Here is a 144179-nt window from a genome sequence, read left to right on the forward strand (position 1 = left end):
TTCTCTGAAGCTGTTTTGGTTTTGTTGATACCAAATAAGATTAAAAGAATCCTTTCTGAGTTAGATAATGTAGGCTTTGAGATTCTTTACATGTACAGCAATATAGCTTCCATAGAAAGTTGTATTTGGGCATCTTTATTTTAACTGAAAAGTCTCCTGTGTTCTATTCTACTTAATCTTTTAGCAGCATTTGGATGAAAAAGAAGATTGACTTCAAACTTACCATATATTACTTTCAGCTGGGCCTTTCTCTACCACAATTAGTGACTCCTGTAAAGAGCGATGACTGATGGTATTGCACTGTGACATTTTTGCTAGCCTGACCTTTCAGTATTTACAGGATTTCATGAGCCAATAGAATCTACAAATGAGACACTAAATTTGGTGTTCAGTCACAAGTGTTTGTACTTGAGTAAAGATCTTTACATTGCAATTAAATAATATTTTTGTGTAAGTTTTGTAACAGAAAGGGAGGATGCAATGATGTATTACAACTACAGATAAAATCTGTAGACCGTATTTAGTTACATGTTTAGAAAGCAATGGACCCTTTACCTAGAATTCCAGGTTCCTTTTCTTGTCTTTGCTATTAGCTGTCATTTAGTGTGAACAATAATAAGAGAGAAACCAGAAGTATACAAGGGGGAAAAGGTGAGGAAAGCATACACTGATTCAGCCTTTATGTTCTGTCCCTTTTCTTTACCAGGACCACTTCAGTTGTACATAGGCTTTGAAAGACAGGGTAAACTCTAAAACAAACTTAATGTTTGCGTAAGAGTTGGAGTGCTGTGTTTTGCTGAAGTATATCTAAAAATGTGGTACTTGACAACAGAGTTCATGGATTGTTAGACTAATAACATGAGTAACTGGTGGCGATACATTTGAAGACAATTGACCTTCTCGCAGTGCAAGATAAAGGTGACTTTGCTGTAAGTGCTAGTCTCAAGGAAACCTTTCTATTGATGACAGATAGATCTTGAATGGTGGCTTGCAAATGTCCCATTAAAGAATAATAGGACAGTTTTAGTTGTTCTTTTTTTGTAATGAGTTACATTATAATTTTACCTCTTGTTCTCATCTCAACGCAATTTAGCAGCTACATTTGTTTTCTTTAGAAAACATAGAGGGGCTTCCATATTGGACTCTTTCAATTCTATGAAGCATGCCCTTAGGCATGACTCACGGTATCATTTGAGAATGGTATATCTTAAGTTATTATCTAATACACAGCTGAATATGTTAAAAATATCTCAGAATATTTTCCAGATTGATTGTTGGCACAGAGCAAAACCAGATTAAGTGTTGTTCACAATGAGTTTCTTCAAAGCTGTTTTGGCTTTTTTCAAAGTGTTTTGACTTATTTTTGAAGTAATCTACCCAATGGGAACTGGGATGAATTTTGCTAAATAAAACAGTTCTTAAGACTTGATTCTGGAGTTAGTTAAATACCCTGAAACTTAGAATCATAGAACAGTTAGGGTTGGAAAGGACCTCAAGATCATCTAGTTCCAACCCCCCTGCCATGGGCAGGGACACCTCACACTAGACCATATAACCCAAGGCTCTGCCAAACCTGGTCTTGAACACCGCCAGGGATGGAGCATTCACAACTTTCCTGGGCAACCCATTCCAGTGCCTCGCCAACCTCACAGTGAACAACTTCTTGCTTATATCTAACCTAAACTTCCCCTGTTTAAGTTTTAACCCATTACCCCTTGTCCTGTCACTACAGTCCCTAATGAAGAGTCCCTCCTCAGCATCCCTATAGCCCCACTTCAGATACTGGAAGGCTGCTATGAGGTCTCCACACAGCTTTCACTTTTCCAGAGAGAACTGCCCCAATTTTTTACAGCCTGCCTTCATACGGGAGGTGCTCCAGTCCCCTGATCATCCTCGTGGCCCTCCTCTGGACTTGTTCCAACAGTTCCATGTCCTTTTTATGTTGAGGACACCAGAACTGCACACAATACTCCAAGTGAGGTCTCATGAGAGCAGAGTAGAGGGGCAGGATCACCTCCTTCGACCTGCTGGTCACACTCCTTTTGATGCAGCCCAGGATATGGTTGGCTTTCTGGACTGCAAGCGCACACTGCCGGCTCATGTTCATTTTCTCTTCGACCAACACCCTCAAGTCCTTCTCGGCAGGGCTGCTCTGAATTTCTTCTCCACCCAGCCTGTAGCTGTGCCTGGGATTGCTCCGATCCATCTGTAGGACCTTGCACTTGGCATGGTTAAACTTCATGAGGTTGGCATCAGCCCACCTCACAAGTGTGTCAAGGTCCCTCTGGATGGCATTCCTTCCCTCCAGCGTATCAACCGAAACACACAGCTTGGTGTCATCAGCAAATTTGCTGATTGCTCGATCCCACTGTTCATGTCACCAGCAAAGTTGTTGAACAAGACCAGTCCCAACATCAATCCCTGACGGACACCACTTGTTACTGGTCTCCAGCTGGACATTGAGCCATTGACCACAACTCTTTGTGTGTGGCCGTCCAGCCAGTTCTTTATCCACTGAGTGGTCCATCCATCAAATTGATGTCTCTCTAATTTAGAGACAAGGATGTCATGTGGGACAGTGTCGAATGCTTTACATGAGCCCAGGTAGATGACATCAACTGCTCTACCCCTGTTCATCAGTTCCATAGTCTCATCATAGAAGGCATAGGTTGGTCAGGCAGGATTTCCCCTTAGTGAAGCCATGCTGGCTGTCACCAAGCACCTTGCTGTTTTTCATGTGCCTTAGCATGCCTTCCAGGAGAATCTGCTCCAAGATTTTGCCAGGCACAGAGGTGAGACTGACTGGTCTGTAATTCCCTGGGTAAAAAAAGCAAGTATGGGAAGTTCTGGTATGCTGAGATACCCTGTAATGTATTTCTTTATGCAACAGCAATCTGTTTCCATGAAACTCTTCTTAGGCAAGATTTGATCTGACATTAAGCACTCTGAATGAAGTTATGAATGAAATGGAATAATCTGCAAAGATAGAAGTAGCAGGCAAAATATGACAATTGCGTAAATTTGCGTTCATTTGTTTTGGATAGGAAACTGTTGATTTGGGTTTGGTTTTTGTTTGGTTGTGGGTTTTCTTTTTTGCACAACACTGAGTTTAGCAGATGACATTTTAGAATGAGAAATTGAAATGCCTTAGGAGTAATGGAAAGCAAAAGCTTCTTTCTAAGCTTTAGTACTAAAATCTGGAGTATTGTAGTTTGGCTAGAGGAAAAATACAAAAGCTGTGAATACAGCAGAATGTGAAAGATTTTGTTCACTTTTATCAGGCTTTACCTAAGCACAGATGTTGTACTCCTTGAATAACATTAAACTTACTTAACTATAGTGGCATAATAGTCTGTTAGGCCATATTTCAGGCTGCCAAGGCAGTTCACCTGGTCTGCACCCTGCTTGGGACCATCCAGGAATTTCTTGGCCTGGCAGAGCAATGAGCCATAGGCCAAATCAATATTCTGATGGCAGCTGCTTATCTTTTGAGAAAGTGTTGGTTGTCTTACCCTGACAAAGACCAAAAGGAAGTTGACAAAGACCAAAGGAAGGCCAAATGAAGACCAAAAGTTTTGTGATCTGTGCAGTTAAGTGTGCCGCTTCTGAAAAGTATTATGCCTATTGTACCTACCTAGTAGTTTACATCATGATGGGAGAGAAACTGAGGTATATATTACTCTGGTCTCCATAAATGGCAAATTTGGCACGAAGTTGGGTGCCCTCAAAACTCTTTTATTACATTAAAACTGTGTTCACAGTAACGGAAAGTGCCTACACCGTACTCTTGGGGTGAAGAGTGGGTGGGGAGTTTATACACACCTGAGAGTGAAATAACTACTGTTAAAAACTTCCTGTTCAGAATGTTATTCTGAACCAATTTTTTTTTTTCAACCTGTTTCTAACCCAACAGAAGTCTGTTTGAATATCAGTGTCTGAATTGCACTATATACTAAAAACATTATTCTTTATCAGGATTACAAGGAGATAGATGCCTGGGAAAGGACTGCTGCACTAGTGAAGGTGAGAAGAAGGTTTAAAGACAAGGAAGCTGCCAATGCCTTTCACCTAAATCCATGAGCCTAGCATGTCGTATTGGACATACTTAGAGACTGAAAGCCAGACAGCAGGGAGCACTAAACCACAGTCTGGTAGTGAAATTTAGCCTGGATGACATTGCTCACATATGAGAGTGACTGGAGAAACTGCGTTGAAAACCAAACTTCACCTGGTACCTTGTAGCACCATTTTGAATGTTGGCATGGAAGTCTGTAATTAAAATATGTAACAGGGTGTTTTGTGAGAATTTTCAGGATAAGATGCTAACTTTAAGAAGTTGAAAAGGTTTTTGCAACAGATTTTGTTCTTCAGGGTGTGTCTGAAAGGCAAGGAAGAAAGTCTGAGAGCCAAAGTAGCACTGCTATAAATAAATAATAAAAAAAAAAAAAATAAAAAAAACTAAAATAATGGCTAGTGAGGATATTAATCTAATTTCAAGCTGTGTCCAGGGTTCTAGGATGTTCAAGGTCAAGTCATTCCTGTTGGAAAAATTTGTATAGGGAAGAACAGTTCCAGGAGAAGACATGGGGAGAAACCCTAGCCAAGTATGATGTATAAGGTCATCCTCCTTTGCGGAAGGCGCAGGTTGCTGTCCTAGGTGATGCAAAAATCAAAGGAAAACTGCTTGTATGTCAATTTCTTTTGGTTTATACCCCCTTTTCCCAAAAGCTTGAAAGTCTGATTTATGCTTATGTTTAATGAGAAGTTTTGAATATGAAATACATAGACATGACCTTGGGAGTTAATGTTTCACAGCATCCCTAGTTACTGTTAGGATTAGCATGAAAAATTACTTCTACTGAAATCCTCTGCAGCATTGTTTTTAAGGAGAAATTTGACAATTTTCCAGACATTATATCCACCTGGTTTGTAATTCTGTACTTGATAATACATACTGACACATTTGTCAGGTTTATTAGGATAGGGGTTGGTTTCAAACCAATATAACCAAATATTTATAAACCTTCTTGCAGATAAAAAATAAATGGTGCAATATGTGCACCATAATACTATAGCTGCATTGTTGGTCATTCAAGCACATATCTTTCTGTGCTTGGAAGTGTGTGCACTTCTTGAACATGCTGTAACTCATTGCTATTCTATATTGGTGCAAATTCCTGAAAGTCCTGAAAGTCAAGCAAGCGTGCTTTTTAAACAGAATCCTTGGCAATGAGAAGAAAGAAAAAAAATCCAAAGAGTTTGTTTTTCTAAAGATTGACAGAGGCTACAAGTTGAGAGGTGAATCAAGTAAGCTGGATAATGTCCAGAAAGTGAGATTAAGAAGAAAGGAAAGAATCTTAGGCTCAAGCAGGAGAACGATAGAGTAATTTTCTAAGACTTAATAGTGTGACACCAGTGAGCCTTTTAGTCCTGTCTGCCAGTGTATTTATTTCCATTCTAACTTAAGTCCAGCTTCCTTTACTTGTAATGCCGTCCCGAACAAAAGAATGAGTAGCCTTTTGCAAGCAGATCTGTGTTCCAGCACAGTGAAAGTTTTTATACATGAACTGAATGTTTTTCAAAGTCAGAAGAATGTAAAACAAACAAGTTCTTTAGAATATACTTGAACTGCTGTTGATCACTAAGTTGTTGCAGCCAGATCCTTTGCTGATGCAAAGAGGTATAACCTCCATTGATTCAAATAGGGCTCTGTTGAGCCTTTACAATACAGTAAGATATTGGATGGGGAGCTGTTACCATACTGTTTCCAGGTTTTGTTGTAAAGGAGTCCTGCAATATTTTCTTTGAGTGGCTGTCATATCATCGCTTTCAGCATGCTGTATATGTTGGATAAATTGAATTGTTTTAATTTTTCTCTGCTCAGTAAGTATTGTCAGCCTGGTCAATACTGCCAATCATTTGAAATGAGCTTTTTCATGTGCTACAGCATTCATAAAGTTCTAGATCATCAGAGCCCCAAGGAAAGCTGTATTTCCTCTGTTTTTATTTCCAGGTCCAGTGTACAGAGTCAATAGCTAATATCAGCTCAGAGAAGATGGAACAGGAGATGCCCCAGCCCTAGGACTGAAAACAACTGTTAGGTTTCTTACGTGCATGCTGGCTGCTTAGTTCTGTGTGGTAGACTGGTCAAAGATAAAAATCTGGCAAAGAAGGCACCATATTATGGTTGCTTATAAAGGAGTTACTCTATCTCTTGCTTCAGAAAGAATAAAAGCATTTGTGAGTAAGGAAAAGTTTATAGTAAATATGGTTATTTCCATTGTAAAGTCAGGTGTCTAAAGCTCCTGAATTTTTTTGCTTTGCCAGTATAGAGAATTTCATTTAGTCACATGATCATGTCCTACTTTTCTCCATATGTGCATCATTCACGATATATAATGGGCATAAGAAGATGAGTGTCAAAGGTATTGCACGTAATATATTTGAATACATTTGCAGCCTAAAAATGATCTAAATTTTCAGTTTCACCTACATAAAAGCAATAAAAATCCAGGAGTCTTCGAATTCTCTAATGTTGACTTACATATATTAATTTCATGGGTTTTATATATACAGTATCATTTTGCCTGTATTTTAGTTGAATGCTAAAACGATGAGAGAAATGCCAGTGGAAAAACCCCCTTCTGCCCCTCACCTTTTTCTAATGCAAAAGCGTTTAAAGCAAGAATATTACAGCAGTTATTTTCTTTTAGTGATGTTAACTTTTATGTTCTTAAAAATTTTATTTCTTTATTCATGAGTTTGAAGACCCCTATGTGATGGACACTATAAGCCACAGAATGTTAATGAATTCAGGCATTTGTACTCGCAGCAATATCCAAGGATCAGAAGTTGTTCTAGGCAAAGAAATCTGTACCCAGAATTTCTGACTGAGAGAATAATCAACAGAAGCCCTCATTTCAGCATCTCTTTAACATCTCAGGCTAATGAAATGCCAGCACTATATAACTTATTCCCTCTTCTAGCCTAAATAGGACTCTCTGGAACAAGGAATACCATACTCTAGGTCACATTTTTAATTCTTACCTACTGACAGGCACTGGAAGGAGTATTTATTTTTCCACTCTAGGTCACCAAGACAGTACAATACAAATGGGTTAAAGCAAACTATCACTCTCTTTTAGAGCAGACGTTCACCCTTGATTTCAAAGGAACTATTATACATTGTCCCTTCTGGAATATGGCCAACTATGCTTAAAATCTAAATTTGAATATACAGAGGTAGCTTGCCTCTCTGCACCAATTCCTTTTAGTCTGCTGCAGTATTGCATAGTCTACACTAACTCAGATTAAATGCACGCTTGTTGACACAGGGTGTTTCAGTTTCCCGTTAGCATGGTGTAAAGATCTGCAGTTAAGGCTCATGACTTTCTAACATTATCACTGAATGTTTTCCAGTATGGTATATAATGTAAGGGGAGGCCTGAAACTAGTTTTCACTCTAAGTAATACATTTGGTGCTTTCCTTTAATTAGACTCTGAGATGTGACCAAGTGAAAATCCATTAAAAGAAAAGTAGGTTGGCATGAGCTCTTTGAAATGGATGGTGTGATGTCTCATTGATTCTTTGTAAAACCACAAAATAGTTGAGAATGAAGGAAGAGACCTCTGGAGACTAAATGTCAAACCTCCACACAAAGCAGGGCCACCTAGAGCAGGTTAATATGGGCCATGTCAAGTCTGGTCTTGAGTAATTTCCAAGGGTGAAGGCTTTACAGCCTCTGAGCAACCCGTTCCTGTGTTTCATCACTTGAAGTGTGAAAGCATTTTTGATTAAACAATTTCCAGTATTTTAGTTTGTGTTCTCTACCTCCTTCTGCTGCATACCCCTGAGAAGAGTCTGGCTAAAACTGTTTATACTCTCCCATCAGATACTTAGGCACACAGCAATCCCCCCCTAATTGTTCTCTTCTCCAGGCTGAACAATTAGAGTCCTTTCAGCCTCTCATATGAAAACTCAAATCCGTTAATTGCTTCCACTGGCCTTGCTCTTGTATGTCTATATCTGCCTTGTACCCAGGGGGTCCAGGATTGTGCACAGTGGTCCAGATGTGGTCTCAGCGGTACTGCCTGTAGGGAAAGAACCGCCACCATTAGCCTGCTAGCTAATACAACCTAAGGTGTTAGCTTTTTTGCTGCACACATGCATTTCTGGCTTCTGTTCAACTTGTTTTCCATAAGGACCTTTGGGTTTTTTCCTGACATGCCACTTTCCATACAGATGGAACCCTGCATTTTTGGGTACATTCGGTTATTCATCTTCAGGTGTAGAACTTTTGCATTTCTGTTGGAACATGTTTTTTTTGTCAGGACTAGCCTTAAAAAGTACTTTTACTGAAACCCTATTTTTCTTTGAATTTATCTTTGGCAAAATGGCTTGGATTTGGGCCAGACTATGAGAATCAGAAAAACAGATCATGGCCTTGCCAACTCTAAATACCACAACCTTAAGTAAAAGGTTGTGGGTATGTTCAGATGTAAAATGAGTTTATACAGACTTATAAGAAGTCACTTTGTCCTAATTTTGGCATGTACTTGCCTACTATTTTCTAGAAAATACAGTTTTCATGTGAGGACTGGTAGTTTTTAACTAAATGTCTCTTCCAGAGATATTATTTTCTGAACCTTTAAGCAGTGCTGTAGGTGGGTGGCACTGGTGGTATCTACAGTTGGATTCTTGCCTTGACCCTGGAAAAATCCATTCAAGCAGTCATCTTTGACTACTTTCTGACACATATGATGAGATTCTGGCTTCTGCAAAGGTTATATTTACACAAACACCATCCTTAAGATTCCTTCTCACCCAAAGAAAGATGTCCTTGTTAGGATGTCTAAAATCAGTTTCTTATGTAGGGTGTCTGCTTCCAAAGAAAGCTTTGAACAATCAGAAGTACACTGGTTGGGTATGCCCTAAGTACTTTTTCCAGTTATGATTGACTGCAAAGGTTAATTTGCTGTGTTAAACAGCATATGAAATTACATAACTTTATAAAAAGTTCCTTAAACTTTTGTATAATCATGTTCTCTTTCCAGGCTGCTAGTGGAATGACGTATGTTGTATTTAGACTTTTTCCTTCAGAACAGCTTTTTTTTTTCATATAGCTGTTGGTCATGAGGTTAGGCTATGCTTTCAGTCTGAAGAATAGTCGGAATGTCACTGTTCCTCTTTCCTTGCCCTATTTGTCCTTAGGCCTGCTGAAAATTGTTCTTGTGTAAGTGCATCGATAGAAGATTTTCCTCTTTTACTAATGCTTGATACAGTGTAGTGTTTCATTTGCCTAGTATCAAAAAAAAAACATAAGTTGCTTTATAGTCATAAGTGAAAGCATTCTTTGCTATATGTCATTGCAAAAGCATCTAGTATCAAAATGAAAGTTGAGTTTAAAAGCCAGGTAGTTAAGCAGGTTGCACATGCCACAGAGTTTGCGTTTGTTGCAATGTCAGATTTGCACAGGAATCTTGGATAGATGGAGAAGACTTAATATAGCTGCATTGCTATTAAGAAATGGGACGACTGTTCTTATCTAAGGCCCTACATTCTTTTCATTCTTTCCAGTGGGTTACACATTGACGAAAGTACTGAAAGTTTGGTTAAGTAGCTATTCCTGTGGAAAAACTTGCTGATCAATAAAAAATGAAGCCACTTAACTGCAGTCCAACAAAAATCTTTAAAACACTGTACAGGCAAATAATTTGCTTCTGTTATGTGCCTCTGTCATCTGAAGGCAAACATGCTGTCAGTAACCTCAGTGAAAGCATCTTTTCTAGATATTCTGAAGTCGAGTATACCAAGGGTACCAAGAAAATCAAAATGTCCAGGCATTGGTTTAAATGCAGAGGTGGAAGCTTTCTCATTTTTAACAAATTAATGGGCTATATTTACATTAGTTATAAGCAGACTGCCTTAAAGCTGCTATGCTTTGAGGTTAAGGATATTGGCCTGGGTTCCATCCTTCTTGATGACTGGTGTTTGTAGAAGGATTTGTTACAGTGCAATAAGGTTTATAGTGAATAGGAGTGATGGCAGGGGTCTCTTTCAGCTGAGCTTGCCAAAGGTGACTATCCATTCCCCCTCACACTCACAGGTACTTACTGGAGAGGTTCACTGCCTCTGATGTTTGGCAGACAAGTATAGTGAGGTGGCATTGAATGCTGGTAGGGCCTCTGATATGGTTGTACATCCTGCAATGTCCTGAGCCCTTTTTCTGTTAGGCATGCTCAGTTGCCCCTTAGTAAAGGAAACCATTTTCCACTTTCTTTCCAAAGGATTCTGCTTTGGTCATGGTAAGGAATACAAACATAATGTCTCATACCAGAAATAAAAAAGTATGACAGAAACAAAAAAAACCAACCCAACCCATGAAATGTCAGACCCAGAAAGAAAATACATCTGGATGTGTACTTTGTAGTAAAAAATGTTATATCCACAAGTGTCTTTAGTGCCTAGCTTGTTTGCTTGTCTCTTACTGAACCTGAATGCCCACTGCATTGCATTAGTTTTCTCATTCGTTATTGTTTGACTTCATCTAAGTGAACTCTTCTGGCATAATTTATGTGCATTCCTTAAACTAGCATTTAAAAGTAATTTCATATAGATGAGTGATTTAAGTTAATAGCATAATGGCTTCCCATGATTAAATTAATCACAAGAGCAGAGGGGCAGGATCACCTCCTTCGACCTGCTGGTCACGCTCCTTTTGATGCAGCCCAGGATACGGTTGGCTTTCTGGGCTGCAAGCGCACACTGCCGGCTCATGTTCATTTTCTCATCAACCAACACCCCCAAGTCCTTCTCCGCAGGGCTGTTCTGAATCTCTTCTCCACCCAACCTGTAGCTGTGCCTGGGATTGCTCCGACCCAGGTGTAGGACCTTGCACTTGGCATGGTTAAACCTCATGGGGTTGGCATCAGCCCACCTCACAAGCGTGTCAAGGTCCCTCTGGATGGCATTCCTTCCCTCCAGCGTATCAACCGAACCACACATCTTAGGACAAGGGGTAATGGATTAAAACTTAAACAGGGGAAGTTTAGGTTGGATATAAGGAGGAAATTCTTTCCAGTTAGGGTGGCAAGGCACTGGAATGGGTTGCCCAGGGAGGTTTTGAATGCTCCATCCCTGGCAGTGTTCAAGACCAGGTTGGACGAGGCCTTGGGTGATATGGTTTAGCGTAAGGTGTCCCTGCCCATGGCAGGGGGGCTGGAACTAGATGATCAGCTAGGAGAGCAGGTTTTGTACTAAAGTACTAAGTAGCACGTATGTGCAGGGGAATGCCCAGAGCTGCCCTGCATTCTGTGCAGTGTCATCGCTATTTCCTAATTCACAGCTGTAAAGTCTGCTCTTTATCTTAGCAAATAAATATTTGGCTGGCTTTCATTACTTATGTTTATCACAGCCCTTATGCTTTTGCATAAGCCATTAAGATTAATTTTTAATGTAACCCAGATAAATAGAATCTCATTGTATATTGTGAGAAATTTCAAGTTAACTTCCTGTTTCATGAATACCTTTATTCATAAGCTATACAAATATAGCATTGATGCTTGTCACACTCGTTACTTTCATGTTTTCAAAGACAAGTTTGGAAAGGTATGCATGAGAAACCTACTGCTGAGACCTGGGGTAGCAAGTTTCCCATAGCATTCCTAGAATAACAGAGGAAGAAATATGCAAATCACTTCAAACCCAGACACTTTGGGCACAGCTTACAAATTAGTCTTTTTGGCATAAATCCTAGTTCAATAGCTTAATTATTCAACTGTAGTTTTGCACTCCTGCTACAAAAGAAAGGAATTTGAAGCATGTTGTTTGTGAGCTGCTTACAAGCCCTCCCCTGTGAACCTTGGACCTTTTTCTTAACTGCAGCAGAGCAGGCTGAGAACATACAACAGAGCAGTATGATGGAATTGTTTTTAAATGTTAATGAATAATATGATCACTTTATTAGAGAACCCTTCTGTGATGTACAGGAGTGGATTAGTGCACACAATATTTTATTTGCTTAAGAGAACAAATCATTTTTTTGATATCCTTTGACCTTCTTTCTTCCCCTTGTCAACTTCTAAAGTTGTTGATGTAAAACCTCTGTGAAATAGGGCAGGGTAACTGGCAGAGAACAGTGTTCCAATGTTCACTATAAGTGTTTTTAAAGAGCCATGATCTACTCTGTAACCAAATGATTAACAAGATTCTGTGCAGTAGTATTAACACTCTTTGAATTATGTCCTTGAACTGCTTTTGGAGCTGTGATATCTTATTTCTTCATCTCATATTAGGTGTGACAGAAATAAGAAGTGGCTGTAATTATTTAAAGTTGGCATTACTGCCTATTTTAGTTCATGAGGTATATAAAAACACAATCCTGTTTGTATCTGGCAGTAAAAATCTGGGTAGCAGTCTCACTTATGGAGAGGATGAAAAAAATGGTGGGAATAATTCAGGTGTTTTGCCTTAAAACAGGTTAGCATCTTGAAAAAAAGTGCTGTAAATTAAAACCACTCATCCAAGCAGCTGTAAATTGCATGACTACCACTTACTCAGCAAATGACTCCCTTGTGGACCTTACTGACCTTGTCAATATTGTGAGGAGCATGGCTTCAACGGAGAGAAATTGCTTTTGAATAGTTGCTCTGAGAATATGCAAGTAGGTGTCTCTAACAGGAGGCACGAGAAAATTAAAAAACATATGAGAAGTTTTAAAACAGAAAAAAACATATTTGGTGTTCCTGATTCACAGTTTTCTTGCTTGTTTTGTGTTTCAGGCTATGGCTTCAAGAATAATTCTTTTCTTAAAAGCAATCTCTGTTTGTTTGGAGGAAAGGTCGTTAGCTGTCATATTTGGTTTGGAGCTTCCAGTTGTCAACTTAATTGGACTAATATGCAAAACTAATAAGGCTTTCTTACCCCCAAAGTTTTATTTTTGATGTAAGGTCAATTTAAAGCGAAGTTCAGGTTTTCTGGAAATGCAAATCATGCGTGCATAATGGTTGCAATCAGCAGTACTGGTGGAATGTGTTTCTCTGCAGCAGCTTCTTTTCTGCACTTGTTCAACTTTTACTCTAAGTTACCTATTGAAAACAAGCATTATCTCAAGGTATAAAATTCAAAAGCCCTACATTCAGTGAAACTTGTCCTTTTATTGCTGATAACTGTTTGTAGCAAAATAATCCAGGTGACTTAACAGACAATTAAAAGAAGATTTGAAAACCTTTAAGTTTGTCAATAGTTTGGCTGCCTCCCTCATTTTCTTTATTTTTTGCTGTTCACCTCTGACTTGATCTACAAGGTAGACAAGTTACAGCAATGTACTGTGAATTGTCTTGCTTCCTGAGAGAAGTCATTTTATTTGCAATTTGAAGAATTTGTTGTCTCTTCCCTGTTGTTTCCTGAATATCTACAGTAATGGCCTTGGCAGCAGAAATTATATGAAGATTAGTGTTGCTCAAAGGAGCACCATTTGCTTCAAACGGTTTTGCTTATGTATCGCCAGCTACTGTAACTCAGTAAACTAGTGCAGTACTCTTGCACACCATGAGGTGTTCTTCAAGTCAAGGACTATAGAACCTGCCCTCTGGACCTTTTGCAGATGTTTTTACATTTCAGATTTAAATCTTTCAACCAACACTAATGCCTAGTGTTTAAGGTTGTGAGGTGCTCTATAAATTCAGATACTGTCTTTGCTGAAGGACTTGATTTAACAACATCCAACTGCCTGTAACAGCCATTTCAATGGAACAGGAGAGAATGGAGGAAATAATCAGTACAACAACCTGCTTAAGGAAGCTGTTAAGGCTATAAACTCCATGGTCAGTTAATTTTCAATACAGGTGGCAAAAATCTTATAGGAAGATCTGATCTGAAGAGCTAGTGAGATTCTAGGCTGATTTCTGATTGCATGTGCAAATGCAGCTGACAATATGCAGTATGTTTTATCTGCAGATGCCCAAGTTTTTTTCTGAAAATTAAAAATAAGTTTCACCTCCATGTATAGGACAAGGAAAATGATAAAAGGGTAGTAATAAAGCCTGCTCAGACTAAAACTGCAGCACACTTTGCTCTTCCCCTCAGCTGCAATCAAACTAATAACATCAGTCTCCTGCTTACATTGTTTGGGACAAAAGTATTAAAATAAAATTATTCACTATTGCTCCATTCAATCTATCTCCTCTTAAATATAAGAATGTGTCTTAAAACCTATATTCAAAAATGTTTCACTACCTATTCTGCAAATTCAAAACAACTTATTACCACATGTGAATCAATTTCATAACTTGCTCTGAAAGGAAGTGTAAAAGTCTAGATTCCAGTACCAGTATTCCTACACTGTGGACTTTCATATTTGGTGTTCAGACCTGCCTGCTTCTATGAACAAGCACAAGAGTTCAAAAAGGAAAACCAGGTCAAAGGCATTTTAGTAAGGCATGTATCCTCATGGCAGTAAGCAAAGTAAGCAGATGGAAGACAACTGAATCAGGAGAGAAGTTCCCAGATACCTGTCAGTTGCCAAAAAAGTTTCAAGTGCTTGCAGCTTTCTGCTTGTTTGGTGGTTTGTTCCTCCCCCCCCCCCAATTTTAATGAGTCAGCCACCAGGAAAAATCTAATGATAAAGAATTTGTGGGCAGCCTTCATAAAGCTTAAGGCTTGAATACTAGGAGTTATAAGCCATGTTTGCCAGGTATCTCTGTCATAATGATGCAAGTCTGAATTTTGTAGGAATTAGTTTATTATAAAGCTCTTAAAATGCAGTTAGCACCGTATGTTACTCCTTATGTTATTTTGATAAAACCCTGGTAAATTCAGTAGCAGCAGCAGCAGGCTTATGAGTAGTGATTGCAGTACACATACCAGATTCTACAAAGCTGTGGGCTTGGCTTTTTCTTAGCTGAAGCAGAATAAAGTGCTTCATTTTACATGTATTAAATGTTCGGTTATTAAGGATATGAATGTGGAATCTCTTTGTAATTCTAAGTTTAGTTTAACAAATTCAGTTGTGGCAGCCCTGTGGCAGCTGTATGCCCTGATGCTGAATCAGTTACAGAATCGGTTTCTCAAGTTAAATGTTTCCCTTAAGGAACTTCGGACTTCATGACCTACTTCATGGCTTTGTATGGAGCGGTAAACAGAAACTAACCAGTTCATTTTATTTCGAAGAAAGTTAATGGTGACATCTGGTGGTAATTTATTGCGTGTACAAAACCCTGACAAATGTTAGCGTGACGAATACATGCAATAGCTAACCTGATACTTCGATGCAGTCTGTTCAAAATCTAATAAAATGTCACATTTTCTGTTCTAAAAAGCTTTATTTAGGGGACAAAAAATGGTACTGATAACAATTCAGTGCTTTTCAAATGATTTTATGTAGAAAAGATGAATTGGTAATTTAATGCATTTCCCTTAACTTTCTTATAATCGAAAAACCTAACATATAATATTTCTCATAGTTCTGCTATTAGGTCAGTTGCAAAATAATGCAATGTAAAAAACATTTAAAAATATTCTGGATACATTTTTTTTTAGCAATCTGGTTTTACATCAGCTGTTGATCACAGTAAGGCAGTGACTAATAGTCATAGGTCGCAAAAGCTAAAAGGAATGTCAGTGAACCTATTCAGTATTTACTTAGGTATTTGGCCATGTAGTACCATATACAGTCAAATCTGTCTTTCCTGCCAGTGAGCTTTAGCATTTACTGAAGGCATGTAAGGCAATTGCTCAGAGCTAAGGAATCTGATGCCTCCTTTCTTCAGTTTCTGGGTCTTAACATCTGTATACTAAATTGATTTCAGGCTATGGGATCTTCTCATTTCACTTTGGAGAGGAATGTTTTACTTCTAACTGAGCATTAGGGCTGTACCTTTGTTACTCCTAGTGTTCAGACAAGATGCACCGCTTTCATTATGTTAAGTCTGCTCAGGTACCAGGCTGGAGTACACCATTCATGTGCTCCAGGCTAATGTGGTGATCAGTTGGTTTTTTTGCCCTTCTTTGTCTGGTACATGTTGTAGATGGTCTAGTCCCATAGCAAATTTTCTTATTGCAGGCTGCTGCCACTGTCAGTGTTATCACTCCTGTACTTTTCCTGTGTAATATTCTGTTTGTTTTTCAATTTGTTCTACAGGTTTTAAGTTCATTACAGTGTGGGTGATGTTTTGTGGTCTGTGACAGTGGCCTGTGCAGATGTTCCACAGATCCTCCTGATCTAAACTGTTTTTGAAAAGTCTGTAAAAGCAGGAAGTAGGTCTCAATGACGTGGACTGTCAGTTGGTTTTATTTAGCTGTGTGGCTTGGCAGGGTTCTCTGCAGAATGTGAAATCATTTCTTGCAGAATCTTTCTGGCTGTCAGTATGCTTTTAATTAACAATGACCAGCAATCATACAAAGTTTCAAATGGGTATTAACAACTCATTAGACACATTTAAATAGTCCCTGTGGTGTCCTTCATTGTCAAGTCATCTTGCACATGCCCTGTGTTACTAGCAGTGAATGATAAATCCTTACTTCTGGAAAATTAGGTGAGAATTCAGTCAACATAACCTGCTGTAAGGCAAGATGGCAGTCTTGGGATTCTTCTATAAGCTCCATGCTGATCCCTGATCCTTATGCTTCCTAAGTTTCTGTCTCCCTGAGGTCAAGTATCATTACTAGGGTGAAGACCCGGATTTTTGGTGTAAAATTTTTATATCTTACTTTCCATTATTTGTATAGATGCACAACACACTGGAATACTTCTTTTGGGCTTTTTTTCCCAGTTATATATCATCCTCAGGTAATTCCTGATACTTGAGCATATAGAAACCCAACTGATAACCAGTTTCCAATGTTATAGTCATGCTGTTTCAGTTGTGCTGAACAGAGTGGTGATCCATACTTCCTTAACATTGTTCTTCAGTTTTAACTTTCCCTAATGCAAATCAGTATGAATGTCATACTCTTATTCTGTTAAATTCCCCACACATATGACTGGAGCATAAGGTAATTAAATGCCTTTATCATCTCGGCTATTGCAATGGGTGGGATTGTACCATTTGTATGCAAATGCCTGTTTGTATTTGCAAAATAGTATTTCCAAATGTGTTTTGTATGCTCAAAGCATTAAGCTGTAGGTAAAAGGAAACTGATCATAGGGAATGCATTTAGTGCAATAGAGAGAAAGCTGCAATTTTCTCTAATTTCAAGGAATTGAATTGAAAAGGCTTTCCATTTTGTTTATAAAATGTTTTCTTGGATTTTAGCTTTTTGTAGGTATAATTGCTGCCAAAAATAGTATTATATCCAATACTTACATAAAACTTGCCTTATAAATTAAATAACATTGAAAATGTGGATCAGCTAGGGGTTTTGTTTGTTTTTTTGTGTTTTTATTTTTAGCTAGGTACAATAAAACCTACTTCTCTATTTTTTGCCTTTGTTCTGGCTAGGAGAAGGAATTGAAAGATACTGTTCCACACTTTATTTATAGATAAAAGCTTTCACAATCTCAATCTTTGAATAACAGCAAGATGTTTAATCTTTGCAGATGAATTTAGTAACAATCTAATGCGCTGGTATTGGGAACCAGTCCTCAGATTTTAATCTGACAAGGTTAAAGTTAAAACCTGACAGTTTTGATAGCAGATATGATTGATCTTTCTTGTTTTCCTTCTCTCTGAATGTTTTCCTAACTGTCACTGCTCCTCTTGTAAAGAGGGTGAGCTACATAATGGCACTGTTGACAATGGCCTAGAAGACCTGCTGATTAGATTCAAATGGCTGTTGGGTTCACTCCAATTCAGAATGAAAAACTGAAATTTAAAACACCAGTAGAACACAAGTTTTGTCTCAACAACACTGAATCATGTTATTTTGTCTCATACTTTTATTCAGCTTTATATTTTTTATTATGTTTGTTACATTTAGAATGTATGAGTCATTTTTACTCATCAACATTAGATCAGAAAGTTGAAATAATTTGGTATTTCTTCCTCAAAAGCTTTGTTTAAGTAGTTGTTCCCCTAAAACGTATTTTTTTCTAGACACCTTTGTATTTTCTTTGGCTATCCTTCTAAGCAAACCAAGAGCTATAGCTACTGAAAGAAACACAATGCAATTTTAGTTAATCTAAGACAAGTTTTTTGAAAAAAAAAACCCTGTTGGCAGTAATGCAAAACTAGCCTTGGATCCTTCACAATAAAACAAAGCATTGCAAAAAATCCCACACCATTAAGCAGAATATACAGAAGCAGGATCATTTGGTAACACATAAGCAGTGATATTTCTGGAAGGCTCTCAATGAATATTCGCTGCATTTAGAAGCATGTTCATGATTTTTCTGGCACTTGTAAGTTAAGTTAGGTGCAGCAACTTGTATGTATGTGGCTGTTGTGATACACCTTAAAAACTTTTAGTACCTGGCAGCTGATGTGGTCTCCTTTCATACAACTGAAGCTTGATAGGTTTGAAAATATATTTATTTTGGTGAGAAAAAATAACCTGAAGAATAACTTTTTTGCTACTGTTTACACAGAGAGACAACAGAGAATAGGCGTGGACAAGAGATGTACCAGGGGCCATTGTAAAGAAGTAATTTTGAATTTGAAGTCAGTTGTCAGCACAGCCAAATATTTCTTGGGGTGAGGAACTAAAACGGGTGGGCCATGTGGGTGTGTTTACATGTTTATTAGTTTCTGTGCATTTTACCATTTGTGGGCTCAAGGTGAATCTGAGTATGTAGGGCTTTCAGGCCACAGTGACTACTGAGGAAAAGATGCAATGCAAAAAGATCCTGGATATAACTGAACAGAGATTTTAGTAAATGGAAAGATCAAATGTAGCTGTGATTCTTTTAAATACATCTTACCTTTAGAAGCTAGAGTTTACATTGCCTAAAGCATAGTTTCTCAGGAAAATATTTCTAAGAGTTGTGGACTTGCACTGGTGTTTTCTATCTGTGCCACTAGCATGACTGTAAATCAAAGGCTGCCATTTCTACTTTATCATTGAACTTTGATGTGTTCATAGTAAAATCACTTGGTGTGAGGGCAGTTGTATATGATCTACATTGGGATATATATTTTCTGTTGGAAATATACAGTGACAAAAAAACAAAAACATGCCAGAAAAAGGGGGAACAGCAAAAAAAAGGAAGGGATTCTGAAACCAGACAATTAAATACTGTTGGGAGATGCTGGGAATGAGAAACTACTGCAAATCAAAAATATTTAATACTCATGCTTAACTGTGAAAGCTGAATAAGAACAAGATTTTGAGAAGGAAGACTGTCGCCTTTTAGGGAAAGTTCTTAGAGGCAGAAACTGCTAACAAAATATTTCCACAACACAAGAATACCATGTCCTAAATTCTAGCCTTTTTACTACTTCAGTGTGTAAGAAGCTAGAACATTTAATAGCAAAATATATACATATATACACTTAAATTCAGTGGTGTAAACATGAGACATTGTGATTCCTCTTTAAAAGAAAAAAAGTTGAAATAATGAAGAATTTTTACTCTCTCTAACCCTGACTAAAAGGTTAACTTCAAAGTGACTGCTCATTTCTCTAGCTCCAGGGCTCTTTCTTTGGGATTAGAATTCCCTGGATGTAAAGCAAAGGCATTAATATAGAATATGAACTGATAGTGATGCATCCTTCTTCTTGCTGAAGAAATGCATAGAAGCAAATTCTTCTGTCTTTGAGCACCCAGAGGTCTGGGAGAATGCTAATGAACATAGTCTGTCTTAGCACTGTCAGTCCTCAGATACCCTTTTCCCCTTCTGTGTCCACAAAAACCTTGTATTGTAATTCAGTTTTCACAACCTGTAAATTAGCAGTAATGAGTGAGCATTCTTAAAAGAACTATCATACCCAAAATGCACCTATTAGATTCTTCAACAGCGCAATTAAACTTGGCTGAATTCATGTAATCACAACACAGTAGCAGTATCTATTCTTCTGTTTCAGGAGGTAGATACAAGCTAACTCTGTCTGCCATACTGTTCTTTCTAGCTACCTTGAGTAGCAGGTTGTCCCTTATAAAGACTTGCCTCAGATCTTAACTATTCAATTCTGCTCTTTCCTGCTTTCTTTGTCCTGATATCTTTAAAGATATCTGTCTCCAGGTATCTTTAAATTCTGTTTGCACAGGATGTCTGAATCGAACCACAACATACGGCACTTTCACCATTCAGTAATAACAGGAAATGTCTCCTTACAGCCTGACTTGCAGTTTGCAATAACATTGAAAATGGATTAGCCATGTGCTCAATTAATGCACTTGTTTGTATCTGAAGATCAGGTTAAGATCAGTAGACTTTCTTTTTGCTTTTTTACTAGGCTAAGTTTTGGTGAAATGTTTGCTTTGGGAGTGTTCCATGAGATAGAAACTGCACTTACGTCCCTATCCTTTTGTGCTTATAGCTTGAATAAGCTTAAAGTAGGTCTGTGCAGCAATTGGTTATGCTGCTGTTAAAGATGTATGTGAAATCTCCAGAATTTTGCCTGTCTTTTGTCACCATTCAGAACCAGCTCACTCATTCCTTGACCACGATGTGGGATCATTGCCTGGGTTTTGCACTGTTTTTTGCCTGAATCATTCTCTAGACATGTGGATTGCTTGACTTTCCCCTCCATTATGAGTTGCCATGTTCTTTCCAGCACTTGAAAACAGAAATTTAAATTTAAAGTGCAGTTACAGCAACTTGAGAACCTGTTACGATTTCCTACCACTGAAATAAGCACAGATGTGTCCACTTTGTCATCTGCCTCAGAAATATTGCACTTGCCAAACCTGCACTGGTTGTGTTTCCCTAGAGCCTACCTTGCACCGTAGTATCTGCTGTTCCTTGTAAATCATGCTACAAAATGCAAAGTTTTGTTGCTTTGAAATTTTCTGTAATAAAATAAATGTTCTTACCCTCAGTGAAGGTGCTCCACAACAGAGGAGCTTTTGAGCACCCTTGTGATGTTGTCTCTCTGAGCTAGAAGAGTTGGAAAGGTACTAGTGATAAAATTAGCAGCTTCACCAGCATCAGATGGTTTTCCTCTGTTATGTCTGAAACAACTCCAGCTTCCTAATAGTCCCCTATATGTATAGGGAAGAGAGGTTTGAGAGAGAATAAAAAGTGAGGTGAAATCAAAGAGCACAGTTTATCTGCAGTATGAGTATAGTGCAGGGCAGTGGCAAAACACCTGACAGTATTGCTAGGGTGGAATAATGATCTGCAAAGGTTGTTAATTATTATGCCTCTTTATCATCATTGTAATCTGTTCTGTTCCAAAGCAGCAGAGTTACATGACACAAAGAGAAAAATTCTCCTCAGAGTAACTGAATGTGACTTCAGGTGGCCGTGCTTCTGGTGAAATGACCTTGAGCAGTGCAGAAGCACACAGGGCAGCATGGAACAGAAATTTGCTCTTCCTGTAGCAAGGTGAAAGGGAGGATAAAGGTTTAATTATGAAATGGGAATGAAACAGGCTTTAGAGCCTTTCATCTCCAAAGGAGCTTGGTTCTGGTCTCAGTTTCAGTGTCCTAACTCCAAGAATAAATATTAATTTATATTAGACAGTTGCTGAAAGAATTCAGAAAGCAGGAGCAGGAAGTAAGGGCCCTTACCTCTTTGTGTAGCCATCCTACCTCCCTGGGCTCCCAGCAAATCTGCCAGTAGTCCCAGACATCATGGCATATAGGATTAGAAGCCAGCCCAACATCCCTCCCCAGAGCTCCTGATGGGCAGGTGGTTAACACATGGCTGCATGCTGTAATTTCAAATGCTTTGAATGAAGAATTAGAGGCCAAGTTTACTCTTGTCTGGGTGAGTCTCCAGCTACCCACTGTCCACTCAGGAGTATCTAAAAATGCAGTTAACTCAGTGGTGTTGGTGTGTCCTAAGTGCAGCTGGATGAACCCTGCAGAGGATTCATCAGTGGCAATGTAGTTGAAGTAGTAGCACCTTTTGGCGCATACTGAGGAAGTCAAATACTGAGGAAGTCACCTCCAGGAAAGTTATGGTCAGGTCTGTGGGAGAGCAGGATGTGTGAATTCACAAACTGTATGGAAAGGAGACAAAACTAAAAGCAGTACCTAAAACTTTTACTTGGACTTTTAAAAGCAATTTCTTATTTTTAATGCAATAGAAAATATTTTATTATCTCTCCTAAAATGTAATATATTACTCTTTCACATAAGCAAATTCTCTTTTAAAAAGGGAATTTAATAAGGGAATCCTACATGTGGCTGTGTTGGAACTTGGTGCTTTGTGCTTTGTTTCTACAAGAAAAGAGTAATATTCCTCTGACAGTAGTCTGTCAGTTGGTGCATCTGCTTTTGGGATATATCCCCAAGGATTTTTGGAGACACAGGAATTAGCTAGGAGTAAACTGAAATCAAGTTATAAGCAGGATTGTGTGACACATTTGTGTGCTTAAATTTGTTTCTGCCAGCACATCACAAGTGATGATCTCAACTCTGAACTTAGGAGGAGCGATCTCCACCCTCAGCACCTCTGACACATTTCTGATCAGGAAAATGCATTGCAGAAGCGAGCATGGTGCTGCTGCCACAGCTCAGGGTATGCTCATCCCACTCACCCTACTGGTTCTGCTCCTCACCCTGGCTTCCTGCTGCATGGCCCTCTGTCTCTACTTTCAGTTTCACTCCTTTCGGCGCTGGGCAGATTGTTTCCTCATGGTTTCTCTGTGCTGACAGATTTGTGCAGTGCCTCGATGCCTCCAAACTGAAGGAGAGAAAGCCCACAGTGGTAAGTGCATGCCATTCTTTACTTCTTGGTAATAAATGAAAATATTGGAGGTACAAAGGCAAGTTTGGGCAACTTCCTTGGTCTTGGATTTCTCTTAATTTGCAAGTTAGCAAAGTCATATCACTGCTGCCTAATGTTTGTGCTTTGGTGCTTGTGCCTGGATGTAGTGTCCCCAGCTGGCAGGTGGTATTTTTGTGTTTAAAAAAAAAAAAAAAGGCAATATAGAATTTTAGAATAAAAGGGCAATATAGAATTTTAGAATACCAGGTTGGAGGGGTCCTCAAGGATCATCTGTTCCAATCTTTCTTAGCAAAGTATGACCTAGACTAAATGTGCCAGCACCCTGTCCAGCTGAATCATAGAAATGCCCAGTGCCGGGGAATCCACTACTTCCCTGGGTAGAAGATTCCAATAGCTGATGTAGGTCAAATGGAAATGTTCCTCCCTGGGAGATATCACAGGCTCCACAGCTAAATTCTCCAGGTTTTTTAAAGTTCTTACTCCTAACATTAAAACTGCCATTCTTTCTTTTGCCTGTTAAATATTATGCTGTAACACTGTCCTTTGTCTGATAATGGGTGTGTGTTTTCCTCACTGTATCCTCAACCAAAGCATGAAACACCTAAAGTCTGACTCCAGACTTTCTGGAATGAAAAATGCAGGAAAAGGCAGCCCTTCAGGCTTCACTGGAATTCAGCCAAAGAACTCGGTTTGTGTTTGTGCAGTAGGTTTCTTGTACTTTTTAAACTCAAAGATGATCTGGCCAAGGAGCCTGGCAGCCACCTGATCTCTCAAAACAAACCCTCAGAAGGATGCAGGCCAGAGGTAAAGATTTTGTTACAGAAAAACAACCTCTTTGTTTTCGTTAGCTCTTCCAACAGCTGGGGTGCAAAGGAATGAGGCAGGACAAGAGGTACTTTATTTTCCTCAGCTACAGGGACATGGGTGCCAAGTTCAGCAGTGGCTATAGTAGGCTAGGCTGTGCAGGACCATCAGGTTCAGTCATTTGCTGTCCCCTTCCTTGTTTGTTATCGGCAGGTGAGTGGAAAGCCAAGGCTGTGTGAGCTGCAGGAGATGCGTCAGGCCCACAAGCACTGCCCAGAAGGAAATTAATTTTTCATTAATGTTTGTTATAAATTGTCTTTTGCAGTCTTTTTTTGTATGCCTTTGCAATGCTTTAGGTCCCTCTTTCCTTTGCTTGTATCCCCACTTCCACTGGATTTTACTGGTGTCTCTCCCTAGGTGGCTAGGTTGCTCCCACAGATGCACTCACAGGGTTCCCCTCTGGCCACTGCAATGTGGCTTTTTGTCACAGGAGCAGCCCTAATGTGTGCCCTGTGAAAAGGCAGGTCACCTACAGAGACAGACTGTGCTGGGGTCTGACCTGCTAAACTCCTGTTTGGCTGTAGGTTGCAATGTCAGTTCCTCAGAGTGTTTTGTTACAGTAGTAAAAATGCTTCTCTTTAAAAGACATCAGTTCAGAAAGCTTTTTTGTTTTCTGTACAAATGTGCTAGTTTGATTTCATGCTTCATTGTTAGCTATTGACCAATAATCTAATGTACTCAAAGCAAGATCGTGTTAATTAAACATAGCTTCCAAGCAAGTGAAAATGTGAGCTGCAGAATTAAGGAAGCTCATATTCCTGGGAGTCACTTTTTTTTGAGAAGCTCTTCTAGTTTCCTGTGAAGTCTAGTAAGGTTAATTTCCCTTCTACAGCCTGTATTGCAGTGGGGCACGGACAGAAGCTACTTTATGGGTGAGAAATACTGTTTGTTCAGTATAAAACTATGTGGGGTTTGAGCCTGGCTTGCTTAACCTTCAGTTTGAGAGAATAGTTGTGTCAAAATGACTGTAATTTGCACTGTGTTCATTTTGCCTTTGCAGATAACACAATGGGAAGTGCTGCTCTTTGGTGGAGCAGCTTATCTGTCAGACTGGTCTATGTCTTCCTCCTGTGTGTGTCATTTGGAAAGCAATGTCAGATCCAAGATGAAATGGCTGACTGCAGACATCTGAAGCTTTCTCAAATTCCTTCTGATCTCCCAAACAATATAACGGGTTTGGACATTTCTCATAATCAGCTAAGGCAGCTAGGTCCTGCAAATCTGACCAGGTACAATCAGCTGGTTTACCTGAATGCAGGCTACAACACCATCTCTAAACTGCAACCAGAATTGTGCCAAACTGTGCCCTTGTTGCAGATCCTGAAGTTAGAACATAATGAGTTGCATAAGCTCCCTGACAGAGCCTTTGCTTTCTGCACCAACCTGACTGAGCTCAATCTAGGATATAACAGAATAGATATAAAAAATGATCCTTTCAAAACCCTGGAGGTAAGCTTTAGAAACGCATCTTTTTTGTGTAAATAAAGCTTAAATGAGGAATTTACTGTATTTTCCAGTGCATGTACAGCACAGCTGCCTATTTGCATCTGAAAATACCCAGCATGTACTCTTCCTTCACTGTTTCTAAAGAAAAGGCCTAGTCGCTTCTTGTGTTAGAATACACTGGAGTCTCAGCCACCCTTATGCTCTCCACCCCCTTTTCCCTCTTACATCCCATTGAGGGACCTCTCCACAAAGGATTTGTCCTAATAGCAGAAACAGATACTGTATAGAGCAAAGTGGGTGGTGTGGAATTTGGGTTGCCTGCGGTCTAAAAATGATAGTTAGCCTGAATTCTCAAGGTCAAGGTGTAATTTCTCAGACATGAAGCAGCATTCAGTGCTTAGGCTGAATGTGCTGTCTCCCAGGGCTGCAGGGATTGAGAAAGACTAAAAACTTTCACTCTACCTTCGTTTTTCCTTGCAGTTTACATGTGGTTCAGTATTCTACTCCATGGCATCTATGAGGTTAGGGGACCAGCACATGAGGCAGGAAAAGACTATTCCATTGTCTTGGTACCAGGCAGGGAATCATGTGAAAGGAAGGGCCTAAGAAAAAGAAGAAAATAGAGACTATGTGTAGATTGTAATTGTTGTACAATGTTCTAATGAGAGTGCATGTTGTTTTGAACGTCTGAACTTTTCTGCTGAACTCAGTATTCCATTTCAGTTACATAAAATATACTTGCTTACATTGTACAACTGCTGACTCTCAACTAAATATAAATGAATACAGCTAGTTTCCGTGCTGGGAACAGAACTGAAGTTCTGGCCTTCCTCACTTTGCTGCTGCCCTGTTACTGATAGAGGCCAGGCTTGGGGCACATCAAGGCACATTCTGTGGAGTCACCTCTACAGGTGCAGGAGCAGTCTGCACCTGGGCATAAACTGCAGTATTACAAGGTGTACAGCACTGATCTCTGCAGGCTGCTCTGCACTCTTCACCCTTCTCACTTTTGTTTGCAAGGGTGGACCACAGTGAGGGTGGCACACAGGGTTAAATACTGTAGGAGTTATAACTGCAGCCAGCTTAGGCCTTGCTTTTATCATTGTATCTGGAGCAGGAGGGCTTTCAGAGAGTTAAGGAATTTTAGATAAAGTAATTTTTTTGGTTTGCAATAGATATTTTAGGAGGTTAAGACCATGAACACAATGTAAGTTACAGATGTGGAAGATACAGGAGGCTTCTTCCTGCAGGAGCTTGAAAGCTGCCATTTGTCTATTACAAACTGACTATAGTATTGCAACTAATTTCTAATCAATAAGACTTTAATGCAATATTTCAAAATGGTTTTGTATTATATAAAATAAAAATAATTTTATACTTTTCTGTCTGCATCTTCTCCCCAGAACTTGAATATTTTGGACCTGTCTCATAATTTTTTGAAGTCAGCAAATTTAGGATTGCAGCAACAATTGAAGAACCTTCGTGAGCTCATATTGGATGGCAATCAAATCACTCGGTTAAGAAAGGATGATTTCAGTTTTCTTAGCAACACGTCATTGAACAGCCTTGATTTGTCATCAAATCCACTGAAAGAGGTAGGAATCATTTCAACAGAAATTCAACAGATGTAAGTATAAAATGGAACTATCCTGATTTATTCTTTATAATTCTATGTCATTTACATCACATTATTGATCTGCTGATGTCAAGGATAAAACCATTCTGTTGTATACAGCGCTACTCCTGACCTCTAGTAGTGGTACACATAATTATTTTTCTCCCACTGAAATCAGTAAGAGCTGGTTCGATGTATATCAGAGGTCTCAAGCAAGAGCTAGATCAAGTAGCTCTGTGAACCCTTACCAGGCATTTTCTATGCAAGAGCTTTGTTTATTTTCTATGTGCTGTAGGTGAAGAGATGACCTACTTTCTAAGCAGGGAAAAAGTGCAGTATTTGAAAGGCTAATTATACAATATAGGTCTCACTTCCTAGTTAATCACAGGAGCAAATGAATGTTCTCTTCTGGGTACCACAGAGAAATAATACTCCTTCAAAAAAAAAAAAAAAAAGAAGTTGGTAGAAGTCTCTGCCATCTTGCTCACTATTTTTTCTGACCTGCTTCTCAGCACTACAGTATGAGTCTTTGAAGAATGATGGTAAGTGTTGCTGTTCTAAACTGATTGACCCTCAGCATATGAATACTGAATTTGCTTGCATTTGGGTTTTTAAGTGGGTTTTTTCTTTATTTGTTGTTTATTTTTTTCTTCCAGTTGATTGGTCTTTAAAGAACATGTACATTGAAATTACAAGACTATCTTAAGGTGGCATTGTATCACTTATACCACTGCTTAGAGGTGTCCTCTTTCCCTTGGGCCTCTTCATCCCTTCTTCTTTCTGGTACAAGCTTAATGAGGCTATGCACTGAATCACTGGGGAAATTCTACAGAGTTTTTGACTTGGTTAGCTTGTGGTCAGGCTGATTCTCTCTGGTTCACCACATGACTGCACGTAAGGCCATATTAGCACCAGGGTAAAGCATGTGGAGAAGTAGATGGGACTGCTTCTTTCTTGGACAGTGCTATTTTATGCTAGTTTAAACTGCTCTGATTTTACAATATTGCTGTCGGAAAAGCAGCCTTATGCATTCAAGTTATTCTGACAATTGGAATATTTAATCCTTGAGCTGATACTGGAATCAAAATGAGGAGCCAGCACCATGATGGAGCCTTGGTATTTATATTGTGGAAGCAAGTGTCTAGTATCACATTCCTAGAGTGTAGCTTCTGCTTACACAAAGAAACTGGGTTTCTTCTTGGCTGTCTGAAGATCTAAATAACTTTTTTACAGTATATCCGGTTTTGCACTAGTATGTTGGTATCCCTAGCAGATACCAATAAAAGAAAGCTGAAGAAAGATATTATCTCAGCTTCTAAGATATTTCTAGTGAAAGAATTTTAGTAGTTGGGTACAAAATTGCAATTAACTGGCATCTCAATAAGCAACTTTCAGCCTTCTTCCAAAAGAGTACTACTACTATTATGATAACAATGTTACAATTTTAGAACTATTATCACACGAAGTAAAAACTCCAAGAAGCATTTGTCTGAATGTGGCTATGGAAGAAATCTGAGTGTAGCAGTTCTATTGTACTTGAAAATCTTGTTTGAAAATCTGTCAAAATTTTGGCTTTGTGGGTCAACTTATATAATCCTTTTGTTTAGGTCAAAACTCTTTTTTCTTTCAGTTTGACATAGGATGTTTACATGCAATTGGAAACCTGCTTGGCCTCATACTGAACAATGTCAACCTTGGTGAAAATTGCACAAAGAAACTTTGCACAGAATTATCAAACACAGCAATTCAGAACCTCTCACTGAGCTGTGTGAAACTTTCATACATTGGCAAGTCAACTTTCCAGGGATTGCATGGAACAAATCTTACAGTTTTAAACCTTTCCCAAAATTCTCTGTCTGTGATCGAAGATGACTCATTTCAGTGGTTCTCAAGTTTACAATACTTAAACCTGAAGCATAATAACATTCATTTATCTTCACGTTTATTTTATGGATTATCCAGCCTCAAACATCTGAATCTGATAAATTCAATTAATGGAAAAATTGAAGATTTTTCCTTCCGTTGGTTACACCACCTTGAGTACCTTATAATGGATAATAACAATTTTGCAGGAATAACTCCTAATATGTTCACAGGTCTGAACAACCTGAAGTATCTGAGTCTCTGTAACTGCAACATAAACTTACAAAGAATAACTAATAAAACATTTTCATCACTTGCTAATTCCAGTCTGCAGGTTCTCAACCTCACAAAAACAAGAATATCTACAATAGAAAGTGGAGCATTTTCTACCTTGGGACACCTAAAAATTCTTGATCTTGGTCTTAATGAAATTAGTCAAGAGCTTGAAGGTCATGAATTTAAAGGTCTCAATAATATACAAGATATTTATCTTTCCTACAATAAAAAACTGGATTTGCAAAGTGAATCATTTATTTTTGTCCCAAGCCTTAGAAAACTGATGATGAGAAATGTAGGCTGCAGTAATCTGGCATTTTCTCCTTCACCTTTTCATCCTCTACGAAATCTGACTGTCCTGGATATCAGCAATAACAATATAGCAAACATGAAAGAAGACTTGTTTGATGGACTTCACAAACTTTACATTCTGGATTTGCAGCACAATAATTTAGCCCGACTTTGGAAACATGCAAATCCAGGCGGCCCAGTTCTTTTTTTAAAAAATCTTCCCAACTTGCATATTCTTAATTTAAAATCAAATGGGCTTGATGAGATTCCAGTTCAGGTTTTCAAGGGTCTGTCTCAATTAAAAACCTTGGATTTAGGATCGAATAATTTGAATTTGCTTCCAGCAACCCTGTTTGATGACCAAGCCTCTCTGAATTCATTGAACCTTCAAAAAAATCTGATAACCTCAGTTGAAGAAAAAGTGTTTGGCCCAGCTTTCAACAGCCTGAGAATTCTGGAGATGGATTCCAATCCATTTGATTGCACCTGTGAAAGCATTGCTTGGTTTGCTGATTGGCTTAATGTGACCCAAGCATATATACCTGGATTGCAATCCCAGTACATTTGCAACACCCCCCCTAAATACCATGGTAGCCTGGTGTTTCATTTTGACAGCTCAGCCTGCAAAGACAGTGCTCCTTTTAAACTTTTGTTTGTGATTACTGCCACTACTGTGACACTATTCATTTTTATTGTTCTTATCATCCATTTTGAAGGGTGGAGAATAGCCTTCTACTGGAATATTTTAGTAAGTCGAATACTTGGTTTTGAAGAACTTGACAGACAACAAGAAGAGTTTGATTATGATGCCTACATCATTCATGCAAGGCAGGACAAGAATTGGGTGTCTAAGAATTTCATGTCTCTGGAAGAAAAATTTCGAATTAGCTTTTGTTTAGAAGAACGGGACTTCGAAGCAGGCATATCTAAAATTGAAGCCACAATTAACAGTATAAAAAGGAGCAGGAAGATTATTTTTGTTGTGACTGAACACCTCTTACAGGATCCCTGGTGCAAAAAGTGAGTAGGATATAAAATCCAATATGTAAGGGGAAAATTTCTTAACAGATTTTTTTTTTTTAACAGGAAAATCTTTTTTGCTTTTTGTAGTTTAATAAAAAATACTATTTAATTCAAAATACCATGCAAATTCTACTTCAATATACTTACATAATATATAATAATTTAAGAAAAAATCCTAAATTAATGAAGTTAATTGCTCCACATGCACCCTAGTGGAAATTTGAATCTCGTAGTCAATGGTGGTGTTTATTTTATTTTTCTGAACAATCAAGCAGATTACTTTCCTTAGAATTACATGTTTGAAATAGAGCAATAATGGGTGAGATCACTAGCATCCAAAGATGATTTTTATTTTCCTTTAAATGAGTCTTTTCACCTTTCCTACATAGTGATCTCGAAAAGAAAGGCACTTTGCTAAACAAGGCTATATCAAGACAGTAGACATAGGTTATATTTTTAAAGGATTATTTTTTTTCCTTAGTTAGAAGGTAACTCATTTAAAATAAATAATGACAATTTTATGTCACAGAATAGACATTAAGACCCCTATTTGAGTCCAGTCTTTGAGTTTTCAATGTGCTCACATAATACGTGAGCTATTAAAAGAACTGTTTGTCATTTTTCCCTCCACATGAAAGAAAACATCTTTATCTTATTTTTGCTTCAGTTTTAAGGTGTATCATGCTCTTCAGCAAGCTATCGAACAAAGTCGTGACTCCATCATATTGATCTTTTTTCATGGTATCGAAGATTACAAGTTGTATCATGCACTTCGCCTGAGAAGAGGAATGTTCAGATCTCGCTGCATCTTGAACTGGCCAGCCCAGAAAGAACGAGTCAGTGCATTTAATCAGAAATTAGTGATGGCACTTAAATCTAATAGCAAAGTGCACTGAATTTTGACAATACAGATTTGAATTATGGGGTCATGATATTGCATATTTTCTATCCTTGGAAAATTAATAAGCCTTCAAGAAGACCTGAAAAAGTTTGTCATGCTGGAAAGATATGTATGAGTTACTATAATTTAAATTTACTTGTCTATAGTCACATTTTTGTTGATATTTTAATTGACCTGCACTGAAGTGACATCATGATTGATTGTCATTTCAACCTGTGCATCTACAGTGTGATGCAAATTCTGAAAAGCAGTGAGAGTGGCTGAAGTTCTAGGAAAAATGTCCACCAATGAAGAGCAGCAAAGTCATAGACTCTACTTTAAAGGGACATGCGAAACACAACACAGTGATAAAATAGCAAGTTCTGTGTAGAAGGTAGGTGGACACTGCTGCTTGCTTTCATAAAACAAGGGGAGATTCAGTAAGATTAAAATTTGAAAGCATTCCTTCTGAAGCACAGTGAGTAACATGGACAAATATTTTATGAAACAGCAGAGTTTCAAAGTGACTTTAAAGCTTTTGTTTAAAGAGAAAGCCACTTGATTCTGAAAGATTGTTTATGCTTTCTGGGTGTGGCTGGTACTGGTGACAATCAAAACCAAATTTTCTGACTAATGAGTTAACTGATTTAATCAATGTGGTACGATTAAAAAAAAGAATTTACTCTTCCCTACTGAATTTCAGAGAGCTGGCAGAAAGACAATTCTTTGAATGCATGTAAAATTATATGTAGGCCTTTAAATAGAACTTGAAATCAATGTGAAACATGGCTAAGGGCACAGCTGTATAAACTGAATAAAGGCACAGGTAGCATTAACTGGAAGACAACTATGTGGAGAAGGTGGTGCTACTGCAATTTCATTACCAAAAACTTTGTTACTGGTGAACCCTCTCCCCCTGCAAAAGAAATAGTTTTAAACCTGAGCAGGAATATTATTGTGAGTACAGGTAGAGTAGCAGAAAAACTTCAAAAGCAGATTAATTTCAAAATCTTTGTTTCCTTTTTCTTTATGATTGTATATGGTTTTGCCCTTGATAGCTAAAAAGAAAACTGTAACGAAATCAGAATTCTGTTGTTTAATTTCTTATATAGTAATCCAGTTTTTTTTTTCCTTAACATACTTTACAAAAACATGGGCTAGTTGGCAGTTGCTAAAGCATTAAAGTTCAAGCACATGGGCTAGTATCTTCATTTGGAGAGAGCTGAGCACCAGCCAAGTGTGCTCTGAAAGGATGTTTCTGATGTTTGAGACTTGTAATTTTATGGAGTATTGAGCACAATTTATTGTAAATTAGACAGTAAACAGTCATTTGTATGGTTTTTGTTAATATGTAATTGCTGCTCCAAGGACCTTATAAAACACTTTTAGTAAGTGTGTGATTCTTCAGTATCTCAGTAAGGTTTTTAAATTGCCTTTTCCTCCCCTAGCACTTCCCTCATCAGTTTCAATACCATCATTGTTCCAAGAATGCTGTTTTACTTTTTTAGAAAACAGCTTTCAGACAGTTCAATACTTATCATTGTGAGAAGCTTTTCTCATTATTTGTTATATGCATAGATGAAAAACCTTGGTTTTTAACAGGTTTGTATGTCCCATGATGATAAAAAATGTAAATGAGAAAAATAATTAAATAGATTTTGCACACACCAGAAGAATGAAGGGTGTATAGACTTGTCTTCACTTGCTGGGTAAGTCCTGAGCGAAAACAGAAAAGGCTTTGTTTACAGTTGAAGTGATAGATGATGATTCCCTAATTACAGTAATAGGATTATCTCCATTGTGATGCTTTCATCTCATCTTTCTGACCTTTTCAGAGGAAGTGACAAATTCTTTCTTCATGCTCAGGCCATGAAAGCCGAGGAGGCAAGTTGGTAAGGATGTTTTGCCAGGTATGCACTATGTCAGTCGTTCTTCCTCTTATTTAAAGACTAGCATGTGAACAGGTTCCTATGTTTCTTAAATCTGTAATGACACATAGTAGCAGAATTTCTCATTCCACATCAATATGAATTGTTTAGAAAATGTTAGCCATTCACATGGGTATTAAAAATTACACAAAGATGCAGAGGAAGTATGGAAAAACGCTGAGGTCAAATGTGATACAAGGGGACAGACTAGATGATCAAATAGTCTTTTATGGCCCTTAACACCTGAAAAATGACAGCTTTGCTAAATTCTATAAAGATTTTTCTTGTTACAGCAAATGCCTTCAAAGATGGCTTCAGAAGAGTGAAAAAAATCCCATGTTATGAATGCTTAATTTTGTAATATGGCTAAGAATACAAACTAAGAGTACTTGCTGATGAGTGAAAATCATTTTTAAATGGTAAAATCATGATGATGCATTAGGCAGTTATTTTAATACCTACATTCAGTTTAAAATATTTTACAACAGAAAAAAGACCCCTCAACATTATAAAAGCTCAAAATGGGGATTAGACTGTTAAAAAAAAAAAGGCAAAAGGAATAAACACAGGGCCAATGGTAATCATCAATTATACTTGACATAGAATTTTCATAGAATTTTTCCCTGTTTGTCTGAAAGTTACCTACTTCTGCTCTGCTCCTGTACATTTGTCGGACAGTATTATTGAGAGTAAATAAATGAGCTTACCATGGTGAAGAACTGTAAATGCTTTCAAGATTAACAGACTTAGCTGGGCAGTTTCATTGCATCAGGCAGCATCACACTATATTATGCTGATTTGCTGAGGAGTTGGATACCAGATGAATGAAAAATGGTTCCAAACTTGTAGTGTTAAAGAGATTACCCAGAACTAAAGAGGAATCATCTGTACTGAAAGCAGAATATCTAAAGCACTTGAGCGAGGCAGAATGCTCAAGTCTGTAGATTTGGGGTAGAACTTCACTTGTTCCGTGGTTCTTGAATAGTGGGGAGTAATGAACAAGTTACACAGTGATGATCATAATAGGTTCTCTTCCAGGTCTTCATGCAGGGTTGCTTCCGGGCTGCAACTGAAATAAATACACTACACCAACGTGCTCAATTATGCTAGTTTCACTGTGGCTCAGTCAAGGCTTTTTGGTATGGTGAGGAATAAATGCAGATTGTGCTGCTGTTCGATTTATGTGGACCTATCCCATAAGGTTTGGTCAGAACTTACTTACTTCAGTTTGTAACAAAAAAAGTCCAAGAATGTCCCAGTTTCAAATCTTAGTTCCCTACCTGATGTCATGTGTGCGCTGCTCTGCCAGCTGATTGCACAACTTGATGTGCTAAGAAGACAAGGCAGGGATAAAATTCCCAGATTTATATCCTTGGTTGTTATCTACCAGCAGCTGACAGGTTTAAATTGATAATGCAGCTGTTTGCTTCATGTATGTTCCTGGGCTTGTACATATAAAGTGACAGTGCTATTCTTCAACTTCTGCTGCTCTTTCAGTTGCTGCCAAGGGCCACGCTACCTGCTGTGTTCTGAGCTGACACATTTGCCTATCCATAATACCAGCCATTAGTGTCCCCAGACTCCTGCTGGTGTGATCAAGCTTCTCTCTATCCACCCAGAAATCCTGTGCAAAGCTAGGACAGTGTTTGACTCGGCTCTGACTCGTGTGCCTCGTGTGCCAGTGATGCTGCTACGTGTACCAAGAGTGAAAGGGCTTTGGTCCTGACACCCTCTCTTGCTCTCCAAGCTACCTGGGATTGTCATTGTTATCTTTGTCCGTGAGCTGCTGTCCCTCCGCACCTTCCTTTTGCAGCTGCCTAACATGGTGTGAAGAGCTGCGCTGGATTGGGTCCATCTGGGCTCCCATTTGTCTTAAACTCTTTCTGCACAGAAATGCATGAAGGCTGTGAAGCAGGGCCCTGTGACCCCGGCAGATGGAGTTTTTTTCTGCCCCTTAGTCTCAGGTAGCGTGTTAATTTAAAAAGGGAAAACGCCACACTTTATTTCGTTCCCTAACAGCTTTCTGCCCTGCGCTCCCACGCGACCCGGCTCCCAGGGCTGGCCTGCGCGGTGCACCGAGGGCGGTGCGTGCCTCGGCGGGGTTTGTTTAGCCTAGCAACGCCCGTCGGGCTGGGTAGCTCCGGCCGGGAGGGCCTGCGCCTGCCCCTCCCGGGCCTGCTGCTGCGGCGGGAAGGGGCTACAGCCCGCCCGGGCCATGAAGGTGGCGGCGCTGGAGCTGGGCGCCCTGCTCGCCAAGCTGCGCCGCTCCCTGGCCACGCCGGGGCCCCGCGCCCAGCCGGGCCCCGGCCCGCGCCCTCCGTCCGGCGGCTGCGGCCCGGGCACGGCGGTGCCGTCAGGGGGAGAGGGCGGCCGCCCCTCGCGTGCGGCCCCTGCCGCGGCAGACAAGGAGCCCGGGGGCCGGGCGGGCGCCAAGGCCCTGCTCCTCACCCTGCCCGGTATCGGGGAGGAGGCGGTGATGGAGGAAGAGAGTGACGGCCGGGAGACGGCCGGCAGCCCGCAGCTCCCTGCGTGAGTGCGCTCCTGAAACATGGGGGGTGGTGGTGACTGTGTGTGCGCGCCCCCTCCCCTGGGGTTTCACTCAGCCTCTTCTGCCTCTGCTTGTCCTGAGAGGTACTGAACATCTCCCTGTGCTGGAGTTTCCTTCCCTCAGGGGTATGCTGAAGGTAGGAAGGCGCACCTCTCAAGAGCAAAGTGATGGATTGCACGGGAGTTGTTTTCGGTGCCTGGAAGAAGCAAAGAGCCGGAATGTGCTCCGTGTCGCGTTTGGAAGGCGGGCGGGTGTATGCTGGGGGAATGGAGCTCAGAGCCCGGTCCCGAGGGGCGCAGCGCCTCGGGCTTGCAGGGGGAGCGCAGCGGGTGCCGAGCTTCTGTAGGACCGATAAAGTTACCTCAAACGAGTGTAGGAGTTGTAGCAAAGCCTGTTCCGGGGCTGCAGCTGTAAATCAAAGCAAACGTTTCAGTCACTGCCTTGTAAAATAGCGGGTGTGAAACTTCGGATGCCTCTGTTTAATCTTCAAGCTACACCTTGGAAACGTTTAGGTTTTGATGAAGATAGAAGTGTGGTAAGTATGGGTGCTGTAGGATTCAGTTGATATTTTGCTAAAGCAAAGGTATAGTGAAGCAGAAAGTGGCTTCTTAAAGCAGAATAGCTTATTAAAGTGAGCTAATATTTGTATTATTGTATTGGTGGAGTGAAAGAAGGTTACTGTACATGAACATCTAGTTGCTGCCTCTAGAACTGAACAATGCTTGCCTTTGATATTGCTGATAATCAGAAAAACATTAATTCTGCCAGGTGTTGATAGCAATGAATATATTTTGTGAATTTAGGTTTTTAAATCGTCAGGACTGAAATCTCTTTAATAACACTGTTAACCTCTCAGATGGATTTTATAATCTCTCTTTTAATTTGTTCCATGTAGCATAATATTTACATGATATGACATGAAAGTCAGTCTCTTGCTCTTCCCTGTCAGGGAAACTGTGCTTATTCCCCATCATCCATGGTCATTCGAAGTTAGAAGGCAATGTAGAAGATACGTTGGAAGGTATGTTAGAAGGCAAGCACCTATTTAGTCCTTTTAGAATCAATTTATGAGCCTAATGTCTGTGAATGTGGCTGATCTGTTTTTGAATGTGCTAGTAGTGTTTGCTTCTGTAAACTTTAGAAGCGACAGTATCTTGAAAGTCACTGCCTGCTCTCTTTTGGAGAAAAAAAAATCTTTTATGCCTGTTTAAATTGAGCTACTGTTTTCAAGGGGTACTTTTCAGTTCTGTCTTGGAATCCTTCCTGATGTGGTAGAGTGTTTTGTTGGTAGCTTTGGTTGCATAATAAATCCATGATCACTACTCCAGGGTTGCTTTCTGGACTGTAGCTACTGGTCACAATGTCTACATCATGTAAAGGTGCTTTTGATAGTTTTGTGAGTGTTTTTTTCCAAGATAACTATTGACGATACATATTTGTAAATACATACTTTTATATAAATGTAAATTTATTTTAGCAAATAGTAAATTAATTGAAATATTATAATTGCTAGATAACTAAGCTGTGTAACACTGTGAAAATAATATGAGTAGGAACACAAACCCTCACTGATGAACTTCTTTTATTTCCCCCTACTCCCGTCTAATGTCTTCAGCTTTGTTTCAGAAGAAATTGTAAACTCCTTCCGGCTTAAAAGGCTTAAACTTTCCTGCATTTGTTTAGAGAAACCTTGCTGGAATAGGGAGGTTAATCTGGTCTGGAGTGTATTGAGAGAAGTCTATTTAGAATGTGTTTGATGCTTTATATAAACAATACGAGAACCAAATTAGTGTTGTTTGCCTATAATTTCCCACTAGTTGTTTCTTTTATTAGTGCAAAAAATAAAGCCCAGTACAATGCTGTATGAGCTGGTATTCCTGTTGAAGTGCTGATGACTTTTATTATTAAAAAAAAAAAAATTTAAATTAAATTCACTCTTAGGACAAACTAACTGATTTTATTGAGATTAAGAAGAAACTATATATATTAAAAATGGTTGTGTTAAGCAAATGCTTATTTTGCCTTGCTATTAAACCACTTGTAACTGCTATCCCCTAATTATCCTTTAACTGTTATACTTTTGTATGCATGGTGGCATTTCGAATATTTTATTCATAGCGCTTGAACTTATTCTGATAAGGTATTGTCTGCCTCCAAAAAAATAAAACCAAGCTAGAAAGATGTAGAAGGAGGAATAAGATACATTACTTTGACAAGGAAAGTCTACACCTCCACATTAGCATTTTTTAATTAGATGGCTTCACTTAAGCTTTTAGAACAAGCATCTTAATTAAATATTGAAAACTTCAGTATTCGTTGCCTAGAGTTCAGATTTGAATTTGTGAGTTACAGAATATGATATTATGTTGTTGATAGTAACATGTGGGAGGCTTTTGCTTACCCAAAGTTCCTCTGTGACAAGTGTTATTGCTGTTTAAAATGTTTCAGAAGACATTGTCAATAGCCAGTGTACTTTCATTAGCAGCAATTTAACTAGGAATAATTGGTTAAGAAATGAAAGGATCTGTATTATATCTTACTATTTCCTTCTTTTTTTTTCTTAGATGCAGACAAGCAATTAAAATACACTGAAAGTGCCAAGTAGTGAAAATGTGACACTGTTTTCTTCTTATCTTTCCCATGTATTCTCAATTTTCTGAGCTTTGCAACTACCAACAACTGGTCCTAGTACTGTGTAGGGCTAAGCTACAGCAGTACTGTATGATTTCACATTTACAGTTTATTTACATAATGATTTCATATCTGTCTAATCAAATTGAAGGTGTGATAATGAATAAATCTCTTCAAATGGAGAAAAAAAAATCCACATTTATTAGTGCTTGAAAAAACATTCTGATGTATAAGATCATGGAATTTTTTGGGAGAATAGTAAAATAACCTACGCTACGCTTACCACAGTATGCTGGGGATGCCAAGATACATAGTTTCCTTTTCTAAGAAACATTATTATTGCAATCCTAAGATCTTGCAATAACTAAAGGAGATAACAGCCCTTAGCTGATCTAAGGGTTCATTGGGATGAGGTTTAAGTTATATGGTTTAGGAGTGGGTAATAGTTTGTAGAAATTAATTGCACTGCTCCCCCTTTTCAGGATAATTCTAACACATGGAAAATGTGTTTGTGAACTTGGCATGAGATGTGTAGTTTTATCTGTGATGTTAAAATGTCACTGTCTTCTGCCAGCTTTTATTTCTTGGTAGCTCAAGTTTTGGCCTTCGGAATGATTAACTTTGAAAATATGGGCATGAGTAACTTGATGAGCTGCAGCAGAGAGTGGAAACTCAGGTTCTCTGTCTCCTGTTTTAACCACTAAAAGCAATAGATCTCTTTCATGCTGTAAATGCATACTAACCTAGATGGAGCATTACAGTGTTACTTAGCTGCTCATTTCCATTGTTGTACTGATCTAAAAGAGAAAAGGTAGTAATGCGGTCTATTTTTTTCATTGCAAATAAGTGTAAAAGAGCTTAGAGGAGAATTTTAATTTGACATGGTACTTTGGAAGTCAGTAAAAAATACTGGATTATGTATGCTAAGATTAACCAAGTTCTATCACACATTATCAACATGGCTACCATAGCCTGTAGTTGTTACTCACCAAAATGTGCCCCAGCTACCTAAGCAGTGCAAAAGTAAAGCATAATGGGAACTTTTCTGCACCAAAACGTGAATACCTGTGGATTCTTTATTACAGGTTATTATGGCACATGACACAAAGAACCCAGCCTTTTTGTCTTGCTTTCTATTTTACAATGTATTTCTAGTGCCTTTTCATGTTCTCTCAATTGGTTTCCTCTCATTTTCATGCTGTTTCCCCTCTTTCTCCTGCTTATTGCCTTTCATAACCCTTTCTGAATGACTGATAGGTTTTACACCCTTACTCTTCTCTGTCCTGACTAGTTGTGCTGAACTACTAATAGTTTTTAAAGTATGTCCTCCCTTGGCCTTATAAATTCCTCTGTATTGATTGGTTACTCTATTTTTATTTGCTATCCAAAATCATGATGCTGTATCAACAACCACCAGAGGTTTTAATGAATTGTTTAACCCTTAAATTTTGCTTTCTTTAGTATCTTTCTATAACCTGACAATAAAGTGTACATCATCCTGTACTTTTCTGTTTTTTTTTCTTCCTATGCCTTTTTCTGTTCACCTGTGTATGGACACAGAGCTTAAATGCTGCAGTGCATGTTTATTCAGTTCATTGGTGCTAACATGAGGTGAAAGCTTATTAGCTGTTGGTTGATGTAGTGGCATTGTGTCCCAGAGGCTTCAGCCAGCAAGGAATAGAGGATTAGCATGGTGACTCTATGGCCCTTCCTAATAATATGAATTTGGCAGTGTGCATGAGGGAATTCTTGTGGATGTGTAGCAAGAGATTATCTAATTAAACACTGTCCATCATCAGTGTGTAATCCCTCTGCTCTGGCTGATACACCTCTTTCAGTATATTTACATACTGAGCACTTGTGCTTTAAAATATGTGAAATATGCTCTTTAACGCTTCCTGGTGTGAAAGAAAAACATTGGAATAAGGATGTGTTGCTCTGGAAATTTATTGCAAGATTGTTTAGTACTTGAGATAAGCACTGGAAGGGATGTGTATACAGTACAGGGAGCATTTGATTGTATCCTTATTTTGGTTACTTATGGCTACAGAGTTGGAGGGAGAGGCTTCTGCTACACAATATTTTGGCAGAGTATTGGAACACTTGCTGATGTTTGATATTAAATGTTAGTGGCAACCTGGCAGATGAAATGGAGTGTCGAGCATTATCTGGTGGCTTAAGTCAACATAAGCAAAAGTACAGTTCTGGTTGTTTAAACAGCAGCCTAGATGTGCTAATTATCTTTTTAACATTATAAACTCAGTGTCTTGACCTCACTGCAGAATTCTTTAAGGTATTTAAAACTGGGACTGTCAAATAACTTCATTGCTTGAAATTAAAGTTGTTCGTAGTGTAAGCAGGCAGATAGACAGTTCAAGTTACTTTGTGGCAGGTGTAGTGATCTTTAAAGATCAAGAAATCTGGAAATTTCAACAGAAAGGGTATTTTTTTATGAAAGGCAAAGCAAGCCTTAAATAGTTTGGGTTTTGTTTTGTTTTGTTTTGTTTTTTGAGGAAAGTGGTTGAGATTGTGGGATAGTTGAGAGATTGTTTCTTATTTTCCCCCCGTAGTGCTTTTCTTCTAATCCACCACCATGGATGGCATGCTATGGTAAGGGTAGAGAAGAAGTTTCATGTCCTCAGATTACAGAAGCTTTATAGACAATGATGTGACATCTTGACATCTCCAGCCAGGGGTGCCTGTTGTCCTAGGGGAAGGAGCAAGTTACTTAGTATACCTCAGCATATACAGACTAAGGTTTCCCCACACTTGCATTGCTTCACTCTGTACTGTAAAGCTGTTGCTGTACAACATTTCAAAGACCTTTATTTCTTTTTTTTTTCAAAGACCTTTTTTATTTTATTTTATTTTTTAATTCAGTGTTCAGAGAGGAGAAAGTTTTGTTTCTGTTATGAATTATTTATTATATGTCCAATCTTCTTCAGAGGTTAATGAGCAGAATGAAAACCTGTTCTGATCTCTGATGTTACACTGTTGAAAGAAATCCTTTATGAAAAGGTATTAACTGAATTTGCAAATGTACATCAGTAACAAGATTATACAGGGAAAGTCTTGTGGAACACTTCCAAGTGTTTTGTTAGGGTTGCTACTCCCTCCCTGTGTGTTCAGGCACTTGATCTTGCAGCAGTAAATGCCTCCTATCAGATCCAAAGAAATAAAACGCCTTCTCTAAGACACTAATTATCATTCTTTAATATTGCAACTAATTAAGGTGATATAGTATTTTTCTTAAAGATAATTCTAATTTATATTAAAAAGTCAGATTTACTTCTATAAATAGAAGAGGTACTTAACTTGCATATCTTGTACTCAGAAATTGTTTCCTAGAACTATTATATTTCTGTTTACATTTTCACAGTGAAACACGTTTAGAAATAGATTTAAAGCCAAAATAGATAATACTCAGCAAGCTTATGCCACCTTAAAAGCTTTATAAATTTGAAATGCATTCAAAATTTGCAGAAGAATAAAATGACTATATATGAATAAGCCTATCTTTACAACAGTTTATTGTTACTCTGCCTCGTAAAGAAAGGAGCAGAATCCAACACAGATCGTGGTTGCAGAAGCGTTGCTTCAGGATTCAGAAGCGTCTATTTCAGGATTCAAAATGAAAATGCCTAATAGTAAGCATTCCACTTCAGTGTACGTAGTACAAATATCAACCTAAAATGCTGTGCTGTATGTACATGTTATTTTATTAAAAATAGTGTCCTGGTTTTCCCTTATTCCACTTTTTATTTATTTTATTTTATTTTTATTTTATTTTATTTTATTTTATTTTATTTTATTTTATTTTATTTTATTTTATTTTATTTTATTTTATTTTATTATTTTATTTTATTTTATTTTATTTTATTTATTTTATTTTTTGTCTTGCCATTATGCAATTGTTCCCCAAAACTAAGATCAAATCATAGTCATCCTGGAGACCATTTGCCTACCTTGACCATAGTCATTGCAGTGTTACCATGAGATAATGAGGATGTCTATTGATCAGCTGTGTTGCACTGGTGAGTGATGATATTCGTTTGGCAAAGTCTTTCAAGATTACCTCCCCTCTGGAGCTGAAGGAAGCGTTCCAAAGCTGTCTTCCTTCTGAACCAAGTGTGGCTTTTATGAATGTTTAGGAAGATGTTTAGCTGCAAAATAAGAAAATTTACATTGTGGCAAATTATGTTAGACAGATTGGTGATTGTCACCCAACTAATAACACTCAGTAACAGTTCAACCATATGAGTGCTCCTAGGTAGTCTAATCATCAAAGCGTCAGTAAGCTTTATATGGCTACAGAGATATTAAGTGCCATTTCTGAAAAAAGACCTAATCAGGTGGTATGATTAAATAATAACAACAGAAAAACTCTGGTGAAGATCATATTTTCAAGCTTCAGGTAAAGTCACTACTTCACAGACCAATGACCAAGGTGACTGAAAGCACTGAAATGGTTTTGACAATGCTTATTGACAGATAAAAGAGAAAAGTGAAAATAATCTCTGGGGCTAGAGTGACGCATCAGCAAAGACATGTGCTATCACTTTTTTTGGGTGTATCTTTGCTAGCTGTCAAGCCTCTGGTATGTTCAGTAATAATAATTATAAAGATTTTTTTCCTAGAAGCTTAGAAGGTACATGTTTGCTATACCACCTTCCAAGGCAGATTTTTTTTTTCTTCCCCTCATTGAACCATGCCATATCTAAGCAAACAGGCCAAACAGATATTACAGCTGTCTTAAAATAATTTTCTGCAGAAGGCAATTGAAAGATCTATTGAATTTCTCATGATTCTGCTTCATTTACTGTGTACCTACTGGGGTTACCTCAGCTAAACTATTCCAGGGATGACTTTTCAAGATATGCCACAGCTGACTTTGAGAAAGCTGAGGAGTAAGTATTGTAAGCAGGAACAGGCATTGTTGCCATCTACCCTGATTTCTTTTGTATTGCTGCAATAAGTAATAAAAGGCTGAACCAAACTGACTGCTTTAAACAGCTGTAAAACTCACTGGATCTGTCTCATCAGAGGGCCACACTGCTGAAGGAAGAATTCAGTGCTGTTGTATTAATCACATCTAAGTATGCTCTGTTCTGAGCACTGTTGTTACAGCAGTGTTCTCAGATACACCTCCTCTGGGATGTGGCAGTGATGTTCAATACCGCCTCTCATACTTGGCAGTTTGTGTTCATTTAAGTTATTACAAGAGGGTAAAAGTGCTCTTACCTACTTCAAGACCTCCTATGTCTGTTCAAAAAATCTGTTTTGTCAAGAAATACGCAGAGTGTGCGCCATGATTGACTGCAACCAAGTTGGACCTGACCTAGAGGGAAAAGGATGTGTGTATTTCCTATGAACTTTGTACTTTCTGTAGCATAAATAAAAATTCAACTACAATGTGGCATTGCACATGGAATATTTATTGTTGATACAGAAAGTAGTCATGTCATGTCTGTTTCTTCCTTGCTCCACAGATGGAGCTGGGGGACACGTGGAAAGGTTCTGTGCAGTGGTGATAACTGTCATTTGTAGTGAGGTTTGTACATTCTGGTCTGTGAACAAGATAGTGACAAGGAATGGCCTATTTACATTCACAAAAATGCTCTCGAGAGGTGTGTTGGGAGTAAGCTTTACAGAGGAGTATCAAGCAGGCTGGGTTTGTAGGGTAACAACTTCTGTTCATTGTATCAGTTCAAAGAAGAATGAGAGAGAGGCTCCCATGGTAGTTGCCCTGAACCAGTGTAAGGACGGATGGTGTGATTTCAAAACCAATTTCTTCCCACGGATGTGTACATTTATGCTAGAGAGGTCTTATATTTTATTGGTTTTGTAATTACATTTCAAATTAGATGTGAAAATAATCTGCTACTGATGATGTGATTTGTCCTGTCTCCCTTCGGAACTCTGAGCTTGTGTACCATGTTCAAGTTCTTTGTCTTTAAAGCCCCACTCAAGGTGACGGTCAGTCAGGTCTCCTGTTCCATATTTTCATCCTTGGTTCCACCCCCCCCAAAACGTTTCTCCTTCCATATCCATGATTTGTCTTGACTGTGTTCTCCTAAGCCTGGAACTTCTCTCTTTAATTGCTTTTATGTCTTCATGTCAAGCCCTTCATGAGTGACGGGATATGTTTTTCCTGAGCTTTTGCTGACTTGTTATGGAAAAGGAAACCTGAAGCTCTAATACTTCTTTTATTTAAGCATTTTGTCCATACAGACTCATTTTTCCTTCTTTTTTAGTCTACTTTTTCTTTGATCTGATGCCCTCCTCTTCTTCTTAGTGTAGAACAAAAGACTCTTACTTCTGTACAGCATTCTGAGGCTGATGGTATAAACAATTCTGTAGCATGGTTTGAACTTTGAATTTTAAATGCAACTGCAAAACATCTATGCTTAGCTGGCTTATGTTTATACCTTTTTGATCTAAGCAACTAAGTGTTGCTTCAGGAAAGAGGGGGAAAAGAAAAAATTTTTTTTGCAGTGAATATTTAAATGTAACATGGGCCAAATTTTAGGCTTTTACTGTCCACGAGGCTCTACTTCCCCCCATGCCCCTTCACAATAAACAAATGCAAAGCAAAGATCTTGATATTCAACTGAAGACACATTGCTGATTCATATGCTCAGGCCTTCTCCCTGTTTTGTGTTCTTGTTTTGCTCTATTTCAGTCTATTTTCACATTATTCAAAATTATAAGCAGCCTTATATTTTCCTTTAGTTTGACACATTGTTTCATTTGACACAGTTGGTTTGAGGCTATTATTTTCTCTTTCAAAAGGAGTTATAATGCTTTGAAGCAGTCTGAAATAAGCAGCATACTCAACAGTTTGACTGAGGTTTATTCAGCCTACTAGAGCATTATTTTTGTGCATCAACTCCATACTGTGAATGTTGTTTTTAAAGGAAACAAATTACGTACAGTAGAACCAGTTTAAACACACTTACTGTTATATAATATGCCTCTTTATTGATAAACTGTTACTGGTAAATGGCTGTCCTACAAGCTTTTGGGATTTAGGGAAAGGACAGGGTTTCATTCTTCTTTCCACTTCCATTTGTCTGCATTGTGAATGTGCTTGGTCATAGAATCATAGAAGAGTTAGGGTTGGAAAGGACCTTAAGATCATCTAGTTCCACCCCCCCTGCCATGGGCAGCGACCCCTCACACTAAATCATGTCACCCAAGGCTCTGTCCAACCTGGCCTTGAACATCGCCAGGGCTGGAGCATTCACAGCTTCTTGGGCAACCTTTTCCAGTGCCTCACCACCCTCACAGTGAAGAACTTCTTCCTTATATCCAATCTAAACTTCCCCTGTTTTAAGTTTTAACCCTTACCCATTGTCCTATCACTACAGTACTTAATGAAGAGTCCCTCCCCAGCATCCCTATAGGTCCCCTTCAGATACTGGAAGGCTGCTATGAGGTCTCCACACAGTCTTCTCTTCTCCAGGCTGAACAGCCCCAACTTTCTCAGTCTGTCTTCATACGGGAGGTGCTTGAGCCCCTGATCATCCTTGTGGCCCTCCTCTGGACTTGTTCCAACAGTTCCATGTCCTTTTTATGTTGAGGACACCAGAACTGCACACAATACTCCAGGTGAGGTCTCACAAGAGCAGAGTAGAGGGGCAGGATCACCTCCTTCGACCTGCTGGTCACACTCCTTTTGTTGCAGCCCAGGATATGGTTGGCTTTCTGGGCTGCAAGAGCACACTGCCCGCTCATGTTCATTTCCTCATCAACTAACACCCCCAAGTCCTTCTCTGCAGGTCTGCTCTGAATCCCTTCTCCGCCCAACCTGTAGGTGTGCCTGGGATTGCTCTGACCCAGCTGTAGGACCTTGAACTTGGGATGGTTAAACTTCATAAGGTTGCCATCTGCGCACCTCACAAGCATGTCAAGGTCCCTCTGGATGGCATTCCTTCCCTTCAGTGTATCAACAGAAACACACAGCTTGGTGTCATCGGCAAACTTGCTGAGGGCGCACTCAATCCCACTGTCCATGTCACTGACAAAGATGTTGAGCAAGACCGGTCCCAACACCGATCCCTGAGGGACACCACTCGTTACTGGTCTCCAGCTGGACACTGAGCCATTGACCACAACTCTGTGTGCGGCCACCCAGCCAGTTCTTTATCCACCAAGTGGTCCATCCATCAAATTGATGTCTCTCCAATTTAGAGACAAGGATGTCATGCGGGGCAGTGTCGAATGCTTTGCACAAGCCCAGGTAGATGATGTCAACTGCTCTACCCCTGTCCATCGGTTCCATAGTCTCATCATAGAAGGCCACCAAATTGGTCAGGCAGGATTTACCCTTAGACTTGCCAAGATGGTGAAGAGAGCTTTAAACTAAAGTTTCTGGAGTACAGCAACTCATCCCGCTCCCACCAGTTTGATGCCAATGTCAGTAAGAGACACTCAGATCCTGGAGAGGGATCACAGATCAGCAGGAGGGCACCTGAAGAGCAGCACGAAGGAATTCTCGCCACTCCAGCCAGTAGGTTGCCTTCATTGGGGGCCCAACTTAAACGTCTCTATGCGAACACACATAGCATGGCTCCTAAACAAGAAGAGTTAGACATGCACATACCTGCAGGCCTATGATCTCATTGGCATCATGGAGATGTGGTGGAATGTTTCCTGTGACTGGAGTGTTGGAATGGAAGGATATAGGCTCTTCATGAAGGACAGGCAGGCTAGATAAGGATGGGGTGTCACCCTCAATGTCGATGACCAGCTGGAGTGCATCGAAATCTGCCTAAGGATGGATGAGGAGTCAGCCAGGGAGCTTTTGGGTCAGGATTAAAAGGCCAGCAGGCACAGAGGACATTACAGCTGGGGCCTGCTACAGGCCACCCAACCAGGAAAACTGAGTGGATGAGGCCCTCTATAGACAGAGAGGTGCAGCCTTGCATTCACAAGCCCTAGTCCTCATGGGGGACTTCAGTCACCCTGATATGTGTTAGAGGGACAGCACAACAGGGCATAATCAATCCAGAAGGTTCCACAAACATATATATGTGCAGTGATTTAGAAGCTAGAATTGTGTTTTCTTAACCTGGACATGCTCTTCTAGATCTTCAGCTGCTTGTTGGATATGTGTATCTTGACAACGAACTACGCTCTTTTTCTGCGTGCGTATGGGATGTCAGACAAACACTCTTACAGAAGAATGATTGCTAAGGACAGAGAGTTTCTACAACATGTGTAAAAATAAAATCTTTCTTGATGTTTGGATCACAAGAATGTGGATTTTTATTTTTTTTTTTAAAGCTATGTTTGGCGAGAATTCTTTAAATGTCACAGGAAAAATGCATAGTCATTTTCCATACACCTTTCTTAGTGAGTAGTATTTTGTTTGGTTATGAAACTTTAAATATCATTTGAATATTGTTGGTTGGTTTTCCTATAATGATACGTTTTGTATGCTATATATTTTTCAGTCTTAATTTTAGTAATTTCTAATGTTGCCTTTCTTCTTTCTCTGTAAGAATACTTTTATTTTCTTCTTGCTTATGAGCAAATGTACTTCCTCCTCTGCGAGAGGCTATCGGCAAAATATGTAGACAGCAGGATTTGCGTACTGGAGCTAGAGATGAAAGTCAGGTGTAAATCTGCAGCTGTCACCCGTGCCCCGGGAGATCGGTGGTTTGCAGAGGGATAGTTCTGAGGAGAACTCAATTATCAGTGGAAATTCTTTATTCAGTTGTCCAGCACTGTGTAACTTTATCAGGGCAGAAAGATCCTAAACTGAGCCTTTTATGGCTGCGATTTCGGAGGCGACAGGGGGGGAAGGTGTGCACCTCTTCCGTTCAGGCTGAGGCTTAATTTTCGGGGACGCCGTTTTGTGTCGGCAGCACTTGGGCGGGTGGGGAGCGGGTCGGGGAGAATCCAAATGCAGAACCGCGGCGGGGCCAGGGCCGGGCGGTGCCGGGCCGCCTCCTCGCCGCGCCGCAGAAGCCGGGGCGGTGCGAGGGGCCGCCCGGGGCTCTCGCCGCACTGCCTTTGGGGCCCCTCGATGCGCCGGTCGCGGGGCGCTGGCCCGCAAGGCTGCGGCAGCGACCGGGGGCTCCTCGTCGTGGGGTGAGTGCGGGCGACAGGGCTGGCGGAGCAGCGTGTCGTGCCGCGGGGAGGGCGCTGGGCCCGGCTCGCCGGCCCTCCCACGGCGGCTCGAGCATCGCGCGGGTATGGGCTGACAACGCTGCTATTATTTGTACTGTCATCATTTGGTGCCTGCAGCTGCAGAGACCTCGCTTAGGGCTGCCGTCCCTGGCCTTTGCCTGCCAGCGCTGGAGAAGCGTGCTATGGATGTGCTGGGAGGGGTTTTCGTGTTCGCTTTATTTCATTGCGATTGTTTCCTGGCTCATCTTACTGCGTGTGGTCTAAGGAGTCAGGGGGAGTAGTACCACAGCATGCAGGGGCACCGTGTGGCAGTTTTCTCCACCTCATGTCATGTATTATGCCATTACATATAATGCCTGTGCTTTGTTTCACAGAGGAAGTCCATGAAATTTTTTTCTTTTTCTTTCTTTTTTTTTTCCCCCATGTTTGTAGGTTTAGATTTCCTTCAAAGCCACAAAAGCCCCCACTCGGCACTTTTTGAGAAGTCAGAAAGCCTTATCGATACAGGAGATCCAGTCAGTTAGCTTGGGCTGCTGAAAGTCGATCAAGTAAACGGAAAGCTGGAATACAAAAAGAAAGGGTTCTTGCACAGGCAAATAACTAGAGTGCTGATGATGGCCAAAAGCAGGTGCCTAGAGAATAGGGAAGAAATTTGCAGCAAACACATAGGGATGCTTTCTACTGCTGTTGGACCAACCTCCAAGAATTTGCAATTCAGGATCTCCCCTGATGAGAAGTGGTGATGTGGGCCATTGAGTGGAGAGTTAGATTCAGCATATGTATACAGTATTCTGTGTAAAGTCAAGATAAGTATTGGAAGGGATAGGAAGAAAATAGAGCAGTCCTAAGTGTTGCAGGGCCAGTCTGCATTTCTTGGCTAAAGAAACCAGGAAAACTCTTGAACTGTGAACTGTTTCCTTACAGTTACTCATTCACAAATGTACTTTGATGCAGTCATGCTGCTAGTCACAGTTATGACCTGAGGATTTATGGGGTAAAAATAGGAACTTCCACAGCTGAAGCGATCTGTTGCTGTAAAAGTGTTTCTGAGCAACACTTTGACACATCTCTTTGACAGTGTATATTCTGAAGAGGTGGGTTTAACACGTTAATGACATAATTTAGTAGGATGATAGATATGTGTGATTATAAAGAATTTCTGTTAAAAAAATAAGTTCCTTCATTAAAAGGCATTCTTTTTAGGCTAGTAATAGAAGTGCAGGCATTCCTGAGTCTTACTGTATCTTAATATTCATCCATGTGGTTTTTAAGGGATGGTTTTAAAGTTTGAGCATGTGTTCAGGCATTTGGAGAAACAAAAAAGACAAGTTCTAGTGTTTCTTATGCTGGAAAGGCATAATACTAGAAAGTTTGTGGCTTGGTTTTTGAGACAGTGTTAAGGAGTCTTTGTTACTGAAGAAACTGATGCTTTGTGGCTTGTAAACATACTGAGTCTATGCGTGTGTTTCCTGATGTACTAGTATCTGGGTTCACTTAAAACAGCCAAGTTGAGAGTTCATATAAAGACCACTGTCTGCTTGGCACCATATCTGAAACTTCTTTTTATGTAGAGAGACATGTGAGAAAGTGGACTCTGTTAATGATTGAACAGAAACACGTACCAAAATACCTGTCTGCTGTATGGACAATTCCTGGGTTTGGCCTTTGCTCCCTTCCTGCAAAAGTGAGGTCCTGCTGCACTTGTGTGTGATTCAGGCAAATTTTAAACCACAGAATTGAAGGAAGATGCCTGTGGAGTAAAATAAGTCTCAAATATTTCCTCCTCCCCCCAAAATACTTATGTAAATAAGGTAAATAAAAACTATTTTAAAACAAGGCAGTGTGTTTCAAAGAAATATTTATGCTGATGGATAGGATAAAAAAGTTCAACAATGTTGTCTAGTCTTTTTTCTCCAGTGGAGGTGTGAGTTAACCTTATTTAATATTATGGAATGATGTGTTTGTGTGTTTATAGGAGGGGGCTGTTCGGAGGTTCCACAAATCAGTGTCTTTCTGGAAAAAGTGGAGAGTCTCTTCCAGCAGTTTTTGCGAGAAATGTACAGGAAGCCATCAACAATTATACTTGGTATGCATTCACTTCTGAAATAGTACTTCCTTAAAGGACTCTTGGCTTAAATAGGTATTTAAAGATCATTCTTACAGATAACAACTATTATAGGATATAATGCAGGTTGACCTAACCCATTGTTCAGAGGGTTTGAACTTTACTCCTGGTTTGTTATGGATTTGTGTATTTCTAGAGTATAGTAAAGAGCACTGATAAGGCTGGAAGGGAAGTCGGACTTCATGGTTAAATGCAAATCATGCTCACCAGAGCTGCGGGTCAGTTAACTTTCAAGAAGTTTTATTCCAGCTGGCACCGGTTAGGATTTGCGTGGCCTGCACATCTGACAAGCCTTGCTTTCACTGCATCTGAGGACTGGTGGTAGCTGGCAGAGACCAGGTAGATCTTTCTGAGAGCTAGCATTCTGGAGCACAAGGCTTAAAGTACACCAGGTCTAACAGCTTAAAAGACATTGCATATCGACATATAACTCAATCCCCATTGGAACATTTATAGAGATGTTGTGTTCAGTTTTGTAAAATTTTTCTTGTGACACCTTCTAATGGAGTTAAAGAAGGCTTATGTTATCTTTAATGTGTAGTTTTTCATGTACCCATTAGCTAAACGGGGCAGTTGGGAGTAGATGACCTTTAAGGTCCCTTCCAACCCAAAGCATTCTATGATTCTATGAATATATGTCACTGTGCATTTATGTGATCAGTTGCATTATTTTCAGAATGTTTATATTGAAAGCCATTGTGATCTACATTTAAATTTGTTGTCTTTTCACAGTGAAACACTTCCGTCAATTACATCTAGTGGTTGTACAACACCCACAGAGCTGAATAATTCTTGGTCTGGAATAAAGAGCTATACTACTGGTTTGTCTACCGAAAGAAGTTCAGCTTACTCCTGGAGGGATGACGTACGTCAGAGAAACTTTTACAATACTCTTTCTGTAAATATTGTAGAAAAGATTCTGTAAATATTGTAGAAAAGATCTTTTCTTTTTACAGAAAATGGACCTGCAGCACCTCCTGTAGGAGTTAACCACTTTCAGTCAGAATAGGCTAGTGATTAAGTGTGTTAATTGAATATTTTTAAAAAATAAGTTTTATTTGCATATTGGTATCTGTGCAGCTGATGTGTAACAAAGGAAAATGGAATAAAAATGTAAAATTATGAAATTTGGGGAAATCAAAGTTGCCTTACCAAAGAAGGTAGGCTTAGGTTTCTGAGTCCAATAAGGTGATAAAACACAGGGCTTTCAAATACTGTATAATGGTAGCAGTGTTTAAATTGAATTATTCTTGGTGTTTTGAGTCACAAGTACATTCATGAACATGAACGTAAATCAGTACATATTTAGCTCTTACCTAAGCTCAGTTATGTTTCATAGATGATGCAGAAAAAGGTTAAAGCTGTTATGGAGGCTGACCTGTGTGGCATACCTGGTTCAGGCAGGCAATGCTGAATAAATCCAAAAACATTGCAGTTGTTGCCACTTTCATTTTAAAAAGCCATCAATGGCTGGTAGTGGTAATTCTATCATACCTTTTGCATAGTTTACTGACCCTATCTGTCCCTGCCAGCCCTCCAGGAGAGTTCTTTTTCTATTCCTTTTTGGTGTGATCCCTTCTGTAGCCTGAAGTGGGGGCACTCAGCTGGAAGAAAATACGCATGATTTGGGCCCTGAGTATTGCCACTTTTTTTCAGAGTATTAAAGTATCTAAGTGGCAAACATAGTTCTGAACAGTGCCCCAGCTGAGGAGCCCTCAGCTAAGTGCTTGGGTCTTTACTGAGGTGCTTCTCTGCGCAGTTCTGAACAGTGCCCCAGCTGAGGAACCCTCAGCTAAGTGCCTGGGTCCTTACTGAGGTGCTTCTCTGCTCTTTGCCACTGCACTCACCTGTTTCTGGTTGCACTGAGTTATAGCTTCGGTGAAATGGTGTGGAAGGCCATTTTTCCAATTATGGCTTTTGCCAGCCTCAAGCCAGCTATTTTTGTTTGCACTGTGGTATATAGTGTGTCCAAAGTAGGTAGTCTGAATATCCATTCTGAGATGCTCAGCCAAATCGCTCCAGGTTGTCCTCTTCTTTAAATATTGGGGGGGGTTTAGTAAATATGCGTATTTGCTAACAACTATTAATTTTATAATATGTAGGAATTTGATAAAGCCAACACGCAGAGAGTGCATCAGTTATTCTGGGAGATTGATGAAATGCTGTTTGAAGGAAAAGTGACCTCCCAAACAGAGAGCCTGCAGGCAGAATGTGCAGACTGGGTTGAACAATTTCCTCATCTAAGGTAATGAAAATTCTTGCTGGTCTATCACTCTAATTTGAATTTTTGAGGTACCCTCTTATGAATAGCTCTTGATGTATGACATCAGCAACACTTCTCTGAGCTGCGCTATAGTTACACAGTAAGTCTGGGTGGTGGTGCACTAGCAGGTAATGATCTATTTTTTGCTTAACACAATGATTGCAGGCAAGGATACTGCAACAGGATATAAAGAGAAAACAGTAATGCACCATTTTCATAATAACTTTTTCTAAATAAAGAATACATCTTGTAAAAAATCCCACTTGTTTTTACTGTAAGTGAAAACATACTGTGAAATTCCAAGAAATTCAGTATTTATTCTGTTACTGATTGTTCTAAAAAGAAATGAAAAACTAAGGTGACCACGTGCTTCACATACACTGCACAGCTGTAATGTCTTCCTAGGCAGTGTAAATCAATGTAAAGCAAAGTGTGATATTAATCTGGCAATAACTAATTGAACAGATATACGGATGCATACATGATTAATTACAATTGTTTTGCATATATGTGTAGCCTGATGACTGCTTTGTGTAACACAGGGGTCCGCAGTCAATGTTGCACTGCGTTTTACTGTCCTGCCTTCATAAATGATGTCATGTCACTCTTTGAGATGCGGTGACTCTAAGCTATATACAGCATAGATCTAAATATAGATCTGCATGTCTGTCAGTAGTTTAACACCATTAGAAGGAATGCTGTCAGTAAGCTATGGGATGCTTTTAGATAATTTGCAGAGGCTTGTTACTAGTAAATATAAATTAAAATCAGCTAACAAAGTTTGTCACATTTTGTCGAGGACAAGAAAGAAGTGATAAATCTGTGGCAGTCTTCACTAGCATTAAGCCATGCTTTGCTAAATATTTTGCCTTGTTTAGATACTGTAAAAAATAACAGAACATACAGAAAATGGAGACAGGTTTTTATGATGTGTAATTAATTCAAAATACTAAGTCATTTCACTGTATTTTTACAGTATTTTCACTGAGTAGAATTTCTAAGTATTTCCCTATACTTATGATTTTCTGATTCAAATCTAAAGTCCAAGAGGTTGAGAATGAGCTGAAGAAATCTGGGAGCTCTGTGTCATTTGATACTAAGGGATGTAAAAGGAGCATTGGTTACTGTTTGCAGGTATTTGTATTCTTGATATTTGTTTATGGAATGAATTTTCATTGAAGATATCACTTTGCTCTCTCCTTTTTATTCAGGGTTCTAGGAAAGCAACTCTTGTTGCCAAAGGATGAAGGCTTTCAGCATTTTCAGAGCAGAAGTAATACCCATGTGGATACTAAGTGTTTACCTGGCCTTCGTGAATGTACTAGTAACATAAAGGAGTATGTCCACTTTTTAACATCTTTGTTTTGGTTTTCCCTCTTCAGAAATATGTACATATATTACTTTTGTATTACTGAAACTATACTGAAATTATATATTTCAGTATAACTAAAAATGCACTTTCTTCTTTCTTTGAATATATAATTTTCATTTTATTGATTTTTTTTTCAGGCTCAGCATTTCAGGTTCTAAACTGATCCCAACAGCATCTCCAATACATAAATCACTGTATTCAAGTTCCACTGGGATTTCTACCTCTGACTCAGCCATGTATTCATTCCTGGAAGAAGAAATCTATGATGTGGATGGAAAAATAGAAGAATATCTTGCTTTTGACAACAAGGAGCTGTAAATAACAGATATATGTATTTTTGAATAATATAATGAAAAACTTATCAGTGAACCCAGTTTGTGTTCATAAGCTATGTTTCTCCTCTGTAAGATACAGTTCCTTCTGTCCTTGTGTTTGGTAGCACTCACTGGGCAGGAAGAAGATTAGGTATGTTGTCTTTCTAGTGGTTCAAAATTCACATCTCCCATGTAAGAGGAATGTGTCTTAACCACTAGTTGTTTTGAGGTGTTTTGTGCATGGAGATTCAATAAAATTACTATCTGATTTTTAAGATGGAGAGTAGAATGAAGGAATCTGTTCCCCTCAAGTAAGTGCCTTGAGTACCAGTTTGTTTAGGTTCATTACAGTGTACATGCTCTCATTGTCTGTCCTAATGAATATTAAATTCTTTCTGTGCAGTGTATAACAGCTTTGTGAGGAGAGGTGCAGGATACAACCTGCATTTAGAGCATTCTTGTGGGTGACAGGAATCATGGAACTGTCTGCTTCACAGTGCAACCCAATTTTCCTGTGAGCTGATTTAATGTTCCAGCAAGTAGGCTAATGGGTGGATGAAAGACCATAATGTGCTGTTTTCTAAAACGCCTTTATGAGGGAGAAACTGTGGTAGGACTTAGCAGGTCACAAAGCAGAGCTTTTTGTGCTAAAATACATGATTGTTCTGAAAAACAGAAGAACCAGACTGAGACCCTTTCAGTCCTGTTTTTTGAAAGGGGGGCCTGGGTGGCTGCCTTTTTTGGGAAGGGTTTGGGTTTAAGAATTCTCAGGATAATCCTTCTAATCTCAAAAAAAAAAAAAAACACGGCATTCCAAGAAGGAAAAGGTTAAAGTTTTCTTCCTGAGAGGTGTATTAGAAGACCAAGTTAGGAAATGTTGCTACACTTTGCTTCCCTTGGGAGGGAGGGGAAGAAAGTGAAAATGTAAGTGTCCACACAGTGGTGGGAGGGAATGAGGTAAGTGTAAGGCTATGGGCTTTGCTATTCTTGGCAGTCCACGAAATCCTTTAAAGTTGTTTGTCTTTGATCAGTGGTACAGTGTTGCAGATGTGTGCAGTTATACAGGACGAGATAAACAAAGAACTATTCTATGTGATAGTCCATCTGCTAACTGCAGCAGACTGTAGTTCCCTTAAGTTGTGGTTAAAAGCATGAGATTTAGTCTCAAATGACTAAGTGCCGAGTATAAAGCTGTTTTTTCTAGACCTGCAGATCTTTTTGTTGTAATGTCCTGGCTGAATTTTTTAATTTTTCACCTGCAAGCAAAAGAAAAAAAAAATCATTTATATTTATTCAGTAAGTTCTGTTCCCATAGGTACTCTGTAGGGTTGAACTTGATTTTTTTGTTATCTACATCTGACTGGCTCTTCTTCCATATGTATGTTTCTATTCACTTGGCATATTAGAAAGAGGGGAAGAAAATTCATTTGAATTTGCTTTTTTTATTAGGGAGGATGAGAGTTGGGAACAAAAGAAGATGCATCTTGCTGAGAAGAGGAGTAAATGCGGCATTCCCCCTGTTTCTCCCAATGCCTGTATCAAAGATGCTGTGGCTTCTGAAGTTTTTGATTGTATTTGGAGCAATACAATTGGAATATTGGAGGAACTGATTAAAAAAATTTGGGACACTAATGTCACAGGTATTTCATATTTTCAGATATGGTATTTATTGACTCTAACTCACAAAAATGATTTCCTTGCTGCCTCTCCCCCTCCCACCAGCCCTGTCGTAAATACAGCTTGGGAAATCTGGGTATTTTAAGATAACCATGTTGGTAGTAGAGCACTGTAAGATACATAATAACTTGCCATGGGTGTGCGTGCTCACTCACACACACACACACACACACACACATACACACCTAAAATACAAACATTCCTACTAGTTTTCAGGGAGTTTTGTATGAGAGGTGTAAGAAAGGGAAGAATATAGACTGAAAGAGCTTAATTGCGGGAGAGCATGTTTAAGACTAAAATCTGAATTGCTGGCTCAGGATGCAAATTGATGCTGTTGGCAAGGGATCGCTGGTGACGTGATCTGAATCTGGAACATAGGAATCAAAGTATTCTAGTCCTCATTGCTTGAGCTCTGTTAATAAAAAAACTCCTTATGTAGTCAGATTGTTAATAGTCTTGCTGACAATATGGAGTTTAATATAGGATGAAGAAATGGTGATGCATATAATTTTATGTTTTTGTATTTTAACAGACTGTAGAGAGGAAAAGAAAAAGCTAGGAAAATTAACTAGAAGTGAAATTCTATTCAGTGTGCACGTGTTGCCTTTGGAAGCTGAGAGAAATTTCAGTTTTTCTTTCTATGTATTTTAAAAGGACAGTGACAAGTTTATCTAGGGATAGGTTTTGGAAGTTACCTCAAATGTAAGGAACACTCAACCAGAAATGTAAGTCTACAACAAATTGAGAAATGGCAAAATTTCTCAGAATACTTGCAGTGTCAGAACTTAACATTTTAGGTGTTACTGAAATATCAAAGGGCTTTTCACACAACAGGTGGGTTGCTTAGCACAATATTATAGTTTAGGGAGGATAGTTTAGAGAGGATAGTTCAAAAGTAATATGATAGGTGTGCTCTTTTATCTTCATGAAGGGCATAAACTTATGACAAATTGATAGCTAACCAAAGTATTTCATCTAGGAATGTGAAAGAATTTGGGTTTATAGTAGGAAGAAGATGGTAGTATATACCCATAATGAAGCTGTGTAGCTGCTGTCAAACTAAGATTAGGATCAATAGGATTTATATATATATATTTATATATATGGAAGTATACATATATATAATTTTTTTGCTTCCTGCTTAAAAAAATAAAGTCTTTGGGAATTTAAAGGTAACATTCCAAGAATCTTAGCAACATTTTCTTAAAAAAACCCACCCCTCCAACTCTACCTGTATAAACCATCTTGTTTGTCAGTGTCAGAGTGTTGCATAAACAAATGGAAATGCTTTCAGGAAAACATAATTTATGTTAGGTTTTTAAACAACATGGAAACTTAAAGCTATATGAAAGTCTTTATTTACTGTAAAGTGTAATGTTGTTTGAATCCCAAGAAAAGATGGCTTGTAAACATACCAAATACATTTTATTCTATTTCTTTTTTCTTCTTTTTCTTTTTTTTTTTTGCTGTTGTTCAGAGTGTGACAAACAAGTGGAAAAACTGAAAACTGTTACAGCAAAACTGCCACATTTGCCAGTTGTTCGTACTACGGCAGATGCTGGGAATGTTCCTCTTTCCAGAGGCTCTGAAGCACGAAGTGTATCCTTTGGATCTCATTTTGTTTCCTCACAGGTAAAAATAAAACAACTTCACAGGAATCTGTTTAAAATAAGCAAAACTATGTATATGACTCATCTACTATTGAGAATTCTACAAAACCATCTTAACAGAAACTTTTAAAGTATCTCCTAACTATGTGCTTTTTGAGGTCTTACTTCAAGAAAGGTAAAGATTAATGCTTGTTTGTGCGTTTACTAGGTTCACCGTTTCGCCGGCAACTTTAGTGATTTGAATGGTGTGATGACAATTCAAGCAAAACCACTCCAACAGAGACATGTTGCCACAGCAGAAAAAATACAGTAGGTGTTGGTATTGACATTTTCAAAATGCAGCATAATTCATAATATGTAGAAAATGTTTTGTCATTATGAAAAGGCAATAATCTTCTTTGTGTGTGTCACTGATGTGATAATGATTTGTAGAGGTTGCAATGATACTGTGTTAAGATATATTCTTTTTCTCCTTAATCCTCGTTCCCTATCTTGTCCTTCTTTTTTTTCCCTAGGAATGAGCAAGAAGACAAACAGCATAGCATTGGCTCCAGTGCTCCAAATTCAGTGCACGCTAGGTTGGGGAGAATTGCTCATAACAATGTTCTCTCATCACCTCGGGTACTGCTGGCACCTTCTAGGAAGCTACCAAGCCATTGTAGGTTACCTTCTCTCACTTCTGACCAACTCTCCTCAAAAGCTCCTAATATATACAATGATGAAATCCTTAGGGGAACTAAATTGTGAGTTTTTTCGTTTTATTCTTTGCTTTCTTCAGAGCTTTACTGAAATATCACCAGTGAAGGATTTTTACAAAATACTTGAGAACTAACCTGAGATTTATTATTGATTCTAGAATTCAGAGAGAAAAAGAAACTAAGCAGAACAGTGTTTTTTGAGGAGAGGCATTTGTTGTTTTTTTTTTGTTTTGTTGCTGTGTCAAGTACTGTTACTTTCTGTAGCTGAGCTCTATAAAGAAATACACTGCTTAATAGTTTCATACTACTTCAGTGAAGAAGTCTTGAATATGAATTTTCCTAAAAGAGGAATCCTTTAAATTTTGTAGGGGTGCTGGCTCAGATCGTTTATCTTCTGCTCGTGCACCTACCACCCAGAACAAGTTACCACCAATAAACTCAGAGGCTGTTGAAAAATGCCTTTCAGTACCTCGACTGCAACAGAACTCTGTAAGTTGTGTTTGGTTTTTGTACTTGTGATGAACTTCAAGCTATTTGGAAATAAATTGCTCTGTGTCACTGGTTGAAATGAGGAGTTTTACAGGTTGTATTGGTTCATATTTAATACATGGTCTTAACATGCTTATGTGAGTTGCATTTGGTTACTATTAGAATGCAAGAGAAGCCAGTTTAAAACCTCAGGTTGCAAACACATCGTGGTGGAAAGACTCTCCTCTGACAACAGAAAAATCTGGTTTAAAAAAAAAAGTATGTGAAAAAATCCAGAGTCAAATAAGTGCAAAGTTACTATCTGGCTGGCTGGTTACCTCTTTTCAGTGTCTTATTCACTAATGTTAGGTTATAAGAAGTAGAAAACTACGCTGATTGAAGTAGAAAAGGATGCCAACTGGAAAAACAGATAAATCTGACTGATATTTATTTTTGAAGGACAGGGAAATAATAAATTGGCATGTTGGTATATAATAATAATTTCTTGAATTTTTTTGAGTAGTATTTTGAGTTGAGACATGCATAACATCTATTATTTTAATTAATAGAAATCTTTGGGGGATTATAAACTAGTATTATGGAACACTCTCAAATCTGCTTGCAAAACATGAGTATCCTTAAATTACCTTAAATTGGTGCTTTCAGTTAGTGAAAACATATTTTTCTTCTTGTTTTGTGGGTTTGTTTTTTTGTTTGTTTTGCTTGGCAATAGAAATTTTTTATTATAACCAATTCAATTGCTGCATTCTTTTAATGCTCTTTTTAATTCTCTCAGCATCGAGGACGATATGCTCATAGCAGAGTGTCAAGTGCAGTGCCTGGCAGTAGAGAGCAACGGCCACTCAGAGAAAGAACTGCTGTTACTGATCAATTTTCAAGGCCCAACACAACTCATACATTCAGGGTATGTTACAATGCAAGTAGGGACATGGAAAAGTGAAGAAGCTTCCATTCATGCCCACTGTTAGTCTACGGAAGATCTCATTTACTGGTTCTCTCCTGATTTTTGATGTAGAGGAATTCCTACTGCTTGTAGAGAGGAGGATGTTAAAAGGCTTTGGGAGGGTGTAGGACTTTGAGAAGCAGGATTAGTGTATGAGGAAGAGATTTTTTTCAAGTCTAACGCATCAAACAGTTCCTTTGAGGGTGTCTATGCACTAGAAGTGTGCAGTTTTACTACTGTTTACAGCTTTGCAGCTGGGTATGACTCTGATGGACTTGGTCGTAAAAACTGTAATCAAATTATTTCAGCAGATAAACATTAGTATGTTGTCGTGGTTTAAGCTCAGCCAGTAACTCAGTACCATGCAGCTGTTTACTCCCCCCCCCCCCTTCCTCCTAGAGGGATGGGGAGGAGAATCGAAAGAATGTAACTCCCATGGGTTGAGATAAGAGCAGTCCAGTAACTAAGGTATAACACAAATCACTACTGCTACCACCAATAATAATAATGATAAGGGAAATAACAAGGGAAGAGAATACAACTGCTCACCACCTGCTGATTGATACCCAGCCCGACCCTGTCTGTGATCTAACCCTTCCGGTTCTACACCCTGGGTATGATGTGCTGTGGTATGGAATACCTCTTTGGCTAGTTTGGGTCAGGTGTCCTGTCTCTGCTCCCTCCTGCCTTCCCCTCCTCCCTGGCAGAGCATGAGACTCAGAAAGTTCTTGGTCAGGGTAAACATTACTGAGCAGCAACTAAAAACATCGGTGTTATCAGTGCTGTTCCCAGGCTGGAAGTCAAAACACAGCACTGCACAAGCTACTAAGAAGGAAAAAAAAATGACTGCTACTGCTGAACTCAGGACATACGTCTTTCCATTTTACAGACAGGCACACCTCAGAAGAGATCACTGACTCCCATGGATTTTGCTAACCACAGAGGGACAGGTCAACGATTTTTAATAGGCAGGCAAAGGAAGAACAGCTTGGAAGGCAAAAGACCAGCAAAACCTATTAATCCCTCGTACAGTCAAGAAGTGCTCAGGAAGAGCCATCTTGGCATCAAAGAACAACAGGTGTGCTTTGTGCAAGACCTTTTGAGTTTGGTTTTCAAGTTCCTTCTTACTTGTATGAGACATCCCTACTCTTGACTGTTAGGAATCCTGCAAATCTTTGTTTCATTCTTATGATGTGGAAGGTAAAGGATTCCCCCTCAGTATCTATATTTTTTTAAAGATTTCAGCATATTTACAGTTATGGGAAGAGTATATGGTACACAGTCTAGATGTTTTGCAGCTGCTAGAGTAGTAACTCGGATACATATTAGAACTGTTTAATGACAAAAATTTTATTTTAGGCCCCATATAAATTCACTGAGTCAACTTTTTAATGTGGGATAAAATGAAAATGAAAATTTGCATTTTTATCATAAGTAGAAAAATAAATGAGAAAATAAATACTGATTTGCAACTTTCATTTATAACACTGAAAAATTGAGCAGTCCTGTGTGGTTTATTTAGTTCCATGGTTACAATAAAGCTGACTGTCAAGTTCCTGAGATATTTGAGTGTAATGTATGTAATTTTTGTTTGTTTGGAAGTTCCTTAAGTTTAAATAATGATATGATTTGCATAATTATAGAAAATGTAAGAATAAGGGTGAGTTAGCAAACATTGATCTAAGCAGGCTGATAGAAGTATCTCTCATGCAATCTTGAAGCATCTTTCAGATTCTGCCACAATTAACAAACAATATTTTATCTTTTCTAGGCTTACAGCATTAGTACAGATCCTTTTGGATAAATCCTCCAACCTCTAGGAAGAGATTTCAGGCTGCTTTTTAACCCATCTTAGGAAGAAATGGAACCTTTCTGCACTGAATGGAAGATTGAACTGCTAAATTTGCCAGCTAGTATCTTGTGTAACAAAGAACATGTGCAGTATGCTGGTTTCTGCTGAGCCTTTCAATTCTCAGGATGCCTGCTTTGCCTTCTTTGAAAGCTGTCTGACCAGAGGTTAGATTAAAAATCAGAGCAAAATGAAATAAATGGTTGAGGTGTCCACTCTGCAGCATCAAGATGCTGCTACTGCTGCACTTTCTCCTCAGGCATTCCTCCTTTTTCTGTCCTTCCTTAGGGAATTGTTATTCTTCCCATAGAAGCAAATAAGTTATGTTCAGACCATGAAGTCCTGTTCCCACTTTTTTTGTGTTTCCTCACTGTTCAAGATGTTCTAGTCTATCCAAATAGCAGTCATACATAAAATATGTACCTTTAAACAGGAGTTTGCGGTATATTATCTGAACTTCTGTTTTAGCATTACTCCATTTTTCAGTCTGTCTACTTACTGCAGTTGCTCTCTTGTAAACGTTGTCTATCCCAAATTTTTCTCTTTCCTTTAATTCGAGATTATATTAATTCATTGCTTCTACTTATGCTGTTTTAATTGTCAGTTAACTATGGGAACTGCTGGGATAAACTTTGTTTAGAGGAAGTAATGTTTTCCCTGCTAGGCCAAACATATTTGTAGATGCTGAGCAATTGAACCTGCATACTAACAAGTTGGTAAGACTTTTCCTACTTGTTGACATTCCATATAAAATAGTGACTGTTACTGGGCAAATTAATCATATTTTGAAATATCCAAGCCTTCAGAGTTTTAACACAAAAATATGTACTTAACTGATGAACGCATTATTTATACCTCTTTGTGTAGACCCAGACAGGAAGATCAAAGAGGAGACTGGGACTGCATTCTTCCCAGAGATCACAGCCCTGATCAGGTCCCTGGCTAATAGCACTTAGTGCATTCACAGTCAGGAATTTCTCTGTCCATCAGAAAGACAGCAGTTTAAGTAGATGTGTTTAAGAGCTGTTGAAAGCGAAAGGAAGGAGAAGAAACAATTATTTGCTCAAATTGTGCAGTTAAAAACAGGAACAGTTTCTTCTGCTTGGGAACTAATACCATTTCTCCTCACACCTTTTTTATGAATTTTCAAGCACTGGTAATGTAAGGAAAAGCATCTGTAATGTATGTTTTATTTCTGTACTGTTAATAAGAGTTCTGGTTTTTTAAATGGTCATCAAGTGCTTCATTCTTTTGAGTAAATGAAAGCATTTTTAAATTATTTTCTTGGCTTAGTTTTTTTTTTGGCTATGCTAAGTTTACTCACTGGTGATATTATGGTATAGTATCTGAGAAAGTAGAATGCTTTTGCTTTGAAGTTGCAGGTTGATTTCATACAGTTGCAGGTCAGTTTGATGCAGTTTCTTCAAAAATCTCAGGTCAAAGATAACATAATGTTTGAAATTTGCACCATCATCTTCAGCGGTTTGTCCAAAATACACTTTTGCTCTCATAAGTGCTCCTGCCTGTACTATGTATTGACAAAAATGCAAAGGAGCAAGGGCAATATGTGTCCCTTAAAATCTATGGCACTTCTTACATTGTGGACTAAATGAAGAATATGCAGTGGTTTGGTTCTGTAATGGCAGAAGTGGGACCACACAGTGAACAGTTGTTCATCATCTGGCACTTCTTTTTCAGTGCAAGTAAATCATGTAGAAAGTTTAATCATGTTTCTAAGAAAACCCTTCCTAACTGCAAATTAAATGTGATTGCTAAGTTAGTAACTGGTTATTCTTGCTTAGTGCAGGTGCTGTGTGTTTTGCAAGGGATGATAACATGGTTTGCCTTGGCTGGAGCAAAGAACTAATGTAAAGAGCACATCACAGTTTTTCAGAATGTGTTGTGTACTCTTGTTCTTGTGTCGTATCACATTCATTTTAGCCTTGCTTTAGATCTTTTTCTTGCTGGCAATGAACACTTTGTTGATTTCTTTATCAAAGAATCCAGATGTGCATTCTAGGGACCAGCAGAAGTCTGTGTTGCCACTGTGCCTGTGGACTGACATAGCCTGACAGAATGCATGCCTTCTGTTAGCATGGGCAGGTAGGCTTTCCACTTAGGTGAAAGGCTGAGTAAAAACAGATTTGTTCTGTTAAATGCATTTATAAAAGCAAAGATTCACAAACTGAAATTCAACACTGAGCAAGTAGCTCTCCATGTGAAAAAGGAGTGCCAATCACAATCTGGTAGAAAACTCCTCTCCTACAGAACATCCTCCAAGGTTTGTAATGATTGCAAGTCTCAGTGATGTAATTAGGCCTCACATATACCAGACCTCTCATTTCTTCTTTCTTGGGTACCTCATTCCAGTACAGTTGCTGCCTTTTGTTAGCAGCATTACCACTGCCAGCTGCTGACAGGATTTTGCAATGTTTGTTCCGATATGTTCCCTACTGCTTTCCCTGTGATTTTTTCACCCTGTCCCTGCTGTTTCACTGTTCCTCATTTTTTTTTCCTACAGAAGGAGTTATGAGCAGTTAGAAACACAGATTTTGACTCAGAATCACAATTAACAACTTCATCTAGTTATCAGCTTCATGAAGGCAACAAACTGCAAGTTTTTTTATAAAGAAGAGAGCATAATTACTCAGTTGATCACTACAAAAGGTGAGCCTGTTAATCCTGCATGCATGCTTCCTTCCTGGGATGTCACCTGAACAAAAGAGGGGACTGATGGCACATAGCTTACTTTATGTGTTAGCAAGACAGGGTATGTATCTGCTACTTTCTGTCATAAAGCATTACAAATAACAGCAAGTATGAGAGAGTTAATTTCCAGCTGTTTACATTGCAAAAAATTGCAACAGTCAGTATTTATGATGAAGTGTTTGCTGGGAAACTGCAGGAACAAAGTGCCCAAATTTACTCTGATGTTTTTACTTTTGATGTTCTGAGCTTTCTCTGTGTTTCTTCCCTTAAGGTCGTTGCTGTTGGTTTACTAAAAATGCCAGTGCAGTCAGTGCAGTCGATTTTGGTACAAAGCAGATGGCAGATACGTGACCGTGGCTGTAAGAAACTTCTGTGGTATATTCAGGGAATGAAGTCACAGTGTCTTTTTCACCAAACTTCTGTTTGGTCACAAGGACTTTTTGAGCACTGGAGGCTTTGAGGAGCAGGTAATCAGCAGCCCTGCAGCAGTAAGAGACTTTGGATCCTCCTGAAGCAGGAAGGGCAGCAGGGCCTATGGTGTGTATGGCATCACTGCCCAGGCACTTTGCAAGTTGTGGCACAGGTGCTGGTGCTACCAGTTGTGTTACTGACATCCTTAGCCTGTGATTGAGCATTCAACAGTGAGATCAGTGAAGCCTATTGGAGCCATGAAGCATGAACATGCTTTGCAGTGGTGCCCTTGATTGTGGGTCTATATGGGCTCTGGTTTGTGTAAACCACTGAAGCCATCCACCCAACTGAGGGAAGGTACTCCCCATCTGAAGCACTTGAAACCCTTCAGGCATCATGTTGAAGATCACTGGAGCAGTTATGTATGGCAAAATGGTGTTCCCTGAGCACCTGCAAACAGATGTAGAGACATGATGTTGGGAAAACCCATCCTTTCCAAAGCAACAAAAAGGTGTTTTTTTTTCTCTTGGCAGCAGTTTGTGTCTTTTCTTTCTGTGACATTGCACAGGCCTGCAAAGAACTTCCTCATTCTTCACTTGAGTCAGAGGAACCGAGTGAGGGCAGGGAGACAGTACTGTTCCCTGTGGCTGTTCTGCTGTCAGGCAGTGCTTGCAGGCAGCCTCTCCACACACGTGTTTTTTAGATCCCTGTTTATTTTCCCGGCAGGAAGCTGCCCCCAGGGCATGTGTGACAGCTCCGCCTCCTGTTCCGGTGCCTTGGTCCTGGCGCACTCAGCTGGGTACCGGCAAAGCCGAGTACGGGAGTACCGGCGGCGCTCGTTCCCCAGTAGGGATCAAGGACTGCAGCAGGAGGCTGGGAGGTGATGATGGGGGTCATGCAGGGAGCTGGCGGGGGACCCCAGCTGCTGCAGTTGGGGGCTGGGGTCATTGCTCTGCTGTCGGCAGTTGTGGCTGTGAGCTCCCTGCCCTCCTTGATGGGTTACTGGAGGCGATGGTGGGTGCTGAAGCCTATACCGGGTGTCAGCCCCTGCTATCCTGTGCTGGGAAATACTCTGCTCATGGAGCGGAGGGGAGAAGGTAAGGGCAGCTTATGCTGTAGCCCAGGTATGGGGGGGGGGGATGTCCCTGAATTGTGTGGGGCTTTGCTGGAGGGGCCAGTGCTGGTGAGGTGCTTGGGTGGTTGCAGCGTGGCTGGCTTGGGTGTGGGGGGGGGGGGGTTGTAGGGTGTGCCATTGCCTTTAGGTGTCTCTGGGCCTTTGGGCAACCTGAAGAGGGGAACGGTGTGAAAAGTGAGCAATGGGAGGGAAAGAAGATATGCTGCACAAATGTGGGGTTGTTAACCAGCAAAGGTTGGAGGGAGAGTCAGTCTAAATGTGGCTTCCAGATGCTGATGCTGGACTCAGACTTATTCCAAGTTGTTGGTGGGGTGGAGCATGAATGCTGTGGAGTTTGTTTTTCTGACAAGGAAGCATGCTCTGTGCTCTCTGAGGAAATGTTTCACAGCGCAAAGTACTGTGTACCCGTGGCTGCGATCCAAACGAAGATTTAGCTTGCGAAGGAAAAATACTCCTTTTATTATCTTCCTCGAAGTGAGCATGTGCGAGGGACTTTAGCATGCTGAATTGCTGGGTCAGTTTCAGAATTAGTTATTCCTCAGTTTTCTGCATTAGATGCAAAAGAACTTACTGAGTATTGGTAGTACATCCCTCAAAAGCAAAACTTTCTGTTCTTGCACTGATCAACGGTACCTTCTTTTTGCCAGAGAGCTTGAGAGTCAAATGAGCTACGTGTTTTTTTTTTTCATTTGGTACTTGGTTTTGCATAGGAGCATATCCCTTGAGGAGTCTGTGGTATGAAAGTGGCTCTGGCTGTGCTGTTAGTGGACCAGCAGATTCTTCTGGGTGTGTTTTGTGATGCCTATGTATACCATTCTGCGCTGTGCACATGCGCTGTTGGCTGTGCCATACCTCCAGGTATGCTGCCAGAAGAGCCTGACTATGACACAAATCTTTTTTCTTCCTTCTTCTTTCCTTCTTTTTAAATCTTCTTAGAAATAAATAATAATAAAAAAATTAATAACAACATCAACAAAAAACCCTCACCCATTGCTTCTCTCTCCAAAAAAGCAATTTGAATGAGACTTTTATGTTGTATGAAGTCTGTCATCTCCTTTGTTAGCAGGAGTTGCATAGCCTCCATGCTTCAGTTAAGCCCATGACCACCTGTCTTTGTTCTCCTTTAGTTATATAAAAATGAGTGAAGTTTGTGGTTTATAATATTTTTCATTAAATATGTAGTGATTAAGAAGTATAGGTTTTAGAAAAAAGGAGGTTTTTTAGCAGAAAGAAAAATGAATTGTCATCTGATGGCAATTTTATTTATTGATATAGGTAGAAAAAAGCTGTGAAATTATGATATTTTAATTATGGTGATGTTAGGGAAAATGTTCTAAAACCAGCAAAATAATCTGATAGTCTTAAGCCTTTTGGATGAGGTGTCATTAGAACTTTGCCTATGACTAGGGACTGCTTTTTGGGTGTGTATTAGGAAACTAGGCTTTTTTTCGTTTTTCTGGGGGAACCTTTGGCTTTTCAGCCCTGCAGAGGCCTTAGAGGGACTCATGTATCGTTTAATCTGGTTTGTGAAAAGGTGAAGGCATGTTTAATCCTTGAACATCCTGATAGCTGCCACCTCCTCTATAATTGCAAAGTGAATGAGGTTGCCCTCTGCGATAGATGGATCTGTGGGCAAGGGAAGAGCATTAGATGGCATTTAATTTGATTCAACAAGGTCTTTTATACCACCTCCCATGCTTTTGGTATAGTTAAACTGACAAGATGTAGACCGGATAAGTGGATAATAACATGGGTGGAGAACTGGCAGGATTGCTTATCTCACCGGTATGAAGTCCAGCTCGAGGCTGGGTAACAGTGTTATCTTTCAGGTGGTGTGTAGCATAAATAATCATGTGAGTCTGTGCCCTTAGAGGTGGGAACATCTGAATTGCCAAAACCACAGTGCCCCTATAAGTGGCCCTCTTTACCCTCAATAAGGTTTCTAAAAGGACAAGAGTGGAGTTTAAGTTGGAGCAACCAGCTGTCAAAAGCTGGTGAGAGGGCTCCAAAAATTTTCTTCTGGAGTCCAGCTATCAGAAACTAGACATTTCAAGTGATACTGATTTATGTGCAGTGCTCTGCCACTACTGTGCATGACATCACTTATATGTGCACCACAAATGTGGTACTGGCAATGAGGCTTCAGATGGGAAAAGGCTTGACACTGTATTTGGAAAGTAAAGAAGTATCTTGATATAGCATTTTGGCTAGTGTCAGATAAGCCAAAATCTAAGCATAGCCTTGATAAAGTTTGATTTGTTTCTTAACTGTTACAGAGAGTATTGCAATACAGAAAGCCCATGCTACAGTGCTTGGAGACTGCTTAAATCAAGCTGCCTTATCTACAGCTAGGAGAGGTTTCTCTAGAGTGCTTTCAAGGGTGTAGCTGTAAAGAAACAGTTCTCCAGTAGAGCTGATAGCTAGGTGCAAAATACACTGCTTGGTCATAGTGGCAAGATAAAACTACAATAAAAACATAATTACAGGGCATATGGTGAAAAACAGTTCATTACAGAAGTCTTGCTTATTCAGCAAAACCTTTATAAAAAAATTCTAATCTGCTTTTTTCATTGAGGATTTTTTAAACAGCTACAAACTTATGTTGAAGAGTTCAGGAGTTCGCCATTGCTGAAACTTTGGATAGGACCATTGCCTGTTGTGGTTTTGTATCACCCTGACAGTGTGGAGGTGAGTGTGCTAGTGTCCTGGGTTCAGCAGTAGCAGTCATTTTTCTCCTCCTTTGTAGCTGGTGCAGTGCAGTGTTTCAACTTTCGGCTCGGGAACAGAGCTGATAACAGCGATGTTTTGGTTTGGCCAAGGACTTTGTGAGCCTCATGCTCTGCCAGGGAGGAGGGGAAGGTGGGAGGAAACAGAGACAGGACACCTGACCCAAGCTAGCCAAAGAGGTATTCCATACCACAGCACATCATGCCCGGGATGTAACTGGGAGTTAGCTGGAAGGGCTGGGAGACTGCGGGATTGGAGGAGGTATGGGTCGGTGCTTGGTCGGGCTTGGGGTCGAGTTATTTTTTGGCTGGTGCTGAGGTGTTGTATTCTCTTCCCTTGTTATTTCCTTTATCATTATTATCATTGGTGGTAGCAGTAGTGATCTGTGTTATACTTTAGTTACTAAACTGTTCTTATCTCAACCTGTGGGAGTTGCATTCTTTTTGATTCTCCTCTCCGTCCCTCCGGGAGCAGGGGGAGGGCAAGAAGGGGGGGCAAGTGAGTGAACAAATTGCCTGACTGGGTTTAAACCACAACAGTTGGTCTCCTGTCTATTCTCTGTCTATTCTACTAACATGCAAAGCAGTGTCCAACATGTTAGTTTCTATTGTCTCAATGTAATTTTTGCAAAAAAAAAAAAAAAAAAAAAGTTGTTCTTGGACTGATTTTACTTGAGGTGGTCCTTGAGCCAGTGCTAGAGAAAGGGTGAAAGTGGAAGAATAGAAAAAGTCTAGTCATAGAAAAAAAGTAAATACTGAAGATGGCCAGCAAATGAAAGCACCAACTCACTAGGTTTTTTATGAAGAAGCATCTCCTTTAGCTTTGTATGAAAGCTTCTGCTCCCAAGATCAGAACAGAGAAGCAAACACCAGGGAAGACTGGACCACTGATATCGGGATAGGACATTATGAAATGCAGGTTGCAGTGCCTTGTGTCTAACTGCATTAGAACTTGGTGGGTCTGTCTTGATGGCATGAAATATAGTTGTTAGTTTTGTTACTGACAATGATTGTCCTTGAACTGGGAAGATAGAGTTGTTTCTTTGTTGGAGTGTTTATTGAAAAGATAGTACTTCTTGTGAGTTTGGTTAAAGCTAAAAACATTAGGTTTTCTCTGAGCTCTGCCTGTGGGTTTAACACAAATTTATCTTTTTCAGGAAGATAAGGGGAGTGGTAGTAGTAGTTTTTGAGTGTTTCGTTTGTTTCTCAGGATTGGGATATTTACTGAGACTTAAGGGTGTGAACTCAATGTTGCCCTTATATAGCAGCTTGTACTGAAATATAGTGCATTTTACTGAGGCTTGGAGCATTTTTGTGGAAGAACTGAGTTTGTGTGAAGTAATCTTAGCTGCAGAAATCTCTCTCCATCTAACAAGTAACGTTTTCTTCCTCTTTTTTTTTTTGACAGGTCATTCTGAACAGCTCGAAGCATATCGAAAAATCATACATGTACAAATTCCTGCAGCCTTGGCTGGGCACTGGACTTCTGACAAGGTATAGTGAATTGCAGGTGTCTTGGTGTCCTTTTGGAATCTGTAGGGTATATGACATGAAGAGGACTTGGTGGCAGGAATGCTCTGTGTATCTCTAGACAGAGATGGAGGTGATACCTGTAGAACTCTTATTCCTTGTGGTAGTCTTGATTTCTGTTTAGAAGCTAATGTCTGATAAAAAAAAATCTTTTGCATAATGTATTTCTTGGCAAATTTGGCCATTGTTGTGTTTTCAGAGGTTTGAAATGAATGTGGATTTTGGGAGGTTGTATCCTATGGCAAGTGGCGTCATTTAGTCTGCAGTGCTACGGGCTGGATGTTTTGAATGTTGTGATGTATATGAGGTGGTTGGACTGTGGCAGAACTGCAACTGTGTGCATTTCTTATCTCAGCTGGTGGCACAGCAAACCAGTAGGATGGGCCTGAGACTGGTGATACTTTGGGGTCAGATGAGAGAGTATCTTAACTCTGTCTTTCATTTCCCTCATGAAGTGAAGGCTTGTAAGAGGTGAGCCTGGGTGAGAGTGCAAGTCAGGAGCGAAGAGAGGAAGGAGCAGTGATGTAAGGGTTTGATGTCCTCTGGTCTTGGGATAGTCAAGTAGGGTTTGGTCTGGATGATGCAGATATTAAAGAGTCAGCAAGGTGCCTCTGGTGTAAAGTGCCTCTGGTGCCTTTGTGCCTCTTCTGTGTTTTTATGAGAAGGTCAAGGTGCTCCTGTTAGCAGTGGAGCTTTGTTGACAGTTTGGGGCCCTCAGAGATTAACTCCTTGTGCTTTGTGATGGGACCAAAATATAAAGTAACCAGACCTTGAGGCAGTCAGTTGGGTAATGCCTGTGGACTACTTTAATTCTCTGCAATCCTCATTTCCTAGTCAGTGGATGAAGAGCTGCATGAGTGGTGATTCACAGAGACAATGCAGTTAGTTGAGGCCTTGATCCTAAATAGCTGGTTTGTCCTATAGATGAGTTCTACTCCATCCTTCTATAGAGAAGAGCCTATACACTGAGCAACCAGAGGCTGTATTGCCTGAAGGCTTGTTGGCATCTCCTTTTGTTGATAGCAGCTGTAGAAATGGTAGTTTGTGCTTTGAAGAGAGCTGGAGCAAGAAATATTTCTATTCTAGGAAGTACTATGGACAACTTGAAGAGCCATCTACAGCATATCTGTCTGTGAAGGTGTTTCAGGCTGCAGTTTTTTTACTGTATACTTCCTGTGATGATGAGGATTTTATTTTTGCCTTGGAGTTTTTAACCTTTCCTTCTCCTTGTTAATTTTGCAGCACTGGAGATAAGTGGCGATTGCGGAGGAAGATGATAACTCCCACATTCCACTTCACAATCTTAACTGACTTCCTAGAGGTTATGAATGAACAAGGAACTATTTTATTGGAGAAACTTGAGAAACATGTTGACAAGGAACCATTTGATGTCTTTCTGGACATCACTCTGTGTGCCCTTGATATCATCTGTGGTAAGTCCTCTTCATTTATATGGTGGGGCTGTGAATGATGCAGGGACTCATGAGTACATCTGTGCCTCATGTGTCCTGTGAGGAGACAGTTGAAGAGGAATGTTGCTGCACGTTGTGTGAATGCATTTCTGTCCTCCCAAGGCCATCCTTTTCCCTGGGGTGTTTGGTGTGCATCTGAGCAGGTGAGTGTGTGGGATGGGCAGGGCAGATGTAGCAGTCAGAAGTGAGGTTGTGTTGAGGAGCAGAGTTCCTGGGAGTGTAAATATAAAGCAAGCTCATTACCTGGAAAGGGATATGTGTATTCACCTGCTCAAAGGACAAAGTGGTGACTATCAGAACCTGAGAGCAGTAGTAACTTACTGTGTACAGGGACTCTGCATTCCACTTTGTACTCATGAACCATTGATGATTTCCTCCTCCCAGAAACAGCAATGGGCAAGAATGTGGGCGCTCAGGAGAATAAGGATTCTGATTATGTTCGTGCTGTCTACAGGTAAATGGACATTTTCCTTGGCTGCTTTGTAGTTGGGCTGGAGTTGATGCTACTGGTGTCAAGAGTTCATCTGCTGTGAGCCACAAACTCAGTTCTTCCACAAAAATGCTCCAAGCCTCAGTAAAATACACTATATTTCAGTACAAGCTGCTACACAGAGGCAACATTGAGTTCATACCCTCAAGTCTCAGTAAATATCCCAATCCTGAGAAACAAATGAAACACTCAAAAACTACTACCACCACTCCCCTTATCTTCCTGTGCTGATTGGCAGCTGAACATGAGCCAGCTTGTGCCCAGGCAGTCAAGAAGGCCAGCAGCATCCTGGACTGTGTCACAAACAATGTGGCCAGCAGGAGCAGGGCAGTGATCATCCCCCTGTACTTGGCACTGGTGAGGCTGCATCTCAAATGCTGTGTTCACTTTGGGACCCCTCACTACAAGACAGACAAAGGGCAACAAAGCCGATGAAGGTTCTAGAGTGTAAGTCTTATGAGGAGCAGCTGAGGGAACTGGGGTTGTTTAGCCTGGAGAAAAAGAGTCTCGGGGAGAAGGGGAGATCTTATTGTTCTCTACAACTGCCTGAAAGGAGGTTGTGAAGTGGGTCATCTCCTGGGTAGCAAGCAATAGGACAAGAGGAAATGGCCTCAAATTGTGCCGGTGAGGTTTAGATTGGATGCTAGGAAGAATTTCTTCCCTGAAAAGGTCATCAGGCACTGGAACAGGCTGCCCAGGGAAGTGGTTGAGTCACCATCCCTGCGGGTACTTTGAAGAGGTGTAGGTGAGGCACTTAGAAACGTGGTTTAGTGGTGGACTTGGCAGTGCTAAGTTAGTGGTTGGACTCCTAAAGTTTGGATGACCTTAAAGGTCTTTCCCAACCTAAACAATTCTATGATCTCACCCCTAGCCTTTGATGGGTCTTGTTGAGACAGGTGTATAACAAAAAAAGGGGTAGAATTAGAGGGTTTGATTGTCATTGGTTGCTTGGTCTTTCCCAAACTGTGGGCCCGAAGTTGGCCTAAATTTAATAATTACTCCTCAAAGTCTCTTTTTGTAGCCAAAAGTATGTGCAGGAGCTGAATAGCAATGACAATCTGCCCTTCCAAATATACTCCCGTTCTGTTTGAGAATACTTGAATTTTCATATTCTTTAAGTACTTTCCATTTGCTGTTTGGCATATGTATTATCTGACAGTCAAGTAGAAATATAATGCATTCAGAGGGCTGTTTGAGATCTTGGGGCAGATATTTTGGAACCCTCCCTGACATGAGTAGTATTTTCAGGATGTATGCATCTTTTTCATCATGATCAATGCTTTACTGATGTGGAGTAGGACTGGACTGGAGAGCTGAACATGTCTGTTTCAAGAGGATTCCAACTAAATGAGAACACACTCTCAGAGATCAATGCATAACAATATAAATCATGGTGATGCTGGGACAAATGACAAAATCAGGAAACAAATATGAACAGCCTTCCCTTCAGATGAATGGGTTTAAACCCATGCAATGTCTTAAGCTCCACTTCAGTGGGGGAAATAGTACTTTTTTGTTTGTTTGTTCTTGAAAGTGTTCTGTAAATTTGGCTTTGGGTTTTTTTTTTTTTGGCCAAGGAATGTTCCATGATGTAATTATTGTGTCCCTAGGATGAGTGATCTAATCCAACAGCGACAGATGAGCCCATGGCTTTGGCCTGATCTTGTATATTCGCTGTTCAAGGAAGGAAGAGAGCATGAGAAGAACCTCAAGAGCCTTCACAATTTTACAGATGCGGTATAGATTTTTTTTTTAATGGTACATTTTAGTTGTTGGAATGAAGACTTGTACCCAGTAGAGTTTCCGAATGATAGTGAGGCTCAGCTCCCTTAATATGCATATATTAAAAGGCGAACACTCTCTCTGGATGCTGAGGAATTCCCTGAAAGGAAGACAACAGCTGACTTTGCTGTCAGGAGCTCTGTTGTATTTAAGCAAAGGAGTATACAACTCCAAGGGAGTAACAGGACTTGCAGGTCCTTGACAACCAAAACAAACAACCTGAATTCATTGAACTCTTTTTCTGCCCCAGATCCTCCACAACTGAATTGCCTGCAACAGCTCACTGCCAAGTCTGTAGCGGTAGGCATAGGGTTCTGTGTGGTAATACCACTTGATCCAGCTCTTAGAAATTGAAGTCTGTATTCATTTTCCCCTATTTAGAGGAGAACTGCTGAGATGAGCAAACACATGGAGGTCCCCACATCAGCAGTAAGATGCTTTGACACAAAAACCATTAAGCATATATCACTGACTTGGCATAAAATGCAGCATTCTATCACCATATTGGACTGTGCATGTAACACTCCTTTCTCTCACCAATTAATTCCCATGCTATTCTTGGCAATGGTTGCCTTCCCAAATCTACTGTTAAAATGTTACCAGAGAAGCTGCTTTCCTTGAAAGAGATGTGTGTATCCCACAATGTCATTTTATCAATGTCCACAACAAAGGAAATAATCTCTGAATTTTCACTACATATAATGATCCACATTGCATTGTTTTTGAGTAGTTCATGTTTTGCTTCTTTTTAATGGGAATTGCAGCAGTGTGCCACAAGGGAAGCTCTTGAAGGGACCTGAGGTAACGCTTTCTTTCCATGATGGGTTGGTGCACTGATATAAGAAGCCAAATCTTAGAAAATTTGGGAGCAGTAAATACTAATATCCCTTAGAAAACAAGGGAGCAGTAAATAATATCACCTAATGTATCACTGAGACAAAAGGTGGTTCAGATGTGTCTTTATATGTATATGTTCAGTGAGGAGAACATTGTGTGTGTATATAACAGTAATTTTTTTTCCTGTTCAGTGCTTTCTTTGAATAGAATTACATACTCTACAGCCTTTATTTTTAAATTATGTTGTAGTTGCTGAGAGCAATGCCAGTTTATTGAAGGGTTTTGTTCTGCTGTTATGACAGTGGTGGTGACAGCATGAAATCTCTGTCACTGGGGCTGTGTTTCAACCTAAAAAGGGAAGTTCAAGCATTGCTATCATACTGAAGAGAAGTTGAGAAGCATTAGTATAGTAGTTCCAGCTATACTATGTGTAGTCCAGATGTAGGGTTGTGGAGTGTCCTGGCTTCTCTTCAGTCTGTCATCCGTTCCTTAGTTATTGGATAGAGACTGTCTTCTTCATGGTAAGTCTGTTCAAATCATGGTGATATTTTGTGATTTGCTGTCAGTAATGTTGGCCTTCACAATTGGCTTGTTCCAGATTTTCTGGATGTGTTTACACTACTTGATGATCAATGAGTTATTTTCATGGTTTGACAATCTATTTTCTTGGTCTCACAAAGGCTGTTCAGTGTTAGGACAAACCTGTGTGATGTAGACTGCACATGTGCTGCATGTATCATATCCAATTCAATGGTTCTAATCTCAGGTCATAGCAGAAAAAGTTGCAGAACTTGAAAATGTCAAGCAAAAGAAATATGATACTGATGGCAGCTGTGAAGAAAGTGGGTCCAAAAAGAGAAAAGCTTTCCTAGACATGCTGCTGAATGCAACAGATGAGGAAGGGAACAAATTGGACTACAATGATATTCGTGAGGAAGTGGATACTTTCATGTTTGAGGTACCCAAGGAACCCGTTGATTTGTTGGTTGGGAGGGGGGTTGTTTGTTTGTGGGGGATTTTGCCTTGGTGTTTTTCTTTTTTTTTTTTTCCCTTTTTTTTGATCTCTCCCCAGAACCTGAGATCCTGAGGTTCACCATTTGCAGGTACTGACTCTTCCTTAGTTCAGGAGGTTGCTTTTAGTATGAAGTAATTTTAGCCCTGGAAGCCTAAGAGGAAATCTCTGTAGGATAGAAACTACCAAAGGATAGAAACATTTGATCCAGTACCCTGGCAAAATGTTGGACAATATATATGTGGCAGGCCCTGCCTGTGTGAGCAGGCTCTACTCATGATAGCAGGTGAGTAGTGAGAGCTTAATAGCTGATGTGGGCCATGGGTTCTCAGCTCCTGTTACAAACCTTATTAATGTGAAAGAGAGCTCTAAATGGTTTTAGTGTTTTGCCTTGCATTTTGTCAGTTCTCCTCACACTTTGTTCCTTGTCATGTTGACTGTAACCTCCTGGTTCTGTCATCGACTGTGGATTGGTGTACTGTCTTCTCACGTCTCATTCCCTGTCCAGTGAAGGATCTGAACAAGACTTTCACAAGTCTTGCACACACCTCCATTATGTGGACCTGCATTCCATCTCAGAAGACCTTAATTCAGAGTCGTATTACTGCTGATGGGAAGAGAGCTTCTGTAGGTTATATCTTAACTTTCCTGTACTAGTCTGTAGCTGGACTTTGAAGAGGTGCAAGCATCTTGAACTTCCCAGGAAGTCTGCCTTTTTAGAACCAAAACCCTTTTTGGTTAACTTTTCCCTTTTTTGTTCCAGTTTTTTTGTTTGGTGTTTTTTTTTTTTTGCATTTTGGGGGTTTTGTTTGATTGTTTGTTTGTTGGTTGGTTTTGGGTTTTGTTTGTTTTTTTGTGTGTGTGTGTTTATTTGATTTGGTGTTTGTTTGCGTTTTCTTGGTTCCTCTTCCCTTTGTTTCCTTTCCAAGTTTTTATGAGGTGCTGAGAACAGTAATAGCTGATCCACTTCTCATAGGAGATGAAAAAGTATTCCCTCCTATGGTCAGTGTACTGTGTCTCATTAGACCCTCTTTTGGATAATTTTGTAAGGGTTACAGATTGTGTCTATTGTATTTCTCCTGTGGTAGTCTTTGGCCCCTCGGTAATCAAAATGTGTGTATACATCTGTTTCATTGTGTAGATATACTGATGGTTCATGTAACTTGTGGAAGGCAGAGGAGAGGTTCATTTGCTTGGGTAATTTCAGCACTTTTCCCTTTTGTTCAGTTTTCAGTGTGACAGAATCATGGGTTGTCTTACATCCTGATAATCAGCATGTTGGGTAGAATTCTACCCTCTTGTTTTGGTCTTGTTTTTTTGTGGTCATGAGACTAATAATTGTCACTTTCTACCATTTTCTACTTGGTATGTAGGTATTTACAAAACTTGTACACAGGAATGGTGTTGAAGTTAATGTCTTTTTGTAAATCTGGACTTCTAGGGCCATGATACAACAGCAGCTGGTATGAATTGGGCCCTGTACTTACTTGGACATAATCCTGAAGCCCAGAAGAAGGTTCACAAAGAACTGGATGAGGTGTTTGGTATGTTTCTGTTTCCCCCTTCATTGTGGTTGTGGTGGTGGTTGCCTTTGTGAGTGGGGATATGTTACATTATAAACCTAGATGTAGAAGGGGAGGTAGGAACATGTCTTGGGGCACTTCTGGAGCTTTCAATAGCTAGAGGTGATTGGGATGTGTGCCAGAAGGTCTGTAGGAGAGTACAACCAACTTTATGTCTTTGGGGCAAGGCATGTACATTTAGTCAGTGTGTATCACCTTCTATGTGGTCTTGGTGCATGATGAGAGATCCTGGAGGGAGCTGGAATGAGTTTTGTGAACCAAAAAATGGGGATTTTTGGTCTTGTTCATCCTTCTATTTCTTTTTGGACAGGCAACACTGAGCGTCCTGTTACAGTGGATGATTTGAAGGAGCTTCGATACCTTGAGTGTGTTTTGAAAGAAGCCCTTAGGCTCTTCCCTTCAGTTCCACTGTTTGCCCGTGCCTTGAGAGAGGATTGCTCTATTAGTAAGTAGTGTCCTGAGTCTGCCAGTCCTATCCTGCTAGCATCAACCCAAAGTATTTCCCAAGTAAATATCAGCATTGTTTTATTTTTTATTGTGCCATTGTATATAGAAAGTCACTTATTTGCTGTTGTTTTAACCCTTTCCCTTTTCTCTTTAGGAGGATATCAAATACCGAAAGGCACAAATGTTGTTGTTATAACTTATGCCTTGCATAGAGACCCTGAGATCTTCCCTGACCCAGAGGAATTCAAGCCTGAGCGATTCTTGCCTGAAAATTGCAAGGGAAGGCACCCATATGCTTATGTGCCCTTCTCAGCTGGTCCCAGGAACTGCATTGGTATGTACTGAAGGAGAAACACTTGCAGTGTGTAGCATGGTAACTGGCAGCAGCATGTGTATGAGAAATGTAAGTTTTGATGTGCCTGCTGCTTATGTCCTATTCTCCCCCAGGCTGCTGCTTCAGCCCCAGCCCAAATTCTGGGCAGTGTCTTTCCTGCAAGCCTGGTGCTTGAGCTGCCACATTGGTTCTTCCCCAGGGTTTCCTTTCTTCCCAGGGCCAATGTCTGTCATGCTGATTTTAAATCCTCACTGCCTGTGCAGCTTGGAAGCATGTTAATGGGCTCCTGTGTTAGGATAGGATTGCTTCCAAATTTCTGATTCTCAGTGCCAGCAAGACAGAGCAAGGGAAGGCAAATCTCCTGCTCTTGCTTTGCTCTGTAAACAACTCATCTGTTTATCTCATGTTCAGCTGGGTGTCCCAAAGATGCAGTCTGCAACTGATGTATTCTTTCCCCCTTTCTGACACCATTGTTGCTCTGTTGTTTTCACTGGCATCCTAGAACTCGTTAGCTCTTCAGGTGGCACTGAGATACTTGGCATTTGTCTGAGCTCAGAGTAGGGGCATTGTTACTAATACAGCAGGACACATGAAAAGACTTTTCCCTTCACTGATCTTAAGTGCAGGTGGGGAACATTCAGCAATTGTCATGCCACTTGCAAACCAAGAAATCCGATTTCTTCTGGGTTTTTTTTTGTTTTGTTTTCTTTTTTTGGGGAGTGGGGTTGTTGGAGTTTGTTTATTTTTAATGAGGCTCACTGGGAGGAGGTACCCTTCCCATAAAAACAGCAGACTAGATCTTCCCATGTTTCAAAGAAGAGTCTAATTTTACGTGTTTAGCTAGTTCCTGGGTGTACAGGAACATGTGTAGGAGAGGTGATTCACTAATATCATTGCAGTAATAAATCACTGTGTACATATGTACAGATACCCATCTGTGCATCTTATACAGAAGGGAGAACAGAAAAAGTTTTGAGTACTGAGTTTTGTGTCCTGATGCTATTTTCAGTGTAGTTTAAATGAGCTGCCTGGAGCTGCCTGGATTATGGTGACACTGTTTGCTTTCCCTCACATTTCTCTGTTCTCCCTTTTCCTTCTCCACCTTTCACTGAAGTGTAAAATGAACTTTGCCCTCTGTGTTATCAAATCACTGATCTGTGTGATGCTTAGTGTTTATTGAAGGAGAGTATATCTTTCTGTTGGAGTTGTATCTCCTTTGCTCCTCTGCAAATATGGATTTGTCTCTTCTCACAGTCCCTGTGCTGTATCTTCTCCTGCATTCATTCCCTCCTATCAAGTCCATCCAAGAGACATGACAAGGCTGTGTTTTGTATTAGTTCCATGTAAAGTGCTGACTGTGCTGTTTCAGTTCTGTGTACTAAGGGAAGGAAGGTGTGCTGTGAATTATCCCAGGAAGGCCAGAGTTGTCATGCAGGGAAAAGTACTAGATTGAGCAGTTAGTTTTGACCTAAATCAAGTTCTGTTCTCAAGGCACAGTTCCTGCTGTCCTGTGTTCCATGGAGTATCACTGTGAACATGCAAATGCAGCAACTGTTGGTACAACCTGACAATAGCATCTTTATTTTTTTACTGCCCTGTAATTTGTAGGTCAGCGTTTTGCACAAATGGAGGAGAAAGCTCTTCTAGCTCTCATCTTGCGCCGCTTTTGGGTGGAGTCATGTCAAAAGCCGGAAGAGCTTGGTATAACTGGAGGACTGATTCTTCGCCCGAATAATGGCATCTGGATTAAGCTGAAGAGGAGGCAAAATGCTGGATCAGAATGAGAGAAAATCCAAGATTTTATTTTTTTAAAAACTTACAAACTCTAGGCTGAGAAATGTTTTTAAATTGGGTATTTTGATATCAGTCCAGCAATTTGTTGAAACTAAATCCATTACTGATTGCTTCATTAGCAAAAATGTAATAGCCTTAAATTGCTCTATGTCACTAGTTCATATGAACTTAATGTTCATCTTTGTAGTGGAAGTATTTAAATGTCAAATCTCAGGGCCTTATCTACTCGAATTAAACTACTTTATTAGAAGAGTGCAAAAAAACCTTTAAATTATGGTAGTCCCAGTAATGAGTGTGATGATCTGGTTATATTCTATAATATTTGTGAGGTAACTGATAGTCTTAAACCTTTGTAATACTGTTCAGGATTCTTTGATTCTGAAAGATAGAAGCAAACAATTCTTCCACTTGGCAAATTTTGTTTATCTGTGTCGTGGTTTAAACCGAGTCAGGTAACTCGTTCACTCACCCCCCCCCCCTTCTTTCCCTCCCCCTACTCCCAGAGGGACGGAGGGACAGAGAGGAGAATCGAAAAGAATGCAACTCCCACGGGTTGAGATAAGAACAGTTTAGTAACTAAGGTATAACACAGATCACTATTGCTACCACCAATGATAATAATGATAAAGGAAATAACAAGGGAAGAGAATACAACACCTCAGCACCAGCTGACCGATAACTCGCCCCCCAAGCCCAACCAAGCTCCGACCGATACCTCCTCCAACCCTGCAGTCTCCCAGCCCTTCCGGCTAACTCCCAGTTACATCCTGGGCATGACGTGCTGTGGTATGGAATACCTCTTTGGTCAGTTTGGGTCAGGTGTCCTGTCTCTGCTTCCTCCTGGCTTCCCCTCCTCCCTGGCAGAGCATGAGGCTCACAAAGTCCTTGGCCAAACCAAAACATCCTTGTTATCAGCTCTGTTCCCAGGCTGAAAGTCAAAACACTGCACTGCACCAGCTACCAAGAAGGAGAAACATGACTGCTACTGCTGAACCCAGGACATTATCCACCCCTTATTCCATACCATTCACGTCATGCTGAGATCCCACATTTTCAATATACCATCACTCTTATCTTAGTGCATGGACCAGTAGCTATAAAGCTGCTGTGTCCATCTGGTCCATGTCAGGCTCCATCTCTTGTAACAGTCTTCCAGAGCAGGAGAGGCTGTGTGCAGTGTTCACACTCATGAATAACCTGGGCAATAGTGTCCATTGCTAAGTCCACCCCTCGATCATGAGTCCATCTCTGTGTTGCATCTCTGCTCTGATGGCCTGAAGTGCCATGGGCCCACCAGGCTTAAAATAATTCACTGTCCCCTTAAGCAGTTTCTGCAGCTTGTTGCTGGGGACTCCATACAGCTGCCTTCCATCTCCGATGCTTCCAAAGCACTGGAGGGGCCCAGTGGACTAGATACTTGCCCATACTGTCACACACACCCTGCCACTCATGACTGTCCAGCTTTGGGGAAAATCTCTTGGTCACCCTGCATTGTCATCTAACCCCAGACAAGACCCAAACCTGACTCTGCTTAACTTTTGAGATCAGACAAAATGGTTGTGGGTAGCACACACTCTGTGTGTGTGCCAACATGCTGATCCCCATCACAATCAGCAGGCAGGTCCCAAGGATACCCAAAGGCCGTTCAAAACCTTCAGAACTCTCAGTTGATGCTGCTGTACTTGTCACTGGGGCTGGTGTAGCTGCTGTGCTTGCCGGCTCTCCCACCGCCAGCTTCTCTTTTCCTGAGTCCAGCTCTTCCTCCTCTGCCTTGCTGGGAAATGCTGCGTGGTCTCCTGCATCCTCCTGGGGCTCGGCGGGCGGCTTCCGGGAAATGCTCTCGGCCGTCGCGGGGCTCGGCTCCTCCGCGGGGCTGGGCTCCTCCGCGGGGCTCAGCTCGGCCGCGGGGCTCGGCTCTTCCGCCGCCTTCTCCCGCTGCGCGGCAGCCGCCTCCTTCCTCTCCTCGACGGCCCCGACCTCCTCCACCGGCAGCCGTCCCCTCGCGGCCTCCGGCCCCGCTCCCGCCGCCGCTTGATCCCCGGGGCCGCTCTCCTGAGCCGCTTCGGCTGCCGCCAGCTCCCGGGGCCGCTCCCCCTCGGCTCCCCGCAGCCTCACGAAGATGGAGAGTAGGGTGAGGGCCGGGACGGTGAAGAGCAGCCGGACGGCCAGGTACAAGTCCACGGCCACGTCCGTCCCGCCCTGCTGCTGGAGCCCACGCGCATTACAAGCCATTGCCATAAAGCACAGTGAGACAAGAACCTTAGCCCAGGCCCCACACATGATAAACACTAACACAGTGAATACCGGCTCTAAGTAAGTTACAACGGTCTGAAGCTGTGAGATCAACAAGAACAACTCTGAGAGCCAATAAATCAGCATTGTGACCAGTGACTATTAATCCAGTCAGATCTGTCGTTATCTCAACCCTTCGATCCCCACGTTGGGTGCCAAAAAGAACTGTCGTGGTTTAAACCCAGTCAGGTAACTCGTTCACTCACACACCTCCCCCCCCCCCCCCCCCCTTCTTTCCCTCCCCCTACTACCGGAGGGACAGCGAGGAGAATCGAAAAGAATGCAACTCCCACGGGTTGAGATAAGAACAGTTTAGTAACTAAGGTATAACACAAATCACTACTGCTACCACCAGTGATAACAATGATAAAGGAAATAACAAGGGAAGAGAATACAACACCTCAGCACCAGCTGACCAATAACTCGCCCCCCAAGCCCGACCAAGCTCTGACCGATACCTCCTCCAACCCTGCAGTCTCCCAGCCCTTCCGGCTAACTCCCAGTTACATCCTGGGCATGATGTGCTGTGGTATGGAATACCTCTTTGGTCAGTTTGGGTCAGGTGTCCTGTCTCTGCTTCCTCCTGGCTTTCCCTCCTCCCTGGCAGAGCATGAGGCTCACAAAGTCCTTGGCCAAACCAAAACATCCTTGTTATCAGTTCTGTTCCCAGGCTGAAAGTCAAAACACTGCACTGCACCAGCTACCAAGAAGGAGAAACATGACTGCTACTGCTGAACCCAGGACAATCTGTTTTGGTGATGACTGCATCTATGAAAACAGAGCAGGCATCTCTGATAATTTCACTTCTTTTTTGAAGCATTTACAGTAGTTCTTAAGCACTGAGTGCTCTGAATCATTTTTTAACAAAGTGTACCATAAGCATTAACCTGTATAATCATCCCATGAAATAGACAGTGTGCAAATTACAGACAGGATTTCATGTCGACAGAAACACTGTATTATTACAAATTTGAACATAAAATTCTATGCCTCAATATGGAATGAAATTGTATCTGTAAAATCACACGTCTGGGTGCAGGTAAATGAATGATGGGTAATTATTTCTAATCATCAGTTCCTCTAGGGTGATCAGTTGACCAGATTTTACTGTGTTAGTTAAAGCTGAAACAATGTGCCAGTCTGCTTTTGCCTTCTGTGGTCCTGAAGGCAACACAGCGAATTTCTTGCTAATTGATGCTAGAAAGGAATTACAATGATGGAATGAAGCACCTGTGTAAGTTTCTGACTGTACCTTCAGGACAAGTCAAAATCTGCATCAATCCACACAGCTGGATAGCGGTCTCTCCATGGCTGAGATAAGAACAGTCCACTAACTAAGGTATAACACAAAACCACTACTCCTGCAACCAATAATAATAATGATAAGGGAAATAACAAGGGGAGAGAGTATAAACTAAAAGGGGAAAGGAAAAAAAAAGAACAAACACAAGTGATGCACAATACAGTTACCATCCCCCAACTCATACCCTGCCTGACCTGAGCAGTAATCTGGGCCTTCTGGGAAACTGCCCCCAGTTTATATACTGCACATGACATGTATGGAACACCCCTTTGGCTAGTTTGGGTCAGGTGTCCTGTCTCTGCTACCTCCTGGCTTCTTTTGCCCCTCCTCCCTGGCAGAGCATGAGAGACTGAAAAGTCCTTGATCAGAGTAAGCATTACTTAGCAACAACTAAAAACATCAGTGTGTTATCAGCACTGTTCCCAGACTAAAGTCAAAAACACAGCACTGCACCAGCTACTAAGAGGGAGAAAAATAACTGTTAAAGCTAAAGCCAGGACACCTTTGAACTCTAAACCCAAATATTACTCCTGAGTAATGGTTCATATAAGGTAATCTGGATGCTAATCATGGGGTAGTGCTGACTCTGTTTCTGAAATATGAGTGCCTTGCTGTAAGAAGTTGATAGCCTTGTCTCAAAAGGATAAAGATCCCTGTCCTATGGTGACAGAAAGGACACAACTTTGTACTGGGATGATGAAATAGGGTGTGTGTTTCTAGATCATGGTTTACAGACCTTATGAAGAAAAATGACAACAAATGCCCTGCATGACTTCTGGTGGTGTTGCTTGAACATGTCTCCAGGGCTGCCCCAGAGGCACTAGAGGTTTCTAGCCATCTTTGCACAGACTGCTTTTTGGGCTCTGAAAGTGTCCCTACATGTTTGGGACACATGCAGGAGATGGACTACTAGTGCTCACTAGGTATGTGCCTTTCTGAATTTAATCCTCATGCTGAAGACAAACACTCATGTATAGGTGTTAGTAGTAGGTCGATACATACCTGATCTTACATGTCATCTGACTGATACTTCTCTTCCAGCAGGTAAAAGACTCAAAGAGCCTTTGAAGAATCCTACCCCACTTTTCCTCCTAAAAGTAGTATTGGTGCCATCCCTTGCCAAACCTCCCAGTATAGTACTACCCCAGTTTATAGTCGGGTCATATCTGGAAGATGATCCTCATAGTTTGCATAGATTAAAAACTAAATTAACTCACTTTCTATAAGGAAAAAAAAAAAAATCAGATTCTCCTGAAAATGGGAGTTAATCTCCCAAGTATAACTCCATCTTTTGCTCAGTAAATGGGCTTTTCTGATCCATGCCTGGAGTGTAGCTTGTGGTGATGGAAAGTGTTCATTGAAAAATCAAATTATTTTGTGCAAAGAGGGGCAGTCAGTATGCCCAAACCTGCAGACCTAAGTCCAGGCTGGGATCCCAGTTCACTTGCTCAAGTGTTGCTGTTTGACAATTTACAGGACATGGTTGAGACACTAGACCCTCCTACACTGAAACATTCTGTCTGTCTTTAATTTCTAACAGTAATCAGCAGCAGGTGTTCTGGCTGTTCTGGCTACAAAGCAGCAAGGCCTTGTGCAGTTAGTATGATTATCTGTTTATAACAAAAAATGAAGCCCTTTTACAAAACCAAGCAAAAAAACCCCAGTGATTTGTTGCTTAATATTTGCAACAGTCTTTATATATATAAAAATATATAAATATAAATATTAATATTATCCTGAATTTTATCCTGGATTAATTTTATTTGACATCTGGTGTGTAGTTATTTCCAGGCTGTATTTCTAGTAAGACTATTATTGACATGTAATTGCAGGATATAGAACTACAATGCTTCTTTTATTTCAGTACAATGTGCAATCCAGCACTTCCTAAAAATTGCTGAGTAACTTATTCTAGCCATCTTTTTGCAGCCATTTTGGGAGGAATTAAGTCAAACACAAGAAGACTGGTTTGCTTATGAAACAAAAGGGCATTGCCAAAAGATTCCTTTTCCTGAGACAAATTTCTAGAACAGGGATAATGTATTATAGAAATGAAATCTTCCAGAAGCTTCTGAAAAATGGATATGACTGCATATTTTATGACAAGACACATAATATTGCTGAAATTTATGTCAAATCTGCCCTGTTTTTTTCTGCAAATTTGAACTGCATACGTTACTTTTCCGGAAGTGTGAGGTTGGAGTTTTCTTGGGGTTTTGTTTATTAATAAGACAGTAATGAACTGGAATAACACTTCCCTATAGCTGAGCTGGAAAGCCTGGATGAGAAATGAAGTAAAAGTCCTTGGAGAGAATTTCTAATCCCTTTGTGTCACCAAGTGAAATGCACACACACAAAATAAGGAAAAAAAAAATTTAATCAAATAATAGTGCAGGTTGAGAAGCACAAACATAAAAGTTCAGCTTGTTTTATCTATAAATATACATGGTAGGTTTTGTGATTACTTTCACGATTATGAAAATTCTGTAATTTGAAGTAAAAGTGATAATTTTTACAGAGCTCTAAAAGATTATCATCTTTTTACAGATGAGAAAAGAGACACTAAGTGACATACCTGTGGTTGCTCAGGAAGACTTCAGTCATGTTGACTGGAACTCTCTCCCAGAGCTGTGCTCCCATGATGCACACCTCACGGCTGATGGAAAAGCTCCTCTTCAGAGCTGAATGTGAGAGCTCTACAGGCATCTTAGTCTCAAAACATTTCATGTTACAGGAATAAACTATTAATGTGTTTTGCCATAAAACCTTCTAGCACTCTCCGTTGTCGCTGTAACCCATTAGAACAGAAGACAGCACATAGAAATGAAAGCTGCTGTGCTGAAAATATTTGAGTCCTCTCCTACAAGCATGTCTGGACAAAGCAAATTGATACACAGGAGAGTATGAAGACTTTCTTTGAGACTGTTCTTCCTCTGTAAGGAGGAGCTGAAGACCTTGCTGGCTCACAAGTCATGGACTTCCAGCAGACTGAAGATACTCTTACAAGCGTAGAAAGGACCACAGTAAAACTACTTGGAAGATGTAGATGGGATAATTTCTGCAGAGTATTGAAAAGGAGGAATAAGAACTTGAGAAAGAAAAGACAGCACAAAATACATAATTGAAGAATATAGCTTTTTGACAAGAGAATGTATCTAGAAAATGGTGTTATAGTAAGAAAACATAGGTGATGATTCTGTCCTTCGTTATAGAAGTTTCTTAATGGTGTCACCTGCTTGGGTCTGAGTCTTAAAGATTTCATGCAGGTTTCTCCCTGCCCCAGCTCAGGATTTACTCTTGAGATCTCCTTCCCTGTTTATGTAGGTTCTTGCAGTAGTAGTAGATACTCTGGCTGTTCTGATCCAGGGATTTGCCTTTTATTTTCAAATGTCATCAAGAGGCAGATCTTCAGCTGGTGTGAAACCTGGACATTGATTTCAGTGCAGTCTAGATGATGTATGCTTTGAAAATGGCCCGAGGTCAGTAACAATATTGACAGAAAGAGTACCCATTCAAAGTAAATATTAAAGATAAGTTAGCACTGCAGGCATAGTAATATTTAACATAAACTGTTGACTTTTTTTTTTTTTTTGAAAAGCATAAGCTTTATCCATTCATCCAGACCTGCTGTATGTTCAGGTATGTAATCATTTTTGCAACTTCGCAAGTGATATTCAGTGAAAGGTTTTCATAGCCAGAAGACAGTGTACATTGATTGGTTTATGAATTGTGTTGTGTGGTTAATTTATTTGATTCTTTGGTAGCTTAATTGCAGCATATGGAGAAATGAAAACGTTTAAAATTCATATATACCAGAAGCAGTGAATGCAAGTTATTTGTTTGCTATATTGATAATAGTACCCACGTAACTAACAGGACAGAGTCAGGATTAATAATGGCATTTTGTTGGAATATTGTTCCCAGTCTAAGCAAGAATAAATATTCTGCTGTAAACAAAGCAGAAGTTCTCTGAGTGCCTATAAGCTTTGCTTGAAACCATAGTAAAAATAAGCTTTTGTTGTTCTTATAAATTACTTTATATACCCCTTGACTGCATATCACAGCTGTACTTTGTAATTCTCAATGTCATTTTGAATTAATGGCATTAAGTACAACTGTAAATCAGTATGTGGTACTTTATAAAAATAATTATACACTCTTTATTAAACGTATCCTAAAGAATGATTTTGTCTTTTTTAGGATGATTGGGATTTATCAGACTTTTTATTTCATTTTCTTATTTGCTTCCGTTTACAGTGGTAAGTGAATATATAATTCTTAAGATAGGCACACAGAGTAATGCAATTCTTCTAGAGGGGTAGATGATGAGTAACTACAGTATGGTTGTCCAAGAACAGTCTTGATTCTGCTGGGTTGTGCTCAGTCAGGTTTGGGTAACTCACATAACCCTGTTGCTTTAATGGAATGTTATAACAGGGCTTTACTGACATTGCCCTGTCACCCCCCCCCCCCCCCCATGCTGTCACCTCACCTGGACTGCATGGGGCCATGCTATAGGCAATTTTCATTGTCAGACTGAGACTGCATCCAGCTCATAGCTGTGACATTGGTGTGATGTTCAGTGTCCTGCAGCCAACAGCAAGATTAGCAGCTTTAGCAGCAGCATAGGAAGGGAGCCCTTTGTGGTAGATGGGTGTGCAGGAGGTGGGGTGGTGTCCCATAATTCTTGGCTGACTTTGCACTAACCTGGTTCTCCCAAGCACAAATTACAGCTCTCTGAATTTTTGCAGTAATGCGTGTTGGCTGTTGTGGCAGTGCTGGGGTAAACTGGCTGCCTCTTCCTGGCTGCAGAGGAGCATTAGCTCCTTCCTCAGAGGCTGCCCTTGGGGGTAGGAGGCAGGAGTGATGCACTCAGCCCAGCTGCCTCCCTGGGGGACAGCAGCCAACAGAGCTTCAGAGCCAGCAGCTCTTTTTATATTTTTCAAGCAAGCAAACCCCACCACCCTTGAGTCTTATTCACACATCCTATTTGTGTGAAATTAAGGATATAAGAAGTATCTAACAAACAACTATGTGCCATCGTGCTTGAAAGACTATTGCAGCACATGTGAATAACTCCCGAACCAGTTGTTTTATTGTAAATGTTGGGGACTTTTTAAATTCTCTTGGTACACTGGAATATCAGTGATTGCGTTTGTTTTTCAATGTCAGTCTGGGTTAATGATTTACTTAGTTCAGTTAGCAAAAATCAGACTACAAAATTGCCTTGCATTTCCCTGAAGTTCCGTGTGCTGAGCTGATAAATTCAACTCAGGCCTAGCGCAAGTTTGTATTCAGTAATGTATTAACTGCTTTCTTGGAGGACAATTTGTTAACAGCTTTGTAGCAAAATCTGTTTGACAAATGTCGTATTATTTAAGGAAATGTTTTACATGGTTTAAAATCTCAGCAAAACTAAAATCTTGGAACATTTCTCAGGCCTAGGAAACATATTTGTATTAAATTACAGTTTTCAGAGCTTACCGTTTTCCATAGTTTTACAGTGTAAATAAATATTTTTTGGTGTTAATTTGTACTAGGAGAAGGTAAATAAGATACAAAATGTCTGATAAAGCAAATAATTTCAATATTATTTTCTTTTGACTTTAAAATTCACTTAGAGTTTTCTAACAGGAAACGCTTTTCTGTTAATGACAAAGTTGAGTGAAGAAACTCTAGTGAGACCAATAAATGCAGATTTTTAGAGAAAGATCCTCAAAGTGGAGAAACCAGAAATTTTGGATGCAAATTTTGTTTTAACAAGAAATCTTTAAATATATTAGTGTATCTTCCACATATGCCTAATAATTCCTTCTTTTTTAGGTAAATTATATATTTTACCCATGTACAGGAAACATAGAATTACCTAAATATAGTTTATAATCACATTAATAAATAAAATTGACTTGTAATATTTTAAAACTGTAAAATCCAATACAATAGTTCCATTTGTTTTCATTTCAAACAGCCTTTGATAAAGTAGAATCACTTTGTAGTAGCACATTTAGCAGCTAAATACAATGCTTTCAGTTGGGTGTCCTCCTGTTCTGTAAAAATACAGGATTTTCTCTTTATCTTTTAGCTAAGGAAAAGCACTTTTGTAAATAAAGGAATAAAAATTGAAATATTTGCCAATTTCCTAGCCCTTTGGAGGGCAAAATAAAAGAAGAGAGTGGGCTCCTATGAAAACCAGCCCTCCTGTGTGTTTTAATATGGAGATCTTGCAAATACCTTCAGTTTGAAAGATGGGAACAGGCTGCTGTTTTGGTATCTTCAGTGTATGGCTCTGCAGCAAGAGTGGATTTCATTATAGAGTTTAATAAGAGCTTGATGATGAATTCCTGTAGATGCAAGGTACTACTTGGGCTCATTTTTATTCTGGACAGTTACTGAGACACCACTCCTGTAACAGCATTTTCTTTATTGTGAAAAAAGTCAGAGTGGTTTCAGGGTGGATGTGAGGGAGCTGAAGGTATACAAATGCTGGGAGCCACTGAAGCTGTGCACAGTGGCACTGCCTGGGACTCTGGTTTCAGACCATCCCTAAACAAAATAGGACATGCAACCTGCTGATTCTTTTTGGTCTCTGTGCTTCCTTCTCCTGGTATTCCTTTTAATGGTGCTCTGTATTGGTTTCTCTCAGGAGATGCTTCTGCTCCTCCTGAGATCTGCCATGAGAAGGTCCCTTCCTCTCTGCCATGCAGATCTGCCTTGTGGCACATTCTGCTGCTCTGACTTCTGCTTTGGCTCAAGCTGCCTTGCTCCAGCACTGAATACAAGGCAGGGAACAGAAGGGAGACACCTCAGAGAGTTTTATTTCCTCAGGAGTATAGGCAGAGGGAATAAGACAAAGATAAGACTCAGAGGAACTGTGCTACTCAGCCTCCTCACCCTCTTCTGCGAGAGTGTCTTAAAATCAATTTCAACAATAAAAAGAGTCAGTGCCTTCTCCCTCTCCTGGTGAATTGTGTCTCTAATATCTAATAATGTACACATTTTCTTATTCTGTATCAGAATGTGTGACTCAGATCTATGAAGATACATACTTCCAAGGAGAAGACCTCACTACAGTTTTTACACCAAGTGCCAATTACTGCCAAGTAGTGTGTACTTTCCATCCTACCTGTCTGCTCTTCACCTATTTACCAGTGACATGGACTAAAGATCCTGAAAAAAGGTAGAATGTTCATATACACATGGCTTCTGCTGGTCTCCAAGTTTAGGAACTTGGTAATGTTTTGACAGAACGCAGGCACACAGGGAAAGTTAAAGGGTTGCCACGGAAAGCAATGTTATGTGTCTTTAATTAAAACTGGTGATCTAAAAGAGTATTTGCTTAAATTCAAAAGATAAATTGTGGTAATGCCCAACCTTTCACGCTCGCATACCAACCCTTTCAAGGAAACAGAACTGACCGTGCACTTCCTCCTCTGTGCCATGTGTTTATTGTTGGGGAACAATGTGAGCAATTTCGTATCTCCAGTGATCCTTGCTCCTGTATCCCACTTTCTCTCTCTAGCATTTTTTTCTAATAATTAAGAACCTCAGTAGCCTGAAAGGTTGAGGTTCTCCTCCCTCTCTATGACTACTGTATTTCTGTCCTCCAAAACCTGGGAGCTGCTTCTTGCTTTAATGACGCCTCTTGGAGCTCTCACATACACTGAGTAAACTCACCTATTAGCAGTGGCAACGAAGCAGATGCAGCTCTACACTATCTTTCTCCAAACTATACTTTAGACGTCTAATCTTTAATGTTGAGGTATACTGGGCAGTCTGCATTTCATCTGAGTATCAATTATGAAAGTCTATGCTGTACTCCAAAAGCTATGAATTCCTGCATTTTAAAACACAGGTTTTCCTGCTACTTAAAAGACAGTGAAACAGAAATGCTGCCAAAAGTGGATATGGAAGGAGCTATCTCTGGACATTCCTTAAAACAGTGTGATGTCCAAATTAGTGGTAAGATATGGTTATTCACATTTATGCATTTTATGCTTTCTATCATGTAGCAGATGTTAGAAAATTAATGTTTTGGAAACAGGAATACAATCAGGGAAGCAGCCAAGCAGTATTATGTATGTTCTTTGCTAGATCTCTTTCAAACACAACTTACAAAAGCTTCTACTGGTTTCCCCCTTCAGCCCCAGTTATCCACCACCAAGGCTCCCCAGAAAAGGTAACAGGGAAATTATGCTCCTGGGGTCACTGCTTCATTTGCTAGGGGCAGATATGAGCATGTGCTTTACCTAGCAGCTTCAGTTCTAAAGATTAATTTACCACTACAATTTAACTCCAACAAGGTGCTCATGGTGTCCTGCTTTGCAGCTTTGTAGAGCAGATGTCCAGGAAAGCAGAATTGCACAGTCACAAAGTGATCTTGCTACCTTCATGTTTCTGTGTAATAATTTACTAACAGCTCAATCTTTCAGTGTATGTGTGCTATGCACAGTCTTAGCGTCAGCATGCCGTACCTGCAAGTTACCAGCAAGCATATATAAAGCCTATTAAATGCCTTGTTTTAAATATATTTTAAACTTCTACCATCATAATGATGTCATTAAGAGAAGATCAGCTTTAAGCATAGCATGCACTGCAGAAAACCAGAATAAGAATGCATTTATTCAGTTCCTGACTTTGATGCCAAATAGTGTCTTATGGGCGTCAAGGTAATTCTTCAGTTTTACCAGTATAACACCTCAATGTGCCAGGACTAAATGGGTCTTTCTTACTTTATGCAAGTTCTCTATTGCAGCTATTGACAAATCACTTGTGCTTGCTTCTTCTGGCCACTTGCCTTCTGGAGCAGTCAGGACTTTTAAAAGCCTTTTCCTGCCAACATCCTGTCACATTCATATTTGACAGTAGCTTTGGCTCAGCAAAATAGATTTCAATGGGATGTTATTTGTTATGCTATATAGACTAATTGATATCACTGGAGTTACTCTAGAATCAGATTAATGTCGCTAAAAGGGAAATCTACCCATATATGTTTAAAAATGCCTCCAGTGTTCGGCTAATTTGTGCTCTGTGAATAGACACACTTGACCATGAGGCAACACATGCGTCCTACATAGGGAGCTATTTCAAACCCCCCAGACCCAATTCTCCCTCTGTGGAGTGTAAATTACATCTTCTGACTCACATAGGACATGTCTATCATTTATGATAGCAGAATTCACCTTTAAAATGCTCTATGAGTTAGGAAATGACGAAGTATGTTTTAGAATCAATCCCGAGTTCTTGCTTCTGCTTAATGTCATCTTGGTCTCAGCCGTAGCTGTCAGAGCTCATCTTTCATGTAGGCAGAGGAGCTGTCAAAGTTGTCTGTTGTTTTTTTCCTCTGACATGCAGTACCATACTGTACCTACACTTCTGATTTTGTTACTTGAAGTATATGTGAAATATGATGTAACTGAAGTGAGCATGGGAGGTGGAATCTGGATTGTGAGAGCTATGTCATACGAACTTCTATCTTTTGGGCAGCTTGGGATTCAAGGTGGGGAGGAGAACAGAAGCATGTTTTCAGAACTTCATCTCTCTTTCTTTTCCACAGCTTGCAGTCCAGATGTCCACATAGGACTGGATATGGAAGGGCAAATTCATGATGTTACTATGACTGACAGCTATCAACAGTGTCAAAAAAGATGTACCAATGACAATCGTTGTCATTTTTTTACATATGCCTCAGAAACATTTCATGATGCAAGCTTTCGGTAAACACAAATTTGATCCCTTTCCTTCAACAGTGCTGTGCTTTGGTAGTGTAGATTTCAGAGCAGCCTAAGGTGTGAGAATTTATTCAAGAAAATTATTTTTCCTGACTTGTCATCCTTGCAATGTTTTTTCAAACTTACAGATAGGAAAATGTTTGAAGTAAATGAGACAAGAGAAAGGCAAACTTTATCATCATAGCACTGAATAAAATCAAAATCTTTTGGAGATAGTTACATGCAAATTATATTGCTAGGTATGCAACTCTGTTGGTCTGTTAAAACTTGCTCTGTTTATTGCTCTGAAAAGAGAATCATCAGAGCAACCAGAGACATTCTTTCGTTTTTATCAGACCTATTTTTGAGCTGTTTATCTGAACAATTTTAAAAATTAAGCATTGTTCAGTTAGTTATGTTCCTCTTTTGAAGTTTGTTGTGGAGAATAGAGATTGCTCTGGCCTATGTCCAGAACATGCACCATGGAATTATGGGGCCAGGAGGATGGTGTAGAGCAAGGAAGATGGCCTGCTGTCTTACCACTTTCTTTATTCTTTGTCACTCAGTAAAAAATGCTTCTTGAAACATACCAGTGTAGGAACTCCAACCAGCATAAAGGTGCTTGATGAGGTTGTGTCTGGATTCTCTTTAAAACCATGCCAGCTTTCTGAAATAGGTAACTATTTAAAATCTCTGATTCAGTTTAGTTTTAAGGGTTGTGGATGACAAGGTGCAGTCTCTCTCTGACATTTGTCCTTTGTATAAATGTTTCATTATGTAAAATCATCCTAATATAAACTTATACTTGCAAATACAGTTAATACTCTCAGGCACAAAGGAGGCTCAGATCTTTTTTATTTTACCATTTTATCATTTGTCTTACAAAAACAGCTGTCTGCTTTAAAGATCTAAAGAATTCTTTCATAAGATTAACTTGATGAAATTGCATGTTATCTTTGTAACATGGATACAAAACTGAAAGATGAAATCCCATCAAAGTCAAAGATCAGAAGACTGTAAGCTTTCTAAATTCTGTTTGCATATCTTGTATGCAATTTGAAATTATTAATGAGGACCTGCAGCTTTCTAATACAACTGGCCAATACAGAGGGATGTATCTGTGTTTTGCGGATGGTTTGTAATGAAAGCAGTGTTTGTGCTTGTTCCCACAATCATCACTCAGGCAAAACTCTCAAGTGTAAGATCAAACAGTGTGTATTATACCTTCTTATTCGCTATTTAAACACCTTTAAAAAAAGAAAATCTACCTCCACCTTGCCTTGCTGTGTGGTATTTTCCCTTCTTAATGATGATGATGTTCTGCTAGATATAGCCTTATTTTAGCTCACAGATCATCTATATCTTCCATATAAATCACATTTTGTAGACACTCTGCATCTTTCTTTTTGTATATCAATACATTTCCTTCAGATTCTGTTAGTCATACTGCAGGAATAATCCTTGGAAACTATCAAAAAAGTAGTTTTGTTCAGATCTTAACAATGAAGGCACTTCATTTTTCTTTAAATGTGAAAAATGATGAAAGAAAGAAAAAGGTTTGTAAGGAGAAGAAAACAAATTTACTCTTCCCTCACTATATATATGAGAGAGAATGGAGGGAAGATCTTTTTTTTTTTCTAAACTCTTGATTTAAGATATACTAGAATGACATGTATTTGTGGTCAAAAGAAAAATCACAGGGGGGTACCGCTCACTGGCTTTGAGAGGAATCAGAGAACTGTCGCATATGCACAAACAATATGATTTTAAGTTAAAAAAAGAAATTGAAAGCCATTTGAGACTTTACCAAAGATGCTTATGATTTATGACAATGATGATAAGGCATTAATGATTCATCACAAATTAAATTAGGGTTTTTGAAAGCATGTGGAGGTCAGTGTTGTTCCTACCCATCTTTCTGGTCATTTATCCTAATCCAAGGCAGATCAGCTATACTTATCCAGACATTGATTTGTCAAAGGCAGTCATTAAATCTCAATGCTGCCTTCTGTCTTGTTGTGTTGCAGATATCTGAAATGGGTTTATTTAAATATTTCTTCTAGATTTTTTTCTGACTCTATTTAGCTAACTAGTCCTTTGCTGTGTATGTTCTAGTGTCCACATTTCAAAACAAGACATTTCTCCTTTCAAAGCTTATGGAATCACAGCAGTCCTCTGTAAACACCAAAAGTTAAATTGTACCAAAAAAATTAGAGGTTGCTTTAGTCAGATTCTAAGGCCAGTGAAATCATCAATATGGGATTTTTGTTTCCTGTTTTGCCATGCCCTCTTTCCTGTGCTCAGTAACGCTAATGTTGTTGACCATCTAACTGTAGTTTGTTTTCATGAAGAAGAGGGCAAAGTTAAGAAAAGGTAGTTCTTAGCCTTTCTCATGCCATTTGCCATTAGCTTTCATTCTCTGCTGAGCAGAACCTGTGCTCCTTTCTTAGTGCTAACTGAATGGCATTCTGTGTTTCAACAGTTTGCTCCCTCCTGTCTGGCCTTTCACTTTGTGCCTTCCCCTTTCTGATTTTGTCCTTAAACACGCATGCTGTTGCGCATCTGTAGCAATCTGTTCTTTCAAAGTACCTTCCTTGAAGTCACTGAATATTGAAGAAATCACTGAACATGACCACTGAGATCACGGGTTAACTTCCCTGAACTTCTGGATCCATATTTATGCTTTAAATATAATTTCCTTTAGAAAATATCGATTCTCCTGATTTTGATTTCCCCTTAACATGGCATCTTACCTACTAATTCTCAGAATTCATTGACCCTTATTTTCTAGTGCCTTGTTGTTGTTTTTTTCCTGTTTTTATTGTGTAATTACTGTCCAGTGTTGTTGTCCTTCCATACTTATGTTTTTTGAAAACCTCACCAAATTAACAGGAGCCACATTAAGCTCTACCTTCCTTTTTACTCTTTTTCCCTTTTTTGTTGTAAGACATTCCCAGTATATGGGAAGTGTTGTCTTGTCCACTGTGCTTTCTCAATGGCTGAAGTTTTCTGCTGCCACAGTCTTGTGTTTGGATAATTAAATTGTTTTTACTGTCCTGACAACTTGATAGTTTCAAGAAACTTGTTGGTGCTTCCTTTCTTATCCTCTTTTCATTGTTCCACTGGGATTTTAGCTAAGACTTCAAGTATGTCATTGGAGGAGGCAACTCGTTTTTCTCTTTCTAAACATGCTAGCATTTCCTGTAGCTGCTATATAGTCTGGTTTTGCGAATTACCCAGCCAAGCCTCTGCTTTGTTATTTTGGTAATATCAGAGGGTAGACTACATTACTCCTGCTCATTCCACCTACTTTTCAAATAACATTAAATAAAGTGTTAAAATGGTAATCCCATTATTTTTCTTCTAATGTTCTCCTGATTTTTTTAGATATACCCATTACCTTAATTATTTTAGGCTTTGCGGAGATTAAAATGATTTATGCCTAACTGTGAATTTATACACTGATTTCCACTGCTCCTAACTGAAAGTATTCCCTAGTAGATTAACAAATCTGTATTCTGGCTAAAAAAGGGTAGATTTAGGTTAGTTATACGGAAGAAATTCCTCACTATGAGGGTGGTGAGCCACTGGCACAGGTTGCCCATAGAAGCTGGGGCTGCCCCATCCCTGGCAGTGTTCAAGGCCAGGTTGGACGGGGCTTTGAGCAACGTGGTCTAGAGAAAGGTGTTCCTGCCCAGGGAAGGGGGGTTGGAACTAGAAGATCTTTAGTGTCCCTTCCAACCTAACCCATTCTGTGACTCTGTGATTTCTCCTCTTCTCTATATGAACCTTATCCCTACTCAGCAGTCCTCTCCACGAGTTTACACACTCAAAAATGTTCTTGAGAAATAGTTTTTGGTTAAAATGTGGTGTTATTTTTCTAGCTTATCACTCACAAAGGAAGGAAAATGTGACTAAGGATAGAAATTAATAATTTCTAAACCGTAATCTTCTGATGACATAATGAAATGTTTGGAATTTTCATATTTTGTTCTCCTTTTATACAGATTGTCAAATGGACATTTTTGAAGATCTAGAATTTTCAGGAATGAATATTACAAGTTTTTTCACTCCAGATATCTCTGTCTGCCAAACTATTTGTACATATTTTCCAAAGTGCTTATTCTTCACATTCTTTACCAGGGAATGGAAAATAAAGTCACAAAGGTGAGTATGCTATCTAACTTTAAAATTCCAAATAGACTTTAAAAAAAAAACATCCACAGAGTCTTTTTTTTTTTTTTACCACTATTTTCTTTATACCTATGGAATTTTTTGTTGAAAGGTTATTTTCAGTAAAGCACAGTTTTTTAGGTTTTGGATTTATAAGTTTATAATTTTCTGTGGGCATTTCATCTGTTCTCCAGTGTGATCAGGGATCAGCTGCACATCTGGTGCTAATCTGAAAAGAGTTATACGCATCAAAGAAACAGTGAACCTCCAGATTGCTTTAATGACTTAAAGCTGAGTTTTATGAAGTTATCAGAAAAGTCATCTGGTTTTCCAGCAGTATTATTTACCGGAAAAGATTTTTGATAAACTTAACAGGTTTAATAAAATTGCTATTGAGCTTTCTTCTTGCATACTTAGTAGTGAGGATAGGTAAAGATCTACATTCCACACAAAACAGAAGTATAAAATTTCAAAGGAGTTTCAGGGAGAAGCAAAAGTGTGATGGCATGTATCATCTAAAATCACCACTTCTGTACTACAACCTTTAGTAGTACAGTCATCTGCCATTTCACAAAACTGCAAAAGCCCCCCCAGTTTAGTGTAAACTAGTGAACTTAATGAATGCCTTTTCATATGAAATACTTTAACATATAGAGACTTGGGAGAAAAAAACACGTTAAAGAAAGAATGTTTCCTTACCAGTACTTAAACAATGAATTTTAGAATGTGAGGACAGATTTAGTTATTATAAAAACAATTTCATTTTAGGAATCTTTGCCTTCTGAAGACATCAACAAGTGGGATACCAGAGGCGCTTATTTCACGAGAGAATGCTATATCAGGCTTTGGTCTCCTAAACTGCAGAAGATCATTTCCTGGTAAACAATAAATTACAATAAAAAAACTAATTTTGAATTAATCAAATTTATAGATTTTCTGATGCTTAGAATGCTGTCATTCTTACAGCCTGCAATTCTCGCACTTACATGCATATGAATTTTCTGGGAGATGAACTCAATGTCACTTACACTAAAGGACACAGAGCCTGTCAGCAGGCTTGCACAGATGTGATCCGCTGCCAGTTTTTTACCTACTATCCCCTCCAAGACTCATGCAATGAGGAAAGGTGAGATATATTTTTTAAAATGTTCAAAGATTGCCGAACTAATCATCGCACAGACTTGCAATGTGCAATGGGGATGTGTGTGTTCTGCATGAAAAGAAAAAAAGTACAAATTATTTTTTTGCATGAATTCATTGGCAGAAAGTGCGAGTGTCACCTAAAAATGTCCTTGAATGGATCTCCAGTGGAAATAGTACATGGGCCAGGAAGGATCTCTGGGTATTCACTAAGGTTATGTAAAAAAAAGGCCGGTACTGGTAAGTAAAATTTCTTTCATGTAAAAGAGACAGTGCTTAACTGATGTCAGTACAGGAGGCCAAAACCTCTTTTTTGTTTGGTTGGTTTTTCTTGTTCTTTTTTTAAGTGAATTGTTGCAGTGTCCCAGTGGGGTGCCTTGTAAAGTTATCGAGTACTCTGAAAATGTGACATTGGCCAGGTCTGCACATTGTAAATGCTAACAATAACACTTTGAACTTGGTTTCAATAGACTTTATGATCATAAATATCATAAAGGTTTTAAACTACATCAGATATCACTTTCTTTGCAAATGATTGGTCCTTCTTCAGGGATCAGCAGTAGTCTTATCTTCATTTTTTATTTAATCTTTAATTTTATCTTTAAGAAAATTTTTAAATTATTTCTCTAGTGTGTATGCAGCATTCTGCAAGAACTATTAGGATTGTTGGAGGAACAGACTCTGCTCCTGGTGAATGGCCATGGCAAGTCAGCTTGCATGTGAAGTTGTCTCGTCAGAGACACCTCTGCGGGGGCTCTATCATCAGCAGACAGTGGATTCTTACAGCTGCTCACTGCGTCATGAGGTGAGGCCTAAGTGTAAATGTACAAATAAACCCCCAAATGTCATCCAGCGTGAGATCAGTTGAGATCTACCTTTCAGAAAGGTAAAAATGAGGGCTAGAATAAAATAAACTGTTTTAATGTAACCATAAGGTGAACTTCTAAGGTAAAATATTCATATTCTTAATGTAACTGGAACTCCATACTTTCTTCCTTTGTAACATAGTACTGTATTTCTGATGCTAAATTATTTTAATGAATATAGATGAAATTCTAAAGAAGATATCAGAAACCTATGGAAACTTAGACATTCTCATGTAATATAAGCTTCTTACTGTAATACTGCATCATTTATCAAGGAAAATCTGTTGTTAGGTTATCCCATGTCATAAAATTACTTATCTCAGAGGTTTCTCCATGGCACTTGAGAAATGGTGCTAATCTGATAGCTTCAGCAGCAGGGTGCAAGTTAACTGATTTGATCAGAACACAAATCTCCATGGGGGTCTCTATTTTGGTACCTGAGCTAACTATCTCTGCATTACATGAAATATCCAGATTCCAATTGTTCTGGATTTCCTTTAACGTTTTTTTTGGTTGGTTGGTTTATTGGTTGGTTGTTTCTTTTTTTCCTAAAATCTACCCATCAGTCAGTTAATAACCTATTTTTAATGCAGATTTTCACATTGATGAGTATAGTCTGTATTGTTAATTGAATTAACATCAAATTTGGGTCATGAAAGTACTTGTGAAGATATGATTTGTCATGTAGATGATTAATTTCCTTTGTTAGATTGTCATCATCTGTAAACTAGGTTATCTGTCATTTACAGAATAAAAGGTGTAAGGCTATAATGCAGTCTGATAGGGAGAGAAGGGGTAGGTAACAGATAAAATGCTTCAAAGAGGATGTTGACCCAGCAATCTAGTAAAAAATCAGGTGTTTTTACTCATACAGTGTAGTATGATGTTACCCACTATTGTTTTCTCATGGAATAGTATTGCCAGTATTTCGCCTCCAGTGGCAAACTTTCTGAGTTTCTGAAAAACCCCATGTAAAAAATATTCTCTACCTGCTATCCAGTGTAGAAGTTACCAGTATTATAAAAGGCAAAGGTAGAAGACATATTTGCAAAAGAAAACATAAAAAATAGACTTTGTTAATTGGAAAGTATCAAACCTAACTGATATTTATAAATTTGTATATAAAATCTTCAAAAATTTTTGGAAGTTTATTTAAAATAAGCTTTGCATCCTCTTTATTGCATATACAAAAAAATTCTAGGTGGCCTTAATGGTAGAATATCACAGTGAAATAGCCCTTAAACTTACTCAAAGTCAAGTCAAAACCATAAAGATTACCTGGAACTTGTCATATAGGTCTATGATGTTTTACTTTACATTTACTTGGCTAGAGTTATTTTCCTAACAAATAACTGTCAGGATAGACTCTACTCGAATTTCTATTCCCAACCCCGTTTTCATTACTAAAAAAGCTATTGTGTTGGAATGAATGGAAAGAATCTCGTGTATCACTTCAGGGTTTGCGTTATGCCCTTGAAAATAGTACATATATCTATGTGTGTGTGTATATATACATACGTATATTTATGAGAGGAGAAAAAGGGAAAATAAAAGAAGGCAGAAGGGGAAGGAGGATGAAGAAAGATCAGGACAATGAGAGTCTGAACATAAAGAAGAAAGCTGATGTGGGAATGAAAATATGAATAGCGAGAGGAACAGAAAGAAGAAGTGGAGGAGATGGACCAAGCAAACCTTTCTTTTGTTTTGAGAGTATGAAAATAAAAAATTGAAACAATGACTTCAGTGCTGTTCACTGCACACTCAGGAGTAAGGGAAGATATTGGCATCTGCACGCAAACTCTAAATCAGAGCAAGTCTTTTGCCACAGACTGACTGTTTGTCTTTTTCCCTCAGTCTTGAGAATCCCAACATTTGGCGTGTTTATGGTGGTATTTTAAAACAATCAGAAATAAATGCGGATACACCCTTCTTCAAAGTGGAAGAGATTATTGTTCATCCTCAGTATAAATACGCACAGACTGGATATGACATTGCTTTAATGAAACTTGATAAGCCTATGAATTTTACTGGTATGTAGTGTATTTCAGAGGAATTCTGAAAATGTGCAGGATCACACAGGGCTGGCATTGGTGTGGATGCACATGACACCTGGGCTGGCTTCCATTAATGTGCAGTTACTGGGGTTTGAGGAGAATCTCATTCTTTTGGCTTTGAAAAGAAAACGGGTGGCTTTTATTTATATTTATTTCCTAGAATGATATGTAGTGCAAAGAACAAAGCGTAATATGGAGCCTATCTTCAGGGATTGTGTAGGTTGCCCACAAAACCTTAATGTTGCAGTTGCCTTTGCTGGTCAAACTAATATTTCTATTGTGTTTTAGATCTTCAACTGCCTATTTGCCTGCCATCAAAAGAAGACACTAATGTACTTTATACTGACTGTTGGGTAATTGGATGGGGTTACAGAAAAGAAAAAGGTACAGATAAATATTTAAACACTGAGTTCTTTTACTTGCAAAATTCACTCTTTTTTTTTTTAAAAAAAAAAAAGAAGGAAACCTGCATTCTTTTTTTTAAAGAAAATGCCACATGTTCTTGACTAGCATTATTGCTATCTGGCTAACACTGTAATACAATATATTAGAATCTACTTATATTAAGACATCACAAAACATACATGAAAGAAGTATGAAGTTCTGATTAAATACCTCCATGTTCTGACACAGAAATTGAATCTTATAAATTGATACAATAATTTGGAATGTGTAAGAATGCAACCTTAAGTATATCCTGTACAAACCTCAAATACTTTTTCTTAGATTCTATCTTGATCTACTGGCAAAGCCCAGAATATATCTGGAATGCACACTCCTTTTCAAGCTGCCAGCTGAAAAAAGCCAACAGTCTTATCATTGTACTGTGAGGTTTTGAATTATAGTTTGCGTATAACCCATGCTTTTCTTTTAAGCTGATTGTATTCATATGACTTTAGAAATTGCAGATTGAAGTATGTTGCTTTTATGATTCTGAAGATTGATTATAAACAATGCCAATAACTTTTTTTGGTAGTACATGGGATTTCAACTCCTCTGATTTTACATGGAAGTAGGCCAAAGAGCTGTTAATTATCAAAGTATGCTTTTGCATATATTTATTTATATTTTTATGCTTGTACTATTAATGTGTATGTGTATATATATATATATATATATATACACACACACCTATTTAAACAGTGTTCTTTCCTTTATACACCTTCCTATCTGAAGGTTAGAGGCCAATATGAAATCAAACAAATTTAGGTAGATATCATATAGGTTGATTTTTTCTGTTAATTTCTAAGAATAGGATGCTCTCAAATACTGTTATTTACTCTGTCTGCAAATTTCTCCATACTGTAAACTACTAGAGCATTGAGTGACACCGATTCGGCAAATGGGAGATTCCAAGCCTACTGTGACACATTACTAAGAAATAATTGTTGGTAACAGAAAGCAATATTTTTGATGGCTAGGCTCCAAGGGCCACTGTCCTGAAAGCCATACTCATACAAGGATTCACTGCAAATCACGGAGGAATTTTGAAATTTGCCCAGACATGAGTCATAAAAAGGCATTACAAAATTATTCAAATTACCAGACAACTCACATTGTTTAGTAACACAAGAAAAGGAAAATCATTGTCATGGACATCTAACAACACTCTAAAATCAGGGGCCTCCAACTTTGTAATATCACTATATGGGGATTTCCAGAGTTTAGTTTTAAATTTAATTTTGCTAGAAGTAAATATTTCTCTGTTTATATCTCCTATTCCATAGGTCGTGTACAAGATATTCTTCAGAAGGCTACTGTTCCCCTCATGTCAAAAGAAGAATGCCAGGCAAGGTACCGGAAACACAGAATAGGGGACAAAGTGGTCTGTGCTGGCTATGATGAAGGTGGAAGGGATGCTTGTAAGGTAATGAGGTAGTACATAGTCATATATTCCAACCATTTATTTAAATATATGACTGAATACTGTGATTATTTTTTAATTGTCATTAGAAAAAATATGGTTATCAATAGAGCTTGTAATTAATTTGTCACTTTTGCATTTCAAAAGCACCGAAAATGTATATGGAAAACATTTCTTACGTGACATTGAAATCATGGTGGATAGATTCTATAGACAGAAAAATCTGTGTGTAGATATATTGCATCTATTTAGGGAATAAGCCAGTATTCCTTTGGAGTATCAGAAATCCAAAGAAAGCAAGTATGGTATCTCAAAGCACTTCTCCAATTAAAACAGGTTTTTATTACTTGATATGAAATACAGTACATGAAAGCTTATTTTAAAGCATCCACTGTGTGCAAACCAGAAGGGAGGATGCTAGATATGCTATTAAAATGCATTAAAATGGGGAATGGAACACTAAAGACAACAGACTGGTCTGTTCATTATTAGAGTGCAAAATGTCACAGCAGCGTGAGTTTAGTGATCTGAATCCTCTGTTCAGGTGTAAATTTGTGCAATTCCATTGATTCAAATATTCTGAGTTAATTTATGCAAGAAAAGATAATCTGGTTAGTAAGATTGAATTCTCTGCTGATACAGTATTTTGACTTTAAGTGTTTGACAGTTAACATTTTTTATGTTAAAATGCTACTGTTACTGTAATCAGTATTGGGTAATTAGGAGTCAAAATACTTTGATGTGGGAAGTAATATTTTCTCTAAGCCAGTTAAGCTTTCTTTATTTGATGCATTGTACCAGAACATGGAGGTGCTGCTTTAGAAAAATAACACACTTGCTATTGTCTCAACAACTCATAACAGCTATACTGAGCATTATCTTATGTTCAGAAAGATCAGTTAGGAATAGGAAAAAGAAGAGAGAGAAGTGTTTTATCTTTTGAGAGACAGAGTCCCTCAAACAAGATAAGCCACACAGAGAACTACAACCAGGTTGTATACTGAAACCAGGGTTGTAAGAGAAAACTTTGGCAAATTTATCATATTTCTCACTTGCACATATAGTATTCATTGGGTTTTAAATCAGTGTATGTAGATAAATTCAAGCCAACAAATAAAAAAAAATTAAAAGGTAGTTTTGAACCTTTCATGGAAAGTGGAAGTTATTTGCAAGAATTGGGAAGTATTTAGGGGTCAATTTATTAGAAAAACAGAAAAAATGCTTCAGTACTCTTTTAATTAGTCTTAAGCGAAAGTGATTGAAATCTAGGCAGGTATGCTGGTGTTAACACTGAATGATGCTGATTTTAATTAAGGCTTTCTGTGAGAGAGAAATATTGAGGAGTGCTTTTCCTTGTGTTCTGTGTCTTTTTCTCCTGTGGCACAGGGGGATTCAGGAGGATCGCTGTCGTGCAAGCATGAGGAGGTGTGGTATCTGGTGGGCATCACAAGCTGGGGTGAAGGATGCGCTCGCCGCAGGCAGCCAGGTGTCTACACAAAAGTTGCTGAGTATTCAGACTGGATTTTAGAAAAAACTACATAGCATGGGAGTGACTGACTGGCTCGTAGTGGAAAAATAAGCCTAGGAGCGATGTGATGAAGTGTATTAGCATTTTTTAAATGGTATTTCTTGTTAGCCTGGAATGTAAAAGACTTGACTGAAAAAATAGGAAAGCAGGAATGAATAAACTTTGACATTATTAAATAAAAAGCAGTAATAAAAATAAACTCTGTGGTCACTGATTTGGCAGTGGAAAAAAAACCATATATCTGAACTATAGGTTTCTTCTATCCTTGCTAGCATAAAATGGGACTAGAAGAGGTTGCAGGGCGTGTATGGACCTAGGAGCTGGAAACTGCTTGTGACGTTTGGACACAGTAATAGAGATTTCTCTCCCTTGGCTGAATTTGGTTGAAATGGGACCGTCGGTTACAAAGTTACTAAGGGGCTTGCAGAAAGGAAGATGAGCCCTGAAGAAGTCTATAAGTTGCATAAACCTTGTTTCTTTATGTAATTCACCAAAAACGTGTCAGTACTAACCAAGAAAACAAAAGCAGAGGTGTAGGCAAGCTCTTCAGCAATAATTTTGCAAGTATGTTAGTAGTGCTGTCTTTCACTTCTATTATTCTAACATCTGTGGAAACTTTGTGGCAAGAATGATAATGTGGGTCTACTTCCCTTGGAGCAGAATATCCATAAAGTCAATAAAAGAATTATCCCCTTTAGGGACATCATATGTCATTGCTCTTTAGCACAAGAGATTTTATTTTCCAGATCCCTAGCTGTCCTTCATTAAAGAAACAGCTTTTTCGTCTCCTTTTTTTTTTCTTTTTATTTCCTTTTATCGTTTCTCCTTATTTTGTGTCAAGTAGCAAATATGTTTTGTGGTCAAAATTAACAGTGAGAAACTGTCCTGGGTTTAGCAGTCAAAAATTTATTACTTTCCAATAGAAGGATTTCACACTGTATCAGAAAGGTAGGTGCAGGATGTGGCATTGTCTTTGCCAGTCTTAATGAGCTTGTTTCCTAATCATCTGCATTACATGAATTGCTGATATTGTGTTCTAGAGCACTATTCATAGGTGCCACACAGTCACCCTGGGTATGTTGTGGAGGTAAAGAGCAGGAGTGGCTTTACAAGTAAATGAGGTAATAAAAATTAGAAATTAAACATATAAAACTTATGGGAAAAAGCAATCAAGCTGCTGAAAAGCACTTCTCAGTTTATCTTTTTGATGCTTTATTTGCAAATAACATTGAGGAAAAATAGAATTTCACAACCGCAAGCTTACAAACAGTTGTTTTTGTGCCTAACTGTCCAACGAGCCCCTGGGGTCAGAGTGCTTCTCAGGGTGTGCAGTACTAAGCTGACCTCAGTCAACAACACACCTGAAATTCCAAAGCTGTGTTCAAAGTCTGGGGCTTTGGTTTTGTTTGGTTGTTTTTTAAAGAATCAAAATTTAAAGCAGGGATAAAACCAGTCTAAGTGTACCGAGAGGGGAGAGGGAATGGTGCTGCTGCAGGCATGTCTTGGGAAAGAAGGGCCCTGCCTTCCCTGTGCCCTACGTTAGGCTCCCGGGGATGGAGGATTGCATCAAAAAGTAGTGTGCAGTGCTGAAATCTCCTGCTTTGGGAATCCCAGTGCAGGCTGTGGGTGTTCAGAAAGCCAACAGGCAAAGTCTGACATGCGGTGTGGGGATTGGATCAAGGGGGAGAGGGAGGGCATATCACTGTGCTGGGACCTTTCGCTGGCACTGCAGAAGCAGAATAGGAGATAAAGGTGGGAGCTGATGTCCTTTCCATGACCTGTTTAATCCACAACTGGTTTAAAATATCAGCAAACATCAGACATGCTGTCAAAAACCTAAAGGCTCAAGTAAGAGACTGAGAAAGAATAGGAAAAAGAAAAAAACCCTCCAAAAAACAACATAGCAAAAGAAGAAAAATTCCTGGCATTCAAATGTGGTTCTGTCCTCATGGGGAAGGAATAGAGCTGAAAAATCACTGTGGGAGAAACAAAGGAATTACTTCAGTATGAAAACAGAAACTGAAACTCTCTAAAGAATAATCATCAGGAGACCATCCAAAATATGTCTGCCAATACTCGAGCTGTATATTTGCCAAAAGAACATATCCAATGTCAAACCGATAACTTTTAATGCTTTCTTATAATAATGCTGTCAGGTTCTTTTTGAAATGCACGCAGCATGCGTATGCTTTTTTCTTCACCCTCTTTTGCCCCCATCTTCCCTTCTCTTTCTTTCTTTTTTTTTTCCCCCCCTTTTTTTTTTGTTTTGTTTTTGTTTTGTTTTCTGCAGCTTTTCAGGTTTTGGCTATTGGAGTAATGAAGAGGAATGGCAGCTCAGCAATGGTCTGTAGGCCTCTGAAGCTCCCTCTTGCTTCTCAGAGGTATACCTCATGACAGCAATATGCAAAAGGAAACTTAGCTGTTCCTGAGGAAAGTTTTAGTTGTTCTGTGAAAATTGTTATTTTACTGTCATGAAAAACGCATCTTAAGTGCTGAAAAATAAGGAACTGGATGGAATGAAAATAATTCCTGGTGTTGGTCTTCATAGTAGGAGAACTCATGCAGTTAAATTAAAATGTGAATGCCAAATTTCCAGTATGTATAGAAAATTCTTTGGAAAATTATTGCTAGTTCATTTTTTTAGATGAAATATCTGCTTTATGATGTACTAAAAATGCATTTCCACTTCAAGTTGAGGCCAATATTATTTTGCCTCTTTGAACAATAATTGCAGATATTAAGTATTACATGTTTATAGTCAAGCATTTCCTGAATAGTAAATTACTTGTTTTTCATGTGTTCTTTGTGTTGTATGTCATGTTATCGATATATATAGACATATTACAGTTACTGTGGAGTGTTATATTTTACAAGACATGTTCTTGTGAGACCTATGCAGTGGAGATGCAAACCAGTTGTTTTGCAGCTTCTTAATATTTCTTAATTTTCAAAGGATCCTGGAAAAGACATATGGAGAAGGTCTTTAGAGATTAAGTAGTGCACCATCCTGCCCTCGTGCACGATCAAGAACCCCTATGTTATTCATGACTAGAGTTTCTCTAGCTTCTAAGCAGCAGAAGTTCTACAGTCACCTTGTACGAGCTATTCCAATGCTCAACGATCTTTACCACTACAAAGTTTTCACTTGTCACTGACTTAAATAATCTTTCCTGCAGTTTAATTCTAGTACTTGTTGTGCTACCTATCATGGAAATGGAAAACATGGATAAGAGAAGTTAGGCTTTTAATGTCTTTGTTGTTTTTGTTTTTTTTTTTTTTTCACTTTCTGTAGTCACCCTTCATATATTTGATGCTTTTTTCACATCACAATCTGATATTAGCAAATTTTGACTCAGTTCCCACTTTTTTTGTTATCTGGATTGTTTGTAAAGACCAGTAAGGGCAGATGATGACTCCGAAGGAAGAGTACTATATGCACAGGGCTTGCAATAAAAGATTAGGAGGAGATGATAAGTACTAAAGCTGAAGTAAGTTATTGAGAGAAGAGTTGGAAGAAACAACAGAAATCAGTGCAAGTGGAAGAAAGACTAGCCCAAAAGATAGGTACTCATCTGGGCACCTGGAACTAAAAACATGGTGGAGCACCTAGACACCCCTTCCAGGTCCATGCAACTGTATCCCAGCATCTGAAGATTAATGAAGTATGGTGCAGAAACAGGCTATTTAGCTATTTGTGTGCTAATAAGTTGTAGAGTTGTCTGAAGCACAGCACCACACTCAGACTTGAACTTATTGGTACACACCTCTGCTATGATTTGCTGCTCTGCATGGATGTACCAGTCCAAATTCTCAGCCTCATGACTGTAATTCCACTCCTTTTCCCACTGATTTTACAAACTGGTAGATTTTGTCTCCCGGTCACCTCTTTGCTCAATTTTGCCCCCAGAGGACATGTACAGTGTATTGTGAAGTTAGTGGTCTGGGGTCTTGACTGCTTCTTCGTGTTCTGTCTCCCATTTCCATGGTTTTCCCTTTCATAAAAGTGACTACAGTAGGCAAGATATTATAAAAAAAACGCAGGTACATGTTTCCTCCAATATCCTATAATTCCCATTAACTGTTGTAATTTATTGTATTTCTTTCCTAGACTGGGGCATTTGTGGGTCTTCTATTTCATTTAGGGTGTCTGGTGGAATTGCTGCATTAATTGCAATTCACCTAGTATCTAAAAATTTTACTTCTCTACTTGATTCCTCGTACTTTTCAGGTGGGATCTCAACTTGTGCTTTACGGAGTGCTTGCCATACTGCTGTTGCTCCTTCCCCTATGTTTCAGGGGAACCTCAACTAGAATATCATTTATACATTGGTACAGTTTCACATTCTAAGGAAGTGAGACTGTTTGCAGAAGTTCAGCAAGTGCAGCATGAGCAATTGTGGGTGAATGTTTATAGGCCTGTGGAAGTCTGTTAAAGGTATATTGTATACAGTCCCAAGTAACAGTAAATTTTCTTTTATCCTCCTCTTTTAAGAGGATTGTATAGAGCATATGTTTTACATCTAGTACACACCTTGGGTGTGTGGCTGCTTGTAGCTGCTGTAGTGTGGCTGTTAGGGTTGCAATATTGGATACTGCAGCTGTTAATGGGGCTGTGTTGGCATTTAAGCACTAGTAATCAATTGTTAGTCACCATCTCCCATCCTGTTTTCGGACTGGCCAAACTGGTGAGTTATATGAGGAGTGGGCTCTGGAGTTGATTTGTCATTTCTCCAAATCAGTTATGACTTCAGAAATTCCCTTTCATGCTGCAGCAGAAATTGGGCATTGTGGTACACCTGTAATCTTTGAATCAGAGAGTGCAGGTGCTGCGTGGAGCAGGTGTATCATCTCCTCCCAGTTTTCATTAGGATTAAGGTCAACGTTTGAACCAAAGAACCACATGCTGCCATCAGGAAGGTGCCAGGTTTGGCTATTCACAGAGCAGCCAAGCTATTTCCGTTGTGACCTTTGACCATGAAGCAAGCAGATGACATGCACTTCTTGCCCAGGAGCCATAAATTATCTTTTGTAGTTTGGCAGATAACACTTGCTCTGTTTTATGCCAGTGATTTTAACTCTTTGATGTCCAGATTGTACACCCAGCAACTTGATGTCCTCTTGCATTAATACTGAAATCTGTGCTCCCACACCTATTAGGAATTTTACCAGTTGTCACTGAGGCCCAAGTGGAATTGGAATGTATTTTGCTTTAATGATGGTTCTAACCTCATACTGAGCAGAATCTGAGTGAAACAAAGAATCATCTTCCCACAGTTTGCTATTGTTGGGATCACCCCTTATGTTCCCATACTATTCTTCACAATTCATTTCCTAATCTGTACAATGTCAGGGGAATTGAGAGGCTCATGAGCATCATACAAGCTTTTCTTCCAATGTTAGTTCTTTCTTCTTCCTATAACTGTTTCTGCAGCTGCTCAATTTACAAAGATAGTAATAATTTGGCTGCCTTTCTGCCTTCTGTTTCTTCTCTCAGATCTGTTCTTCCGCAGCTTTCCAATCATGCCAGTTATCATGTACCCATTATTCTGAGAATCCGGGGCTTGGAATTATTCCCTGCTTTTATAAGTAATCAGTGATATCACCTGCCATCCTGCCAACTACACCAACTTGTCACGAGGAGAGTGGTTTAGTATTGCTCAAAAAATGATCATCAAAGGCATTAGCAACAGTAGTTTTAATATCATTTCATAATTGCGTGACTTAAGAGTTCAATGGCAAGATTAACCATGCCAAGTGCAAGGTCCTACATCTGGGTCAGAGCAATCCCAGGCACAGCTGCAGGTTGGGCAGAGAAGAGATTCAGAGCAGCCCTGCAGAGAAGGACTTGGGGGTGTTGGTTGATGAGGAAATGAACATGAGCGGGCAGTGTGCACTTGCAGCCCAGAAAGCCAACCGTATCCAGGGCTGCATCAAAAGAAGCCTGACCAGCAGGTTGAAGGAGGTGATCCTGCCCCTCTACTCTGCTCTTTGTGAGACCTCACCTGGATTATTGTGTGCATTTCTGGCATCCTCAACATAAAAAGGACATGGAACTGTTGGAATAAGTCCAGAGGAGAACCACGAACATGATCAGGGGGCTGGAGCAAGGGCTGTTCAGCCTGGAGAAGAGAAGGATGTGTGGAGACCTCATAGCAACCTTCCAGTATCTGAAGGGGGCCTATAAGGATGCTGGGGAGGGACTCTTCATTAGTGACTGCAGTGACAGGCCAAGGGGTAAGGGTTAAAACTTAAACAGGGGAAGCTTAGATTGGATATAAGGAGGAAATTCTTTCCTGTTAGGGTGGTGAGGCACTGGAATGGGTTGCCCAGGGAAGTTGTGAATGCTCCATCCCCAGCAGTGTTCAGGTCCAGGTTGGACAGAGCCTTGGGTGACATAGTTTAGTGTGAGGTGTCCTTGCTCATGCAGGGGGGTTGGAACTTGGTGATCTAAAGGTCCTTTCAAACCCTAAGTATTCTATGATTGTAAGATTCACTCTAGTACTTATGGATGATACATACAAAGGAAAATTGAGGTAAAATCAAGCTAAAATTACGAATACAGAAACCTAAAGCACAGAAGAGTAAGGGAGACCTCCCATTAAGTTATGAGTTTCAGAACAGACCCCCTTGCTTTCTAAACTCCTGATGAAGTCTATGTGTGCTGGGTCTAGTCATAACCTCAGACTTGGTCAATGATTCGTGCCTAATGGAATGGACCAAAGGGAAATCAAGGTAAAATCAAGCTAAAATTATGTGTATGGAAACTGAAGGTGTGAAAGGGTAAGGGAGACTCTCCCACTGAGTCATGAGGTCCAGAGTGGACCCCACTGCTTTTGAAATTCCTGGTGGAGCTTAGGTGCAGCTGAGTCCAATCTTAGTCTCAGAGTTGATCAACAGTGTATGCCTAATGGAAGAGATGCAGGGAATAGGGATATCCTTCTGTTGAGTCACGAGGTTCAGAACAGACTCCCTTGCTTTCTAAAGTCCCAACAGGGCCTAAGTGTGACTACCTCTAGTCTTATTCTCAAACTTGGTCAATGGTTTAAATCTAAAGGATTGTAAGTGTCCAAATTCACCGCAGAGGGTATTTTTCATGGCTTTCAACTAGCAGTAGCCTGCAGTTTTAAGGTGGATCTTAACATTTGCAAAATGAATCAATAGAATCATAGAATTATAGAACAGTTAGAGTTAGAAAGGACCTTAAGATCATCTAGTTCCACCCCCCCCCACCATGGGCAGGTACACCTCACACTAAACCATGTCATCCAAGGCTTCGTCCAACCTGGCCTTGAACACTGCCGGGGATGGAGCATTCACAACCTCCCTGGGCAACCCATTCCAGTGCCTCATCACTCTAACAGGAAAGAAGTTCCTCCTTATATCCAATCTAAGCTTCCCCTGTTTAAGTTTTAACCCGTTACCCCTTGTCCTGTCACTACAGTCCCTAAAGAAGAGTCCCTCCCCAGCATCCCTATAGGCCCCCTTCAGATACTGGAAGGCTGCTATGAGGTCTCCACACAGCCTTCTCTTCTCCGGGCTGAACAGCCCCAACTTTCTCAGCCTGTCTTCATACGGGAGGTGCTCCAGTCCCCTGATCATCCTCGTGGCCCTCCTCTGGACTTGTTCCAACAGTTCCATGTCCTTTTTATGTTGAGGATTTAATACACTTGCTTAATTTATACACACACACACACACACACACACACACACACACAAAGACATATAGAGGTACCTGTTAAAAATCTCCCTTGAGTTTATTGAAATATTAACATCAAATGGGTTTGTTTTTCTAAACAGGTGAGGACAGATGTGTAGAATGGTATGATTGTACTTATCTTAGGATATCTGAGGAAATTACTATTTCCACTAAATTTGAGAAATCACTATAAACCACTATTCTTAGATGTTAATGGATGATGTAGACTCCCTGAGGCTTGTTCCTAGTACAGCATCACTTTTTCAGTCATTCCTGTTGGTTGAGTGCTGCTTATGGAAAGGTTCTTTTTATGCAAATACCATCTATAGGACTCCTGAAGCTTTTGTGCTTCTGCTCCATGAGTAACATCCTTCTTCTCTACATGGTTCATCATTGAAGAACTGTAAGCATGAGCATTTTGGTTTTGAACTTGTGCCAAACACTTTGAGTAAGGAACAAAACATACTCAAAAGATCACACAGTGTGACTGGGGAAGGAGGGAGAAGCAGTGAGGAGCATCCCATGGGGGATGGGGAGAAGGTATAGAAGGGAAAAGACAAAGGTATGTCAGATTTGGAGCTGCTTCTTTCTTCTGGGCTTCCTGGGATTTGGCTGCTGATGACTTGATGCCATTAACTTAATACCTCTAATTTTGTGAGCTCTCTTGTTGGAAGAACTGTGGTGAATAGTTAGTAAAACACATAATTTGTATTGGATGAATACACATATAATCCAAAACGTTAGACTTCAAAGAGTCTAAAATTTTAAGATGGGCAGAATAGGCTTGTGGAAGCATCAAAATAACTATAAACATGAAAAAGAGATGGAATAAAGAGGTTGTATATTTCTTTGGAGTAAACTTGTTCTGCTTATTTACAGACAGGTTTGTATGGTTCTCAGTAAGCCTCTGGTTTCTTTAACATTCTCTGCATGTTCAGCTAAAATTTCAGGGAAAAAGAGAAGCATTTTCATGAATTCTAAAATAACTTTCAGTAGTTTTCTCACTAGGTGGCACTTTTGCTCTAATTTGTTTTATGTTTGAAAGCTATGGCAGGGAAATGAACTTTTTCTAGTACAGCTTTGATTAAAGTAAGTGCGATTAGTACATCTAAGAAGGATATATTCATTCCTATAGCTGATAAATAACAGTGAATAATTAAATTAGCATCTTCATTTGTAGAACTCTGAGACTAAAGACAGCACGTATGTTTAGCTCAACTTTTCTGCATGGCACAGGGAAATTATGAGAGAGCAGGACATGAACACTGACAAAATCAAGATAAGCAAATGCTATTTGGCCACAGTTCCCTGTCTATGGAACCCCATAGTATTTCACATTTTAATAAATAGGCATCAAAACCACTGAATGCCACAGTCAAGGCCCTGAGCACATCTGCTCGCTCTGGGGTGCTTTGGCTTGAGGCCAGCTTGGGCATGGCACACTTGTCTGGCCCTGAATCACAGAACTGGGGGAGACAGTGTTGGGGGAAACCTCAGCTGGGTGAGATATGTGTGAGCTTGGCCCTCACACGCTACCGTGCTTTGCAGTCAAAAGCAAAATTAAGCTGTATTTTAGTAATATATAACTGGTCCTCTACCACCAAAAATATAGCTGTTAAGAATTCCTTTGTCAGATTTTCATATCTGGAAATATCCATAGTCAGATTATTTAAAATGAGTAAATTGCTCATGTCGTTGTCCTGCCATTGGGTAGAGATGACAATCTGAACTATTAGTCTCCAGCATTTGCTCAGAACGCAACCAAAGGGGACAGTGCCAAATTATGTCCCACTGCTACAGGTTCTCAAGAAGCAGAAAGATAAATAATATCTTGCTCTTCTACTACAACTCTATTGCTTCAAAGTGCTTCATGATCTTAGTAAAACTTGCACCAGTCAGGAAGGTGGAGAGATGTTCTTTATGTGCATCAGTGAACAAACCAAAGGCTTAGAGATATTTGTGAATTAAAGAAGAACTAATGGCCTTAAGTTAAAGCAAGAAAAACTGACTGGGGTAAAGAGAGTGAAGCAGGGGACAGTTGAGAGTAATGTGGAACTTCCATCAATAGAAGTATTTAGGGCTAGGTTACACCATGGTGTAACTGGCTCTGCCTTCACAGGGGAGGTAGACTGAGAAAACTTCCTTCCAGCTGCTGATTGTGATCATCAGCAATGATACAAAATCATGGGTTTGGTTTTTTTGTTTGTTTTTTTCTTTTTTTTTAATAGAATATGTGTCTTTTTGAACTTAAAATATCATCGGAGGAATACTTGTGTGATTGTTTTTCTTACCCATTCTTTAGCTGGTTTAGTCCTTTTGCTCTCCTGCAGAAAATGAAATTTTTTATTATGGACTTATTTTCCTTCCCTGCAGTTTTGTTCATTCAGAAAACTCAAGTCCCTGTAAAATCATAATAAAGTGAAAGGAATAAAGAATAAAGAGAAGATAATATAGGCCTAAACATGACTAATATAAAGACATGAGTTAGTTGTGCTAGCTCAGTAAATGCCTTGGTCCGAGCTGGTTGTAGCTTGGTTTAACAGCCGTGCAGTGGTCGGTGACTTCTCTCTGATGTGTTGTAGCTTGAGCAATGCAAAACTGTTTGCAGTAAGGGGCAAAGAACCCTAGGGAATCAGTGTGTAACAAACAACAGCTGCTTGGGGTAAAAGGGCTGAGGAGGCATCTTTCAGACTTTAGCTGGGAAGCAAAGAGAAAGAAGAAGACTATGATAAAAAGAATAAAAAGATAACTTCAAGTGGATCTTTGGGATCCCCACCATGGACATCATACTCTCCTCCTAGTGAAGGACTGATGATGCTGATGACTGCTGTACACAAAACACCCATCCACACTGTTCCCCTTGAAAGTCTCTCAAGAAAGCCTGAAACCATTGACCTTAGGACTCAAGGGGACATGGGAAAGACAAACACACACCAGAGAAAAGGACTACATTATAGAAGACCTATTTTCTTTCTACAGCATTTTTTCCTGTTATTAATGAAGTTTTCCATGTTAATTGGAACACATGGATTATTAAGCTGTTAAATTGTTTAGCTGGACTGGCAATACATTTTGAATGTGCACGTGTGGGGCCTCAGCTTTTGCCTACGAGATTTTTTTCAATATGATACTAAGCAAATGGATATTTACCTTGGGTTATGGAGGCATGCAATGAAAAAGTAGAAAACCCTCTGAAGGTGTTAGCAGAACTTTAGTTTGGAGTATTTTTATTCATTAAACAACAACAAAAATCACTTATTTTGCAATTCTTTCTGTTACTTCTGTACTCTTAGATTACTATGCATAACACAATAGAAACAGATCTTTGTTAGCTTCCTGGTCTTACCTGATGAAATAATATTGGTAAAATAACTCATAGGGTCCTTATAAATACAGTTGATATTGACTTATAGATTTTTGTACTAGGTATTATTTTTTAATTTTCTACAGAATGTTTTGTGTTTGAGATTCCTTTGAAAGCTGCAGCTGCTAGATGAATAGGTCTGGGTGGGAAGGTCACCTTTGTACATAGAAAGTACATTTCTGTCTCCTGTAGTTGCAGAGAAAAAAGCTGAAAAACATGACTTATGGCCATCCTAGAGGCTTACAAGCTACCATTAGTATTTGAAAGCAGTTTTTCTGGATAAAAATTCTCCTGATATGAAAGCTTTCTTCCATTATTTTCAGAGATCTGACTCTCACCTGTCACGTGTGTGGCACTGACAGTACTATGTAAATCTTAAGACAAGATGAAGGGTAAATCTCCTAAACTAAAAATGTAGGCCAAATGTTCCATCAGAACTCCAATTCAGCAAAATCTGACCTGAACTTCTGGCATTCCCTTTTAGATATAACACAGAACTTCATAAACGGTTTGTCACTGACATTGGTTTCTCCAAGGTCAATGTACACTGCTGAAATACACTAAACCTGAGAGCAGTCTCAATAGGCAAGCCACAGATGATATGCCAGTGTTTTGCATTACTTTTCTGTTCCAGAAATGAACTCTATCAACACTATCCAGAATACAGATAGATAAAATTACCTTGAGAGTAGCACACGTGGAAAAGGGTAATCTTGCAATTAAAATTGGGATTTGAAAGAGCTGATTATTTAAAGCACGTCTCTTACTCTTTCTTTGCTTCAAGACTATCACTTATGATGCCCCTCTACACTTCTTTGCTCTGGCCTGGCTGGAGGAAGTCTCCAAAGTAAATAACAACACTGTTTTATCATTAGGTAATTATAGGAATGTTTTCAGCTGCTGTTTCTGTGCTTTGATGGAGAGACTCTGAATTGTGTTTTTCATGTATGTGTCCTGGGTTCAGCAGTAGCAGTCATTTTTCTCCTTCTTAGTAGCTGGTACAGTGCTGGGTTTTTGACTTCCATCCTGGGAACAGCACAGATAACACCGATGTTTTTAGATGCTGCTCAGTAATGCTTACTCTGACCAAGGACTTTCTGAGTTTCATGTTCTGCCAGGGAGGAGGGGAAGCCAGGAGGAAGCAGAGACAGGACACCTGACCCAAACTAGCCAGAGGGGTATTCCATACCACAGCACATCATGCCCAGTATATAAACTGGGGTCAGTTACCTGGAAGGGTTAGATCACTGCTTGGGTTAGGCTGGGTATCTGTTGGTAAATGGTGAGTGGCTGTACTCTCTTCCCTTGTTATTTCTCTTATCATTGTTACTATTGGTGGTAGCAGCAGTGGGTTTGTGTTATACCTGAGTTACTGGACTGTTCTTAACCCATGGGAGTTACATTCTTTCTATTCTCCTCGCCATCCCTCCAGGAGAGTGGGGAGGAAGGGGGAGTGAGCGAGCAGCGGCCTGGTTCTATGTTGCCAGCTGGGCTTAAACCACAGCAACTTATGACACTGAGATGACCATCTACAATACTTTAGGGCAGACAAGATTATGGAGACATAACTCATGTTTCCTAAATGCATTGTCTGAACACAGGGGATACCCACAGCAAAATGACTCACGCCTTCCTGGTGAGTGAGACACTTATTTTTCAGTGAATTGCTTTCAGAACCTTATTACTTGCAGACGTATGTGGCACCAAAACAGCTGTGGTTTTGGTGCATATTTTGATGCAGTTCAAAAGGTTACTTCATAGCATGTCTAACACATGATGTTTGATTTATTCTACCAAACATCTAGATTATATCCTATGAACTTAATGGAAAAGATTTAGTATGCTGTTAAGAATGCAGTTTCTTAGTAGTACCAAGTGTTACAGGATAACCGATCTTTATGAATGGACTAAGCTTAACTGTTGGACTTGACGTCACATGCTGGACATTCCCCCATATTTTAAGAAATCTATGTCTGGACTTGATGGGTACTGATGGGTACTCTATGAGTACAGCTCACTTCTCTGACTCTTACGAATCTGATTCTTGTTTTGTTCATCTCTAGGTACAGCATTGAAAAATGTTTTAAGGACAGCTGAAGGGGCAGTGAAGGGCTTTTGATGACTTAAAAATGATGTTTCAAATAGAGGTACAATTATGTTTCCTTAGGATAGATTGGAGGAACAAAAGAAATGAATAAATTTTCTAGGCTATTATAAAATAGGCAATTCTGTAGTGAAATGGATTATTTCTACTAGGATGAAAGAGAAGTGACGGATGAATGTAGAGGATAATGAACAAGTTCTTCATGTGGATGTGTTGGCATCTTTTGCAGAAAATAACTAGTCCGTATATTTTTATTATTTTTCAGAAAATAGCATAAGAATGTACATTAAACTATCAATATTAAATCAGCTGCTGCCACTTTACTGAAATATATATCAGAGATGAATAGTGGACTTGTGTTTCAGATGCTGTGATCAGTTTTCTAAATAATAGATCTGCTGCTTTGTTCAGCGTTGTTTAAGCATCTTCTTTGTAATGTACAAAGACATTTTCAGTGGTTGGGGTAATTAATTTTTCATTTCATTAATGTTTAGTATATGAAACATTACCCAAGAATCAAAAGGCTTTTCTAAGCACGGTAAAGAGGGCAAAAGGGGTTATGGCAATTTGTAGAATGAATGCATAGGACAGCCAGCTTTGTAACATCTATGGAAAACTTTGCTTTGAAACACTACCTGTTAAATTTGTAAGCACATGAGGAGCACACAGAAAAAAAAATAAATCTCTAAGTAAAGACTAAGTAGTGAGAAAGATGATAACTGAATGAGTGTACCTGTTAACTCTTCTAGATATGGCATTATGTGAGCTTTTGTTGTTGTGTTCTGCGGTTAAGCTAGTGGGGTAGAAGATAAGCATAAAACAAACTGGATTCTTGGATGTTCTTTATTTTTTGACTGGAAATATTGTTAATTAGAAGATTATGACATTTTCATTATGTATATTAAGAAAATATTAATTTTATGTAAAGTTGATTTTCTTAACACTTGAACTCAGTTTTATTTTAAGAAGTGTCAATTTTTCAGGCCGCCGGACAGATCAAACCATTGTAAAATTATTTCTTTTTAATGAATCATTCTTTTTAAATTTTGATGTTGCTCAGTTGTTTCTCATGATTAAATGCAGATTTTCTTCTACAAAGACTCTAGGCAAAAAAGAAATGGTAATGTTTTGATTCATAAATTATTTTTTTTTATTCTGTCCATTTTACTGAACAAGGAACGCCTGACTGTGTACTTCCTAGTGCAGGAAATATTTGACATTTTGAAAATGCTATCAAAATCTTGTTTTGAACCCACCTTGGCAAATTTCCATTATTACTTATATGTTTATTTTTCTGTCTGTATCCACAAGTCTCAGGTAAGCACATCATGTATGCATATGAGCCCACTAAGGGGTAAAAAGAAACCCTGAATTTTCAATCACAAGAGCTGTTATAAATGCTAAAAATTTCTTAATACTGGACTATGAAGCAGTTCCCCAAAGAGGGGAGCAGGCTTCTTGCTTGCCTCACAGCCTGCTTATGAACAACTCTCACCTGAGGCACAGAAGTTGCAGGCGGTGATGCTATTGACAACTGACTTATAAAAAAAGAAAAAAAAAGCACATATGTGTGATATATGTGGAAAGTCAGATTTTCAGTGTGTCTGTTGGGTCTCAGCTTTGACCACCTAGTTTTTATTTGGTAAAGCCATTGTGGTCTCTGATAAACTCCTCCTCTCTGTATTGCATGCAGTTGTAAGAATATAAGCCTAGACAACTACATTAAATAACCTTTCAATCTTCTACACTTTTATTTATCATCACATTGTCACCTGGCACTAGCACCCTCAACTCAAAGACCATTTTTTAAAATCAATGTGTTCTTTATACCTGAGAGACTGAGTTGCTTGCCTGCTACCATATGAGTTTATGGAGACAGTAAACAGCATAGCAAAAAATTTTGTCTGAGAGGATTAAGTAAGTATCTGCTGGAATAATTACTTCTTAAAGATAAAATGGGAGATTGGCAGGCCTCTTTGATATCAGGGAAAGAGTTAGAAGGAACTGGATGCTTATGTTAAGCAGTACGTGTAGAATTATTGGCCCTTCCAGTACAATTTTAAACTGTAGAAAAGATTAAAATTTATGGCTCAAGGGAAGATTGATGAAAGAGCTTAAGCAAAAAAAATAATAAAATTACCGATGAGAATAAAGAATGGGGATAGTCTGTGAGGGCTAAATACAGTTTGGCAGTTGAAGTATGCAAACATACAATAAGGCAAGCAAAAGGAGAAGATGAAGTACTGAAGACTTTTGGACTTTTAACGGTTCCAAAAGCAAAAGGAAAAGCAATACTTTAAAAAGAGAAAAAATACAGATGGACAGCTTCTCTCAGCTATATATTAACTATAAGTTAATATATAAGCATATATAATGCAGAGAGAAAATGAAAGAGTAGTGGTACAAATTGTACTTTGCTGATGGAAGTTCAGCACTCAAGGAAGCACAATAAGGAGCACCACCGCTTGTGGTTACTCTGGCACTTTTTCAAAACATATAGATGCCAAGTTGAACTGCCTCAGTTACATTTCAGCCAGGGCTACATTTTCATTCTCCTCATCTACCTTTTATTTGAAGTTTCTTTTGAAGAATTTTCCTTTTATTTCTTGTCTGAAAGCCAGCCTTGAGATGTCATAAGAAATGGATGTTGTGGCCTCTCAACCCAAAGAGTCAGAGCACTTCAGATGTGACTGGGATGATCCATATATATTAAGCAGAACATTCCAGCTGGAGTGAGTTCAAAGGTAAAGTCTAATGACTATAAAAGTAGTCGATGCTGAATTGAACAGCTTGGGACTCACTAGAGGGAAAGGGAAATTCTGGCCTTCTTCAAGCCAGTGAGTTGTTCACCTCTGCCTTTAGTGAGGCCAGAGCTTCACTCTGCAAGATATTATCCCAAATCTTCTCTATGCTGCAAAGTGGCATCAACATAGTAATTTATAAAAGCTCTGCTGTATTACGGGAGAGGGCTGCAGTCTGTGTAACTGTAAATGATTCCTGAGCCAGGTCTATATGAGATGGAATGTCTGGTTGGTGCCATGGGCTGCCCAGTGTGCTGCAAAGACCCCCCCTGGGGGCCAGGAGCAATTTAGCGCTCTTCCTGAGTAAATTAGTTTTGCTGAATAGCAAGGCTAATTAGTCTCTATTCAGCACAGTCCTGATGCAACAGAATTCTCACTTGCTTATTTTGGTGCTTATTCAGATCTTGGGTGCTTATTCGTGACGCTAAATTGCACTGCACCAGTATGCCTACAGCGCAGAACCTTCCCCACTGTCTGCACAAGTGTCGTGGTTTAAACCCTAGCCAGACAGCTTGTTCACTCACTCCCAGTGAGTGGTGCCAGGCTGAGAGCAATTGAGGCCCCCCCCCCGAGGGCTCTCCCCTTCCCCAGTCCCGGAGGAACAGGGAGGAGGATCAAAGAGTGCAACTCCTACGGGTTGAGACAAGAACAGTCCAGCAGCCAATGTACAACACAAATCACCACCACTACTATCAACTACAACAATGATAAGGGAAAATAACAAGGGAAGAGGATATAATACCACCAGCTAAGAAACGAGTCCCACCCAGAAGCCCGTGTCGTTCCGGGTAACTCCCAGTTACCCCCACCCCAGGCATGACGTGCTGTGGTATGGAATACCTCTTTGGCTAGCCTGGGTCAGGCGCCCTGTTTCTGCTTCCTCCTGGCTTCCCCTCCTCCCTGGCAGAGCATGAGCCTCACAAAGTCCTTGATCAGGGTAAACTTCATTTAGCAACAACCGAAAACATCGGTATCGCCAGCACTGTTCCGAGGCTGGAAGTCAAAACACAGCACTGCACCAGCTACCACGGAGGAGAAATATGACTGCTACTGCTGAACCCAGGACAACAAGTAACCATGAGCTGTGCTTGATAAGCGTCTCTTTTCAATTATCTGTAGTTTATCAGTTATCTTTCTCAGCACACGAACTTTCATCATTACTTATTCAGCAGAGCTTCTGTCTTTCCTATGACCTTGTCTGTGTTGGCTGAAGAAGTTGGATGTTCATTTAACTGAATGAACATTTGTTAGCTCTTACAATACATTTAAGTACAAGATACATTTTTAAGAATTCAGAGAAGAATTAATTAAATCTGTTCCTGGATGATATAGCATATGTCCTCAGATACACATTTTTTATATCTTCTTTACTTGATAGCCGAACTGCCTTTGGAAATTAAGAAGTTTATGTCAATAGACAGGTGCCTGACTGAACCAGCTCAATTTCACCAGAACAATACACTGAAGTAAGCTTTAAAATCAATGCTGAACACTTCACTAGATATGGTATAACTTTTGGACAAAGGGAATTAACTCAAAGTCTCCACATCTCACCAAGGTATTTTATATGCCTGACCTAGGACAGCCATCTTCTCTGAAAAACTAACTTCAGAGATTTTCCTTTGTGAATGGGATGGCTGTTAAAAACTTTTCTGAGGTTTAACTCCCCGTTAAACATAATGATGTATATGTCAAGACTTCCTAATCTTCAAAACATGAAGAAACATTGAATAAGACAGAGAGGCCTTGGACTTGAGACTAGGACCAGGTCCTGAGCAGGTAGGAGGGGAATGGCTGGCCCACAGGTCTCATCCTGACATAGCCTGAATCTGTGCTGTGCTTCCAAAGTGTGGGAGCTTGGAAGTGCTTGTGGGTCCCTTGGCTCTGATGTAATATTTACTTTATAGTCATATCCTTTACCTATTCTTATGCCTAAAGGAGTTTGTGTGATAAAGAGAAACAAAAAAATAATTATGGGATTTCTGATAATTTCATGAGATTCAGCAGCACTGAAATTATTTTTAGAACATAAAATCGTGAAGCATGGATGGTTTTGAGGGCTTTTGGTGAATAAATTTCACTATGCATGCTTAAAGATAATTAATAATACAATTCAGAAATGTAACATTCATAGTATTAGAAGGAAATCCTAAAGATTTATCTGGTTACAAGACTGTGTGAGTTATCAGGTGATTACTTTTTAAACTTTACTGGAATGGTGGCTTAGCCTGGAAAAATTAATCACACAGGTGTTCTCATTCTATATTCTTAAAAAACTCATTTTGTATAGTGTTTTTAGGGCTGCTGTAATGCCATGTTTAAAACTATTGTCCTTTGATAAATGCCTTGGAAATAACCATCTCAGTAAAAAGACCTGAAGTATGTTATTGGTCTTTAAACTATTTGAATCTGGGGAACTTTCTTAAATTCACTATACATTAATACCAGATTAAGTTTTAAATACCTACCAATTTTGTATGGCTTGTTTATACCTGTTAACTTTTTGAGATTTTTTTTTTTTCAAAAGCTTTTTGAAGCTTTTGGGGATCCTTACTACCTTTCACAGCAAATGATTTTAAATAAATACTTGAAGAAATGTAGTAACAGCCATGTGATATATGATACAAGATGTAACTTAAAAGTACGCTGCATCTTACAGCTGTCTATTTTTCTCAGTGAATATAATTCCCCCTTTCTCTTGCATTTTTTTTTTTTATGAGGGATATGCTTTTGCCATAAACTATTCCTATCTCTGTCTCATTTATCCCCCTTTTTCTCCCTAGAAGCCAACCAGATCCACCTGCATATTTCAGCTTTGGAAATCACATCATAATTTTAAACATAAATCATGTTTCTTGTCAAGAAGTCCCCATCTTTTCACAGTCCTCCAAAGAGGGTTTTATTTTTTAAGAAAACTCCATTGCTATAGCGCTAAAAAAGAAAATCCTTTCGAATAATTCCCTCCTAGAAGAACTGCAGGGCAATCATATGCACATTTTAAAAAAGACTGGCATCTTTCTCTCCTGATCTCTCCTCTTCTACACAATCCTACGGCTTGCAGCTTATCTGACATCCTGGTGACATTTGTACAGGCAGTGTAAGCACTGAATTACCATCCCTTCTCTAGCATCAACATGATAAGAAGAGGTATGAATGATAATACAAAGCCTACTGGATGCCAGTACTGGAAATCAAAGAATCTACTTGTTTTACTTTGTTATTCTTATATAAATCTACATGAACCAAAACAATGCATAAAATCCAAACCCAAGGTTTTCCACAATGAGCAATGGACTATATGTGTGTTGGCTGCTGCTCTTTCTGTCTCATAAGACCCTTGGACAGAGAGCGGGTACAAGAAGCTCTGGAAAAGAGGTGCTATGTGTGTATGAGGTTTTGGGTTTGTGTTTGCTTGTGTGAGTGTTCATTTTTGCCACTGAAGTCAGAGTTCTTGCGTCTGAAGACTATGAGATAAGCTGCCAGCTTTTTTCCAAAGTCTTTCTGATAACATGAGATAGAAACCCAGATGGCAATTCTGTGTGGTAATTTAATTCTCACTATTTAGACATCTGTTTCCCCTACAAATCCCTGGGAATTATAGAATGCACAATCAGTCTATTTGAATCTTCCCCAGCTACACAGTACAAAAAGCTGTCCTTCAACTAATGAATTCACATTTTATTTGACAAATGTGGGATCATATTCCAATTAAGCATGTTTGCTTAAAAAGGAGTAGTTCACCCAGTTATCTAGTTGCATATATATCCAGCAAACTCAGACTTCCTTTCCTTTTTGCTATCACTCCTTGGGTTCCTAGCTTTCTTTCTCTGATAGTGGAAGAAGCAGACAGTTACAAATTTAAAATATCCAAGTTCTTTGTTCATTTCTTAATCAAATCTTAATGGACAATGACAGGAATAATATATATGAAAAAAAGACTTTTCATCCTTTCTCAATTTCTTTGATGTTTCTGGAATGTTTTAACTTGGAAGCACCAAATTTCCTGAAGACACTCTCAGCCATGTAGGAAGTCCTAGATTACTAGGGTAGAAAACTTTAGCTTGAATAAGCATGACTTGCAAGGATACCATTTAAAATGAGGTATTTTTTCATAATCCTGCAGAATGGCAGGCTAAGACAGGCTGAAAATAGGGCAGAAGATTTCTTCATTTCTTACAACACTAGAAAAATAACACCAAAATACTGAGGCTGGTTTCAAATATTGCTTTTTTTTTTTAAATTTTGAATTTGGTTAATTTACAATCTTTTTATGCTTGTGTTTATATTTTTGCCTGGTAACTCTAAATGCTAGGCATTACTTGTGCACTGTTTTTATGGAAGCAGTTCTCACACCAGGATTCCAGCTTTCAAAGGAACACCAAATATTGAGACACCTGTGATTGAGGCTGAGAAAACTGAAAGTAGTAGATCACAGTTGTAGCAGGATGCATCCTGTGCATTTATTAATAGACAGCTTTTTGTCTATAATTAAGAATATAATTTATATAAACAGTCCAGACAAATTCAGTCCGTGATTCTGCAGTCTCAGATTTAGTTGGATTTCATTTCTGTGGCTGGAACTGACTGTTTCAGTTATTTAACTGAATAATTAAGGGGTAATCTAAACCCCTTAATCAATCCACTTTGATTGCCCTGGTCAGTAAATAGCTTCTTGAATGTGTAACAGGCATACAAAATACCTATTCTTTTGCAGTTGTTCACTGGGAGACAAAACTTTCCTACTATTTAGCACAATCAAAAAGGTCACTGAAGTGTTTGTGAAAGACAATGAGTTGAAAAGACATTTAATGATTAATTAAAATTCTGAGCACCCAATAAACTGCTTTACAGGGAAACAAACATTGCACTGACAAGCTCAAACTATGAGACTTTGCATATGCGAGAATGCTGTTCAAATGCACATACAAAGGGATGGATGGAACAGATTTCCCATTACTTACAACTTGACAAACAAAGTTGGAGTACTTTACAAGTCCCTCTGCCATGACTGGAGCCGAGGGCCTCTCAGCCAAGGCATATGTTTAACAATAAGTGTTGGCACATGCATCAAGACTTACACATGCATGAGGAACTTATATCAAAGAACTGTGAAAAATTAGAACTTAAAAAGCCTGTCTGTGGACACAGAATCCCATTAAAAATTCCCTGGTCACAAACCAGAGTTTCTGCTGCTTCTTAATAGTTAGCTATCTCATAGATGGGTAACAATCTTGGAATCAGAGCACCTATCTGGAAAATGAAAAAAGGGATCCATGTCCTCCTAATCAGAACATGTTCGAAATCACGTGTCCTAATTCTGTGAGGTACGTCCTAAACATGTCATGGAAGAAATGCTCTCCTGCCCATTGCAGCTGGTCACTATGAAGCAGAGTGTGGTACAGAAGAGATGAGAAGTTTGTCCCCCTAGGCCAGTGGGAAGCAAAGGAAGTTTTTGCTTCCCGCCCCTATCTCTTGTTTACATATTGAACATTATAGCAGGATAATGTAAAAGAGGTGAGATTTGTAAGATGGTCTGATAGACATTGTTGGATGAACACATGTACTCCCAAAATCTGGACAGATTTTTAGGTACATAAGCCCTTTATCAAATCTGACACAGAGTATCTGTCTCAATAGGACCGAGTGTCCTGGTTATAATCAAACTGTTAAACATAGGTACAAATAAAGGTAGGAGGAGGAACTTAGGATCATGAAAGAATAAGGTGGGCTAGTAGAAGTGAAAGGAAATGTGAAGGGTATAAAATATGTTTTTCCTTTTAGCACATGCTATTTAGTTAAAAATTAGTTGCTCCTTGACATGTCTTTAAAAAGTTCTGGTAGATGTTTGTGGAGGTCCAGTTCTATGGCTCTGTGGTTTGAGGTCCTGCTCTGGCTGTGCAGTTCCACCTCCACGATGAACATGGACCTTATTATCCTGGGAATCACACAGAAATCAAAGACATGCATGTTTCTGATGAAATGTGAGGGTTATGTCAGGTCTTTGGAACTGAGGCAAAAGATACTTGTTTTCTATTTTTACAAAGTTGGATGGGGTTTTGAGCAACTTGGTCTAGAGGAAGTTCTGCCTACCCTTGGTGGGGGTGTGGAACTAAATGATCTTAGGATCCCTTCCAAGCCAAACCATTCTGTGACTCTGTAATTAGGGTGAGAACAGAACTGCTTTCAGTGAAGCAGTATGAATAGTTGGGTTTATGACTTGGCACATGAGCCAAACTTAAAAAGGATATTCAGGTCAAACTTCAGTGCAAATTTAGCAAGTTTATTTGGTAAATCAAATACGTTTCATTTTCATTCTGACCATTTTCTATTAAATATGCAAAAAAGCCTGTTGGATTCAAAAGGGTAATTTGCTGAGGGAAGCTGCTGACCTTTCACAGAACAGGGAAGAACAGGGACCTGACCTTCTTGGGAGGGCTCCTGTATCATTAAATGTCATCAGCGTAGGGCTGTCCCTGTCACCTCAAGCATATGCTACATGATACGAATTGCAGGGCATTGCAAGGATTAAAGCTCTTGCCTGTGGCCTGACCTCTATGTTTTTTATGTTCTTATTTCTGAGTTTGAATAGATAACAACACTGCACTAGCATTTTGTGTTATATCCCTGCTTTTGTGCAAGTGTTCTGTTTTAGTGAATGAAGCTTGGAGAGATACTGAATATAAGCACGGGAAGGGTTTGGGAGAGATTTTTTTCTGGTTTATGACATTTCTGGCTTATGGTGTTCCTGCTTACTTTTCAGTTTAGTTTTAATAAAGTTGTAAGCATTTCTACAGGCATTTGAACGATCAATAGAACTTATAATTTCTTCTACTGAAACCAAGAAAATCTCATTCTTACAAAGAAGTTTTTTTCCAGTGCTTTGCTGAAGTGAAAGAAACATAGTGTTGTTTTTCATAAACATGAAATGGTCATAGATGCATTCACCTTCAAGTATGACGTCTTCTTTAAGTCTATTTTATGACCAGTTTCAATTCTCTGGGAATTATGCATTCAGTATAATATCAAGTTTTGTAATTTGTGAATTCTTTAATTAATACTTAGAAAGAAAGCATTTCACTTTGTAATGAGAATTTTCACTTTGTAGGAAAATACCCCACAGTGTTCTGTTAATCCTGGTAATCTTGTTTCTGTTCACAGTCTGTTGCGACAGCTTCAGATATGTTTCATATCTCCCAGGCACAGCTGAAGTGCTAAGACCAGAAGAGCTACCATCTTATTCAATTGGACTCAGCCTGTTTCAACTGCTACACCAGAGATGTGAAGTGACTGCCACTTCGACTGGTTGTGGTGGGGCTGAGCGAGTAGCACACTTTCTCAGGCAAGTGCAGTAGTTTGGATAATGAACTACTTAATTTTGGAAAATCACAAAGAAAGGCTTTAAATACTAGTTTTACAGGAGAAGAAAGGTGAATGTAAAAACTTATATTGACTCCTTTCTCATATTTTATCTGGAGCTCCAGATTCTGTGTCATATTGCAGCTTTCATTTTTCTCACAAGAGAGGAGAAAGTAAATCCCACAGCTTTTACTTTAGCAGTCTTGAGGAGCCATGGTTATAAATATTAGGAAAAGCAAATTCTAAATAATTCAGCCACCCAGCCTAGCAAGATTGTTTGGACTAACCTCACACTTTCGTTACTTTCAGCACAGTTGAGTTTCAAAAGGAGTGTAGTTTAAACCTTTGTGACTAGCATAGTTCACAGCACAAAGAAATCTGAACCTTTCCTTGTTGTGTCAAATACTCCTTCTCATTTCCTTTCCAAGGCAGCAGCTTTCTGTGCTATGTTATTCTTTCCTACCACACTGTCTCCTTCAGAACACAGAGGAGAGAGCCCTAACTTCTGAGGACACCTTTGTGTTACTGTGTGGTGTTAATGAAATTTATGTTAAATATTGCAAAATTGCATATTAAGCACATCTGGATTGCTGGCCACTGACTGGAAATAATATTACACAAAAGGTAGTAAAGGAAGTACATTTGTACACAGTTTGAAGCAGTAGGAAGTACTTAAGCTATGAGGGTCATTGGCTTGAAGATACTGAACAATTAACACTTGCAGGATTTATTGTGTGACAAGGGAGAAGATTGTCAGACTAGGGTTGAAATCCTACCTTCTATTGGAGCAGGGATTTTGATTCAAGACTTGGAGAAATAGAGAGATCTCTGTTGTGGCTCACTCTAACACCAGGTCAAGTAGTGCCCTGGCTTTCCACTGGGTAGAGGGATGAGGATCAAAGGAAATGGAAGGATTTGTAACAAAGGTGGACAAGGTCTAGCAGATAAAGATGACACAAAGCCCAAGATCAAGAGAAACCTTAAGCTGAGGTTTCAAAATTCTTGTTTTATCTGACTATTTTTAAGCCTTGCATGATCTAAAACCAGCTTTAGTAGGCTTCCCTGGAGAAAGTCTACTTTCTTGGTTTGATCCCTAGGTGGCCAGAGTGCTACTTGCTGGATATTAGGAAGGAAAGCAAAGGTGACAGTTTGCTGTGAAGATCAAAGCATGTTGAACACTGTCAAAGGCTGGCAGAATGCATTACTTTCTAGCCATGACTTTTTCTGTTCCTGTGTCAAAGAGTAAAATAATGGAAAATTTTATGGTACTGCCTCTTTTCCTGACAGGAGCATTGTCTGAAACCTCTTCTGTGCAGAAGCACCCTGCTGTTTTCTCAGTTATAGGCACAATGCATAAAGGATTTAACAATGACACATTTAGCCCTCTAGGTAATTTCTGTTATGAATGCTCTAAAATTCACGAAGTGCCTTAGAAGACTTTAGCTTAGTGTTAATTTGAACTATCAACAGATGAAATATTGAAGATGTGTGTAGCACTCAAGACTACAAGCATTGACTTGAATGATTAAAAAATCTAAAGAAACTGTAATTAAAGTTTAATAATTCATAGACTGCAATATTAAATTGTGAGTTGTTTCAGTTTGCAATTTTCCATTAAATTAATTGTGGTAAGAAATGGCAGCTCCCAATACGGAACATACACAGAATCTCAGCCAATACTGATACATGCACTTGTAATTCGCTGCAAGTAATTAAGAATATTTATGTAAGAAAGAGGAATCAATTTACATACATAAAGCACTCTGTTGAAAAACTGTGTGCATAAGGTTAAGCAAGTATCTAAATGTTTGCTGCATCCAGCCCAAGCGACATAAGCAGATATTTGATGCTGGTTTTGAGTGTAGAATCCAAGAAAGTAACATTTGCTGCAGGAAGAAAAAGAGGGGCAATTTTTGCACCCTCCCCTTCTCCAGCAGCTGTATTTTAGTCAGTGCAAGTCACTTTGCAGTGCAGGCTGTTCCCTGCAGGTTTTGTGGAATTGTGATGCTCATGCTTTGTATCCTGAATAAAAAGAAGCAAGGCCACCACAAGTTTAAATCAAGGCAGAATCTGATCAACAAAAGTTACCCTGAAGGAGTGGAAGTCAAAGGAAAAGAGAAAGGACTGGGAAGAGGAAGAGACAAATATAAAAAAAAGGTAACAAGGGAAAAGGGACGTGCATTATAAATGGTTATTTCAGAAATAGAAACATAACGTAAAAGATCCAACAGAAAACACTATGTCTTTTAAACTATTTTGGGACTTTTACTTTTTTTTTTTTAAATAAAGCTTGCTGCACGTTGTAGTCAGTGCTTGAATGGATGTAATCAAGGAGAACTTATTTTTTAAAGGTGGGTAACAGATATTAATATTACAGATGTTTATCCTATTTTCTGGAGAATTAGAAATGAGCATGACTCTAAAAATTTAGACATTAAATATATATAATTGCATGGCTCTGGCCACAAAGAGAAGATTTTATTCTCTGTTCAAAGGGATATTTCTATGCAGTAAGATACAGATAATGCAGAAAAGACATTCATAGCCATTAGTCCTGGTGAACGAATAAGTGAGATTTTATTCTGCAAGGCAAAGAATGACAACAGAGTACATCCATGATATTTCTTGTGTGGATAGAGACACTTCAGTCCTTGGTAACACTGTGTTGTTTGTTTTCCTTTTCGTTTTTGCATCAAATGATAAAAAGGCAAGTGAATACTAAATAGCTTCATAATGAAACAAAAAGACTAATTTTATATGAGAAAAATGTAAAAATACATTTTAGTGTATTACACTGGGTAAATGCTCAGTAAAACAGGTCTGTAATCACTGTCTGAGACCTCTGTGTGGAAGTGCAGTCAACATCAACATCATAATGAGGGGAAACACAACTGATTATTTCTTTGTATTTCCCTTCTGGAATGCAAGGCTGGGTTATTTTAGGGAGGCTGAAAGAAGAAGTAATTTGCAGAATGACTCATTGAAGTCATTCTGTAAATGTCATATTCTGATCTGTTCAGAGGTTTGCAAAGTAAATAAACCCCTGAGAAATAGGACATTGTAAAGCCTCTGATGGTGCCGATGGAAATAATCAAATTCTTAGGACAAGCTCCCCTTTTTGAGTTGGATATATCCACTACAAAATGGATCTTTTCAGTAGCTCAGTTTCCTCAGTGGAAAACTATGGAGAGATGAATATGCATATGTTTAAGAGCTGTGCGTGAAGCAGTTTTCTCACACACAATTAGCATATGTCTTAATTATCATGTTTCCCAAAGCTGGCAGATAAGATGGTTTAGTTCATTGGGCATCTGTCTGAAAAGAAGTTAGGCAGTCAGTTTTGTCATTAGAGCTCAACTTTCCATTTTATTTTACATGTTTTTACAGTTTTTTGCCTTTCTAATGCTGTTGGAGGAGATATTGTACATTGTGAGTGTCACTGCATTTGTAGCTCCAAATTCTGGATATTCCTAGGGAAGTTAATTTTGAAGTATGCACCATTTACTTATTTACTGTGATTTAAAAAGCTACTTTATTAATTGACTTTCAAGAATAAGCAAATCTTCATTAGTTCATGAGTATATTATGTATCTTCATGTATCTATGTATCGCCATGCAACATGTTTTGAGTCTTGCCTAGGTATAGATATATATACATGAATATATGTATTCATTTGGTTTTATGTATACGTTTATGTAATCTTTGTATTATATTATCTAGGAGATTATGTATAATTGCCTACATAGACTGTTCATTTTCTTCTGTCAGGCAGATCAAAAGTGGATTGATTTAGGTACAAGTGGTCCAGTGGGAACAAGGAGATGAGGTGCGCTAAGTCTTCCAGGCAATACTGGAGTGAACAGAATTGACATGGGCAGTGAAACATGATCTTTTCCTTGTTTCATTGATACAACAGGTAATAAGTAATACATAGCTGTGGTTTTCTAATTTAGATCTCAATTGCTACAAAGGTATGGGTTATACAAAGAAGATAAATCAGGTGACCCTAGTCTCCTTTTTATTCTAGCAAAAAGTACAAGAAAAGCTCAATTCAGTAAATAAGTGATAATTTAAACAAATAAATACACAAGTTAATTAAACTCTAGAATTCATTGCCTCAACTAGAGGTAGAAATAAGTTCATATAAAGGAACATAAGAACTTTCACTATCTCTACAGTCTCATTTGCTTATGAGACAGGTATTTTACATGGAATGTCTCCATTTTACACACTGTCATGAGCAAAGAGCAGGATCTGGATGTTTAGCTGAAGGAAACAGAAACCCAGTAGTGAATGTTTATTCCTATTCAAAGTGACTTGGTTGGCTCATGCCCTGAAGAGCAACAGTTTGTATCAGATAACAATAATTGGTTTTAACAGGTCATTCTTCTAAAATTTTCTTGCCAGACAAAACCATCTGATATACCCAAGTCTGACAGCAGACCTTGAAAAAAGTGTTTTTTTAAATAAACTCAGTTTTATGCTTTGAAAATCTAGATTATTGGATACAAGTAAAGTATTTTTTTTTTTCTCTTAAATGAAAATGTGTAACAGACAGTAACTTCTCATAGCTTTTCACATACAGAAATTGGCCCAACCATCAGAAATGCCAGTCATGGACAGGTTGAATGTTTCATTGTACTATCATGACATTGGTTACAGCATTCAACTTTTATGTTCAGATGCCATTATGAAACAGCTATATCTTTTAAGAAATTACTAATGTTGAACGTGTTTTGATCTCTGTTTTCTAACAAAAAATACAGGAGAGTGAGAATGACAACTGGGTAGGAGACTGTTACAGCCAAAATAACTTCCTTACAAACTCCTCTGGACTTTCGATCTGCAGGAAAGCTCCTCTCAAAAGCAGAAGCAATTTCAAATACATTAACAGCAACAGAGATACAAAATGAGAAGTACTGGGACTCTAATCTGTGAATTCAAAGCACACGAAAGTTTAGGAAATTCTGGCCCTGGATAGTAAAAATAAAGAGAAACACTGAAATAATTACAAGAATATTTAATTTGTGATACAAATATGTTTATTAATATGTAAAAATGTATAGCAAATAGAGTTTTCTAGAAAGCTCTTTGACCTAAGAAACAGAAATATTTATTTTCTGTTAAGAATTATAGGGACACCCCCTGCCAAATCACACAGCTCTTCATCTCAGAAGTTTGAGGGTTTGCCAAAATATGATTTTTATTTTTAGTTCTGAATATACGTTAAAGAAATACATAGTCATAATTAACAGTAGCAAAATCCAATAGAACTTACAGATGTGTGACATTATGGTTTTGACTTCCATTGCTGCTACTTTTCCTCTCAAAATGCAAGTGTTATGCGCTCACATCAATACAGAATGTCTTTTGTGCTTTGATACTCCAGACACAGAAATTTAATAGTAGTTGTCTCCTCTCCATCCTACCCCATCCTCCATTTTCCTCTTCTCTTTTCCCCAAGAAAGAAAAAGGAGGCAGAAATCTTGATTTAGGCCATTTCAGTAAGAATGTTCATATCATACTGCCAGACATCTTGCCACTAGGATTAGATGTCAACCCACTCAGCAAACTGTAGGATTTTCTCTTAATTTTACTTTTTTTGGCATAGGCTCCATGGTTGGTATTTATCCACGCTTCTCATTTCTGTTTCTGTTTGAACTAGCACTAACCCTTACCTGTACCATTTTCCGGTGTAAGCATGCATGTATGTGTATCTCTGAGATTCCTTTTCCAAAGCCTGATCAGCTGTGGGAAAAGTATGGGTCTTTTACCATTATTATGTTCAAATAATCTCTATCCAGGTGCTTTAACATGCTTGATAGAGTCTTTTTTTTTTTTAACAGAAACATATCATCTGGTAGGGCTGTGGGGAACGTTATCCAGGACCTTTCAGCAATTTGACATCTGAAGACATTATTTTCTTTTAGTTATCTGCAGGGTACGGATTTTCACAGCAGTCGCAATTTCATCACTCACAATCAGAAAGCTGTGGTTTGCCATTGTCATTTCAACTGTAATAATGTATATCTTTATAATTATAATATAAAATACAATTGAAAGTTTATTTAAGCCACCACCAAATAGCTTTTAAAATGGAAAACATACTGAAAGTATTTTCCGTTCTGAACTGAACAAATGAAAGAATTCTGATACAGTGGCCAAGAGCTTAAACTGATGATACAATTGATACATATGAATGATGCAAAGCTGCCTTACAAGTAAATCTAAAGGAATTTGACCTAAAAAGTCAGTTATTGTACTGAAAAGTATTTCAGTTTTTGTTATAGGGACCCAAAACAAATTCTCATGAGTTTTTATCAAAGAAAAAGCAGAATTGCTTCTGATATGCTCTTGAACGTTCCATTAAGTTTAAAATACTTGCACAGTATGCAACTTCTGCAGTCTTTTTTTTTATTTTTTATTTTTAAAGAAAGAATAAACAACACATGTAAGATGAAACATTAATTGATTTTTTTTTTTTTTTTGAACATTTTTAGTAATGCAAGTCACTCTTGTGGAAAAAAACTGAACACATTATCCACAGACTCTGAATGAGCAGAGTATAATGAATGATTAAATGTGAGGGCTCACTACTATGGAGGGTAATTCAGCAAACCAATTGTTAAAAATGATCCTCTTATTTTTGCAGATTTCTGATTAATAAATGAAAGCTGTAAGTCAAATGTTTCTCCAACATAAAAAGCCCTTTGCAGTTCGGTAGATGGGAGAAAAACAGAAGTCATGATTTCAGATTTATTTGAAGTCTGCACACCTCCAGGCAATGTGATAATAGCAGTTGTATCACCATCTATCTTGAAGCTGATCTAACTATCTGATGACAACTTGAGCAACATGAAAGCATCTTTTATGGAAGGCCTCTAAAATCCAAACAGACTCGGTGATGAGTTTGTAACTGGTGTAACAGGGAGACACACAAGAAACATTTGAGTATTCCTGCAGTTTCAAAAGAAAACATGGCTTATAGTGCTGCTTAAGAAAACTGCCCAGTGAGATCATTGCAAGGCTGGGGAGGTTAGATAAAACACTTCACATACCTCATAGCTGAGGACGCCTAGAACAGAGGTCCAGGAGTCAAACACCTCCCCTCTGTTGTAAACTGCTACAATTACTCTGCTTTATTCCGAATCATTATTTTTAATTAAAAATGAATACATAATGCCTTCCAATGCTACTGTGTAATTTCACTGCGTTAATTCAATTGCAGAAAGCGATATAATGCATGATAAAATTTTCACTGTCATTCAAATATATCCTTTTTATTATTATACCAAAGTTGACCAAGGATTTTAATAACAATAGGTCTATTACTTTTCTTTTTCTCTGAATTTCAGTTATTATGGCTGGACATCTTCTCCTCAGTGACACCTTTTTTTTGTGTGTTTAGACTATGATAAGACATTTTAGATTGTTTTTTGAAGATTATGTTTGGCATTTTTTACATTGCAACATCTAGTTTGACTCTTCAGACCTCATTTATGATCAGCAAACACTGTCTTTACAGTCCCAGGAATATTTTATACTTGCAAGTACACAGATTTTTTTCAGTTTGGCCATCTGTGTATAACTGCTTACTCGAATCAGTGTAGCTGAGGTCATCTTCCATTTTGTGTCTAAGGCTGTCAAATTTATTTTCAGCCTTGTCAAGTTCAGCCTTTACTTTTTCTTTTTGTGCTATGGGGGCTTTTAGTGTAAGTGTGTTTCTGTTGGCATTTCTTTTTCTGTCCCCCTTTTGACATACTGCTTTTTTTTGTGCCATTTATTGCTCTGTGACCATTCTTGGTCTTAAAACACAGGCTGTTCTCTTTCTCTTGTTCATTGTGTCTCTTACAACCTCTAATACAACCTTACACCCCCTTCCAGCAAAGCAGATAGTGATGATATTTGGTTTGTTGCTCTTGGTTCATATGAACTGAACTCAGAAATCTGATCAGAGTATATTGAAAAGAAAATTATGTAGTTCTGGCTCAAGGGGTGGGAGAAGTTCTGTAACATCTCTGAATGCTTGTTTAATCTCCTCAGTTGATTATTCTTATATTTTGAACAAAAAAGAAGAATCACTAAGAAAAAAAATCTTGAACTTGCAAGCATTATAGCTAATATACTGAAAAACTGTCTAAGAAAAAAATATACCCAAACCAACATTCTGTGCATCACACTGTATACATGCAAATTTGTCCAGTTTATGATTAAAATGCTCTTATCATATTTGTGCTGTTCACCTGCAGACAGACTCATCTAAGCTTATCTATAGCACACCAGTGGTGGCTTACTGCCTTTTTTTCCTATACTGTGGACCCCAAAAAAAGTTGGATCCCCTGTGACTGCAGTGACTAGCACCCAGACTGTGTGCACCCTTAGGGATGCGAGGTGGTTGCAGCTGATCAAGCCATGTGACAAGTAACCAATCAGAGAGTTACTTCTTGCTTTGGGGAATTTCTCAGGTACATCTTCCAGGACACTATTTCACCCCGAAAGTTTCAAATGTAGCATTCAACACAAAACTACTTGGCATTTGCTGGAACTTATTGCACCCTTGTGATAGATTCCAATAACTGGTTTGTCCTTGTTGACACAGAGTCAGCTGTGCACATTGTTACATATTTTTCACTTTGTTTTCATAAAATAGTATTCTGAAACTCCATGACCGACCTTGAAAATATAGTTTTACATGTAAGGGTGTTTTTTTTTCCTCCTCCAGAGAGCTTTTGTCTCTACCTCAACAGAACATTAAAGAGCAGAAAATGTGAAAGTGTTTCAGCTACTCTCTCCCTTGTTTGCATTGCCAGCAAGGTCATGTACCTCTTACTGGTAATGCTGCTCCTATGCAAGACCATGAAATTGAATGAGGATACCCAGGCAGCAGTGAGTTTTAGGGCTTTGAAGGCATTTTCTGGGTCCTGATCACACCAAGGTCTCTGTCCATGTTTCATCCTCCCTCTCCCCAGGGAGCCTCACCTCCCATTGCTGCTTCTCCAGTTTGCTACTGTTCCATTGTGGAAATAATGTGATTTCCTACAACTCTGGAAAACTGCCAAGATGTGGGGAACGGAAAGCCGAGATATACTGAGAGGGGTGCAGGGCAAGCGGGATGCACTATTCCCAAAGGAAAGCAAAGCTCTGCAATGCCTTGATCGAGTTAACTGACTGCAAATCTCTGCAAAGCAGGAGAGTGAAGGCTGGCAGGGTAGGCATAGTTTCAAAATGAGTCTGTACTTTGCTTCTGGTGCCACTTGGGTACCGTCACCTACTGGTGGGCTGCCCCAAGAGGCAGGCAAGCTGCTGTGCCAGCATGGCAGGCAGTTCTGTTCTTCACTGGATGGGCTCAGGGCAACCCAAGGCAGTGTCAGATGCCATTGTGAACTACAAAATTAAAAAATTCAGGTGTTTTGCTCAGTTGTGTCTCTGTAGAAGGAAGTTAGGATTTTGGGGTAGGGAAGGGAAGGATGTGTGTGCAATCCAAAACACTCTTGTGAGGATCAACTTTGTACTCTGTCACCAAGGCAGGGTGGTGGAGTGGTACTGTCAGAGATACAAGCCTCATCTCTAATTCCTTCTTTGCTCAGGAGAACTGACATCTACTGTCTTGCTTTCCTGAAATGGTATTTTGCATGTTTGTGTTCAAAGAGCTGGAGAGAAGAAAGAAGCCTGCGAAATATATCCTTGTGGTTCACACAGACTGGGGAAGATGTGGGAACCCTGAGGGGCATATGACAGAAACCTGTGTGTGTGACAGAGGTTGCTTTGGTGTTTTGCATTAGTCTAAAGTTTGCATGTAACTGATGAGTTGTTCAAGCAGCAAAGCCTGAAGTTTAGGATTGCCTTCTCCCAACTGAGCACCCTAAAAACTAGAATGCTGGATCAGATTGAAGTTTTCTTTTCCAAATAACCTTTTTGGCTTCTTTTTGGTGTGGTACAAGGGCCTTTTTGGTCTGGTACAATGAGAGAAGAAAACCTCCTTTACTCATATAGGGATTTGTTAATTTTCCTAAGAGGAGGCTGCTCACTGGTTTGAGGGGAATCAAGGTTCTCACCCAACTTCAAGTGACTGTGTTCACTTTAGCTTTTTCCCCTCCCTGGGCTGCAGGATCTCCCAGTCATTGTTCCTAGGTGCTATAGGTGCCCCAAGCTGGCTGTCCAGTCATTATGTGATAGGGATTTATTTTTCTGTCTCATGTTTTTGAATGAATTGGAGGCTGCTACAGTATGTTGTGAGTTGTGCAGTTCTCCTGCTGTCTTGATTGTCTCCTGAGAGACAGTCTGAGTCCCATAGGACTTATGCTTTAGGGAAGTTTGTTTTTTCAAATCTAGCCGTTTATTTTTGTTACTAGTCTTGCTGACAGACCGTTCCTTAGCCCTGTGGGTAAGTGGCATTCTTTTCCCCTCTCTGCTTCCAAACAGGACAGCCAAGTCTAAACTGCCTGTTGGGAACAACCACCAGATGTGTTCTTTCTTGAACTGTGTCCAAGCGTTGTCTGTGAGCATTGTCATGGGCCCAAATTATGCTAGAGGCTATGCTAATGATTAAATAATATGGATAATTTTGACATAGTTCATCATCTGACTTAGTTGAATTTGTAACAATTGTAGTCATATGTGTGCTCATTCACTGATCAACATGATACATTTTCATCATAAGATAAAGCATTTTGGGTCTCACTACCTGTAATTAAGCTGCTGTAGATAGAATCAATATCCTATCAATATCTTTTTAGAAGAGAAGTTTGTAAGAGCCAGAAGGCCATGGAGTAGCACATCAACAAAATTAAATGGAAATAGTAGAAAATTGTTTCAGAAATGCATTTGTGACTGTCAACCTGAACAAGGCTTTCAAAACTCTGTCCTCTTGCAATTTTGTATTTTAACTGAAGAATGAGTGCAGACACTGCTAATTCATTCTGCAGTCATAGCTTGCTTCGTGAACTGAAATGGGATCCAGAAAAAAAGGAATTGGACCCTGTTTTTGATGTGGGCTCTATGATGTTATGCCTGAAGCACAGTTTAAAGATTGCCACCTGGTTAATTTAAAGCAACACTGAATTTATTTAAATTAGTAAGTGAACTTTTTCCCTGTGAATGTCACATCAGCTGCTTATGTTGATCATAATAACAACTGCTATACCATTGTAAACAGCTTCCTTTCCATCTGCTTAAATATACATCCACAAATTGATCTAGAGGCTAAAATTACACAGCCCAGTGCTCTCTTGTTCCTGTGAAGACATTGATTTTTCATACATTCACTGGAAAGCACCCAGGCCACCTGTGGCATTTAAACTACCTCATGAATGTAGTGCTGATGAATGAAACACTATTCACTCACTTAGGTTTCTGCCAGACACAGAGCCTTAGATCTTCAAAATTGGAAGTAATTTGTGTCAGACAGAGCTGACAACAGCCCTTTTCTGTTGATCTACTATTTTTGTCATCCTTTAGACATCTGCATGTTTCTCAGGTGTGTGAAAACTGATCTCAAAAATAAGAGGGCATAGATCATCTATGACAGTATGTGCAGCTGTCTCAAAGCGTGTTGCTGGAGCAGATGGATCGAATACCAGTTTATGGAAGGTGATTTATTTTATACCTTTGCCAAAAGGAATATTTCAGAGCCTAAGCAAATTTTGTGTAGGCAATACTGAAATTTATAGATACAGGTGAGATGAGTTTTCGTACATCTTTCAGTATAATTAAGACTGAATACACAGATCATCATTCAGAGATATCCTGGGGATTTATAGTTCTCCCTGGAATTTGCTGGTTTTCCAAATAGCCATTTCTCCCATAATACTGTTCTGAGAGTGTACTCTTTATTGTCAGTATGTAATGAAATGCTTGAACAACCCAAATCTGCAGTGAAAAATGAGAGTAATTTCTTGGGGACACTTGTGGCCAAGTCAGATACGTTTCCTCTTTTAAAAAATATGACCACATTTTTTCTGTAATAAACACACTTTCATTGAGAGAATGGGAGGTTTTCCCCTCCTGCAAATGAATAAATATCTGGATTAGAATATTTATAGATTTGATTTTTCCATACTGTTATCATATTCTTCCTCCCTTTCCATTTCATTCTGCAGTTGTAAAAGATCTGCCAGTAGTTCCACAGTCATTACCTTAAAACTTTGTCTAGTGACAGTCTGCGGAATGGATGGGCCTCCACAAACTTCTCCTTGTGTGTTTGCCTTGAGATGGAAAGTGTTTTCACCCTCTTCTCTCAGCCCTGATTGTTCTGTGTTTGAAGAATCTCCCCAGTGACTCTGGAGTCATTTTGCATACAGACATACAACTGTACAAAGTTGGCAACTGACTTTTCTTTCTAAACCAGGGCAAAGGTAATCATCATTTCACGGAGATAAGAATGCATGTGCTACTGACAAGCACTATTAAATTAGAACATCCTACTGGCAAAGGATCAACATGCTGATGAAAACAAGCCAGGATGGTTTATTCCTAGAAAGGAAAAAATGCTAAATTATACATGTTCCATTTCTGAGAGGACAAAGTATTTCCCATGTTGCTTTATGGTGAAACTAGTCCACTGGTGTTTACTGGATGATCTTTAAGACTAACTTCAGATGTAAATTGAAAATAACATCTTTCTCATGGTCAGAAGAATTAGGCGAAGGAAAAATAATTTAAGTATATTCCAAGACTGATTTCTGTCTGTTTAATCTTTTACAAAATTCAGGACATTTTTAAACTTATTTCAAGTGCATTCTGCCAGTATTTATTAGGGAAAAAAAATACTTGGGAAAGGTACTATTTTCAGTGTCTGTGCAGTATCAAGAGACAAATGGATCAGATTCATATTTTCACTGTTTCATTTTTGCTTGTTCATTTTTTAATTAGAAGTTGTAACAGCACTTCCAAGCTAATATCCAAAGCTAAGCCCTGCATTATAACCTGTGTTGTCTCTTTACTATAGAGCTTTTTTAATCTGGGTACAGAATGAAGAACAGTGGAGATCGGTTACTAGACTGATTAACTCTGTTTACATATAGAGTTTGCGTGACAAGGTTTTGATGGCAAGGGGTTACAGGGGTGGCTTCTGTGAGCAGCTGCCAGAAGCTTTCCAATGGCTAAGGCTAAGCCCATCAGTGATGGTGGTAGTGCATCTGGCATAAAAGATGTAAGGAAAAAAGCTGTGCAACAGCAATTGCAGCCAGAGAGAAGAGTGAGAATATGTGAGCAACAACACCAACAACACCAAGGTCGGTGAAGAATGAGGGAAAGGAGGTGCTCCAGATGCTGAAGCAGATTCCCCTGCAGCCCATGGGAGTCCATGGTGGAGTAGGTGGGTGCCTGAAAGGAGGTTGATGAAGACATTCATCAGAGTATCATGAGTACTTTTGTTGGATCAAATTCAATTTAGTGGTAGGATGTTGCTTCTATTTCTCAGGCTTACTCTCACTCACCTCTGCTTTTGTTTTCTGAAGGTTGGATCACTGGCTCTGTGCAGTAAATTAAAATTGCAGTGGTGCATTTGTAAAGTAAATTAGGTTAGTTAGGATAATGAAACTACTGGTCTACATGACATTCTACATCTTCACCTTCAACTGAATGATACAGATGATTTTTTGCCCTAGATGGTAATCTCATGTCTGAGATGTGGCAACATAATCTAGGGTGATAGAATATAAACTGGAGTTTAGCTGTAAGAAATGCATTTTTTTACTCTCAGAAATTTGAAATTCCATTTTGCATCATGACCAGACTCCACCATTTTGTTTGAAATTTCTTCTAGCACTTTAATCAGTTTAATCACTTTAATGGCTGAAAGATCATGGAATCATAGAACAGTTTGTGTTGGAAGGGAAGGCCATCTAGTCCAATGAAACTGCAATGAGCAGGGACATCTTCAACTAGATCAGATGTGCTCAGAACCACATCCAGCTTGGCCTTGAATGAAATAGTGAAAATAACAGCTCTCACCAGTTGCTTTTCATCTCTCCAGAATACAGATTACAGGGATTAACAATCCTTCAAGGGGCATCATAAATAGATTCATTATATTTTATATATAGTCTCATAAATTGCTCCCAGCTCAGCTTTGTCACATTTTAACTTCCATGAATGCTTTGCTCTGTGAACCACTAAGTTTTCTAGTACTGAAAGCAGTGCTTACTGAAAAGTGAAATTCGTCCAAAATTGCACTGGCAATTTGTAATGTAATGATAGATTTGTAGAATTAAGTAATTCATTGTCAAGGATTACCAAAACACCTGGATGTAAAATATCTGTAATTTGAAAAGATGAAAAATGGTAAAAATCTAGGGTTTTTTTAGGTAATAATTTACATTCCAATGCTGTGCTTAGAGTGTTAATGTTATTAACATGTTATACACACAGTACTAGTACCTGTTGCCCTAGTAACCATATATATTACGCTGGTAACATAGCAACATAAGTGAACATGCATGACTTTGAAGAATATGAAAGAAATATATAAATTAGTGGACAGAGTAAGGTCTGAAGGAAAAACATTTTTTGTGCATCAACAAGAACTGGACTTCCAGAAAAAACAGAACTTTTTTTTTTTTCCTCCATGTAAATGGCCCTTAAATTGATTTCATAGTTGGAACGACAGATTTTTAATACAATCACTTTCCTTGTTCATCACCTGCCTCTCTCCTCTGTAGGATGAAAGAGCATCACTAAAAGAGAAAATTTCCTGATTGCTTTTAAAAGAACCTATGGAAAAATCATTGGAACAAAATAGCCAAGCTATAATTTGAGCAGTTTTAGCTGTGGTTTTTGACTTCCTAAGACTCAAACCACAGCTTCAGGATGGTAAAAGAGAACCACATGAGAGTGAATATTCCATGGAATGCTGTCTTTACAAAGCCTTAGATAACTGAAGTCAGTTTTAGATATTGGTAATATAGCAAGGCAAAATAAATTGTTACCTACAGAATATGAATTTGTATTTCTATAGTACTGTGCACTTTTGATTTGTGGTGTGATTTACAGACAGTTTGTGACTTAGGTTAGGCAGAGACAGACCTCTGTGAGCTGTTACTCTAAAGACTTGTGACTTGCGAGTCAGAAAATCGTCTCTATTTAGGACTATGCAAATGAAATTTTTCAAGTTCAGTATTACTCAAGCTTATGCTTAAAATGAAATGCATTCTTAAATACTGATCAGAATAACGTTGAATTTAAGAAGATGGGGATGTCACTTCATGAACCAGGGCCAAAGACAAAAGATTTTAAGTGTGAGTCCTATGCTCTTCTATACAACTGTTCTCATTGGTGCCATTAATGCTTTATGCCACAAGCTCACATGTCGCGTCCATGTGAGGGCGCCTAAGTGAGGAAGATTAGAAGACTTGAAATAGCATACAAAAGCCTAAGAAATGGTAAACCACCTGTGCTACCCACAGTTTATGCAAATTTTTATTTCTCAGTATTTTAGTGATTTAATTTCTATACACGTAAACCACATTGGCTTTCTTTTGTTCCTCATGAGATCACCGTTACGGAGCTCTTCTTTATTAAACTCAAGCAAATCTCCATCTGTGCAAAATTACACATTCAAGTAGGCATGAATTCCAAAGGAAATTACTTACTTTTACTGCAGTCCCCTTTTGACACAATGTTCTCATTTAATTCTATTCTCTCTCTATTTTAATTCTTGATGCTGAATGGGGTTATATGTGTGGTAGACGCAATATATGAAACTTGTTGTTTAGGAAACTGTGAAAATACCTACATACTAGGTACTAGTACTAGTTCTACTTTACTACAAGTGTGGTAGTAAAATTCTGGCCACAACCAGAATCCCCTTGTCATGATATGTACCCAGCTGAAATGACTTTTCATACAAACATTATTTGAGTATTAATATTCTCAATTCTTTGTTTATATTTTTAAAAGTCTTTGTTTCATACATATAAGCATATTGGCTCTGAAATATCATAGAAACTTCTTGGCTTCTTCCCCTATATCAGGTTTGTGGTTGCTCTGGACTCCTGTGACTGTGGCCACAGTAGCCAGAGAAATAAAAGGCAGTTTGACACATTCTCACTGT

The 144179-nt window shown here is 39.1% G+C and overlaps 4 protein-coding genes across 9 annotated transcripts; all 4 read left to right on the plus strand.

The window, feature by feature from the left end:
* Positions 1-22681: 22681 nt before the first annotated feature.
* On the plus strand, positions 22682-31495 carry TLR3 (toll like receptor 3). The gene is given in 5 exon segments (XM_062632929.1): positions 22682-22754; positions 24640-25088; positions 26489-26680; positions 28331-30150; positions 30821-31495. Coding segments are annotated over 5 exon segments (2763 nt in total). The 3' UTR covers positions 31050-31495.
* Positions 31496-35147: 3652 nt separating this feature from the next.
* On the plus strand, positions 35148-62896 carry FAM149A (family with sequence similarity 149 member A). Of its 2 annotated transcripts, none has more exons than XM_062634363.1 (14): positions 35148-35490; positions 50253-50363; positions 51135-51267; positions 52505-52647; positions 53877-54002; positions 54175-54351; positions 55801-55991; positions 57506-57660; positions 57847-57947; positions 58154-58381; positions 58705-58825; positions 59601-59729; positions 60658-60846; positions 61540-62896. In XM_062634363.1, exons 1-14 carry the CDS (start codon positions 35177-35179, stop codon positions 61570-61572), a joined length of 2151 nt encoding a protein of 716 aa, XP_062490347.1. In that variant the 5' UTR covers positions 35148-35176; the 3' UTR covers positions 61573-62896. The 2 variants fall into 2 exon arrangements, with proteins under 2 accessions (XP_062490347.1, XP_062490428.1); XM_062634444.1 differs by lacking the exon at positions 35148-35490 and adding an exon at positions 48081-48238.
* Positions 62897-65498: 2602 nt separating this feature from the next.
* On the plus strand, positions 65499-80089 carry LOC134171907 (cytochrome P450 4V2). Its single transcript, XM_062634559.1, has 11 exons — positions 65499-65834; positions 68448-68560; positions 70007-70092; positions 71371-71561; positions 71985-72054; positions 73701-73827; positions 75476-75667; positions 77163-77265; positions 77615-77749; positions 77906-78085; positions 79694-80089. The coding sequence occupies exons 1-11, from the start codon at positions 65621-65623 to the stop codon at positions 79867-79869; spliced, it is 1587 nt and encodes a 528-aa protein (XP_062490543.1). The 5' UTR covers positions 65499-65620; the 3' UTR covers positions 79870-80089.
* A 6859-nt stretch (positions 80090-86948) lies between these two features.
* LOC134172146 (coagulation factor XI-like) lies at positions 86949-105005 on the plus strand. Of its 5 annotated transcripts, XM_062635052.1 has the most exons (15): positions 86957-87113; positions 87675-87733; positions 90489-90651; positions 91327-91433; positions 93028-93187; positions 93748-93857; positions 97189-97348; positions 98123-98232; positions 98321-98480; positions 98619-98734; positions 99125-99299; positions 101215-101390; positions 101703-101798; positions 103142-103281; positions 104665-105005. In XM_062635052.1, the coding sequence occupies exons 1-15, from the start codon at positions 87106-87108 to the stop codon at positions 104818-104820; spliced, it is 1896 nt and encodes a 631-aa protein (XP_062491036.1). In that variant the 5' UTR covers positions 86957-87105; the 3' UTR covers positions 104821-105005. The 5 variants fall into 5 exon arrangements, 4 of the variants coding, with proteins under 4 accessions (XP_062491241.1, XP_062491326.1, XP_062491036.1 ...); XM_062635127.1 differs by lacking the exon at positions 101703-101798; XR_009967879.1 differs by lacking the exons at positions 101215-101390; positions 104665-105005 and having other exon boundaries at positions 86954-87113; positions 103142-103267.
* Positions 105006-144179: the final 39174 nt, after the last annotated feature.

The sequence above is a fragment of the Pezoporus occidentalis genome, unplaced genomic scaffold (assembly GCF_034315485.1).
Source record: "Pezoporus occidentalis ecotype Australia unplaced genomic scaffold, CSIRO_AGI_Poc_V1 ctg1, whole genome shotgun sequence".
Classification (NCBI taxonomy): domain Eukaryota; kingdom Metazoa; phylum Chordata; class Aves; order Psittaciformes; family Psittacidae; genus Pezoporus; species Pezoporus occidentalis.

Bases quoted from the DNA above. Each gene is read 5' to 3' on its own strand.
- LOC134172146 (XM_062635052.1), top strand. The intron at 101,391-101,702 runs GTATGTAGTGTA...ATTGTGTTTTAG, and splicing joins TAAGCCTATGAATTTTACTG to ATCTTCAACTGCCTATTTGC. The intron at 103,282-104,664 runs GTAATGAGGTAG...CCTGTGGCACAG, and splicing joins GTGGAAGGGATGCTTGTAAG to GGGGATTCAGGAGGATCGCT.
- LOC134171907 (XM_062634559.1), top strand. From the start codon at position 65,621: ATGATGGGGGTCATGCAGGGAGCTGGCGGGGGACCCCAGCTGCTGCAG. The intron at 77,266-77,614 runs GTATGTTTCTGT...CTTTTTGGACAG, and splicing joins AGAACTGGATGAGGTGTTTG to GCAACACTGAGCGTCCTGTT. The intron at 78,086-79,693 runs GTATGTACTGAA...TGTAATTTGTAG, and splicing joins TGGTCCCAGGAACTGCATTG to GTCAGCGTTTTGCACAAATG.
- FAM149A (XM_062634363.1), top strand. From the start codon at position 35,177: ATGAAGGTGGCGGCGCTGGAGCTGGGCGCCCTGCTCGCCAAGCTGCGC. The intron at 54,352-55,800 runs GTAAATAACAGA...TTTTTTTATTAG, and splicing joins GCTTTTGACAACAAGGAGCT to GGAGGATGAGAGTTGGGAAC. The intron at 57,661-57,846 runs GTAAAAATAAAA...TGCGTTTACTAG, and splicing joins CTCATTTTGTTTCCTCACAG to GTTCACCGTTTCGCCGGCAA.